Source organism: Lepisma saccharinum, chromosome 16, assembly GCF_977018435.1.
Source record: "Lepisma saccharinum chromosome 16, izLepSacc3.1, whole genome shotgun sequence".
NCBI classification, from domain to species: Eukaryota; Metazoa; Arthropoda; class Insecta; order Zygentoma; family Lepismatidae; genus Lepisma; species Lepisma saccharinum.
Genome location: NC_139244.1, coordinates 33,315,780 through 33,438,102, shown reverse-complemented (window position 1 = coordinate 33,438,102; position 122,323 = coordinate 33,315,780). Strand labels below are relative to the sequence as shown.

Sequence of the window (122,323 nt, the reverse complement as noted above, 5' to 3'; positions counted from 1 at the left end):
TCTGACGTAAGCAAGGTAGTGGTGTCATTTCTTGCTAAGCTGATGCTGTGCTGGACTTTACAACATGTTTTCTTTCGTTTCATACACAAGAAACTCCCACCCATCAAAACGTATGTTTTTTATACCCTTTCATTTAGATGTTCAGTAACGTTTTTCAATTAAAATTTCATTTTTCCGTGTTTGACGAGATTCACTTACCTGGTTTTTTACCCTGATTCTTCAAATATATAATTTGAATAATTATAATAGTTCTTATGCTTACGTTACAAACAAATAAATTTCATATCTGTAGTACCAGGATCCAAGAGTAGGCAATAAATTAAAATGGTTCTTACCGTGTTACAAGGGCATTGAAATAATTTGATAAAATCTGAGTAAAAGAATTGCGTTACTTTGTTACTTCAAAACATTGTGCTGTGTGCCTCTATTGATACATGCTTAAATGAAATATATAGCTTCTATAAAAGGAGTATTAATTCATCTTCGAATAAGCATTAATACGTTCATGTTTAATGTTTAATTCAACACTGTTTACACGATGAATAACATATTCTGATTTTTTCTGTCTTACAGTATACAGTTCGTTGAATTCTTCAGGAATTCAAACCACTCTTCGTGCCTGCCCTCTGCTTACGTTTAGAATGTGAGTCAAAGAAAATTGTTCTTAGGCATCACAACATTGGTTCAATAAAACCTGTCTTTCTTTGAAACACGACTTGCCTAAGTTATTTCTTTTTCATGTTTAGGAGATGCTAGTTTCATTATTTATATGTACAAATCAGTCTTCAGACTTGTACATTGATCCATAGACTTGTGTAAATCCATCGTAATTGGAATTCTCTATGTTATTTTTATCCTTATTATTAGGTCGATACATCTCCCAATTATGTTAAATTATGTGAACGAATAAATGAAGCACTACAAGAAAGCTTACCAATGTATGTATGTATGTACACATGTGTGTGTGTGTGTGTGTGTGTCTTTGTGTGTGTGTATATATATACTGTATACTGTATTTCTCTTTAGCCATTTAAATAAAAATTCATAACGAAGTGAATTTAATACTTCGGGGGTGGGGGGGGGCTAGGCACTCTGCTCCATCTTGCCATCTTGAAGTACATTTTTGACGGCCTATGTATATGAACATATCGACATGTGATATTGCCAGTTTTGTAATGATATAGGGCTGAGGATATATCGGCTGAAGATATATCGAAATGCTTGGCGTTTAACTGGTTGATGTACGCAGAGGGTATTCTAAACTGGAATTCTGCGTTCTCGTACAATTTGTAGTAAGCAGTGGATGAATCATTCTCTGATGTACCCATCCACTGGACACCCGCGGTTGTAAATTCGCAACTGAAGTTCTGCCTCTTGGAAAACTCAGCGAGAACTCTGTAATCTGATCCATTTTTATGGCTTTCGCTAACTATACTAGACGGACTGTACATTATTATTTTAAGTGCTTTTCCACTTAAGGTAAAGGGCTCATTGGCCAGACTAATGTAATTAGTGAATTTACCACCCTTCCAAATATTGATAATGTGGAACTTTTGTGGTTGTAAGTTATCGCCAAAAAATAAAGCCATCAAGTTATACTGTCCACTTGAAACTTCACTACTGTTTCTAATGGGCACGATTGCAAATATAAACGGAAATAATTTCATCCATTTATTACTAACCAAGTTGTCTAGATGGATTCTCCTGATGCATGAAAAAGTACCTTGTCTTCTGTCTTTGCACCGTGTGTATTGTAGCTTTATAAATAGAAGAATGAAATGTTTCAGAAACATTTGCCGGTGATAGAAAGAAAACACGACATCCGTCATCCATAGACTGTAGGAACTGATCATATTGTGTTATGAATTGGTTTGAAGTTCTTGTTTGAAAAAGAATGAATGTATTGATATTCCTCTGCATTTCTGTTCCCCTGATATAGTGTATATGCACTGTGATTAATGAAGAGGCAGGTTTCGACTGGAAGTTTCTGTGATAATAGTTTTCCATACAGCTTTCCAAGGCTTATCTCGTCGTTGTTCAAGTTGTTTACATGAAAGCTTGTTACTTGTGATAATATACTGCCAGTTATTATAACTATTCTCATTAATACTTCACGGAAAATCCTTTAAGAGAGAAAAGTGATTGTAATTGAATTTGTGTGTTCCGCATTAAATTATGTAGATTGCCTTTCCATAAACATTTATCATTTTGTTGATGAACAGATATCAAAAGGAAATCACTTAATTTGCTATCATTAATGACAACCCTCATCCATGTTGTCAAGATACAATTTCACAATTTTAATAATGTGAGGTTTTTCCTGATGTCTCGTGGTAGGTGATTGATTGATTTGATTCATCTTACTTTGTCTTTCTGCAAAGAATGAGGATGAGTGATGATATGTGAAATTTATGGAGGAAAACTCACAATGAACAGCGGGGTTCGATTTCGGGACCGCTAGTGTCAGAGCGAGCAGTGATAAGCACTCCGACGACGCGGTGTAACCAATAACATATAAAGCAGTGACGTGCACTGAGGAGTAGCTAGTCTAGCAGAGATAGATCAATTAATCTCACATCTGGAATTATATTCAAATCACAATATTTATTGTCTTGTTAAAGCCACCACAGCTCATACGCAACACCTTTTTTTCCACGCTCTTCTCGTCCATCTGTGTTCTCCGCGGGCAAAGCTGGCTGGATACCCTAGCTCGCTCTTCTTCCGCCTGACCAGTTTCCAGGTAGAAACGGTCGCCTGAAGGAAAAAGGAAGATTTTTACCTCTACCTCCCTTGCCCCCTCTCCCCGCTGCAATGGTTGAAAGCCCGTGCTTTCAGGTCCCCCAGTCTATCTCCTATAGGACAGATAGGGGATTGGTTTCTCATAGATTTTTTTGTAAATCCTCTAAAGAACTCAGGGTAAAATTTTCTCCAGTTCTCTGCATTTACACAACATTTTACACGTTGTACAATATGTATGTATAATATGGGATGTAGTTTTATTATTTATGAAATGGGAACGTGTTATATGCAGACAATAATGTTATGCTTTCTTTCTTTTTTTTCAAGTATGGAATATATAATGATTAAATTACAAATATGTGCTCGGGCTCTCTCTCACTCTCGTTTTAGTAGTGTTTTATTTAAATATACTACTCTTGGCCTCTAACAGTCATAAATACGGATGTATTTATTTGGGCAAGAGAACGCGCGTTCATATTGTTGTTGGATTGGTTTATTTTACTTCGCTTTTCTGCCACATTTGGTTATTGCGAAAATGAGGATGAGTGATGATATGATGAAATTGATGAAGGGACCTCATATGAACAATCCAGGCCAGGATTCGAACCCGTGATGAGTGCGCATTCTTGTCCTATGTGTTGTACTCTGCAGTGAATAATGAAATAATTTGGAATGAAAAATGTATCTCAGAACTCAAAAAGCCAAATGAATATTATTGAAGAAACTACAAAAAAGTGTGTTTTGTTTACTGTTTTGTTTCTGTGCATAAAGTGGACTTAAAACACCAAATCAACCAACTGTGCGGGAGTGGTTATCACAGCGCGCTACGATACCAGGAGTTCCGAATTCGAACCCCGACCTGGGCATGGGTGTTCTTTGTGTTTGTACCTTCATTAATTTTATCGAATCATCTTCTCAATTAACCAAATGTAACAAAAAAGCGACGTTAAGTAACATAAATGAAATCAAATCATTGATTGATTGCTCGATTTGGTTGATTTTACTTCGTTTTTTACGCCACTTTTGGCTAATCGCGAAGATGATACGATAAAATTGATGAAGGGACACACATAAAGAATACCCGTGGCCAAGCCGAGATTCGAACCCATGATCTCTGGCTTAGTAGTGAAATCCAATCGTTTCTTATTTTCGAATGAGGGTGGGGGTTACGTGCACTTTTTTTTAGTACTCATTCATCATTTTGTAATCTTTTCCTGTTATTGACATTCTTTTTTCTTTTGGAATACTGGGCCATAAAGGTGGGAGGGGTGTGACCCACACCAACCCCACCCCCTTGAGCACGCCACACACTGCTACTCCAAGTGTCGACGTCACCGCACGTCACTGATATAAAGAAACGTAAAGTACATATGAAAATATGTAGACAAAGGCTCTGCCTCAATTGTTTTGCATTTACCCATAACTTACATGGAAGTAAACACTGATTTTAAAAGCACCAAGCCTCTTCTCGCCTGTTCTATTTCGTTAAAACTCCATTTCATGCACTACACAGAAAACACAGGCAAACAAGACTAACCAGAACAGGTAACAAAGGTTCGTACCGTCAGCTGCGTATCGATACTGGAATCGCCTTTCTAAATCTATTATAATATTTGCATTACCCATCAATAATCGTTATTTTCTAGGTAACAACACACATGCACACAACAAAGCAATCAAGAAGGGAATGTTCAAATACAGATAATCAATATGTTAATGTCAGTCTTACAGTTCCAACCAATTTTATTTGCAAGTAAACTACTTCTTGTTTGCACAATCATTCATCAAGAACATAGTTTCCCAACCTTGATGTTGGTGTAATTTACTGATTCTTTCAGTGTTAAACCGATTCAAGGAAGACGGAAATTTTCTCGCCACTAACATCTAAATGCCTGCAATTGATGCAGCTAATTCATAACCAAATGTGTGCTTTTCTTTCTTAGGGGCCTCCTCGATGGCGTAGTGGCAACGTGGTCGCCTTGTAATCAAAGAGATCCCGGTTTCCATACCCGGTGTAGGCACATAGTGTTTCGGATTCCACTTTAAACTCTACGTCCAGTCTTGATTACCCTATCTGTGTATACAAGTAAACTTAAAACAAGAACTCGAACTCTTCTTAGGGCAGGTCAAAAGTACAGTAGGATAGGTGTACACACACACACACACACACACACACACGTTTTTTTTCCTGGCGGTAAGCAACGGTACTCTGTACCGGTACTATTTTGTAGGTGAAAATAAAACTAATAAGATTTATATTAACAGAAAAAAATTGTATACGTCTGTGTGTGTGTGTGTGTGTCTGCATGGATACTCAATTATTCATGAACATGCCATAATATATTGAGCAGTTCTGATGATTAACAAAATAAGGGACCAACGATAAAAGAAAAAAGCACATTATATATATATATATATAAAAAATGTAAATAAAGTCCTAGATTTAGCTGTGATCTCACAGATTCAAATCAATGGACAGGAAATTGGTTTTTAATTAAAAGCTCCAGTGTAAATATAGAAGAATGTTTATTACGCATTGCAAATTACGAATCATGAATAAGGAACGTCAGCTAATCAGTGATTTGCCATACAAGCCAATTGGAGCAGCAGCAAGTGCTGGTGCTGCCGCAAGAGCTGGGGCGGCAGCGAATGGAACAGCAGCAAGAGCAGGAACATGAGCAACAGGAGCAGCAGCAATCGGTGCAGCGGCAATTGGGGCAGCAGCAAGAGCTGGAGCGTGGGCGATTGGAACAGCAGCAATCCGAGCAGCGACAATTGGGGTAGCAGCAATCGGAGCGTGGCCAATTGGGGCAGCAACAAGCGGGGCAGCGGCAATTGGGGCAGCAGCAATTGCAGGGGCCGCAAGTGCTGCTAATGGAGCAGCAAGCGGTGCTGTTGCATAGCCAAAACTGACTAAGCCTCGTTTTCCTTTCTTTTCCTCAGCAACAGCAAAGGCAGCCAAAGCAAGAACAGCTATAACCTGTGTGAAAGAACAACATATTAACCTTTTTTGTTCACAGAACTACAACCTTAGATTGAAAACGGTTCTCCTAGCTCTAGAAAAATTCATAGAAAATGTTATTTTATCAGGTACCTACTAACTTTCACACCTTACAAACCAGTATTGTAATCAAGGGGGCCAGCGATCGATGTAGGTTCAGTCCCAATTAGCCTTTCTGTGCATAAAGTGGACTTAAAACAACAAACCAAGCAATCAAACCTTATAAACCAGAGTGACAAGGACTTTAGGGAGCTTTCAGACTGAAGCGACAAGCGACACTGGCACCTGCACTCCGTAAAAACCCATTCACTCCGCTTGCACGACTACCAGACCTAGGCGACACCATATTGAGAAAACCAACCAGTCCAGGCGACACGTGCAGCTTATCGTGTCTCGACAGCACGAAATGTTGCGTTTGTTTCTGAACGTTCATTTCCAAATTACATGTATCTCTTGTCGCATGTCGCTTCATTCTGAAATCTCCCTTAGGGATCCTGATGGGATTATTTTTTCCTCTCCGGCAGACTTTCATTTTCTATACCGTCGACTTTCCTGCAGTATTTTCCCTTTGCGTGGTGACAATGTAAAGTTTGACTCTTTCAGAATATATTTATTTTAATCTTATTAATTAATGCCATATGTATCTATATTATTTAACGTCGCATTTCTGCCGATTTTGGCTAATCGCAACGATGAGGATGAGTAATGATATGATGATGTTAATAATGAAACACTCACAAAGAACACCCATGTCCAGGCCAGAAATCGAACCCGATAATACGTATGTATGACAGTAGCGAAGCGTGGACTGACGAAGGAGGCAAGCGATTAGAAACAGATATATATATATATATATATATACACACCCTAATTGTTGATTCAAATTTTGCACCCCACCCCTAAATTTATATTAAGGTGGCGCTTCTGACTCAGGGGACATAAATATTAAAATCTCCATCCAAGAGAAACACATCCATGGACGATGTACTCACCACAATAAATTCCAAACTCCTGTAAGTGTTGCACAAAGCCTCCATGAGATAATTATTTAAAGTCAGGTAAATCGGATGTTTCTCGCCTCGCTTCCACGATTTTCATTTCTACACTTTTCTCCCTCGAGCTGAACGAAGCAGATATAAAGTGCTAAATAATACACTCAGCTCTTTTGGTTCCCCGAATTTTGTAATGTCGCCTTGTAGTCAAGGGGACCGGGTTCAATACCCGGTTGAAGCACATTCAACGGTAGTTCGAATCCCACATTAAACTGTAGGCACAGTCCTGATTAACCTATCCGTGCAAAAAGTGAACTTAATAACCCAACTCAAACAAAGAGTAAAGCACCCGCACTTTGCCGTATCAACCGCTCCCAAATTCATGTTCGTTTCGATTAATTCAGAACACAAACGCCAGCAACAAACACTCACTTCTTCACAGATTCTTTCCCCAACTACACAGCATCCAAACAACATCACTTTGTAAAGTTCTGAAACAACAGAAAGTGATACCAACCTATTTCCTTATTTTGTCACTCACGAGTGAGAAGATTTATTAGTTTGGAGATAGAAATTACGCTGTGGAATCAGAATCATTACAACAGAAAGTGTATGTGTACAATGTTTATGCAATAAAGTGCCATAATAATACAAAATGTTTCTTTGCTCTTAATGTGTACACATCTAGATTGTGATGTTTACAAATATCAGAAGATAGTCCCTTTCTCAGGTACTTTCCACCCCAATTTTTATTCAAAGCCATCAATTTATTGAATTAACTTATAAAATTTGTTAAACATTTCACTTGAATTACCGTGTAAATAACTTGACAGTTGCCAACACTGTAGCTCTCAACACTGGTGATGTAATTCGAGCTGGACCAGACATTCCTCTTCCCGGAAACACAAGTGCTCACCCTTTCCACCTTTTGCATCAACCCCTTATGTAAAATTTTTGACGCGTTTTAAAATTCCAGAAATACAAAATAATTTGTAATGTAAGTGACCTACATGGAATTTAGAGTAATGATCGGTTTCTTTCAATTATTTTAGGAATTATCAGTATCCTTGTGATCTTCTTTATGTGCTCATGAACATGAAGACGCACATTGGTTATTGGTCTGCTGGCAATGTTTCCTTCTGCTTTTCGAGAAGCACTAAGAAGCTCTTTTCTGTGAGGGTTGAGGCCCGTATCTCCAACAAGATTTCACGCTTCGCCATATGATCCCTTGGGTGCATTCCTTACCCGTGTCGGCGGCGCAAGCAGAGGAGTCTGCTGCTTTCAACGAGCTGTTGAAGGAGTTTGAGGCCGTAAGATCTTGTGAAATCGATTGTGATGGAAACTAAATAAGGCTAAAACATTAAGTACATTAAACAATATTTTAATAGTGCAAACAATGCTTGCATTGCTTGTACTATATCTTCACCGCTGATGTATGGCTTGCCATCAATTTCTGTAATTGAAATACTTCTTCTCTGTTGAAGGTAATAAATAAGTAAATACACTTTCTTCATAAATGTATTACACTCAGTGACAAGAGTTTACAAATGCACCACCCTGAAAATAACTGAAACATAAATAGTAACAACAAAATCTGAAAATCAGATTCCTTGTTTTCGTTTCTATTATAATATTATGGCAATATTTAAATCGCAAAGTTGCCTCCTCAAAGTGTTGTTATGTCAAGAACTTGCTACATTGTTAGGTAATGCAATCTTTTTTATATTTTTATGATCCGAATCCAATATATATAAAGCCCCAATCCCACCACTCACTCACTGACTCACTGACATAAATGTTCTCCATGAAGGAAGCCCCGAAGGCGAAAAACGCCCGATTACGACCCCCCATGAAATCGTCCCAAAAGGCCGAGAAAATTCAAAAATCTCTCAATCGGCCCTTCCTTAAGGGTGAAAATGCCCTTTTCTCACGTCCTTAGCAACCGTTGCCACGGGCATTTCTTTTGCACACATTGTTTCGTTCAATTCTTAATTGTCCAGCTACATTATATTTCTCACAGATAAGTAACACACAGATGAATCAACTCCTGGTTTTGAAAAGGTGCCTGAAACAAGGGTGACATCTACATAATAAGGAGTTTCAGCCCAGATACAATTACGTATATATTGTTATACTTAATGCGTAAATATCTGCATCGTGCTTGTTTCAACTAAATGTTTAGGGGGTATAATAACATGCAATTCCTTAGAGCTTGCCGTGCCTGTTGTTGTCCATGGAAACGGACGTTGCTAGGGAACTTAAAGAATGTTTATTTTCACCCCGAAAACTACTGTAAGGGAATTATGCTAGACTCTTCGAATTTCAAAATGCGAGCATCAGAATTTATTACAGAGGCAAGGTAGGAATTGAGGGTAATGACGAAAAACATTTATTATCCAATTACGTTCAAAAATGTGAAAATGACAAAAGAAGTAAATATAACATTTTCAATTTAGTGTCGCAATTTAATTCGTAAATGCAAAACATCCAACTAATTATCTTGAAACGGTTATTACTTACTCAGTTCATTATGAAGAAAATAGACAATAATAGTTTGAATATTTGTACCTTATTAGAGCCCATACACACATAAAGTTACTTTCTAAACTTTTCAAAGTTATATGTTCCCCATCATCCAATACAACATGCACACATTTTCAAAGTCATTAAGATCATTGAGGAGCCCCATCTATAACGTGATTGCATTCACAACGTGGCCGATGGTCAAGCATGCGAGCGTACAAGACGTGGCCAAAGGCCACGTCGAAAGTACGCGAGTCCAATAAATATAAAGCCCCAATCCCACCACTGACTGACTCACTGACATAAATGTTCTCCATGGAGGAAGCCCCGGAGGCGAAAAATGCCCGATTACGACCCCCCATGAAATCGTCCCAAAAGGCCGAGAAAATTCAAAAATCGCTCACTTTGCCCTTCGTTAAGGGTGAAAATGCCCTTTTTTCACGTCCTTAGCAACCGTTGCCACGGGCATTTCTTTTGCACACATTAACTAACTAACTAACTCCTTAGCCTTCTTAAACCCGAAGGTTCATGTCTGCAGCAACACAGGCCTTCCATCTTTCCCTATCTTGAGCAAGTTCTATATACTCTTTTCCATCCCTACCGATTTCCCTTAGGTCCATCTCAACGTTGTCCCTCCATCTTCGTCTTGGCCTTCCTACAGGTCTCTTACCATCAGGTTTCCCAACAAGAATCCTGTAAACTCCTCTTTCCTCTCCCATTCGTGCCACATGGCCTGCCCACCTAAGTCTTCTTGATTTAATTATTCTAATAATATCTGGACATGAATACAAATTATGTACCTCTAAATTATGTAACCTTCTCCACTCACCTGTCTCCTCATCCCTTTTAGGTCCAAAGATTTTCCTAAGGATCTTATTTTCAAATACTCTCAATTTATGTTCCTCTTTCAATGTAAGGGGCCAAGTTTCACATCCATATAATACTACAGGCAAAATTACTGTTTTGTATATTTTCACTTTTAGTTTCTTAGATATTAAACGAGAAGACAAAAGTTTATGAAGAGAGAAGTAACATGCATTTCCTGAATTAAACCTGCTTTTTATTTCCTCTTTAATATAATTATCATTTGTTAATATTACTCCTAAGTATTTGAATTTGGAAACTGGTTCAAACGAGTTGTTATCAATAATTAGATTTTGATTATTACCTAACACTTGGTTTCGGCCTGTAAGCATATATTTAGTTTTCTCTTTGTTAACTTCCAAACCTATCTCTTTAGCAGTTTTGAAAAATATTTTAGCATTATTCTTAATTGTATTCACATCATCCCCCAGTAAGTCTACATCATCTGCATATGCTAACAACTGAGTCATCACCATTTAATTTTAGTCCTTCATAAGTTTCTTTTACCTTCCTAACAACATATTCTAAGGCAAAATTAAAGAGCAATGGAGATAATGCATCTCCTTGTTTTAACCCATCATGAATTGTAAATTTGTCAGACATATTAATACCCACACGAATTTTACTTTCTGTTTCACTGGTGCATATTTTTATCATACTAACAAGCTTCTTAGGTATTCCAAACTCGACTAATATATTATATAATTTATCTCTTTTGACCGAATCATATGCTTTTTTGAAATCAATGAATAGCTGATGGACATTTTGATTATATTCCCACTTTTTTTCAAGTGTCTGTCTGATGTGAAAAATTTGATCTGTAGTTGATCGTTACGTTTAAATCCACATTGATAATCACCTATAATTTCATTAGCATATGGGGTTAGTCTTGTTAAAAGAATGTTAGATAATATTTTATATGTTGTTGAAAGTAGAAATTCCACGGTAATTATTGCAGTTCATTTTATCACCTTTTTTAAACACAGGAACAATTATGGATTCTTTCCACTGTTGAGGGATTTCTTCTTTATTCCATATTAAACAAATTAATTTATGAATTTGACATATTAATGAATTTCCACCATATTTAATTAACTCAGCTGGTATTAAATCACTGCCAGGTGATTTGTTATTCTTTAGCCTTTTAATAGCATCTTTAACTTCAGTCAAGTTAGGTTCTGGAACTAAAGGTTCTGCTGTGTGGACTTCATTTACTTCTGATTTATCTCCTACATGGACATTTAAAAGGTCATTAAAGTAGTTCTTCCATCTATTTAGAATATCGCTTGGGTCAGCTAGAAAATCACCGTCTTTATCTTTTATCAAGTTTACTTTAGGTTGCCACCCCTTTCTAAACTCATTTACACCTTTATATAAATCTCTGATATTTTTATTTTTGCTGTTTGTTTCAATTTCGTTAATTTTGCTTTTCAAGTAATCTCTTTTTTTACTTCTAAACGTGCGGTTAACTTCTCGCTTTATTCTATTATAATTGTTTAGATTTGTATCATCAGAGTTATTTAACCACCTAAGTCTAGCCTGATTTCTTATTTCTATTAGATTATGACATTCATTATCAAACCATGGCTTACTTTTTCTCAGTTTATGGTATCCTATACTTTCTTTAGCTGCTGATTCTATTGCATTACGTATGTGCTCCCAATTCTTATTTACGTCTGTTTCATTTATATTTTCATCATCATTTAAATCCCGCAAAACATCAAATCTATTTGACACTTTAATTTGGTAATCTTTCTTAATTCTTTCATCAGTAAACTTTCCTGTATCAAATTTTAGAACTTTTAGATTTTGTTGCTTATGATTTATCACTGAGAGTCTCTCTCTTAATTTAGCAATTACTAAATAATGGTCACTGGCACAGTCAGCACCCCTATGTGTACGAACGTCAATTATACTAGTATGCCTTCTCTTATCAATGAGAATATGATCTATCTGATTATGAGTTTTACCATCTGGAGAAGACCAGGTATATTTATGGATATCTTTATGTTTAAAAGTGGTACTTTTCACAATTAAATTCTTTGAGGTTGCAAAAGTAATCAATCTTATACCATTATCATTACTTAATTCATGAAGACTTTATTTACCAATCGTGGGTTTAAATGTCTTTTCTTTGCCAATCTGTGCATTACAGTCACCTAACAGAATTTTCATATCATACTGAGAAAATTTATCAAAGACCTGTTCTAACTCTGTATAAAAATCATCTTTAGTATTATCATCTTTATCTTCCGTTGGTGCATGTATGTTTATTAAAATAATCTTACACCACCTACCCTGTAAAACTGCATATGATATCCTATCATTAATAAATTCTACTGTTTTTAGAGCCGAGATAATTCTATTATTTATGAAAAAGCCTGTTCCAAAATTATGATTTTCAGTACCACCATAGAAAAAAGTATAATTTTTAGTTTTACAATTCCCTTCTCCTGGCCACCTAACTTCCTGGACAGCTACTACATCTAATTTATACTTAACTATCTCATTAACTGTACACTGAAATGCCCCAGGCCGGTAAAGGCTCAGAACATTCCAGGTGCCTAATTTAATATCCTTATTCCTAACGTAGATCTTATCCTTAGTCCAGGGACCTCCCAAAGTAGTCCCCACCCGGAGATCCGAACGGGGGACTATTTTACTTCCGGAATATTTTACCTTCGGAACATCCATGGCCTTATATTGCTGATTCTTGACATGGCTTTTTACAGTGCAGAGTTGTCAGCTCTACGCCTAACCCCCAATATGAATGGAGGAACTACTTTTGCACACATTGTTTCCTTCAATTCTTAATTGTCGAGATACATTACATTTCTCACAGATCTACAACACACAGATGAATCAACTCCTGGTTTTGAAAAGGTGCCTCAAGCAAGGGTGACATCTACATAATAAGGAGTTTCAGCCCAGATACAATTACGTTATACTCAATGCGTAAATATCTACATCGTGCTTGTTTTAAATAAATGTTTAGGGGGTATAATGACATGCAATTCCTTAGAGCTTGCCGTGCCTGTTGTTGTCCATGGAAACGGACGTTGCTAGGGAACTTAAAGAAAGTTTATTTTCACCCCGGAAGCTACTGTAAGGGAATTATGCTAGACTTTTCGAATTTCAAAATACGAGCATCAGCATTTATTACAGAGGCAAGGTAGGGATTTGAGGGGAATTACGGAAAACAGTTATTATCCAATTACGTTCAAAAATGTGAAAATAACAAAATATGTAAATATTGAATTTTCAATTTAGTCGCTATTCAATTCGTTTATGCAAAACATCCAACTACTTATCTTGAAACGGTTATTACTTACTCAGTTCATTATTAAGAAAATATACAATAATATTTTGAATATTTGTACCTTATTAGAGCCCATACACACATAAAGTTACTTTCTAAACTTTACAAATTAGTGAACTTGTACACATGTTCCCCATCATCCAATACAACATGCAGACATTTTCAAAGTCATTAAGGTCATTGTGGAACCCCATCTATAACGTGATTGCGCCCACAACGTGGCCGAAGGTCACGCATGCGAGCGTACAAGACGTGGCCGAAGGCCACGTCGAAAGTACGCGAGTCAATGATAATACAGCTCAAAACATACAACGAGCTCTTGTGAATAAAGTGAATCAATGATAATACAGCTCAAAACATACAACGAGCTTTTGTGAATAAAGTGAAAGCTACCTTCACTTGACCATGAGAGTGATGGAGAAAGTGACTTCATACATTTCATGACTCTGCTTCACATGACACATTTTTTAAATTCCTACTTAATGATACCAAATTGTTACATGCTTTTTTGGAAACGTCAGTAAATTCAAAACTTTCCTGCAGGAATGAGAAACGTGAATAAAAATTCTTAAACGTTATGGAATCACACATTTCTATTCTTTATGCGTGCCTAACAATTGACTACAGGCTTCAATTTATTAAGTGATGAATACCACTTCTATTTTTCTTTACAACTATTATCTGCCATCATAGATTCCTTTCATCTTTTCTACATCTTCCTATCATATTTTTACTTTCGCTGAATAAAAAAATTAAAATGCATATACTTATTAATATTATTTTACCCTGTCCTGCCATCTATGTTTATTTTCCTAAACTCCTTTCTTTCCATTCCTTGTTTTTGTTTCCAATACAACAACTTTTTAAATAAAATAAATAGCTACACTTACGTAATCAAGGTTAAGGTTTTGGCGCTACTCAAGAAGGGCACCCTGGTTTGGCCCCCCCTAAGGGCGCCACTTCTGCTTCAGGAGTCAATGTTCAATGCAAGTATAGAATGTCAATAACAGTCAACCTTGTGTAGAAACATTGTGAGAAGTATGATCGTGATCAGTATTGCATCTACTTAATGTGTATCTACTATTGTGTTATTTTTGTCAGCGATGCTTGTGAATGATAGTTGGATGAAATTGATGAGGAAATACTCATGAAGTAACAGCAGCCATGACTCCAACACGAATCCATTATTAGTGATATCGTGAGTACAAAGTAGGTACTCATTTCACTAATAAGAACATCCATTCCAGGCAATCTACTGTTTTGATGTGGTTTGATTAAACATTTTATAGCCTATTGCCTTCTTCATGACCTCACCACTTGACTACAAATGCAATGCACATTTGACAAGAACTCTACCGTCCCTTATCCTAAAATAACTATGAAATTGCCTTTATATATTAATTCTTACTTAAGTAGTTACGACATAGTGTAATGTGTCCTATAGCCTTTAAGTAAAAGCTTTGTCTTGCGTACACAGTCAAAAGGATCGTAGTGCGAGGGGGACAGAGGCTTAGAAGCCCCACAAAGTTTGTCGATACATTCTTGGCATTTGGATAACCAATGGATACAGTATTTGTCGTAATGCAAAATTCCAGTTAAGGAATAATTGTACAGTAATTTTCCTTTCATGTATTCTTCAATATTAACATTAGAGTACTACATGGAACCACTTTTGTTCGAGTCTCCCACCCTCGAGTGTACCTAATCATCTATATAATTCTAACAACTTTGATATCATCTTTATGTGACAATAATCGTAGACAAATATGTGTGAAATACCCACCTTGGTAATTTCAGTCCACAATCACCTGTTTTATTTTCAAATAAAATTGTGTATTGGTAAGATAGACTACTGTACATGAGAATGATGACTATGTTCACTTAAGTTTCAGTTTCACTACGACTTTCACTTCACGATTCATATTTGAGGACCCACTGCTACAGACAAATTACGGTTATACGTGTACTACTGGGCTTCGAGTGTATACCGCCTTTTTTGCCTGTTCGGGCGTTATTCGCTCGAGCGAAGAAGCTCTCAATTTCGTAAGCTATCTAGCGTCGTCCGTGCGAACTATTTGACGCACGAACGAAATCCTCTCTCTGCAGCACTCTAATCAATATCAATTGACAAAAGTGGGTGTTGTTACGTAGCCAATAGGACCAAATAATGTAAATAGTTTGCCAAAGCGGAACAGAGATGGCAGCACCAGGCGTGCAAGATTAAGAATTAACATAATATATGTGAATAACTTTATAATAAGAACAAAGAAAATTGGAAAGATGAAAAACAATAGAATCTACTATAAGAAGACAAAGAATAAATATAAAAGAAATAAATTAATGTATATATTCGATAAATCCAACCAGTGATCATATGTAAGTTAATACGAAAATTAAAGAATTCAAAGCACTGATACAAGTTTGTGTCTTTGAACAGATATTGTATCTGTCCGATCGATTTACCATTCCCATAGCGGAAATTTTGTTTACATCAGTGGCGGCGCGTTCTAGTCGACGTCCCGCAGCACTTTTGGTTGCGCGTTTCAACCGAACCGTAGCACCTACTTGGATGCGCGTCTCAATCGCTTGGCACCAAGTATACACTCTGTTGTACCCAGTTAGTGTTGGCGCGTTCCAGTCGCAGCCGCAAGGGAGGATATTAGTACAATTCCCGAAGCTTAAAGGAAAAATGGATAAAGGAATTCATTAAATCTTCAAAAACATAAATAAATGAAAATCCAGAGGGAAGTTCACAAAGAAGACAAGAAGGAATCCCAGATCCAGAACGTTCATTAAGAAGAAAGTCCAGATCCAGAACGTCCATTAAGAAGGAAGTCAAGATCCAGAACATCCATTAAGAAGCCCAAATAGAAGAATATACAAATTGAAGAAAAGAAATAATAAAAATAGGCTATATTGAGATGAAAATTACCTTTAAATAAGAATTATAGAAGAACGTAGCTTATCATGTAAATATTCTATTTCCATGTATCCTTGTTTATATAATATATTCGTTTAAACGTCTCCATTGGAAGGCATCCTGTCTGATTTCGTTGTCTACAAAGAACCCTACCCTGTAGATATTCTAGCTGAGGTTTAAAATTAAGATTCATGCACCTTTGCACAAATGGAGGTAGCAGTGTTTTTAAAACACTGTTTTCCGTTGAAATGAAAGATTTGAACATAGTGTGGGGTTAAAGTAAACTTTGCTCAACTATATGGCTAATATTCAAGGTCAACGCTAAAGCATAATGAGGGAAAACTGTTAATAATACTTACAAGGACCTTCATGTTGCTGAGTGTGATTCTTAAGGATGGTAAATGCGTTTGAAAGGAAACATTTGAGAAACCTCGCCTTTTATATTTCAAAGGAACTCACTTTCCCCTCCTATCTTTATAGCAGGGGAATAATTTCTGTGGATGAAATCATTTGCATACATTATGTTGCGAGAGTTTTTTCTTCTTTTTGCATGACAATATTTAATGAACAGTATGTATATCTGCACATATTATTTTCCACGTTAAGAATTCGGTTGTGGTTTACAAGCAAATTAAAAGTAATAAAATTGTGTGTGTTGTTATTTTAATTCAGGCATGCCAAACTTGCAAAACCTAACCAGTCATCTTTGCGGCCCCCTTTGTCTGTATGTACCGGGTGTCCAAAAGTGACCACAATGGAGTGAGGTCCTAATTATAAGAAAAAATATCGTCTAATTTGACGCATATTTCTAAACTCAAATGTCCATTAATGAATGTAAAGATGTGTACTGCAGTCTACTGTAACTGCAGTATCTACAGTGGCGTAAGTAACACCCCCGCAATACCCGCGGTGCGGGGGGGGGGCGCACTAGGTTCCGGGGAATGATAAATTAAGAAAGACCGATAGATCACAAAAAGTTTTCATTTCAGCGTTAAAATATATTTTCAAACAAACTTATTATATTTATTTTAATGCACCTACAACTGCAAACAGAGAATGTTAATCTCTAGAGAAGTAGAAAATGAATTACCAGATTAAGATAAACACTTCATAATTAGCTGAATAGTTCAAGTCATTGATTGCGTAGCCGAGGGGTATACGCCAGGCAATAAAATGCACTGACAACGATGACTTTCACCCTACCTGTGACGTCTTCATCAACTGAGAGGTCGTTTCTCCTAGTTAAAACTAATAAAAAATAATATATTTGACAAGAGTGAGATTGTGTAGACTGGCGCTATTAAGCACCGAAAGTGATCAGGCTCGAAAACTGGATTTGACCAAACTATCACAACAACTTGCTTCCTAAAAGAGTATGGTAATGGACACTTAACAATATCGTAATTTTTGTAGTAACAGTGTATATTCATGTGGAATTATATTTATATACATACTTTTTGCAGATTGCTTGTTTTCTTAATTTTTCGTACCAGTTTTTACATTGATTCAAATTACATGTATGTTTTTCATATTTGGATATACCTAATATAAATGTACGTGTGAATTAATATTTTGGAAAACAAAAGGCATTAAAAAACTAGTAGGGGCGCACAACTAGAAGTTGCGGGAGGGGGCGCAGAGCGTGTTAGTTACGCTACTGAGTATTTGCTAAACAGGCATTCATGCTAAAACTCATTCCATCGTTCAGTGGCGGAGCTAAACGTAAGCTGATGAGATCTGCTGTGGCCTTGATTCGATACGTAACTCTTTAGGCCAATGGTCTCACGTTCATAAACTTTGGACTTGAATAGCCAGCCATACGAGGAAGTACAAAGGGGTGGCTCCTGCATATCCATAATTCTGGAAAGATGTTGTTTCACATACATGTAAGATTGATTGGCACATTATGTTATTATTATACAAGTTAACACGCCAATTTTATATTAAGGTTAATGAAATTCAGTATGAACACCTTTTGAAGTTTGGCAGTGCACTGGCAAATTGCATTGAGAGCAATTGCTATGAGCCATTTACGTTTTGCATAGCAGCTGCCTTACTTGAAATTATTGGTCTTTGATCATAGGCACCGACTCTGTGTGTAGACACTTTCTGCCTGTTAGGTTATCTTCTATGTTAGGTTGTCTGAAATCCAGTTAAGTTCCTTACTTACCTGAATCCTTATATTGTAATGAAATATCCTTAAGATTCAAATATGATTTTGCAATAACCCTGTAAAAGTAAAGTAGAGTTGTGGTGTTGTGCTGGCCTGTCCAAAGGATTTATATCAATTCTGGAACCTCCATTACAGAAAAGATGTCCTTCACTTATGGGGCATTCCAGCATTACGTCTGTGCGGGCCTCCCCGATGGCGCAGTAGTAGCGTCGTCGCCTTGTAATCAAGGGGCCCCGGGTTCGATACCCGGCGTAGGCACAAGTGGTTCGGATCGCACTTTAAACTGTAGGTCCAGTCCCGATTAGCCTTACTGTGCATAAAGTGGACTTAAAACACCAAATCAACCAGCATTACGTGTGTCAGATTTTACACGCAAAATTTTACTTTCTGGACATGAGATTGGATCAAAATATTCATAATGAACTGATTTCATAGAACTGTGAAGTACTTTGTGGGTGGTGCTAACAAATGAAAACAAACTTGAGTATGATGGCACAGGCTGAATGCATGAAAAGCATGTGACCCAGCAAATTTTGACTTCATTTGTCTGTGAAGCACATAGACTGCAGATGCGCTAACTATATGCATTCACAAACATCTAAACCTTAATGCAATTAAAAACAATAATAATTTCCATGTTATTTCAATTTGTTATTTACATGGAGTACGATCACTTTTCGTGGAATGCCTATTTTGTATTTGATCAGACAAGTTGAAAGCAATTTTTAAGTTAAGTTGGTGTTTTAAGTCCACTTTATGCATAGTAAGGCTAATCGGGACTGGACCTACAGTCAAGTGCGATCCGAACCACTATGTGCCTCCACCGGGTATCGAACCCGAGACCCCTTGATTACAAGGCGACTACGCTACCATCGAGAAAGCCCTTGAAAACAATATTATTGTGATTCTGGCACCCTCGAAGATATGCAGAAGATGAACGCATGTACAATTTGGCCACATGGTTTTGATTCCTTGGTAATGAGGTTATTCGAGTATTAGTTTCATATAAATTTCCATTATGCTTTTATGCAAATAATAGATCATTTTCATACTTGAATAGTGTGAACACTTTTCCACCTTTGGAGCATGTGATTTTTTTTGTTTCAAATTATTTCTATTGTAGATTAGATTTTTCTCGTTGGTAAAATATGTTTCAGTTGCTCTTGTGATGTACGGGTAAACACAAATGGTTTCATTGACTTGGCGTACAAGAACATGCCTTGCTTAACATTGTGAGGAATATCTGTTGTTGCAGGAAGTAGTTATCTCTTATCGAAAGCATATTTAGTTGCAGTGGCGCAGGAACGTTTTTTCATTTGGGGAGGTACAAAATTCAGCCTCCCCCCCTACACACACACACACACACACACACACACACACACACACACACACACACACACACACACACATATATATATATATATATATATATATATATATATATATATATACATATATATATATGTCCAATCAAGTGTAGCAATAATAATAATTAGGATAATTATATTTAATTAAATTAATATATTAATTAATTAAATATGTACATTAATTAATATTGTATTGTTATTATTACATGAATAGGTAAAAGATAGTAAAAGAATAGAAATATAACAGCAAGTATTCATTATCTAGCGTACGTGTAGTTAAGATCGCCAAGATTTGCACAAAATCAAGTGCCCTGGCTAGGAATTTAATGTCAGATAGAAAAAGAATTGAATATTTATTGAATAACAAAAAAAGGAGTTAGATTCAATTAACGAAAAGTAAAGTTCCTGATTAATATTTAATGGATATTATCATTAGTAGTGTGCATAAATCTTTGGAATCCTTCAAAGCCGTATGCGGCAAATTCCTTGCCTTGTAATAAGTTCAGCGGAGAAAACCATCGAGTATACAGGGGGCAGCAGATTTCATTCGTGAATAACAAAGCAACGATCGATGTTATGCAAAATTTTATTTCACAGTTGGAAAGAACAAGGATTACCATTTTGTTTCCCATATGTGCCGAGACAACTACATGAACGCCCCTACTTTTTTGAGGAAGACGGCACGCAGTTAATGTAACGTCTGACCGTTATGTATGGATGTTACGCAACTTCCTGCAGCCGCAATCGAACGAACGTGGCAAATTGGCTGTGTGGTTCCAACAGGATGGTGCCACAGCACGCGTATCGATGAACGTTCTACGTGAAATGTTTCCAGGGCGTCTGATCTCACTTCGAAGTCACTTTCCATGGCCAACTCGTTCCCCCGAGCTCGCACCCTGCGACTTCTTTCTGTGGGAGTACCTGAAGGCTCAAGTTTACCAAGGAAGGCCGAGGACAGCCAATGATCTGAAAGATGGTATCAGACAGGAAAGAGCGGCAATACCGACCAGACATGACTAGGAGGGTAACGCAGAACTTCAGGGCGAGACTTCAGAAATGCGTACACTGTGCAGATCGGCATTTGGACGATATCATTTTAAAACAAAGTCAACTATGTCACACAAAATGGTGACTTGTGGCAATTTTGACAAAAAATAATTGGAACATTTTGTTCTTTGCAAATGTGCAATAAAATGGTAAACCCTGTTCTTTCCAACTGTGCAATAAAGTTTTGCATAACATCTATCGTTGCTTTGTTATTCACAAATGAAATCCGGGTGATATTTCTGCCGCAACCTAACTTTCAATTGTTACGCTGTTCAAGCATGGTATTGGCATTGATGGAAATTGAGTATAACAAATGCTAAACAATTATATTTTGATAAATTACTTTCACTACTTGGTAAGTCTTTCGGGGGGAAGGGGTCCGGACCCCCTGGACCTCACAAAAACGTCCTTGATACCTAGTTATAATGTGAAGCCATGAGAAATATTCTCTTTTAGAACAACACACACGAATGTCCTGTTATTTAATGCAAAATATGCATAAATATTTTTCATTGTTTTTGTTAGAATTTAAGTTTTTTTTTAAAAAAAACAACAAAAAACAACAACAGATTTTAAAATCCGATAACAATTCTGAAACATATAAGGCTAAGCTCTGGACCTCATTCTGGGCTTATTTGGATTTCACGGAACGGAAAATCAGGAGTGAGGGGGATCTTGAGCCACCCCAACCAGCAATAATCATCTCCCACCCACTGGATATAGAAACTACATTATATAGAGTTCCACTTCAGTTCCGTTCATTCTAATTTTCAAAGTCCCATAAAATGTATTTAAACAATTTATGGCAGATGTGTACCACATCCGATGCCTTTTAGAAGCCATGTATTTGGTATTTTCTCAGACATCTATAGGCTGTTGTACGAGGGTCACTATTTATATTTTGAGCCTAACAATGAAAAAACGGGAATTTGGCATTGAAAACTGCTTTATTGTTTTTCGAAGTATTCTCCTTTATGGTCAATACACTTTTGCATTCGTTCGAACCATTTGTCAAAGCAGTTTTTCCAATCTTCTTGAGACACCTCCATAATATGGTTTTTGAACGCATCAACGGCGTCTTCCGCCGACGAAAATCGTTGTCCACGAAATTTATTCTTGACATTCGGGAACAAGAAGAAGTCATTGGGTGCCAAATCAGGACTGTATGGCGGATGGCCCATCAATTCGATTTTTTGACTGTTCATAAAGTCGGTTGTTAGACGAGATGTGTGACAGCTGGCATTGTCTTGATGAAGAATGATCCGACGGCGTTTGTTTGTTTTCCATATTTGACCGAAGACCTCTGGCAAACAAATTGTTGTGTACCATTCAGAGTTGACCGTTCTACGTTCCTCTAAAGGCACAGTTGCCACATGACCAGTTTTCCCGAAAAAAAAAAAAGGCGACCATTTGTTTCGATGTGCTTCGAGTGCGAACAACTTTTGTTGGATTGGGTTCATCTTGAAACACCCATACAGTCGACTGCTGTTTACGTTCCGGCTCATATGCATATATCCTGTTACAATCTTATATACGTCTTTTGAAGCACAACGATTGTATTTATTGAGCACTTGTTTGCACCAATTGACGCAAGCGTCTTTTTGAGTTTTTGTCAAATTGTGTGGGATCCAACGAGAACGAGAACAGCTAAATGATCATGTAATATTTTATATATGCTGGTGGAACTAATGCCTATGGTTGCCTCAATCTCACAGTATGTCACATGACGATCTAGCAGTATTAGGTTTTGCACAGCACCAATGTTTTCTTGAACAACAACTGATTTTGGACGACCTTCGCGAATCTCGTCGGTGAGCGAATGGCGGCCACGATTAAATTCGTTATACCAGAGTTTCACAGTGGCAAAGGATGGGGCTTCATCGCCAAATGTGGAAGTAAGTTGATCGATGCACTCTTGTCTTGATAATCCACGTCGAAAATCGTAAAAAATCATCGCACGACAATGTTCACGAGTTAATTCCATTTTATTGTTGTCGCGCAATCTCCAAGGCAACATAAACAACACAAATCAAGCTATTGACAAAACATTTGAAGTACGTTATGGTCAATAATGCCAGACGATTCCGTGCAAACGTCAAATCGCGCCTAACTTCCATCAGTATTGCCAAGGCTCAAAATATAAATAGTTTTGATTTGATTTGATTTAGTTTATTTTACTTCGCGTTTTGTGCCTCTTGGCTAATTTGCGAAGATGGGGATGAGTGATGAAATGATGAAATTGATGAATGGACATTCACAAACAACCAAGCCCGACCGGGATTCGAACCTGGGACCCTTGGCGTCGCAGCGCGATGTGCTAACCACTCGGCCACAGGGTCGGGCAAAATATAAATAGTGACCCTCGTATTAAAAAAGAAAAAAATGAGTTCAGATGGTTCCCAATCAATTCGTAAGAAGTCTAACTTTGAAATATTTGTGAACAATTTGACAAATCATTTATTTGTAATATAATTAGCTGTACCTAATGACGCTCTTCAAGTACTGAAAGTAATATCATTCGGTACATTTACAAAACCGAAATCCTTCAGCTCTCAGAGGAAGCAATGAAAGCCATACGCTCAAAAGCTTTTTTTTTCCTTCTCAATCTTTGGTGGACAATGTGAAGACCCGACCAAGGTATTTTTTTTCGTGTATAGTGGTATCAAATGCAGATACATGCGTGTGTTTTAGGAAGACATGTCAATTTATCTTTTATGTGAAAAGGTAAACTTTAATGTAAGCAGAAGCATGTGCACGTCACAGTTAAAGATTTTCGCATCTACAAAGAAAATCCAAAACACATTCCCACCTCGCCGGACTCCTACACCTAGCATAGCGCGCTATGACGCCTGAGGTCCCAGGTTCGAATCCTGGCCTGCCCATGGGTGTTATTTTTGAGTGTCCATCAATTTCATCATATCATCATCACTCATCCTCATCTTCGCGATTAGCCAAAAGTGGCAGAAAGGCGAAGTAAAATAAACCAAATCAATCAATCAAATTTTCCCATCTTACTCCCAGAGACCTTGTAAATCCAATCCAAAATCTACCAATAGAACCTGCAGTGAGTCTCATTTATCTCGTGCATTCATCTGACTAATGTAATTTTCTTACAATTTGACTTTAGAGTTTAACATAAAATGGCGTTGTGTTTGTGTTGCATTCGATATCACAATTAGATTTTAAGCAATTAATGTCCAATTATAAGTATACCTAATACATAGGTAAAAAAAATAGTCCCCCCTCTGATAAAATCGAAAATTGCAACCTGTTTAAATGTCTAGGAAAGATTTCATTTCACCTAGGAATGATATCGCGATGCGATGAGTCTAGAATTGTCACAGCCTCATCTCGGCTCCTGTGTGGTGAGGTCCTTCTCGTTCTTGTTTGTGCTTATTTTTCTTTCGGTTTCCACTCTGAAGTTATGAAAACTTATTCCAAATTCACCTCATTCTCAGATAGGCTAATCGGCACTCTATTTTTTAAAAAATATATATCTTAATATATAGGTTTAAGTATAGTTTTCCCAACACCCTCTTACAAATTCATGAAAAATATAGGTGAGGTACAGGAATGTATTGTACCCCCCCCCCCCACACCCGCCAAGTTGGTCTGTCGTGTCTCGTCTCGTTGGTGTAAGTGTTTCGTTTCGGAAAATTCCATTATAAATATTCAAAAGAAAATGGGGTCAGTCATATACTCTTCTGATGAAGATTTGTATCATATCTTCGAATCGACGCGACCACTGCTTTAGAAATGTGTACCCCCCCCTTACGCAAAGCAGCAATCGTCTGCAGCGTAATTGTCTGAGAGTCAATCTGATTCCATCGTTCCACACACATTTTAAACAATTTTCATCTCCTTAAAGAGGTTTCCAAGAACTTAGGTCAATGAACTAACTAGTAGCAAGCACAATGTAGTATAATAAGTTTACAATTAAATGTTTTGAATTTCTGTGGTAAGGACTATAATGCTTAAAATTTATAAACAATAATACATTTTTTTTTTTTATTATTGGGCGAATTGATAATAGGTAATTTTAACAGTAGCACCTTCCGTCTGCTGTCAAATTACCAAAGGGGGGTACAGGGGGTACAACTCGATTTACGGATTTAGGGGGGTACAGTACCCCCCTTCAAAAATTTGCGGGGGTACAATGTACCCCTGTACCCCCCCGTTCCTGCGCCACTGTTTAGTTGTAATTGACCACAGAGAGTAATTTATTTCACATCGGTCGAAACATGTAGAAGATTCTTAATCAGAAGCGCTATAAAACGTTCGATGGTAGTAAAGCTTGGAGAAATTTCGAATCATTTATTAACTATGAATATTAATTCGTTGTTTATGTAACAGCCTAATAAACCACCGTTAGTCACTCTGCAAAACTTCCTCTTCCCAATACCATTGATATCAGAAGAACAGCTTGTTAGCATGCATCAAGTGAGTTTTATTTTCTCACGAACAGAAAAAAACCTGCTTATATATAAGACATCTGCTCGGTAATTTTGAGACATACCTACGCCGTAACAGCAACAAAGAAAACATGAAGGTTTTGGTACGTTCTCTTCTATTTTTTATACTTATTTTTGTCATGTAAAAATCTATCATGTAGACAATATGAGTTGCCTCATGGGTGAACTAAAAAAAAAAACCTTGTCAAACATAAGGGTTCTTTGCAACTTAGATTCTGCCACTCACAAAATGGCTTAGGGTCAATCTATATGGCAGTGCCGGACATTAGGGGGGGCGAGGGGGCAGTTTCCCCCACTTCTTGCCACTTTTGCTCCCGCACTATGCTAAACCTTATGTATCAAGGGAACGTAAACTGTTCTTGCCCCCTCCCCCCGTTTTGGCACCTTGCTCCCTTAGTTTTGGAACCCAATCGCCACCACTGCCCAACGGTCCAAAAAAAACCACTGGTTGCTCGACCTTTTTAAAGAATACAATAGTTTTTGTTGTTGTTGTTGTATCCTCTACACAAAGATTGTTCAAAACAAGCATTATTTTTCTAAAACTTGACTTCGTTTGAATATGGTGACCATTGATGTTCTTTAGGAACACTAGACAAGGTGGGTGGGGGTGTATGATACCCCAACTCCTCCTTGGGCACAACACTGCAGACTATAGTTCATCAATGAAGTATATCTTTCTCTCAAGTTGGAATTTTCTCTGTCCCGTTCTCGTAGTGAAAACTCGCGTGTCGAAGGTTTGTTTTCAAGAATGTGTCCAGTCTTTAGTAAAGTTCCTCCTATCAGATAAAACTGCCATCTTTGAGAGACAAACACGTTGTATATTGGTTGACGGTCTCTGTCCTTTCAGATCCCGTGTGTTGCTTTTTTTATATAAGTTGAGGTCAGATTGGGTGACCACTGATCACCGTGTGTGCGTATGTAACTTTCATATTGACTCAGATGCAAAGATATAGCAATATGTACAAATATACATCGTAACTGATTCAAAATGTACCGTTTCAGTGTGTTATTCTTCTTGCATTGGCTGCAATGGGTGTTGCTGGTTTCCCGTCAGGGAAAGGCAAGTACGCTATAAAGTTTGTGGCTGTAGGACCTGTGCATAAACATCACGTGGCTCCAGCCGTTGCTCACCTTGCGGCGCCTGCATTTGCTGGTTACGGCGTAGGCTATGCTCCCAGCTTTTGGGGTTAACAAGAAGCGTCAGATATATATTGGTAAGTGTTTTTTTTTATTTGGGAGCCTCTATTTAATCCTATATTTTCCTTCTCATTTCACGTTAACCTTCATTTACTACAATTCACATTTTAGAGACTTCATGAAATAATTCATTCTCCCCCTGTCCTAACACATTGCAACCTTCGTTTTATTACTAGCATACAGATGTCATTAATTTATACTAGCATATAAAATCTTACCTGTAAACCAAGTTAGTTCCTGGAACTCAGGAACAAACTTGGTCCACTATATCCATGAGACGTTAACTAGATGTAGCTTAGCGCCTCAAACACGTTTAGTTGAAACAATCAATGAAGGAACAGAAAAAGAAAAACGGAAGAACCGAAATTCCACGGATCTGGTTTATTTTGAAGGCACCAGGACAATAAGCGCTTACCCCTGAATGTATGCGGGTGGAGGTTGGGGATCTGTAGGGGGTTCCCCGTTTATCTATTATATGCGGGCACAGGTCTTTGTGAGTGTCCCATCATTAATGTCATCACATCATCACTCATCCTCATCGTCGCTAATAGACGAAGGTAGCATAAAAGCGACGCTAAATAACAAAACTCATAATCAAAGTCTTAATACTTTGAGATTTTTTTAAAATATATGTTTGCTCTGAACATGTACAATTATTTCAATATGTATATTTAATTCATTAGGTTTTGATTTTTATCAATACACAAATTTATTTTTTATTTTGTTGCTAGATGTGAACATAAAATTTTATTTTTGAATTAAATAATTCTTTGTTAAAAATATCAGAAAATTGATGAAATACGAAATGGAATAAATGTTAATGTGACTAAGTTACTTTTAAAATGTATTACTCTTACAAAGGAACCTGCAAGAATATTTAACGTCCTTATTATTGTAAATACTTTTTTAAAAATATTTTTTTTATTATTAATTTTTTATTTATTGATTGATTTGCTTTATTTAACTTCGCTTTTTGTGCCACTTTTGATTAATTTGCGAAGATGGGGATGAGTGATGATATGATGAAATTGATGAGTAGACACACACAAACATCCATGCCCAGGCCAGGATTCGAACCCGGGACCCCTGCCGTCATAAAGCGATGTGCTAACCACTCCGCCTCATTATTACTAAAGTTGTAAATGCTTTAGGAAATGTGATAGTGCTTGAACAACATTATTTCACTAAAGATATACGGAGGTGGAGTAATCATTTCTAGTCCTTTAAGGAGTTAATTTACTACAGTTTTGTATAACGTGTTCTCATTTATTTGGAGTTAAATAGCAAAAGATATTTATATATAAATTAAAATTTATTTTCATTGCAGGAAATGCCTTGGATCTCTGGTGCATCTAGAGCAATGACCGTTTCTGTGGTTCATTGTTATTCTCTATGTATAATGTGGTGAATTTTTATACACTTATTTATTATTTCTGAATAAACTTTTGAAGTAATTTTAATGTAATCGTGTTTCCACTATTTGTGATCATTTTACTCCGATATACGTATGTACAGTCGGAGAAAGAATTACCTGGGCCACGGTACCTAGAATTTCGTAACGTCTTAAAGCCTGTTGTTTATGCAACCCAAATAACAAATTATTCGCTTAAGTTTGTCTGGTGGATCTGAGTTCTCGGGAACGATTGAGCATTGATAGCATGAGTCACATGACTCATGCCCAGCAACAACAAACAACAGCTGGGTGCTACGTGGCCTCAAGAAGAACATTTCAGCAACTGGTTTCTTAACAAGATCTACTCGTAAGAAAATATTTTTCGAGTGATACTAGTCATTGTCAAGAAGGTTCACTGAAATGATGGTTCTCATCACAGGCCACATGCCACACGCTAATGGTTTAAGTCCAGTTTATGCACTGGACCTACAGATTAAAGTGGGATCCGAACCAAATGTTCCTCTATCTGGTATTGAATTCGGAAGTCTTTGATTACATGTCGAAGACGTTACCACTACGCCATCGGAGAGGCAATGGAACGCCTTGAGAAAGAGACGAGTGAAACCATATTTGGCGTAAATTTTTAAAAAAAGACAATATTTTGTGGTCACAGTTTCGAACCGTGGGAGAGGCATATATATATTTTTGTCCCATCGTCCATTTCACGAGTTTATAATTCTTCCTCACCGACACGATTAACGCCAGTGGGAGAAGAAAAGCGAAGTAAAATAACTGAAACAGAAATAAAAGGAAAAAGCGAAACAAATTTTATCCATAATATTCTGCGGTCACTTCAGTCGTATTCAAGGAATCCTACATTTAAAGAGAGCCGTGGTCTCTGACTTGTCTTTCCCCCTTCCTTTGTGCTCTCGATTCCCTCTGTGACGATTGGTCTAAAACTAATTAATGCGACGTTAATTAAACAATCCAAACAACGAAACAATGCACAATCAACTACACAAAACAACATTTGTTTTCGAACCGGAAAACAATTGAGATGCTGTAAAATGAAGCAAGAAGCAGTAATAAACTGGGAATTTGGTACGGTATAGAATTAAATCGGTGAAGATGTTCCATTTGATTGGATTTTTGTTATTTAGTGTCGCTATTCTTTCACTTTTGGCAAATAGCGACGATGAAGATGATATGATGACATTGATTCACGGACACTCACCAAGAACACCCATGGCCAAGCCGAGATTCGAACCAGGGGCCCATGCTGTCGTAGCGCGCTGTGCTAACCACTCCGCCACGGAGGTTGGTTAGGAGTGGACATTATACCATATTTTGTGTACGCAATTGGGATCAATCAATCGAATGACTAGGCATATTATATTATTAATATATTCATATCATAATATCACGTCATATTATTCGGCACGAAGTAACATCATAGACATTCAATCTTGCATGATTGCCTTTCAACTAATTCTTCGCCTTCAGGTTAATAACATCAATAAGATAAATTATGAAACAAATAATAATGAATGTGGGATATTGACAGTTATTTCGAATTACCTGACACAAGCAACATTAAGCAGACTCGGTGGGCAAGCTCATTAAGTGGTCAACCTTCGATCTCGTCACCAAAGTTCCCGGATTTGAGTACCGTCCTTGTCACAGGTGTTTGAGTATTTCGTCATTAATTTCATGTAATGGTCACTCGTCCGCGACTAGGAAGAAAAGTGATGTCACGTAACAAAACTAATAAAAATAAACATGATCGAAAAGTACTTATTTCATCTCTCACGAAATCTCCTATAAAACCGGGATATATGAAATACTATTTCGATTTCTATATTTAACTAGCCGAGACCGAGAACGGGAGAGCAATTTTCAATTCGAGAAACCGAGAGACGGAGACACTGTAAAGTCTTGTTTCTTTCTTGACATCTGCCTCTGTTCGTTATTGGCTTTGTATTGGCAATTATTGTCATTATTCCTCCCCTGGAAGTAAACCATAACGACGATTTATGATGAAATACAGTAGAGCAGATAAAAGGGCAAGAACAAGAGAGTCATGCCTGCCCTGGACTTCAACCCAGAACCTTACGTAACGAGATTTGAAATTCTGGAGAAGGCATCTGTGTTTCGCTTGGCTTTCTCTTTCCTCAACTTCTGTTATTTTATCATGAACGTATAATTAAAATGTATCTGAGAAAATACGTTGCGATCCATAATTGTGTTGGTTAGATGCTATAAATTTGAACTCCAACATGGAATAAATTATTCCCTTTTGTATGTGGTTGAACATGAAATTTTCTTACACTGTGACAATTTCTTTTTTTAGTTTTTCTGCACAGATAAGCTAATCTGGATTGGACCTTCAGTTTAAAATGACATACGAACTACTACGTGCATCCACCGTGTATCGAACCCGGGATCCCTTGATTATAAGGTGACGACGTTATCATTACGCCATCGAGGAGGCCCCGTGAGAAAATATTATTCACTCGATCTATACAATAATTTATTTAAACATTTACATTTTCGTTTTCTTCTTTCTTTTTTGTTAACTACTCTTCTACGACTCTTTTTTTGTCTTGGAATTTCTTCTTGTTTCAGGAAAAAAATAATACATGCAGGCTGTATACCCCCCCCCCCCCCCCCTCCGTGCAAATAGATAGAAAGTTCACTCTCGAGAACTAATTTACAAATAACGTAACCATTAGGAAACTATTCGAACGTTAACTGATATAACTGCAGATGAAACAATACTTACAGACGCTAACGAAATATCTATTCCTGTATAAGCTCACAGGCAACAGGTATCTGGTGAGTCATTCACTCTTGCTAACTACGAGCGAAGGTCACGGAACCAAAGGGTGGCAAACAAGCGTCTGCTCTACGAAACTAGGGTTTGCAGACGAGGCCGTTTTCCTGTTATCAATGACGTACGAAATAAGGAGGAACACAGCTTTCATATCAAACCAGACCAGTGTTTTGGTCTAGTCATTGCATGTAAAACACTTTTTCGTCGTGACCTTGAAGCCCTACCTAAAGGCTTCTCTGCAAGAAAGAAATCTTACCATTGAGGGGAGAAAAAGTGTGTGTGTCTATCGAGGTCCTTCAACTTACGTATTCTTCTTCATTTTAGAACGCGTGCTGTATCGTCGATTTAATCCAATCTAGCCGTTCTAGGTTCTGTTTCTGTTGGGTAATTTCACATTGTCTTCCTGCTTATGTTATTCGCGACGAAGCTTCTGGTTTCGATAATCTGGACGATAACGGGATTGTGTTGGTTGGTTGATTTGGTGTCTTAAGTCCACTTTATGCACAGTAAGACTAATCGGGAATGCACCTACAGTTTAAAGTGGTATCCGAACCACTATGTGCCTACACATTACTTTGCTGCTAGATATTTGCATGCTAAGAGGTAGGAAATGCTACATTTTCAGTGTGTGGAATTGAGAGTTATTTCGGATACGAAGAATTGGAGAATGGAGTAGTGAAAAAAGTATCACCTCACATGTTTGAATTATAGCCCCCCCCCCCCCCCCACACACACACACAGGATATCGGCCGTGGTTTTTATAACGAAATATAACATGAATGAATTGTGTCAAGAAAAACTGGAGCCTATTCACATCCCTACGAAACTTTGAAGAAAGTCCACATAGAAATTAGAAAGTTCTGTTCCGACAAAATCGGGACATATAGTAAATGAAAGAGCAAAGTGCTACCTTTGCACCAAGCCATGAAGGCGTGTAGGGGGTGCGGAGTTAGGGTCGCACACTTTCTTGTTACGGCCGAAGGTGGGGATAATGTGATCAGCACCACGTCCCTGGCCGCCTTTACCCCCCCCACACAAGTTTCCTAGAGGTACCCACTTTATACGACGCTAGGTGGGCGCCGGAGCCACTTGAACAGGCGGACAACATTCCAATTCTCCCCAGTCGGAGATCGAACTCAGATCTCTCGCATGGTAATCAAACTCCCTAACGACCGAGCTACCGCGGCACATATAGTATAGTAGCCTTTGTAATTAAGGCAAGAATTATTTTAGCGTTTCGTTCAACGGTTTTAGGGGAATCATTTTCGGACATAGGCTATAACTCTTGTCGGTTCTGCGACCTGGCTTGAGAAAAGGCGATTTTATGACGAACAACATTCCACCTGATGTCACGTGACTTTCCTACATTTCCTGTGTCTGTTGGCTATTGCATAAAAGACGAGTTGGTCCTTGAGACAGACAGAATCACCCGATCACCTAAAGGTGCAATGTGTGTTGCCTACCTTTCCGGCATTATTTACTGCCATTAAAGTCTTATGGGGAAGAACTTTTTTCCACCACTGTACATACATATCCCCATAGCTCTCCCTCTCTCTCTCTCTCTCTTTCTCTCTCTTTCTCTCTCTCTCTCTCTCTCCACACACACACCTCCTATGTGTATACTCGATGTTTGGAACTAACTGCTTACTAGAAACTCAGTTAAAAGTAAGTTACTTTTTAGGAATTCTAACTATAACTAGTTACTTTTAAAAGTAAGTAGCTGTAACAGAGTTACTTTCTCTAATAAAAGTAACGTTTTCTAAAGTTACTTTTACAGTTACTTTACTGCACTTAAATTGTTAACTTGAAAATTTGTAACGCGGAAGAAGAACTAGATTTGATTTGGATTGGATTGATTTGGTGTTTTAAGTCCACTTTATGCACAGTAAGGCTAATCGGGACTGGACCTACAGTTTAAAGTGGAATCCGAACCACTTGTGCCTCCACCGGGTATCGAACCCGGGACCCCTTGATTACAAGGCGACGACGCTACCACTGCGCCATCGGGGAGGCCCCTAGTTTTGACAACTCTGTTTAGAACTATGTGTCTTCTCTGGATGTTAATGTTAAAGAATTTTCGTGAATTGCAATGCGGCAATTGCAATTGCGCTTCGGCGTTTTGGGTGGATTTTAGCATTCATTTGAAAAGTGTTAGTTGAACTAGAAAGAAGTCATTGTCGAGGAAGTGGATCAAGTGGAGACAAGCCCTTCCGGTAGTGTAGAAATGCACTCAGCTGCAGACATTCATGATGATTTTATTTATTTATTTATTTATTTCGTCTTCTTTTACATGGCGAAGTTAAGGCTGTGGAGCCTTTTCTTCCACTTGACCATGTTTACAAAAAAAATTGAATATGAAATAATTAAAATATTGAAAAAAATAAAGAAAAAAAATATAAAAATTACAGAGAAATAAAAAATACAAAGAAAAATTACATATAAGAAAGGTAATCTAACCTATAGATACGGGCACACACACTCACACACACACATACATATTATTGCCCTTACACACGTACAAGCATATACATAACACTACACTTTCTTAAGCACAGTCCAATATTACACATACTTAAAACACAGTCCAAAACGATATACTTTGACGATAATTCATCTTAACTATTACGCTAAATAATTTTTGTGCCTTACGTCCTTCTATCATTCTCTGCACCCGCCATATTATTAGGGAAATCAAACATTTAATTTTCATTGTATAATATGTGTAACTTTAACAATTTTTTGAACGTCACAATTGAGGAAGAGACATGAATTTCAGGTGGCAACTTGTTCCAAAGGCCTGCTGAGTTAACAGTAAAAGAATGTGCATAAAAGTTGGATTTGTGGAGTGGAATGGAGAGCAGAGACCTTTCGCGCGATCTGGTGTTGCGGCTGTGAAAGTCGGAAAGATGTTGAAATCGGTTATAGAGATATTGCGGGTCTTTTAATTGGAGGATTTTGTACAGTAAAATTAACTTATGAAAATTACGTTTATCGCTTAATTTAAGCCACTCGACCTTCGCAAAGTAATCGCATCTTAAGAACATTGCTTCATATCGCTCTACCTTTAAAAAAATAATTTATTTTCCGAATTACTGCAGTTTGAAGCAATCATGAACACGCATTGTCTTCAAGCATCAGACGATTTTCACCGAACAAACCAGCCTCGTTTCGTGCGAGAGAAAGGGCCTTCCCGATGGCGCAGTGGTAGCGTCGTCGCCTTGTAATCAAGGGCTCCCGGGTTCGATAGCTGGTGGAGGCACATAGTGGTTCGATTCCCACTTTAAACTGTAGGTCCAGTCTCAATTAGCCTTACTGTGTATAAAGTGGACTTAAAATACCAACTAAGTCAATCAATCGTGCTAGAGAATTCACACATTGCACCAGTAGCGTACGCAGGATTTCATCAAAGGGGGGGTTATTTCGAAAACCTTCTACAAATTCACATTACCATTGTTTTATTATACTTTAATTAATTAATAATAGTGTTGCCCACGAGACGAGAATTTGGCCTGTCTCGTCTCGTGGAGTCTCGTGGAAATGCTGTCTCGTCTCGAAAATATTCGTTTGTCTTATGGCACATGGTCAATCTCGTCTCGTCTCGAATTTTTAAAAGCCTGTCCCGTCTCGTCCCGTGGGCAACACTAATTAATAATAATAATTAATAATACTTACAATTAATTAATTAGTTTAATTACTACTAATACTACTACTAATGCAGCTGCTGTTACTACTTATATCACTACTATTACTAAGTAGTAGAGATCTACATAAATATATTTATGAAAGCAATAGAACAAACTTACATTTATTTTTGTTTCTTTGTTACGAAATAATTGTCTAGTCAACGGTTATTTGTATATGATAGGTGAGAAATTCTAAGTGTGAAGAAAATCCATAAAAACAAGCAAATATATTAAATTTATTGAAATAATGAAAATATGAAACTCATTCAAAGGTCAGCGGTGGTCCAGTCTGACAACCTCGTGGGAGATCCGGGTTCGATTCCCGGAATTGGTTGGAATTTATCCAGCCCTGTCTCCGCACCCAGCCTCATATCAATGGGCACCTGAGAGCAAACCTGGGGGATAAAGGCTGCCGGAGCATGGTGTTGATCACATCCCCTGCAAAATGGCAGAGATCGAGAATGTGTGGGACCCAGCACACCACTACATGTGCCTTCATGGCACGGTGCTATATTCACGGGGAAATTTACATTACCTTTACCTATGGAACTCATCCAAGAATGATGATGAGGCGCGAGAATACATGTTGCCAAATTCCACTGAGTCTATATTTTCGTTCAAAAGTAAGTTTATAGACATTCCAACACATTTATCACTTCGAGGTGATTCACAAAGCACTTCTTCAACATTATTTAATGATGTGGATGTATACTCAGCATCACTTGAGAGTTCACAAGGAGATGCAAAATCAGTACCGGGAAGAACGTTTGCAATAACGTCGGCACACTGCGACGAATTCTCGCGAGAGATTGCGCGACGTTTTGCAAAACAATTGCAAAATTGAACTTTGCGGCCGCTTAGATTGTGTTTGGAATGTTGTTTTTGTCCATGCTGCATTGGAATAATAATTCAAATTATTATTATTATTATTATTACTGTCGCAGATCTTTGACTGTGATAAATTAGCCATTTTTATTTTTTTCTACATAATTTTCCATAATATTTCAAAAGCTCAAGGGAATTGGGTGTTGAACCAGGTAACCCCTTACCCTTGCGTACGCCACTGCATTGCACGAAATTTGATTCTGTCGGGGTGATGAATGTTGGAGTTGTGGTTTTATCTTTTCCATTGATTAGCACTTTAAATATGTTTCGTTGCATAAACGTGTTTCGTATACTGTGATCTTCTTTCTTTCTCCGGTAAGCATATTCTCATTTACTAATTTTCTGCTTTTGTTTCGTTTGACAACCTCCAGGAACGTCGTTAGGGGGGGGGGGGGCTGCGTGGACTCGGCAAATGTTTCTGTATTTTACTTGAAATTTTAATTTGATGGCAAATATTGCAAAATTGTTCTTCAGTAAATTTTGCTTACAGTTTGAAACACTGCTCCCAAATTTCCCGTGCCATGAGGACTTGTACTCATTCTTCTACTGCTTTCCTGTCGAAAACAGATGCAACGCAATAGCTGCCGCTAATGATTTTATAGCCCGTCCCGTTAAGGGAATTCGGAGGTCTTTTGAAAATGTACTTTTCCTCCCTGCCAGGTCAAAATTCGGGCCGATTGACTGGTAAGCGGTAATAGATGTTCTTCGGGATCGACGTTACTTCTACCGGAGCTCTTTGGAAACAATTTTCATTCCTGTCTCAGATTACGGAGACAGTCATAGTGCGGTGCGTGATAGATGTTGCAAAATAAAACTTCAGAGGGAGGGGGATTGCCGCTAACACATGGCTATAATGAAGAATAAGCCACCCCTCATTTATGGAAGATAACGAGGTATGTACTAAATTATTAACAATGATCTACACGCTTTAGATACATTAGCTTTTCAAATTCTAAAGCGCTTTCTGTTATCATTTGTATAATTACTCAAGGAAGATGGCGGAGTGGTTTGCACATCGTGCTACGATGCGAGGGGTCCTGCGTTCGAATCCTGGCCTGAGCATGGATGTTTGTGAGTGTCCATTCATCAATATCATCATATCGTCACTCATCCTCATCTTCGCAAATTAGCCAAAAGTAGCACAAAAAGATAAGTAAAATAAAGCAAGTCAATCAATCATTACTCATAGAAGTGGAAATCTTCTTCCCACGGGATAGTGTACTCAGCTTGTGCAATTTCGAGAGAATGTTTTCTAATTTCATTTCTAGGTTGGTTATTTTTCGTTTCTTTTTGTTAATCGCGGCGGTGAGGATGAATGATGAACTGAAGAAATGGTGATGGGACAAGCATAGTACACCCATGCCTGACCAGAGTTAGAGCTTGGAGCATCTGGTTTCATACCGTATTACGCTTACAGGTCGGAAGCCGAATTTTGTAATAAACTGTAAAAGTAGGCATCGCTGGGTGCATAAAAAGCCACGTTCGACTCACGCATAAAAATAAAATTAGCCAATTACTGTGCGAAATCTGTTATATCCAGTGCCATCAAATATTTAGTCCTACAATTTGTTATCCAACGTCATCATCTTTGAAGTTTACAACCAGACAGGGACCTCCTCGAAGGGTAGTGGGTAACACGATCGCCTCGAAATAAAAGGTGCTAAGTTCGATTGTGGTTTCAACTATATACATGAGATACCCAGCAGAGGATTTATTGGACTTAAATTCCCATATTACAGATCCATCACCGCATTTGAAACCCTAGCTTGTGGACCCACAGCCAGTGTAATCCTATGACGGGTTCTGTCTTGTCTTGTCAATATTCCTTCGTGATTGTCCTTTCATCTTATCATCATTCGTCCTCAACGCCGCGATTAAAGCCAGTTTCTGAGAACTAGATATTATCGTAGGAATAAAAGGGGAGGATAACAATGAAGCAAAAGCAGAAAATGTATCCACAATTTCCAAGTTCTTCCCTGCAATATGCTAAAATTCACATTTCTTCTTCTTCATATTATTATTATTATTATTATTTTCTTTGACTAAAGCATTTTCCATATCAGCAATTTCATCTACCTACTATTCATCATATTCGTTGTGATTAACCGAATGCAAATAAAGTTACGCAAATATAAGAAAAATACAATAAAATACCAAAACAATCAAGTCAACACTTGTGGCATCAAGTGCATACATGTATTTTCATCATGATGGGTGCCAATTTGCCTGCAGTTTTAAAAGTTTTTAGCGTCTATAAATCTGCACCCCTGCTCATTACTCTAAGAAAGAGCAGCACTACGTGCTTTGTAGTACTGAAGGATGACATACTCGGAAGGCAGTTTTATCTTGATGTCAGAGAAACCCTCCCGTGGTTGTAAACACAAAAGGGCGGAAAAGAGCCCAGTGGACCTTCTGGCTTCTGGCCCTGAATGCCGACGGCAGAGAGAATGGGATGTATCCAATTCTCTTTGGCCGACGGTCTATCCGTTTCATTTCATCCTTCCTCAATTTGGTCACACCCTAAATACATGTGTGCGGGGTGGTACACCCTCAAATTTGTCTCTGTCAGCTTGAATACAATAGTATCACGAATGTACTCTTTCCAGAAATAGGTTATGACGAGAAATCGGTAGAAACTTTGTTTCACTAATAAAATAAATATGCCGCTGTTCGGTATCTATCTGTCTGCCAGAGAATTTGGACTGGTAACCTAAGAAAGAAAAAAGAAGTGGCAAATGCAAACCCCCATTAGCCGCCCCCGTGACGGAGTGGTTAGCACATCATGCTACGACGCCAGGGGTCCCGAGTTCGAATTCCGGTCAGAGTATGGGTGTTCGTTGAGTGTCCATTCATCAATTTCATCGTATAACAACTCATCCTGATCGTTCCAATTAGCCAGAAGTGGCAGAAAAGCGAAGTAACATCAATCAATCAAACAAACCCCCATTACTGGCCTCGCCGATGGCGCAATGGTAACGTCGCCGCTTGTAATCAAGGGTTCCAGGTTTCGGATCCCATCGGAGACGCACAGTAGTTCGGATCCCACTTTAAACTGTAGGTCCAGTCCCGATTAACCTTCCTGTGCATAAAGTGGGCTTAAAACGCCAACTCAATCAAGCAAGCCACGATCATTATTTTTTTGTACAATTTTAACACCCTAGTGTGTATTATCCCCTTTTACAATTCTACCCCCCCTCTCTGCCGGAAAAACATCCTGCGTACGATGGTGAGTGGCGTGCGTGTGTATATGACAGTTGATTTTAATTCAACAACTTCTGTCTGTCTCTCATTCTCATCTCACTCTCATACATATATACACATACATACATAATGTTGGTTGTTGTTAATTTTCTTAATGATTTGATCGTGATTTTTCTGGCATTTGCCCCCCCCCCCCCCCCCAAACCGATCAACCTAATTTAGCTACGTCCTTGACAACCTCCGTCCAGGCTTTTGTGTGATTCACGTCTTCCATTTCTTCTTTTGGTTCATATTATTTCCCTTACGTTAAAGAAGCGATTAAATAATGCAAAAATGACGTTTCGAACTTCTCCATTTCTTCAATGTATTGGAAATATCTGTTTGTGATTGCAATTTTCACCCACTTCCCCTTCCGCGCACGTATCTGTGAAATATGGGCATTTTTCAAAATCAGTGTTTTACGGTGGATTCTGTGCACATGTCTCTCGGAACGTTGTGGCAACATTGTTTCTGAAACAGTGAGAACAATATGGCAGATGGAGAACAACGTAAACACGTAACTGCTGTTCAGGAAGGCTCGTTGGAAGGCAAGTACTTAATTTTTCTTTCAAATACATGTAATTATGTTAATTGCAAACACCAGTTCTCACATGTTTGATACATTCTGCAACATTTGTACCACTTACAAGCCTTGTCGCTAGACTTGAAGGACGATAGCAATTCGCAATTTAGCAGATGAACTGCAAACTCATGGTTTCTCTGTTTTGGCAGTTACATTTCAAATAGTTGCTACTGTCAAGCAAAGTTGAATTTCTTATCAAGTAAATTTTGTTTTGCGTTTTATATATAAACTTCGTGGAACAAAATATTTAGAAATATTTTTGAAACTTTCTTTCTGAAAGTAGCAAGGGTTACTTGATTTGTTGTGACGCAAAACAAACTATGCTGCAAGCATTATTTGACCTTGTTTAGAAGTTCCTCACTGCAATCTAGGAGTTTGTACTGAGGTAAAAACTCTTTGAATTCACAATGCATAGACAATGTGTGCTTGATGGTATCAAGCGTTACCCATTTAAGTTTGTAATATTGCTTTTTGCATTAAGCATTGTAATTACTATTATAATTTGGAGGAAATATTTATCTTTGCATATGAAAAATTGTTGAAGCAATATATCTATGATGATCAGCTCATTTGTTGTTGTGGCACTTCTTTTTTGACGCAAACAGTGATATGTAACCCACAAATTTCCATTTATTTGTTGTTATTATACCATTTAAACACTTTGTTGAAAATGTCTGAAAAGAACTGTCAGTAAGTTGAACACTAGAACACTAGGGTAACACTTTACTATACCGCAGACGGATTTCTTCAAATTTACAGGAGAAAGTACTTACGCAAATCGTTTTCTGTAGGGTTGTTGATGTTCGGGAATGTAGTTTCGATCCATTTTAATGCGAATGCATGTGGTTTTCTACGAAAATCTATTTCCGACGCGCTATTGCTGCTGCCGCCATTTGCTTTCTGCATGAGAGCACAATACGCGCTATTGCTGCTGCTACAACATGACGTGTCGAGGATGCGTCGTAAAGTTGTTGCCGGGTGTGGAATTTGTAATTCCGATGTTGTCTGTATATGCTAAATTGAACGAAAGGAGTGCTAATGAAACCTAACCTAACCTAGTAGGCATACCTAGTCCCCGTGGTGCTTCGTGGGGCTATCGTATGTAAGAAATAGACATTATTTTAGTTAGAAATCAATTATTTCACCTAAAGAAATGTTCTGCACCGCAGAATAGTAAGTTAGCAATGTAAAAAATTGCTAAATAGATCATTGATAGGTGTCTCCGGTATAGTAAAGTAGTACCGAACACTAGAATATCCAAGAAAGGCCAGGCCAATTCGGAGAATGCATGACTTATCATGGTCATGGCAAATTTTGTCTCTGTTGTAGAGCACAATGGAATTATATCACATGAAGTCTAAAGAAAATGATTGAACCACGTTTTCTTTAGGTCAAGCCTCTACTGATAGAAAGTCTGCATTCTCTTACCATTCAATATGCCACACTTTCCTTCTCACTTCCTGTAATTATCGTAGTGGTCAGAGGAGGCTATTGCTTGTCTTTCTTAACGTCAGTATGATGACTGCTGTCAATGGCAGGAATGGACACAAACTATCATCTTGAGAAGACATGCTCAAAAACACATTTCTTAAAATTTGCAGGAGAAATGACGGGAAAGTACTTACGGAATTGAGTCCCTGTGGACTTTTGGTAGCTGGGAATAGTGTTTTATCCATTCATGCAACTTATTCGGCCGGTAAATAATATCATTTTCGACATTAATGTATCTCCGTTGCATGATAGCTCGTGCCACCATTACCGTCGCCTACGTGAATCAAATGTTCTGTGCGTTCGAACATGTAACCCCCTGTCAGTGTAGCAAACATGCGGTAGTTTTACCAGATGACGTGTGAGCGTTTTTTTCTTCTTTTTAATTTTCTTTGTTTGCCTAACCTAACCTTCCATGAATGGTTTGTGGATAAATTTTCGCTTAAAAACCTTTTGTGAATAGTTTGTGGTGCATTTTTCGGTTCGTAAGTTTGGAAACACTGCATATCAGCTGACAATCGACAACGTAAGTCAAAATTTGCCCGCCGTATAGCAATGACCAATAAATACTTGTAATGTGAAAAGTTACGCTTTTTTCAGAGAAAAAACATAATCCCAAGTTGAAATATGTTCTGCTATGCATATAAGGTATGTACAAATGTAAATAATTCAGAAATAAGCGAGTTAATTGTGTTTTCACTATATCTAACTGGTACCGATACACGATAGTAGTATTTTTTGGTGAAGGAGGTTGGAAATACTGGACACCCACAACTTGAGTCAAAATGTGCCTGCCATATTGTGTTACAGAAACGAAGCAAGGAATCAAAAAAATCACTCTGTATGCGAAAAATTTTGTTTGTTTTCCAGTAAAAAGCATAATGGCACCTTGAACTATGTTCTGCAATACACGATTGGTAAGTACGAACCATGCGAAACACAAAATATATCCGATTTTAATGTGTCTCCGATATAACGAACTGTTACCGTCAATGTAAGAGAAAAGGCTCTTTGTTTGGAGGGGGGCTAGGGACTTAGTGGACTTAAAACACCAACTCAATCAATCAATTCACACACAATTGATTTGTTCTTGGTAAATTCCTCTCCGTAATAGAGTAACTCAGTTCTGTGAAAGATAACAATTGCATCTCCGAACAACTGATTTCTTCATTTTTACACAAGAAAGTACTTACCAAAATGAGTTTTTCTAGCATTTAGATTGTTCCTGGAGGTATTTTCTTTCGTCGTTGAATGTACTTGAGCGGGAATTCTTGTGTTTTTCACGAAAAATATCTCTCCGACGCACAATTGCCATTGCTGTTCTTTCCTTCCTGTACGAGAGCCGGGTGTTGCGCACGTTTAATGATGTAACCTCCTGTCAGTGTTGTTTCCAACCACGCCGTCGTGTTACAAGAAGATGAAAAAACTAAAATATACATTCCTTATATTACTACGACCCAAAATTTTAACTGTTTGCCTAACCTTGCCAGAAATGGTTCGTGTGGCTATCCGTAAATGGTTTTTGGGGCTATCCGTCAATGGTGTGTGGGGCATTTTTTGGTTAAGAAGGTTGGAAACACTGTACACCCACTGATCCACGACGCTGTGGAATCTCTGGAGAAAGGCAGTAGAGAAGGGGAGAAAACGAGTTTGCAGAGCGAAGCAGTACATGCTCCTGTAAACGGCTAGTAGCTACAGTAGTTTTTTCCCCACCACACAATTCTGTTCTGTCTCACGCAGAGGTGTGCAGTTAGGGCCCCACACTTTCTTGAGCATGGCTGAAGGTGGGGGTGATGTGATCAGCACCATGCAACTGGCCACCTTTACCCCCAGTTTCCTCCAGGTACCCACTCTATATGACACTGTATAGGTGCTGGATCTGCTTGAGCAGGTGGAAAAATCTTCGTTCTCCCCTGCCGGGGATCGAACCCAGTTGCAGTAGTATTCCCAGTCATTCACCATTTTCTCAACTTTCCCACATATCAATTTTTATTAATATTCTAGGTTTTTCTCATTACGGACATACACAAACATCCATGTCCTAGCCGAGATTCGAACCTGGGACCCCTGACATTGCAGCCTGCTGTGAAAACCACTCCACCACGGAGGTCATCAACACCTTGTATTTCGGTCTTGCAAAATAGAGTGGAGAAAAATAAGTGAAATTACTCGCTCCTCTATCACCCTAACGGTGTTTCTTAGAACAAAAATGCACAGAACCTTTTATGTAGATTATTTTTCATCATAACCTCTTTTGCTGTAAAGTGCTTTCCAAGCAAGATATTTGCAAAAAACCTGATTTTGGGCGACATTTTTCAAAGATGGTGGCCAAATCCGCGGTGGTACAGGGGGGCAAAATTAATGTTGTTAAGAATCCTTTTAGGAAGGTAATAAAATTTGTTCCAGCTTTCCCTGAATTTTTTCCTTACTGGACTCCAAAATCATCCATTGTTGACTGGCCTAAGAGAAAAAGTTCCAAATGATTAAACAGTTCACTTCCTCTTGTGATTCCACTCCCAAAATAGATTCAGTTTAGAAACTTGTTTCTTTCGTTCTTATGATTCTCAGTCCTGTGCAAAATTATAGTTACTTCGAATTTCTGTAATAAATTTTCACTTTTATAATATGGGACATTAGAAAAAATATCAAAGTAAAACTTTCAGTCCAGATATCTGATTGATAACTAAAGTACATTGACAATATGATCATAATTATTAGAAAGGTTGGTGAAGATGAGGTTATCTCGTCTATTATTTTATAGATCTTAGTCTTGTTGGCACTTCCTATAGAATTCCTGTGCAACAAAATGTCTTCAGATGATGTATACTTACAAATGTAAGCCAAAGAGCAGCATTTTCTACGACACTATAAATCTGCCATAAATTGTGTATGAACTTTTTCTGTTGTTTTTATATTGTGGAGATGCTGAAATAATGTACCTCTGTTACCTTAGCCTGAAGGCTAGATGTACGTGATTGTTGCACCCAATACATTTGATGCAGATTGTAATTTTACATTTTACTCTTCGAATTTTCACATGTTGTGTGTGTAGAATGAAATGTTCTAAAAGAAAAATGTGAAAGTGAATATTCATAATAATTAACGGATTATATATTTAATTGAAAAACACAAGATTAAAAAGTAAAAATCATGATTAAACACCTGTATAAGTATTTTTCTACCTATTACTGCACAGAAATAAAAATGGAGAAACAATTTATAAAAGGAACGAAATTAAAGTACATTGTCCATTTAAATTTCTCTATAATTTTATTTCATAAGAGTGCAGTAACATTGTCAGAAAAATTTTCATCTGAAGTCAAACACACAAGGTCTCCCCATGACAGTCAGATGCCATATCACCTGTGTCACTGGGGCTTTTTCTGAAATACATTAATATTAAATAAATTGCATACTCCTTTTCTAATATAACTCCTCACAAAGATGAGGATGAATAGTTATAAGATGATACACATAAGGGCAGCACACAACATGAGTCCCATAGAGGATTATTGGTTCCAGATGCTACAGCCTCGTAAGTCTCCATAATGCAGTCCAGGGTGTACCACATGAAAGTGGGGTTGATATTTTGGTGTCTTTAAAAAGGGGTCACTCATCCCTTACACCCCCAGTTGTTGAAATTGAGAATACCCCCCTTCCTTGTGCCTTTGTGACAGCCCACAGTGGAGATAGCTTTACCTCTCTGTAATGTATTTAAATTTCAATATACTATTTGATACACTAATGTGAAGGTTAATTTTGTTTAATTTGTGAACTTTTGGATTTTGGGTTCCATGAAAGATTACATTAGAGGTCTGGTTCGATATTAAATTGATTTTGAGTTTTTTCCCTTGCATGAACTAAAACTGTTCACTCTTATGCATTGCCACTGAAAACATAATCTTAAAGAAAAAAAAAACATAAAATAAATTTGCTTGGTGTTCTGATAATGTTCTCTCTCTTTGCTCCTGAAATTTTACATTACCCCAGAAATTCAACAGGTAGTGTCGCTTATTTAAAAAATGGATTTACGAAACAGAAAACTGGTTCTCTGTAACATATCATATGACAACATCTGCGATAATAAGCAGTAGCATATTGTTTCAGCCAGAGGGGCCTGGGCAACTTTACATATGGGTCTAAAAACTCAATATCCTGACCAAGGCAAAATTTATTTTATTATAAAACATAAACTAAACTTAACGTTTCAACCTACTAGCAAGGTCTAGTGAGAAAATGGAAGGAGGCCAAGGAAATAGAGAAGAAAGGTGAAGAAGACAATGAACTGTAATGAGGGGCTGAAGATAAACAAAGAATGGAAGGTGGTGTTAGAAAGAGTGGAAAGGACAAGAGAGAAAGAGGAGAGAAGAAGGAAAAAAACGTGAGATAAAGAGTCCAACCACATGCCAGATGAAAGAAAATGTTTAGCTAAATCACCTTTCAGATGAAAGTACGGTTGACAAGGGAAAGCCACCTGCTAGAATGTTCCAGAACAACTTTCTAATAGTCTGGAGGGGTGCAATTTTGTGCATATATATCGTCCTGTTTTGTACTTTGTTACATTTATACTTGGTACAGAGTCTGAAGAAGACCTTGCTAGTAGGTTGAAACGTTATGTTTAGTTTATGTTTTATAATGAAATAAATTTCTGCCTTGGTCAGCATATTGAGTTTTTCATATCATGGAAACAAGTCTTAATGGTGTTATATATGGGTCTCCTCCGAAGTGCAGAATTAATTTCCTTGCTCGCAGTGGTTATTGATAGGAAAGTATCCCTCATCTCATACCTTAGTAGTGTAGTACAGTTATGAATCCAGCAAAAAGATTCAGTTGCTCAACCAGTCGATGCCTTACTGCTACACAATAAACAATCATACCTGATAATGCATGACCTTTTACCAGTAATGTTAGTTTTAAACGTGATATTTAAAATGTAACTTCCCACAAAATATTTTCAAGGGGGCTCCAAGCCTCAATATGAAATTGAAATATCTGAGATAAATTTCCCACATTGTCCACGCCTGTTACGTTTTACTTCAAAGGGTCTGAGGACCTCAGTAGGAGTTGGAGCCCAGGGACAATTATCCTTTTGCCCTAAGGGCCCTTTTCTGCCAGGATAGGGTATACAGCGTTGAGTTAAATGTCACCGTTATTTTGGAGGATTTTGTGAAGTTCATTTTTCTTTTATATTTAAATTTTGTGGACATTTCTGTCGAACCATGTCTTCTTTTCCAGTGGGTTACAATTTTGTGATCTACAGTGCTCGATGTGAAAATTCCTAGCTGCAAATTTGCTTGTTCGAGTTTGGGAATAGAAGGAACTAGGAAGGATTATTTCATAGATCATCTTCAAGACAACGCAGTAGATGGAGGAGGATGCTTTTGCATATTTTCCTAGCTTGGGGAGGGTACTTCGTAATTTTTTCTTAGCTGGGGGATTTCATCCCCCTTCGTCTCTTCCACCCCACACACTACACTGATGGTGTATTAATAAAACTGTTCTTGTTTCATGAAAAGTCTTTATGAAATATTAGTGGTGTTCATTGAGTGACAATTTTTCAGTGAATAGAGTCCCATTGCCGCTTTGTTATCTATATCTCAAGACAGGGATCCACTACCATTTCTTCGTAGCAGACAATCTAGAAGTCCGGTTCAACTCCCATGATTGAAATGATAGGTTTGCTTGAGTGTTGATTCTTGGCCTGGGGCAACCAGGGAATGACTTTCTGGGCTGAAGACACATCCACCTCAAAGTCCAAAGAGGAGTGTTTACTATCCTTTAAAGAATTCCTTCAAAACAGTATTTTTTTTAAAAAAATATCTGTGTATTATATGTAACCTATTTTTTAAAAAATGTTGCAGGAATAAAATATTTGGCTGCATGAAGCCATCTCTCCCACCCCTCCTCCAAAAAAGAATACTATATTCCTTTCCCGGATTCTCTGGAGTAAGAGAACGCGATCGCGTTCTGTGCGCATGTTGAAGGGTGTGCGACTCGTCCAATGAACGGGCGGAGGGGAGGGGCATCCACGGGAGGGGGCGACTAGACTGCTCATTCGCGGTCCAGTAGTTCTGTAGTAAACATGTCAGCTCGCAAGTCTAGGGGAACTCTACATTCAGGAGAGTGCCTGAATGTGTTCGAGAACAACTTATTTGAAAAGTTTAAAACACATGTCTTTGTTTTTTACAAATGTTTAAAACGTTTAAAACAAAGTGTTTTAAACATGTTTTTCAGACTTGTTTAAAACACATTTTGATACATGATGTTTCATAGTTTGTGGTTATTTGCATGTTTTTTTTTTTTTTTGAAAATGTATGTTTAAATTTGTTTTAATTTTTTTTCTGTTCTTCTTAGCATCAAAAGACAAATAAACGTGCAATACACTGGCCATTGTTAAGAATAAAAGAAGAAATTGGCAGCAGAAAGCGTTTTGCTTTACGGCCGTTATACAGCGCAGCACTTCGTTGCTTTCATCCCGCACCCTTCCCCACCTAGTCTGGCCCCGCCCACAAGCTTTCCCTTTCTGCGCGTCGCTACTCCAGAGAATCCGGAAAAGCAGTATAGCTGTGCTGCTGCATTTCTAATTTTTTCTTAGAGTTAACAGAAATTCAGACCATCCTGATTTAGTTTTGAGAAGCTATTGAACTGATAAATAACTATGAGTCTATAACAAAAAATGGAAAAGCAGAAAAGCAGAGTATTTGGGATAAAAGTTAATTTCTTGGACAAATGTGGAGAGGTGGGGCCAGCTAACTATTATTCGTCCGTCCCACTCTGGCATCATCTCGGTAATTTTTTTTTCACTGAAGGGGCCTCAAACATTTTACTTGCAGGGGGACCCCAGACAACTGCGCTATGCCACTGGCCATGATATTTGCTACAACTATGAAACCAGTTTTTATACTGGTTTCTCAAGGGCCTCCGGATGGTGCAGTGGTAGCGTCGTCACCTTGTAATCAAGGGGTCTTGGGTTCGATACCCGGTGGAGGCACATAGTGATTCAGATCCTACACTCATGCTCATAAATTAAAGATAATGCTGAATCTTGTTCAAAGAAATATTTGATGTGCACGTTGCAGCTTGAAATGATGTCCGGGTACTGTACCAAAGAACCTGTGTTGACTATGACCTTGATCCAGTGTGTGGTGGCGCTGTAAGCAGACAAATGACTCACAGGAGCAAAACTGCTGACCAGAGTACAGTGCCTATAGGAAGTGTGGAGTTGTGTTCGGTTGTGCGAATGGTGAGTGTGTGTGTGAAATGGCTCAACGAACACATATTGATGATGTAATGAGGGGAAGGATACTTGGGCGGCTAGAGGCGGGCCAAAGAGAGCAGGTCGTGTCACAGGTGCTCCATGTGCCACAAAGTGTCATCTCTCGATTATGGCAACGATTCCAACAGACTGGAAATGTGTCGCGGCGCTACAGCAGTGGACGTCCACAATGTACAACACCACGAGAAGACAGGTATCTCACCGTAAGTGCCCGGAGACACAGACGGAGTACTGCCAGGGGCCCTGCTCGAGACCTTGCAGCTGCCACTGGAACAGTTGTTTCCAGACACACTGTGTACAGATGACTCAACAGGCATGGTTTATTCGCCCGGAGGCCTGCAATTTGCATTCCACTGTCACATGGTCACAGAGTAGCCCGTAACAACTGGTGTAGAGAACACAGGACATGGACAATGGAAGAATGGTCTCAGATACTCTTCACTGACGAGTCCAGGTATAGTCTCAACAATGATTCTCGTCGTGTAACCATCTGGCGTGAACCAGGAACCAGATACCGACCCGGTACCATCGTCGAAAGGAACCAGTATGGAGGTGGTGGTGTCATGGTGTGGAGTGGCATTATCCTGGGTTCACGTACACCCTTGCATACCGTCGACACAGGTACTGTAACAGGTCAGTTGTATCGGGATGTTATTCTGCAAGACTACGTTCGTCTTTTCAGAGGTGCAGTCGGTCCTACGTTCCTCCTGATGGATGACAATGCCAGGCCACACCGAGCTGCTATTGTGGAGGAGTACCTTCAAACAGAAGACATCATACGAATGGAGTGGCCTGCCTATTCCCCTGACCTCAACCCAATCGAACATTATTGGGATGCTCTAGGCCAACGTGTCGCCGCACGTCTTCCACCTCCTCGGACTCTTCAGGAGCTCCGACAGGCACTGTCGCAAGAATGGGAGGCCATACCCCAACAGCTGCTCGACAACCCCCTCCAGAGTATGCCACGCCGTTGTACTGCATGTGTCAATGTACATGGGCATCACATTCCATACTGAAACCTGTGCACATGCTCAAAGAACTGTGGAACAACATTTTACAATCTCCCTTGCTTTGTATCATATGTGCGCTCTTTGGTTTTTCTCACGTTTTCTGCAATAAACAGGGTTAAACAGGGTATGTGGATGTCTTTCTTGTGTGTTCAACATGTGTCTGTGCTACCACAACTAGTTTGTTTCAGTGCTGTATCGTGGGGCACCAAACCTCTATTATCCTTAATTTATGAGCATGAGTGTACATTAAACTCTAGGTCTAGTCTCGATTAGCCTTTCTGTGCATAAAGTGGACTTACAACTCAACTAAACGCATGGCCATGAAATTAGGTGGATGGCAGAAGTTTGCTCTATTGCCACATTGGACCACAACGCCGTGTATTTGAAGGTTTAAGAGAATGAAAGATCTCGTTGTAGAATTGGTCTTCGTAATCCATATGATACAAACTGACAGTATTTGCACGAAAGATGAGGGATGACCCAAAAGTGCCCTAGAGAGAGATCGGTCTGACACTTGACCTAGGTAACACAGCCCGGTTGATGTTGCCACTTAGTGCACTGGAATTGGCAACTTTTGTCCTGCTCTCGCTTTGCTTTTTCCATGTGTGGCACCAGTGCAATTCTGCCCAACTGCCTATTTTCATTGCCGTGGGTTTAGACAAACAACACAATCATTAGAACTTTCTTAGTCTCTCATGTTCTGTGAACTTAAGAATTACAGTCAGCTAATATAATACCCAATCAAACAAAAATCTTAAATTGGATTAAAATTCTTGGGAAAATTTGACTATTGTGTATGCTTGGTTTGAAGTCAGATAAAGTTTATGTGAAGTTTGAAATACTGAATGGAGTTTTGCTTCAGTTGGATGAAATGGCCATCTTTGATCAGAAAAGTTGCATATAGTTGAGCAGTTTAGGCTAGAGGTGACAATATGTGTAGGATACTCAAATATGTAGCAGACTCTTAAAAGGAGAGGGCAGTAGCCCGTGAAATTTCCTAGACATGCTAGATGCTCTTTCCTTAAGGCAAATGGGTTGGGGAAGTTACCACAGTAACCTGTCTTCCCTAACCTTGTTTTTTTTTTTGCATCCTGCCCATATGTTTTCTGTATTGGTCAGGGAAAACTTCCAAATTTTATCCTAGAGGAGTTGCAGAATGTCTATTAAACCTTGGCTGATTAGGTCTCATTCTTTGGCAATACAGCACTGGATAAATCTGAGAACCTTTCCATTCTCTACTTGTAAGTGTTGCTAACCTGTGTGTATTCTAGCCATTAAGTATCCAAAGATTGGGAACATTTTTCCCTAACTGATGTAACGAGTGCACTCACGGTCCCCGAAATGACGTGTCAATCATACCCCGGCACGGGGCCAAACGTCGTTATGTGTACGGGAAGCCGGTCGTGACTCTCGGTCCAGGTTTTCAAGTTCGGTACTGAGACGGTCGTTTATTGTCATACTATTGCGAGGCGGGGGTAAATACCTTGAAATATTATACTGTTTTGTTTACCTTTGATATGTAGATTCGAACAATCATAACACACTAATAGCATAATATCTGTTACCTGAAAAATGTCAAATAACAACACTGACGAACGGTAAAAAGTGAATATATATATTGTAACAACAAAAAAATATTGCAATCAACAACTGTTTACAAAGCCTCCTCAAACTTTCACTCATTCACTCTCTTTCACACACTTGAGGTATTATAACATGTGAAGTATAGATACAAATCACGGATCTCATTAACATATCATTCCTTTTTAGTTTTAAATCTTAATGTGAATTTAGGGCATTTGTCTGCCAGCTCCTGTGCTCTTTTAAATTAACTTAAGTGCCAGCCCTCGGAAAGCGGTTAACTAAGACAATTGGGTCGGCGTGGTTAAATCTTTCGTTCGAATGAATGTATGCATCCAGTCGTAAGCACGACATTATACAAGTTTCTCAGACGGGGGTAATACACATAAGCCTCTCTCGTCCAATGAGAACAACTACACAATTACATAGCGATGCAACACTTAATCGGCTCCAGCTGCCGGAAATACACAAATCAATCATCGGCGCGAGCAAAAATTACATCAAAAACCACTATGCAACAAATAATACTACTTCATGCGCACGACCTTGCAATACAAACTTACGCTTTCTACAATTAAAAAAGACTCATCAGTCAACTATTGACAAGTTAAATGGCACGACGCGGCGGTCGGTTACACAAAAAACGGAGCACACTTTGACAATTTACACTAAATATTAAAGAAATGAAATGGAGCTTCTAACGCTGAATGCAGACAATTAAATTAGAACATCTGAACATGAAATAACCCTTTTTTACAACAATACCAAAAATTATCAGACACGGAAATTAGGTTCAGGGTTTCCTGAGTAACTTTGGAAATAAGTGAGACTTCGGCGTTAACAGTACGGTGTTGATACTAACAATGCACGTTTACATGGACATAGACCCTCTGAAGTATACTCTACCGGACTCTGCTGCATTGCGTAATCATTCATCTCTCCTGGATGCAGGACTTGCACACGGTTCCTTTGTGGCGAAATTGTTCTCCGAGGTCGATCGCGACAAAGATTAATTGCGACGATATGGTGTACTTGCACCTCCTCAGTACTTCGGGCGTTCCTCTTGTCACTAGCGTTGGGTGTATGTGGTCACGCGCCGGTCCGGAATCTCTCTAGGGTCGGGCATCAATTGGGCGTCGTTCTGCAATCATCTCTCTCTGGTAACGGGCTTCGGTTGGGCGTCGTTCTGGAGTCGTCCTTCTCTCTCTCTCTCTGGTATCGGGCTTCAGTTGGAACGTCGATCTGGAAACGTCCTTCGGGCTTTAAGCAGTGGTTGGTTTTGGCGTCGTCTGGCTGGCTTCTGCATCATTGCGGGTGCTGGGGAGGCGACGGCCCCCCTTCTCTATCATCTTTAGCCCTCCATTATTATGTAGTCCACGCTTGGCAAAAACAAATCACCGCGTAATCTTCACCAAAATAAGGCGCACACTGGTAACTCTCTATCTGCAACTCGCTCACGGTACGTAAGAAAACGAAGTCCACGGACACAAAAACAATAATCACGCGATTATTCCCAGGGGATGGAAATGACCTCTGTCCATTGTCTTGAAACGCGGTCACCGAGGCATCTTCGATCCTTGCAGGCTTGGGCTCCAGCTGATTTTCCTGGTCATCCGTGAACATGGGTTCGACCGCCCGCTGCGACTTGAAGCCCCGTCTCGACGAAAATAATCTTCCTTTTCTCCGTGTTTGCAAATATGTCATCTTCAAAGCAATGACAGCTCGGCTGTCACTCAGGAAAAACCCGTCTCCCGACATCTGGCTCCGATACAAATTTATCCACAAAATAAAGAACCTCACACTTTTATATTTGAACATAAAATGAATCAATAAACAAAAATTAATTTATATCGAACTGCGTTTCACATGTCACTAGATACCGTGACACTGATATGGACTGGCATAGCATGACATCACCAGAGGCAGTGTCCTGGATATATGTTTCCAAACGTGACGAAGACCCTATGCTTGGAAATTGCAAACTGATCATGAAGGTGTGACTTTTCTACATTGACAAGAGTCCGGGAACAGAAAGATGATGTGTATAGTACATCTATGTAAAGACTAGATTTTGGAGAATACCTGGATATTTTACTCATTCCTCACAGATAAGGGTTAAGGCTCAGCTGGACCTTTGGCATTTGAATGGGCGAATTTTTTCAAATTTTCCTCTCCATTCGAAAAACCTCTTGAATATTTCAAAATATGAAAAATTACATACACTTAGAATTACTTCTAGAGCATTGGCGTGAATTTTCATGTAGTTTTCTTTTCACTGTTGTCTACATATTATCAATAGTTTAATAGACTTATGTAATCACGAAACTATTGTTAATATCTAGACTACAGTGAAAGAAAACTACACGAAAATTCACGCCAATGCTCTAGAAGTAATTCTAAGTGTATGTAATTTTTCATATTTTGAAATATTCAAGAGGTTTTTTGAATGGAGAGGAAAATTTGAAAAAATTCACCCATTCGCATGCCAAAGGTCCATCCGACCCTTAGTGAAGAAATGAGGAAAGAAAATCAGGTAGTTTTTCAAGGAACATGTCAGCAATTTACTATGGGAACCTCGATATAGTCTTTATACCGATATACAATTGACAAAGCTCTGAAATAATAGAAAAGCACATGTAATAAAATTGGCCACTGCTTACAGGTACACAAAATAATAAAAATAGAAAAGGCCTGTTTTGAACTACAAATCTATTAAGAGTAATACTACATAAAATCTTATTTTCTGAAAATAGTAGAACAACCAGTGCTGGACCATTTTATACAGAAAGACCCGTTAGAATGATGAGAGCATAAACCTCCCTAAAATATACTAGAGATCAACTCATATTTTTCCTATTGCAACACCTGGCCTCCCCGATGGCGCAGTGGTATCATCGTCACCTTGTAATCAAGGGGTCCCGGGTTCGATACCTGGTGAAGGCACATAGTGGTTCGGATCCCACTTTAAACTGTAGGTCCAGTCCCGATTAGCCTTTCTGTGCATAAAGTGGACTTAAAACAACATATCAATCAATCCTTTTGCAACACCAAAATATCCCACCTGCTTGTTTATTTTTCTTTGAAAAATGTTCCTCTGCTATGACTGCATAGAATATAAAGTCATCACTGGTAATGCAAGCTAACAGTTCAGGCATTTATTATGCAGTTTGTAATAAAGACCCAATTTTTGGGTAGATAAATAACATTGTCGTAAATTTCTGGTATTTAACTACTCACTGGATAAATACTCCTGCCCACCTAAAAGAGAAGCACCACTGGTAGCTTAAATTTTCAGATGGTATGGAGGGGTTGATTGACACCTCATTTTATATAACCCTTGTGGTTACTTTTTTAGTATGTTAAGGGGCTCCAAAAAACTGATAGAAGTTATATTGATGAATAAGTTCATGACAAATTATTATTGTGGATCCAAAAGAAAAAGGTTATGCACAAAATTCTTTTCTACTTTCTAATCCCAATGATTACTTTTCTTTGCAATAAATGTTTGCAGTAGATTATTTACCTATTACAAAATTGCAATAATGTGAAAATTATTTCTTGGGGCTTATTCAAATAGTGTCATACCCATGTGCAAGTTCCTCGTGGAGTTCCTCTTCAGGTTCAACATTGTCATTCCATTTTCTTCTTTGTTTTCCTGCATATCTCTTACCATCAGGTTATACAACAATACACATTTCTATTCTCTCTACCATGCATGCTACATGGCCTGCCCAAGGATGACCTCTTGATGTAAATGATTCTATTAATAGCAGGGAATGATACAGCTTATGCACTCAAGTATTATGTAACCTTCACCACTCACCTGTTGTTTCATCTCTTTTACATTCGGGTATCTAAAGATTTTATTTTTGAAGACTTAGATGCTTCTGTTTTAGTGTAATAAATCATGTTTCTCATCCGTACTGAGCTACCGGCAGAATTACTGTTTTAAATATTTTATTCTTTAAATTGTTTGATATTAGGTGAGAGGAATAAAAGATTATGAATACAAAAGTAACATGAATTACCTGAATGAAGTCTGCTTTAATTTTGTCTTTATATTTTTCATTTATTAATATTACTCCTAAATATTTTAATTTAGAAACTGATTCAGGTTATCTATAATTAGGTTTTGGTTATTAGTTATTACCTAACACTTGATTTGTGTTTATTCACTCACAAGTTATTTATAAATGGTTATCTGACACAACCACATTTCAGAATGTAGCCTGAGATACAGTCTAGCGTACTAATATTTACAAACCGTTGTGTATGCTACATGTAAGTTTCAAAATAAATTTTCTCCTTTATATGGAAAAATACCACCACTAAATTTTAATACAATGTAGAAGATAGATGGAAGCTCGAAATATCTAAGAAAAACTTCGCATACCATAATAATTCAATGGTTAAAATGTGAGATGAAGTCTTCTGTTTACCAGCTACAAGAATATGATATATTTCCCATCGATTCGGGTGTTTTTATCCTTATATCTTCCCTGTTAGCTTGTTTTTTTTATATATATTAACATAACTGACATGAACAGACTAAATCCATGACGTCTTTCCATGCAGTTCACAAAAGCCCTGCTTATAAAGCTGTTGGAAATTTTTAAGTTGACCTGCATGTTCTGCTGTATAGGGTGAGTCATGCACTTCTGATTAAAAAAAACACCTGTCTTCATCCTTCACCATCCATCTTAAGTTGGGATGGAGGCTGCAAGTCGAACCCAAACTTACTGTAGGGAATATTTAGGGGGGGGGGAGACTGAAGCGACATTCTACACATGTCGCTTGAGAATGGACCAATCAAGAGCAACTTTTCACACCGTAGCAATATGACAGGCTGCACAAGCCTGCGTATTCAGTTTTTATTTTCCATAATTATACATATATTAAGTTTTGGCTCATATTTCATATATTTTAGTTATTTTTACATATTATTTCCATATTTCTCAACATATGCTCCATATTCGCACAGTAACTACTACATGTCCCTGTGTGACTGAAAGAGTTGGGTGAATTCCTTGCAAATGACTGACAAATTTGAAATATACTCCCATTATTTCTTGCGATACTGAATGCAGTTTTAGTCAGTATAAATCCATCTTAAAAGACAACAGAAAGAAATTCACGTTCGAACACTTACAACAAAATTTTGTTATTCATTGTTCTGGAAACAGAAAATGAAAACACATTTTGCAATGTCATAGTAAGCATACTGTATTTTATGTAGCTCGTGTAGTGTCTTATATTGATAAGAACGTAAAGTTGTACAATTTTAAGTTCATATTTATCTCCATATTGTGGTGAAAATAGCTAAATACGTATTTACATATTTAGCACATTTTTACTACATAAAAATCCGTTCCCTGGCAATAAGAAAGGTTAATTTGAAAGGCGATCCCAATCTACCATAACAATTTAATATTAACTAAGGCCGGTTTCACCTTACTCGGTTGATTCGTTCCAGAGATATACATTTGAAAATAACGTGTTTCATGAGTAAGCAATTTTCAAAAAGAAATCGGAAAATCTGGTGTTTCATAAAAATGGGATTCACTTCCGCTCACAAAAGATGGTCAAAATCAAAGATGGCAAGGGTCAACATTTGTCTGATTCGATGTTGAATCACCTGGTAGATACTTTCATTTGTACAATTGGATCCTAATTTCTGATTACATTGTCGTGTTCCTTCTCTACAGGGAGTAGTGCTATTTTCACTCCTGTCTTGAGACACACTTCTTGCAAAAAAAACAAACTGATTGATAATAGTACCATGACATTGCATTTGCATTTCCTCTTCGGCTAACATTCATGATTGCATCATTCAATTCTGTTCTGTCAGGCGTTGCTGACTGGGTTTACTTATTTAGTTTGTTGAACTTGCAGAATATTGATTTCCAGTAGATTGTCCGATGTAGTTAGAAAACCTTGTTTAATTGGTCTCTTCAATTGTTCATCTGATTAACACACACATGCAATTAATTACATCAATCTTCTAAATGACGTGTGGAATGGAGGGGGTCTGTCTCATTTAGTAGAATTGTTAATGTCATTTGCAATATATGTATTTGAGATTGTTGTTGCTTTGAACCGCCCAGGAATAGGCGGATTTACTAACTTCTCGTTGAGTTGGATGACTTTTTGGTACTTTAGTATTATACGGACTACTTCATTTCAGAAGATACAATGCGGGTATCCCTTATCGCACAACACTAGAGCAATTTGCCTAAGTTGTTAGGTTAGGCTAGCTAGGTTAGCTCTCTTAGCATAAATAATCAAATTTTCAGTGTATTTATGCTAATAGAACCAAACCCAACAGACCTAACCTAACAATGTAGGCATTCCTCGTGTGAACGAGCTTCTCGGTGATACGAGTATAGCTGAATTGTGGTTGGTTGGCTGATTTAGTGTTTTAAGTCCACTATATGCACAGTAAGGCTAATCTGGACTGGCCTACAGTTTAAAGTGGGATCCGAACCACTATGAGCTTCCACCGGGTATCGAACCCGGGACCCCTTGATTACAAGGCAACGACGAGCTGACTTTTGGGAATCACAATTAACAAAAGGCTAATTGTATGAATTATATATTGCAAACTCTCAAATACAGTGTTCCTATTATGTCCATGAGTGTTTATTTTGCTTTCCCAGAAAACAGACTGTCTGAAATGAGGTGGTCCGTATAATACTGAAGTACCGACTTTTTTCTTTAAAAAAATCTTTTAAAACGACCTAAAATAATTTTCGCTCTGAAAACGAAAGCTTGATTTTTCAGAAAGTACGAGAGAATAGTTGAATTATTCGATAAAAACTCTTTGTTTGGTGTTTCAACTACTGACGCCAAGGGATAAAAAACAGCAATTAAGTGCTGTTATTTTTACTTCAAGGTTACATAAAATACATCGCAAGGATTTTCTGCATAAGTTATTCATCTTCTTTCAGAGTGGGTCTTCCATCATCTGAAAATACTGTTGTGTTTCGCGTACATCAGGATATATATATTTTTTAAATATTGTGACTAATTTTACTTTAAAACCACAGATTAAAGCGATAATATTGCAGAGGCCAGCCACCAAGGAAACCTCAAAGTAGGCTTCAAGTTTGCTAGAGGAAAAGTAAATTTAGTACAATAAATTATTTAATCCATTTCCAACATTTCAGTTAAAATAATATCGTACTTTTGCATTGACCGTATTTTCGATTAATAGCGAACTTGCTGAAAGGACCATGCCAGGAAAGTTAACTATGTAAGTTGTGGTAGCAACGGCATTTAAAATTCACGAAACAACAAGTGAGAAGGGGGAAAAGAGCCTCCAAAAGGAAGGAAAATGCAATAGAAACTGAGAAAAGGTTCTGAAAGCCGAAAAATGCAAGATAAAAATAAAGTTTTCTGTTTCTAACTGAGGGAAACTGACTGATACCAGGTTTAGCATTGTTTTCAAGTCTCAGAAAGAAATATGATTTTTTTTCATCAACTTCCGAGCCCTTTGCACAGGAGTGTTTTTTTCCTTCTTCGTGGTTTGTCTACAGAGTGTCTGGCTTTTCACAGGTTCTTATGGAGCGATGCCATGTGTGGAGAAACCGTCGCTCCAAAAGAACTTGTGTAAGCCCGCACTTTCTAACCTTGACGCCTGCAATACTGTGTGAACGCGTTGTTTTCAAGCTCGCGCTTTCAAAATGTTCAGTGATGTACAAGTAAGTCGTGGCACGATTGTTTACCGCGGGATTTTTTTCCAGGCTGACAAGGGTTGTGTCTACTCACGTCAAGAACAATTGCAAGAAGAAAACGAAATTGTATTACGCCAATACTAAAGCCAGAGACTCCGTGCTAAAGCTATCGAGCTTTGCGCGGCGTACTTTTGTTTCACAGGTAAATCTTGTTGATCGCAAATTTTCAAAAAACGACTGTGGAACCTGATTAACATTCTGAAAAATGCAGTTCACACATTTCAAAACGACAAAAATTGAGAACAACCACCACGTTACAATTCATCCAAATTTAACACTACCTCAAAAAATATCAGTTCAATTATATTACTGGCCTCTTAAGTAAGGGGGCGATTTTTGGAACTACATTTTTTCAATTTTTTTTTAAAAAGAGTGTGACGACCTCGTTTGCTTTACCTTGGCTAGAACCGATGCTTGGGAATATTTGGCAACACTATTTTTTTGGCATTGCGTAATGCATTTTAATTATTTTTTAATGGTAAAGTATCGAAGGATTTGTTTGCAACCGTACTTATCATTCTTGTAGGTGCGTGGCGACGCTACAGTTTAGAATTTTTGTAATCACTTTGGGGCCTCCCCGATGGCACAGTGGTAGCGTCGTCGCCTTGTAATCAAGGGGTCCCGGGTTCGATTCCCGGTGGAGGCACATGGTGGTTCGGATCCCACTTTAAACTGTAGGTCCAGTCCCGATTAGCCTTACTGTGCATTAAGTGGACTTAAAACAACAAATCAATCCAATCTAATCACTTTTGCTATATTGTGGGGGGCCACAGCCGCTCGCCCGAAGTGAATTCCTTATGTAAAATTATATTTTGTTGTAGTTGCAATCATCAGGAGGTGGAATATAAAAATGTTATGCCTTGTCCCCCAAAATAAAACAAAAGCAACTGTGTGAGAGGTGTCATCTACATTTGAAAAGTCCGCGCTTTAAAATTTATCGATTAAAAAGTAAATACAATGTTCGTATTGCCTTGGATTTCAGATGTGTCATATCTTCGTATATATAGAAATGGAAACAAAGAAATGAAATGTTAACTTGAGGTGTATAGATATAAAGTGAATATTATAGTATGTCTTTCTATATATGGGAAATGAGTGTGTGTGTGTGTGCCGACCGCTGTGCGAGATACTCCAAATATGGACACTTCTGGTCGTAACATTGACTTTCAATAGAATCAGTACATCGACTCTGTTCGATACCCGGTGGAGGCACATAGTGGTTTCGATCTCACTTTAAACTGTAGGCCCAGTCCCAATTACCCTATCTGTACATAAAGGTGGACTTAAAACTCAAACATTGACTGTCAATAGAATCATTACAAGATAGAAGTGTCTGTGACTACCAGGACACCCACTATTCATTTATAAGTTAAGAAGCGACGCGTGGGAAGTAGGAAGCCAATAGAAGATTGCTTTTCAAAATTCACCAGGTGCATCAGACAGGTGAACCTAAAATGACATCAAATTATGTGAAATCGGGAAAGTTTCTTGCCGAAAGAAATGAAAGCGTATCTATTTTGTATTCAGTGAGAGTGACGATATATTTCCCTCGTCACGATATCTCATTTTACATGTTCACTCCAAATATAATCTGGCGGTCTTTGCAAAAATAGCGAAGATGACGCATGAAGGCTTTCCTGCCCGATGCAGCAGAAAGTGGACGCATCCTTCTTGTACTTGGCTGCGCGGACTGGTGCACGTTTCGTCGTTCACCTCCATCCATCAGGCTAAACCGAGCCTCCCAGAGCGATTGCATAGTGACCGCTTTGTAATCAACGGGTCCTGGGTTCGATCCCGGTGAAGCCACAATGCACATTGTCTAAAGTTATATATCTTTCAAATAAAGGTTTAACGTAACATTGTTTTTGATTGCCTTGTTTGTGTCGAAAAGAATAATTTCAATGCGTCTTTAAGTTCCTCTTATGGACCGATAAATTATCACGTAGAAATGTAGGACTCGAACCCGGATCTCTGGCATACCGTGGAATTTCTATACCAGCTGAGATACCGAGCCATCCCTCACCTGATTTTTCGCTCTTGCTCTTTTATGTGCGTGAAATTATAGTAAAATCTACCTTTGGTACTTCGCCACGTATTTGCATATTTAGGAAGGAACTCCATGATTCGAGAAGTTGGACGTCTGTGTCCTCGACTACTAAGAGTCTTATGTTTCTTAATTTTTGACCCATGAAGCCAAATTTCTAATTGTAGAGAAATTTATTTGGTCGAACAAATGATTGAAACGGTACCGAAACACAATTCATGGAATCGTGTTCAATTTGTATGTATTCGCAATTATTCGTGCTGCCTGTGTCCATTTTGATTTCTTATTTGATTAATTCAGGAAATGGAACAGATGTGCTATGTTTGCAAAAACTCGCGGGATTTCTTTTTTTTTTTTTTTTAATAATCATAATGCATCCTTTTTTGTCAGTATTGAATGCAGCAAGATTCCCTGATTTAGTTTCCCGAGATAATAATGGATACCCATGTAAAAATTATTTCTAAAGACCCAAACTTATGTAAAAAGTGTATTTGTACGCTTTCACGCGAAAGAACGGCGCGAAACAGCTGAGCAGGAACTAACATCTCCGAACAGGAGAACTTTGTTTTGTGCAATAGTCAGAAGAGTTCAAAATATGCTAGTTCGTTTCTTGTCAACCTCACTTGCACACACCCTGGATTGCATTTTGCAGACGAACGAGGCTCTGGCGACTGGCCTTGGCCAGTATAATTCTGTTATCCTTGTGTGTCCTCAGTGCCTCTTTACAGCCTCAGCTTTTAACCGAAGTCCGAATATTTTAATATTTTAGTTACGACACGACATTACATTTATGTTTATTTTAGTTCTGTTAACCTAAGTCAGAATATTTTAGTCTTCCAACGTTACATTTTAGTTCAGGTAAGGGGCTGAACCCCGTATAAAGTGACGGGTGCCAAAAATTTTAAGTTAAAAACAAATATGCTAGTTCGTTTCGATTTTTAAGGCAAATATCTCTGGAGCAAGCGAACGGAAACAACTTCGCAGCAGCGCGTACTACTTCGCTATGCCCACTCGGTGTCTCCCCCTTCTCTGCCACTATGCACGGCCTGACTCCAGAGATAGCCCGGACAGAGTATACAGGTAAATCTAGTTATTATTCTGGCAAATGAAGAGAATCTGTCGAGATTTTTTCATCACTAATCCAGTTTCCAAGCATGAAAAGCATTGATTTAGTAGTGCACTTAAATGACACAGCACTCACTGTCCGACTGACTTCTAGAGTCCTAACCACGATATGACATTTACTCGTAAAATATTATGACAATACATGGATGATAATTGTGTATGGGGAACAAATAACTACTTAACGCTTTACTGTTTCAGTCCCACAATACATACACAATATGATTGCAGAAAAGAGCAGAGGAAACTGCTATTAGAATCATGTGTTTAGCCCGAGAAATGCTTTAGTATCTCGGATGATAATTCTCTGGAAACTTTGTACATTTGAGTGTGTGTTCACCAGTTCCATCATATCATCATTCATCCTCATCTGCGCGGTTAGCCAAAAGTGGCTGAAAAGCGAAGTAGAATAAGGCCGGCTATTCATTTCCTTTAACATTTGTGCTAGCATAAATGCGTCCAAAAATCTTATAGCAGATAGTATTTTACACGAAGCATTTCATGAACATTTTGGTTAGCTTTTGCGATTACAGTGTATAATACATACAGCAGAAAAGGCACGTCGAGTTGCACCATCTATGGTGAATGCACGGTGTTTACAATTGAAACAACTAAAATATTCTTCGTGTTTAGTAAACACTATAAAGTATGTATTTAAGTAGCGCCATTCTTTTGTACCTAAAACCGTTTAATACGAAACGTTATTCCTCTCGGTTGAACAGTTATCGTCGTTCAAAACTGTGAAGTGATACATTGTTTACATTTCACGCGGCCGCCATTACAACTGGACTCGTGACCTAGAGGTCGCTTCTTATTGGTTATGCTACGGAAATAGGACCGATCCTATCCTTGAGAAATGCCATGGCATCTGAAATGTCATAAAATTTCTCACTTTACACGGCAGTTTTTTGATCATGGCATAAATGTTAAGGGAAATGCTTTCGTTCAAAGCAAAGCAAACGAACTTTGTCTTGCACGTTGTTGAATGATAGTTCAAACTATTCTAAACTAGTGACTGTTGTTAGTACTTATAGTAGCAATTAAGATTAATGAATTCTTTGGAATGTGGTTTTGAGCATTAGCAAGGATATCCGGTGGGGGTGGAGGCAAGGGCGTTGCCCTGCTGGTATGTAGAGACGCCCAAAAATATAGGTATATTTCACATATACAATTGCATTTCAGTCAGTAATTTGCATTAATTATTATAATAAAAGCCTGATAATTATAGGTAACACTGGTACGGATAGTTACAGGAACACGCAAACTCCAAACAGAAACAATGTTGTTTGGGCGATTCCTTGCTTGCCCCCCCCCCCCCCCCCCGCGCCGGAAAATATCCTACGAGCAGCTATATTTCGCTTTACAATCAAAAATGTCAACAGAACAGCGCCACACAAGCCCACAAGGAAAAAGACCTTGGGACGAAAAGTCCCCGCGCAGCTTTTTCTTCTTCCCTCCACCTCGGGCCATAAGGAAGCATGGTCCACTCTCCCTCTCCCCTACTCGCGGGGGGTACGGTGCACAGGAGTCGCGGGTCTGTGCAGGTTGTTTTGCTCGTGGTTCCACTATAGGTGGTATATCTAACAAAATGCTGTACGATTCTGGTAATGCATAGGTATTTGACGTATATTACGTAATCTGTGTCCGACCTGAAGCAGCAGATTTTTAACTTTTTTTTTTTCAGCGTACTTATAATAACTCAACTTTCTCCAATGAATTGCTAAACCGGAAGTAACAATAATTCTGAAGGCAACAGTGCGTGAACATTGGAAGCGACATTATGGAGTTGACACTAAGGGGCAAATGCGGAACTGCTTTACTTCCCCATTTTACTTCTGACGTCATTTAATCGCATACTTGGCTACTGAAGCATATATGGTTCTTATAGCCTCACCTTTAAAATTATTTCGGATCTTAATTGTTATATGGTTTTGCTTTAAAAGTACTTTTTTTATAATTTTTCAAAAAATATTTCTCCTTAAAATTTCACTTTTCGCTTCCTGATTTGAACATCGGCAGATTTGGTGTGACCGGTCTAGGTAATTGTGTTACGAAAGTATGCGAAGGCCAGGTTGGCTATTGTAGAATCCTACACTCTCTATACTTTGATCTTACTACCCCTTTGTCTTGTCTTAAAATAGACCTTTGTTTCTAATGTTGAGTACTATTTAAATCACGATTTCGATTTGAAAAAAAGGTAGCAGAAAAAATCGTGCTCACTTTTTGGCATGGCGACAGTATTCTGAAAGCGACAAGTGTTGCTTTTTCGTAGGTAAAGGAATGGGGAGGGGGGAAATCTCGAGGACTTGGCAAGTGACTGGGCTGTGCCTAAAATTAACGCGCAATGCCATACTTCAGCAGGCAGCTGTTGCAGTCTGCCTGCTTGTGTGCTTTTTCTGTTGCTTCCTTTAAGTTTAAGGGAACAGTAAGTATTGATAGATCTATTTCCTACATTGTTTATGCCGTATATTAACCACGATTAGTTTTTATTTGCGTGCGGAGGCTATTTTGGAAAACTATGCATCTTTAATTATGAACTGTGCTCGCTTAAGTGGTGAAGTTCCGACATTGTTTCTCCAAATTTGGATGAGTGTAATTTACATCGATAGAGTGTACGTATATTTAGTTCATGACTTTTTTTTTAGTATTAAAATACGTAAAACAGTGTACTAATTTCAATATCCAAGCTTAAGAATTGGAAATTTCCTGTGAATTTCCTTCCGAACAGATAGTGGTAAATGCATGTATGCTATTGATAATATTTCTGTAAAAAGAACTTGTGTTTCTTCGCCTACTTGCTTCGTTTATCGTGTTGATTGATAGGCATGACATAAAGACGAGACTTAATCAAGGGGTCCTGGGTTCGATACCCGGTGGAGGCACATAGTGGTTCGGATCCCACTTTAAACTGTAGGTCCAGTCCCGATTAGCCTTACTGTGCATAAAGTGGACTTAAAAGACCAACTCAATCCAATAAAGACGTGACTTGGCTCAGCGTCGTCTCCTGAACGTGGATGCTGTAGCGTTCAAGATCTTGTCTCGAGTTGTAAATATCTTTCTTGAGCTCGACTCTAGCCTCCAAAAATTGGACACAAGAATTTAAGACCCCTTTTATGAAGGTGATTTTTTTTCTGCTGACGTCATTTTATGCAAGGAGCATTTACGTTCGTAAGGAAACCGTGGAAAGGGGGTAGTCAAACTGTAACAGTGCTACCACCCCACCCTTTTTCGCATAAAGTCGAAGATGAACCATCGCGTCATTAATTTTATGTATCGACAAAGACAGAAAAGAAGATGAACTGTTCTTCCCATCAACTCGGCTAGTTTTGCAGATAAGGCATCTCATAACCTCTACGAAAAGTTTAAGAGACAAGAGTTGGTGATTAGGCGTCATTTTAAGGGAATTTTGCATTTACTATTTTTGATTTTTCTCGCGTTTCATTTTATTTTTTTAAAACTTTCATTTGGGGGGGCTGCAGTACATCAACCCACCTCTGCGTACAGTGATTGCAGATTACATACTTAGAACTCAAAATTCTTGAAGTGCCAGTTACAGTGTTATTCTTGGGTGCCATCGTATGTATAACCTAGCCTATTGAGCCCAAATAAAATTAGTAAAAGTCTTCAAGACTTGGCCAGATAATAACAAATAAGTAGTAACGAACAATAACAGCAACACTAAAATTTACCAATATCCACTTTCTCCTTCGCATCCATTCCTTTAGATATTGAGATTAAATACATTGCACGCTTCTATCCATTCATTTTTCTTTAGATTTCTGTCTTTGTACCGTTAACTAGCCCTGAATTATTCATTTTTACCAGGCACAGATCTCTGTATGAAAAGTTCAATGCAACTGTAATCAAGTAATCCGACAGAGCGGTTGGCAACAGTGATGTCTAAATCAGTCGACGGCAAAAACTAGGCGTTTACATAAATGGACCCATTAGTCCCATGTACACACTCCTCACTCAGTGCTCTAGCAGTTTGTTTCTTTATATAGCGAAAAAGGAAAACATACAATTCTCCTTACATTATTGGATTGCGATAAAGCCGCAATGTCTATACCGTATTGTAATATAATTTTCATTCTTATTAGTGAAGATGAAAACGTTGTTAACCGTGTGTGCAAAGAGTGAAAAATAAGTGTAGCAACATATAAAATGCTCTCATCCTGTACTTTGAAAATGTTATATGACTTTTGCCGCTGGCGTTTTCTAGGACACGACGCGCGGCAGTGCATAAAATAACCCTTTTGTTTAATTTTTTTATAACGCCATCATATTTGCCGTCGTGAAATTACATGTTCTTACGGTAATCGTGATCGCGAGCTGATGCGCTCAAATAATATTTATTTATTTAAAGGTGATTAATTGATTGACTTTGTTTGTTTTACTTCGCTTTGCCACGTTTGGCTAATCTCGAAGATGAGAATGAATGGTGATAAAGTGAAATTGATGACAGGAAAAGCACAAACACACACAGGCAGTGCACGCCACCAACGTCATAGAAAATTGTACCTGCTGTGAGTCCATACGCCAGAGAAGGTTGTACTGACTCTTGAGTCCAGAGCCTCGTTAGTCTGCAAAATGAAGTTCAGGTTGTACTACGAGGATGACACGTTGGTACTCTGGTGTCTTTGGGATGGGACACCCGTTATGTAAAACTGAGAACACAATAGGTAAAGCCCATTTATACTGTTATTTTCTCTACATATTTTCTACAAACTATAAATAAGCAATAATTATAAAAACCTACAAATGGTAAATTTCAAATTGAAATTTGAATATTTTTTCGAACATCTCAGTTCATTTGCAATTGCGGTAAATGTAAAAGATTCGTTTGATCTCTCTGTATATTACCGGCAAACTCTCAGTTGGTGGAGAACATCAAAGCAAACACCTTATCTGACATATTTCTCTCCACGACTTGTTTTGATGCCAGCACAACCCCTTCCCCCACCCCAGTTATCTCATGTAACCCTCGCCCATTAATAGGGCTACCAGATCGCTGTAAGTCAAAATGTAGGACACAAAACATTCTCAATAAATAATACGTATTTCTATAGAACACGTTAGAAAAAAGTTGAAAAATAACACTTTTCACTTTAAAAAAAAAAATCTTAATGAATTTTTAAATTCAAAATTTCAAAACGTGCAATCATACTAATCAATGCACCTCTTACTACATGATTTAAGTGGTACTTCTCAGAGAAGACAATTTCTATAAACATTTCAGGTTTAGTCAAACGATATTTATGTTAGAGTGGACAGTCAAACTCTTTGAAATTATAGGTACCAGTCCCAAACATTTTACAGATTTTATGAAAAAATCATTTCTCTCGTGAGTCTGTTGTGCTGATGGTAATGAAGTACTCTCAACATTTGAATTATGACCTGTAATGGCAAACAAATATTCAGCAATTACTGTAATTTAAAATGGTTCCAGAAGTTTCATCTTGGGTAGTTTTTAGTTCAATAACAGGGTGTCTACCAAACGAACGCATCCAGAATTCTTGACTTTTTGTGGACTTTTATAGACCTTTTTTCAGTTTTTCTTAACTTTTATTTATTCGACCCCTACTTAGGTAAAGTTGGAAATTAGTAATTAAGAAAATAAAGATTTATTTAATGAAAACCCCTATCAAAGGGCCAGTTAAGATGAAAATTGAAGCTGAATTTAAGAAGAGAATTAGATCTGCTTTCTCGTATTAATGCATCCTGTACTGTGTTTGGCAGACAAGCGATGCTTTGGCGTCTGGACTCTCAGCCAGTATAATCTTATGTGGGGTTTGTGTCGGTTGTCCCTATATGTTTGTGACTGTCCCTTCATCTATCTTATCTTACCACCATTCATTATCATCTCGATTAGCCAAAGGGACAGAAAAAAGTGAAGTAAAATAAATAAATCAACCAATCAGTCTCTATGATAGCAAAAATTCTTGACCTACTTGTTGATTTCATTACTTTTTCTTGACTTCCATGACTTTCCTGACTGGCAAACACCCTAAATAACTTTGTTCTTTATACCCCTGTTTTACAATCAAATTATATTGGAATATTGAATAAGAATGGGCAACGCCTTGTTCCTTGAGTATAAACCCTAAGGCAAGAAATTCTGCTCAGGTATTGAACAGTAAGGTTATCAGAAAGTGATCCCAAAACTTTGATCATTAATTACTTCCGTTTTCCCATTTGCTTAATATCAGGACAAACTTTTTTTTCTTTTTGGGGAATGACTGAATCAAAATAAATTTCGCTATTGAGTTTGGAAGCGCAGTCCATAGACTTATAACTTGCATAATTTGTTTCTGTTACGTATTTTCCTAATTAATATTGTGACGCTCAAAATGTAGGACATTTATGATATTTTTCAAATTCCTCCCGGGCGCCGGACATAAGGCTAAAGTGTACGACATGTCCGGGAAAAACCGGACTTCTGGTAACCCTACCCATTAACCCACACACTTGGCACAGTTGCTCATTCAGTACTTCAACCACTTTATAAGTTTTGGCTAAGTGAAATCTTATAGCTGGCGGGATTCTCACTTAACCATACACACTTGCGCCATCGCATATTGCACAGCAGCTGTTGGCGATAAGGACACACGCACACACATATATAACACCACTATTCGTTTAAATATTGGCGTTCAAGGCCACTGAGGGAAGTATTTACAGTCTCAGCAGGTGCTCAAAATTTCGTAAAATATCTCACGAGGATACACTTCTTGGTGGAGGAACGTTTCTGGTAGCTATTATAATTGATATGGATGCATATGTAAGAATCTTGTTTAGACATTTCGTAATCAAATATGGGGAAAAATTGTACCCGATGATTGCATATTATGCAGTGGTTCGGATTCCACTTTAGGTCCAGCTCTAGTTAATCTATGGGCGTAATGTGTACTTATAAAGTTTACCAGCTACAGTGACCCTGTGAATATGTATCCTTAAAGCCCAATCAGGCTTCAAGAGGAGAATTGTGTACTCACAACGGGTTGGTTAGAGTTACATAGTCGTTTGACTAAGATATCGTAAGAATCGAGTTTGACATGAAAAAGAGTCTATAAAATAAAGCACTAACAATTATGGCAATAACAATAAGTATTGATATTGTTCCTCTTGTGGTCATTCTCCCCCCCTTAAAGAAAATAGTGGCCACGCTTCTGGCTATGTGGGTTCCTCATTTCGAGTTTTGTTGCCTTTTTTTTTCAAAGTAATATCCCCTTTTTTCAGATAGGGGGACTAGGCCCTTCCTGAGTCCTCTAAATCCGGGCCTAACGCTAAAGGTGCATGCATAATTGTACAATATTTTTTAGAAATGTTAGAAGAGTCCGTTATTGCAAATCTCTTCTGCATCTCTGTCGTGCGCGTGAAAGAAAACAGTGGGGAAAGAACAGGAACAGGCCAATTGCCACTCTTGAACAAAACGCCGACCCAGGTGTCCCAGGTTCGAATCTAGACCTGGTCATGGGCGTACGTTGTGACTGTCCTTTTTATCAATTTCATTATTTATCCTCATCTTTGCGATAAGCCAAAACCAAAAGTGGCAGAAAAGCGTAGTAAAAATACATCAAACCAATCAATCAATCACTGTCGCGCGCGTTCATCATTCATTATGAAAAAAGCAACGGGAAATGGACCGGAATAGGCCAATCGGTTGTCACAAAATCGACATTTAAAGAGAGAGAGAGAGAGGGAGAGAAACGAATGTGTTTGTTCACTCTTGATCAAAAGTTACGTGGAACCATAAGCGTATTAACGATTAGCTATCGAACAGATTTCATACCTGAATCATTGAAATGCAAAGGAAACTTTTTCCTATCACAGTTCAACCTTCATATTTATTCGACCTATCCTAGTAAGTAACTCGCTAGCTATACCAAAAACCGAAACAAATTGACTTGTTTGGTGTTCGTCTATTCTCTTAGAATGCATCATCATTTATCAAAGCCTAGCGAATCCAGTCGTGTCCCTTCTTCATGCATCGTAACTCCTCTACACTCTCTTATCCAAGGAATTTGATACCAGCTATGTCCCAACTGCACGCGCGGAAATTACACTCATGATGAACGTTCACGTTACGCCCTTCCTGAATTTTAATGCCATGCAGGTCTGTCGGAACACAGTGTTGCCGTTTCTTCGGTTTGCAATCGGATGCATTTTCTGACAGAGTGGGTTGGATTGACAGTAGCAATTCGGTGTAGAAATTGTGAAATCGAATGGAAGCATTTTATCATTTCTAAATCGTGTCATACGTGAACGTGAGAACACGTAAATATGCGCGATAAAGTGGTTTTAAACATGAAATGCTTGCGGTTAGAAACACAAGTAAGTCAAGGTCATGATATTCGCAGTTTTCTTTTTTTCAAGCTTGTGAATCTTGAGTTGATGCTTTTCGTCTGATCGACTGGTTTGTTTTGTTACTTCGATTTGCTGCCTGTTTTGGCTAATCGCGAAGGTAGCATGACTGGTGATAAGACGAAATTCATTAGAGGACAAGCACACTTGGTCAGGATACAACCCAAGCCTCACAACGCCGTGAGTTCAGGCGCCAGAGCATTGTTAGTGTGCAACAATGTAGTTCAGAGTGTACTATGTGGAAGTGAGGTTGACATTGGAAAGGGTCACCCCTAACATGTAACATGCCTTGGCGATTTAATGCCAACGTAGAGTGAATACTTTCTGTATATAGGCATTTCGAACCCTCTCCATAATATAATGAGGAAGTATTTATTTTACTTTATTGGAATGCTGAGAACAGCCAAAAGGTCTCTGTACATAACTAGGAACAAATTATATTGACACTAATGAAGGGAGTTGGGGTAAAATTACAATACGTGGAGAACTTCTGTCGACACTCACCTGTTTCAGGTTCGATTGATTGATTGATTGATTTGCTTTATTTTACTTCGCTTTTTGTGTCACTTTGGATAATTTACGAAGATGGGGATGAGTGATGATATGATGAAATTGATGAATGGACATTCACAAACACCCATGCCCACGCCGGAATTCGATCCCGGGCTCCCTGACGTCGTAGCGCGATGCACTAACCACTCCGTCACGGAGGCCGGCGTTTCAGGTTCGAGTCCCGCCCTGGGCATGCTTGTTACTTCATCGCTATCACTTAATCATGATTGATCTCATCACCGCAATTAGTCCCAGAAAGGTAGGCATACAGTAGGAAAATAATATAACGGAAACGTAAAACTCAACGTACAGGATAGGTTTGTAACTTGTAGATTTGTCTCTGACTGATAGTTTCGAAACGGATAATAGATTACACATGTCAATGTCCCTTTACTGAAACACACAGGACAAGGTAATTTGAATATAACGGCTTGCCCCTAATATGAAAGGAGATACGCGGGAGTTCCTCGTAAACTGGCACCCGATTAACGTCTTGTTTAGATAGTTTTCTTAATTTCTTAGAAATTTTGTAGGAAACCTTTTAAAGTGTGGGCTAGCTTATTAGAAGAAACGTCCCAAGACTACTTTTTCCTCTTCATAATTTGTATTTTTACAACCCCTTTTTGTATTTCTGCTTTGCAAACATTGGAACCAGAAAACTGAGAGGAACTAGTATTTTATATATTGTTCTGTTCGAATGCAAAATAATTGTTACGAGTTGTAGAGTGCCAAGGAATATGAAATCTGTTCATGAGCTCTCACTCAAATGCGATGGCCCATGCACGAAAACATTCCCATAAAATGTGTTTGAAATTAAGAGTTCTATCCAACAAGTTATCACTCGACCCCTTTTCCGCATTTAAATATTTTGATTTCCTCCCCTCTATCTCCAAGGAAACTCCATAAACTTTTAAAATACTACATGTACTATTCCACGACTTGTTAGCGTCGCGTTGAAACCGTACAATGGTTTTGTGTGCCAACTCAGACCAGGTTATGGAAACGCAGAACTTGATCCCACATTCTTTAAATTGGAAGGGATCATATTAACCATATCACTGAGCACAGCACGCTACGACGCCAGGGGTGCCGGGTTCGAATTCTGGTCTGGCCGCTTGTGTTCTTTGTGAGTAACCCTTCATCATATCATCACTCATCCTCATCTTCACGATTAGCCAAAAGTGGCAGAAAGGGAAGTAAAATAAACCCAATCAATCAGTATCACTGAACTTGCAAAAAGCTAGTTTCCAAGATTTCAGAAGTGACTTCAGTGTTGCTAGGCGCCTCTTGTATTTAATTGGTATTTCAAAACTAGATATACCTCCTTTCACCGCTCCACGATTGTATAGAAACGACTGTAAAATGCTGGCAGCACTCGCTGTCGGCATGTGATCAAGGGCAATTCTCTGCATGTTAACGACAGGGTTCTTTATTAGTATGCGATGTTAACGGGACATTATCCATTGTCTACGGCTTCGTTTAGCATCTCTTCTATCGACTTCAGATGAACAACTTCCTTTTTTGTCGGTAATAGGGCCTGTCATTTTTCTACAAATCCAGTACGCTAACCAACTACTCCAAGATGTCCCCTGAATTCTATACTTTTTGCTCCATTTAAATTACTATTTCTATTTTCTAAGGAGAAGGGAGCATATTTGCTCGAATTATACACTGAGATGGCTTATTCGGTTTTAAACCGTTGCTTTGATTGTTCTGTTTCCAATTTTGTTCTTTGTGTAGAAATGTCCATTGAACATCAAGGAATGGTTAATGAAGAAATGGTCTGGGAAGATGACAGATTAAGTGGATCCTATGCTGCTACAAAGCGTAAGGGGCAGCATAGTAAAACCTCGAGGTTTCGGTGTTAGATCCTCATCGAACAGAATAACAAAAGTAAAACATACGTTAAACGAATACATTTACTGTAGGCCTATAATACAGGAACCAGTTTATTTTTTTCATATTGTAGTATTTAATCCATACAATAAATGGTTCCGTAGTTACCAAAATTCCAGAAACTATAGGTCACACAACGTAAACTTTGACTAAAATTTCTCAACTTTTGTGCTAAATATTTCCTCATCTGATGGAGTGACTAAAAAGTCTCTCCCCAAGGATATACTAGTACTGCTGCTAATAATAATAATAAATTTAAAATAAAATTGGTTAATTTTTATTTGTTCGTAGTTATTATTGCGTAATAATCATAACCATGCGATAATTATTGTTATTATACTGTTCAAGTTTTATCAATTTCCTGACCCCCCCCCCCCCTTCCCCCTACAAAAATGTCTCGACATGCACTGATGGAAAACGTTACAGTTCGATTCTAGGAACATAACTGCCCAGCCAGAACACCACGGAAAATATTAATGCGTGTAGAATAAAACCTCAAGTATATTGACGAAAATTGTGCGGTTGTTGCTATGCGGTGTAGAACTAATTATTTAACTAACGTGACATGAGAAGAGTGTACGGAAGATACGAACGAATTACAGAACGCTGAATGAAGCACAGAGTTTTATTTTTAATTTGTGTGCCGGTACGTAAAACATTAGGCGAGGATTTATGATTAGTAATACAGTATTTTCCTGTTCAGTTATTTATGATTCCCTCTGTCCGTGTTCGTGCCGCGTTATGGCAATGGTGGTGTGAAAGTATCAGTTAATTTTGCTCAGTGGTGGCCGTAATCCACAAAGAGATTAACAATTTTTTTTGTAAAATAATTCTAAAATGTCATATTGCCTTAATTTATCAATGGAACATATGTGTAAGCTAGACCTCAGCACAGAGGTCCAATAACCAAGTAATGTATGTATTTATGAGAGTTGACGTGTTCACTCTAATTCAAAGTTTCTCAACCTTTCCCCTTTGACACCACTTGTAAACAAAGGAATGGATTCCCCTCCATTAGGTATTCACAGTATTGTGAAACGTAGTGCTAATGTGAAGGATTTCAAAACATCGTTCGAAATAAGGTGTAGTATGTATCACGTCATTTGTTCAAATGTGTAAACGGTTTGTTTGGGGGATGGCACCTTGAAGGGTGGAAAGGTGTATGTAGAGGGTGGTGTTTTGTTTCAGCGTAAGGGTGTTTCCGGGAGGAGTCTCGAACAGAGCATCATTTACAAATCGAGACGGGGAGACCAGATTATTCAAGACTTGTTGAGAGGAGAACGAGACACGTCTGAAAAGTCGGACACAACAAGACGTCCTCTCCCAGAGCCTCGTCTGGTTCTGCATTGTGGTATATTACGATGCAGAATTGTATGTTTGAAAATTTATTTTAATTAAAGTTGCCTCACAACGTGGGTTGCTCAGATAAGGACTGGAGCCCCCCTCCCCCTCTCGGTCTCAATGGCTTTCATATATCTCTCTCTCTCCCCCCCCCCCTTCCCTTGTCTTTTTCTTCCGAGAAAGGAAAGTTAGCTCCCCCCTCTCTCTCTCTCTCTCATATCCCCCTCCCCGTGTAGAATAAGAGCGAGAGAGATCCTCATAAGTGTGAAAGGTTTGTGTGCGCATACGTGGCCGCGCATGTGAAGAGAGAATGAAAGAGGAGAAAAGAAATACTTCTTTGCATATATCTTCCTTGTTCTTTCCTTGGAGAATTGGAGAGTAAAATCGTCAACTAGTTTGTTTCTACAAGAGATCAAGCCAATGGTTTAGAAGTCGAGATGAAACTGGTTACAACGCTAACCAATCATCTTCGTTGTCGAGAGCGAGAAAGGCATTTGGAACAAGAGACGAGACCAAGAATGAGACAAGTCAGCTTCATTCACGAAAAACAACGAGACACTGCAAAGGCACTATCCCTATTTGATTGTATAGAGATGTAGTAGCAATCGAGTAGTCGAAACCTCGGCGTTTCGATGGTACTTTTCCGCAACTTGTCTGCAAGTCTTGAATACACAACAGTGGCGACATAGCAAATTTATTTTTTTTCCATGTCAAGATCCGATACGTAGATAAGGATAAGCCCTTACTTGGACAATTCTGATAATTATTGACGTGTCTGTAATAAACCCGAAAAAAACGAAGACAAGCAGATTACAAGGTAGACAGGGTGTCTACCAGACAAGAAAGTCAAGAAAAAGTAATGAAATCAACAGGTAGGTCAAGAAATTATGCTTGTGGTCAAAATTTTTGCTTTTTTTTTTTAATACATTATAGTGAATTTACATTGTTATATACATGTACTGGGATTTGATAAAATTGAATATTTGGAAATCTAAAATCGTATTGAGTTGTGGTCAAGATTTGTTTACTTTGTTTCTTAAGAATTGCATTCTTATTTGCGTGAAGTTGTATAAAAGTACGAGGGTGTATCATTAAGTATCACACAACAATTTTTTCCGCCATGTTATTGTGGCTGGGACGTTGAATTTTTACAGACGTATAGTTTGAAGTTCGCGCTAGAGACATCATTTGTTCGATCAGGTTTAACTCTTGCGGCAGAAGCGTGAACTACTTACCAAAAATGGCGCGCATGTTATTGTCGTCAACGTCTGAAGAGCAAAGAGCTGTGGTTCGTTTTTTGTGGGCGAAAGGACAAAACCCTAGTGAAATTCACAGGGAAATGTTAGGCGTGTATGGGGAAGACGGTTTGGACGGTAGCAACATCTCCAGGTGGTGCATATTCTTTCAAGGAGGCCGTGTGAACGCTTCAAATGTCATACTGGTCCATGACAATTCTCACCCCCTTGTTGCGGCAAAAGCGAGAAATTTGGTTGGGAGGTGCTGCAGCACCCACCATACAGTCCGGACCTTGCACAGTCAGACTTCCGTCTGTTTGGCCAAATGAAGAAATTCCTAGGTGGCCAACGCTTCGATTTCGAATAAGAAGTACAATCGGTTGTGCGCAGATGGCTGTATTCCCAAATGACGAAGTTCTATGAACAGGGATTATTGAAACTAGTGCCACGATGGGAAAAATGTGTTGAAAGACTTGGCTTGTATGTCGAGAAGTAGCTAAAATATGTGGTTTCGTTGTGTATAATTTATGTTGTCTTACCTTCTAAACTTCTATTTAAAAAAAAAAAAATGTTGTGCGATACTTAATGATCCACCCTCGTTGCCATTCCCCATCCAGGATGAAGTCTGAAGCATTAATTTTTACATGCATTAATGGAATGCAAGTCTAAATCTCTTGTTAATGCACAATTTGTGGTAGGGATTTTTCATTGAATAAAAATATATATTTCTTAATTTCCAATTCTACCGAAGTAGAGGGTGATTAATAGGGCTAGGATTTTGATGAAATTGCATCTTTTTTTCTGGTGAATAAGAAACCCAAATCTTTTAATATTTATATGTTTCATGTCGTGCTGAAACTTTTAAGCACTATTTGTTGGGGCATTTTTTTGCATTTTTTGCCATTATGGGTTGTATAAGTCATTTTTTGGCATTTTAAGTCATTTTTTGGTCATTTTTTTATTTTCTTAGTTTTCCAGAGCACTTGTACGCTGCGAGTGCATGGGCAGCATTAACGTGAAAGGATTAAGATGCATAAATATCCTATTTTTTCATATCTTCCCTAGACAATTTAAAATATATGAAACTGCAGCTACCTTCCATCCCTCTCAGAAGAAAGTAAACAACACGAATATAACGATTTCCTTACAATGAAATTCAATTGTTAGAAGTTCAAAACAGCTCGCAATTTTGCCCCAGGAGAAGAAAGTCGTTGCCCTGCCTAATCTTATCTTCTAATCTGCTCAGACCAATTGTTGTGTTCCTTGAAAGTGAATGGATGGAACGTGTGATCTGGCCATTGTCGAAGTTCCTGTTTATTGCGAGAATTTACTTTGGTGCAGTGTTCAGTAGAGCAGGTTTTCGAAGCATTGGACAAGATGCCAAAAACCAAGCAAAGTACACAGTACAAATTAAAACAGTTTGTGTCCCAGTATGGTGAAAATACGTTCAGTGCTGCGGAAAAGAAATTCACGGTGGAGCAACATGTCAACCGCGAGAAACCCAAGGCAGCTCTGAAGCAAATTCAAGATCAGAAGAGGACGGTGCAATTGTTAATGGGTGAGTGTTCCTCCAAATCCTCTGTTATTTCTGAAGAACTGTGCGACGCTTTTATATCTGCTGACATTCTTCTAAGTAAACTAAATAATCCTAAACTTCGAGCATTTTTGGAAAAACATACTGGGAAATGGATACCAGATTCTTCCACGCTAAGGAAAAATTATGCCAAGAAATGCTACAACCAAACAATGGATCAAATTCGGCAGAAAATTCATGGTAAAAAAATATGGGTGTCAATTGACGAAAGTACCGACTCACTCGGACGGTACATTGCAAATGTAGTGATTGGTACGATGCAGGAATCCGAGTCTACTCAAGTGTTTATAATAAATTGTGAATGTCTAGAAAAAGTGAATTATTCAACGATCAGCAAAGTTTTCAATAACGCGATGCAGTTATTGTGGCCCGACGGCATTCAATATGACAAGGTGTTGCTTTTCGTAACAGATGCGGCACCGTACATGGTTAAAGCAGGGAATTCTCTGAAAGGTCTGTACTCGAAAATGGTACATGTAACATGTCTTGCACATGCGTGTCATCGTATTGCTGAAGAACTGCGAAGTCACTTTCCTGATGTAGACCAACTGATTGCAAACATTAAGAAGATTTTCCTCAAGTCCCCATCACGAGTGTTAGCTTTTAGGTCTCATGCACCTGATGTGCTTTGCCACCAGCTCCTATTCTTACTAGATGGGATACATGGTTAGAGGCTTGTGGTTACTATTGTGAAAATTATAAAGTTGTGAAAGAAGTTGTAACCTCGTTCGACAGCAGTGAAGCATTGTGTATAAGACAAGCACAGGAACTCTTGGCTGATCCCGAAATGGAGGGAAAATTATGCTATATAAAGTCCAACTTCGGCTTCCTACCTTCTGCCATAACTTCACTCGAGACATCTGGAGCTACATTGGTTGATCAAGTTAATGTCCTTAACAAAGTTCAGGATAATTTGGAAGCAGTTCCAGGTACTGTTGGAATACAAGTGAGATGCAGAAAGTGCTAGGGAAAAATGCAGGATACACAATAATATGTTCTATTCGTGACGTATTGTGTGGGAAAACGTTTTCATTGCCAGACTCTGAAACCGAATTAGAACCAAGTGACATTGTATGTTTTAAATATGCCCCTATTACCTCTGTTGATGTTGAAAGGAGCTTTTCTATGTATAAAAGTGTGCTAGCTGACAATCGTCATTAATTTCTTTTTGAAAATTTACAGAAAATATTCGTTACACACTGCAACTCAAAACTGAACAGTAACCTCTCATAATTTGTCAAAAGTTGCATACTAGAGTTGCTGTAATTTGAAGTGCAAATAAAATTTTACTTTGGAATTTTTAACGGTTTTTAGGTCATTTTTAAAGTCATTTTTTGGCAATTTTTAGGTCATAAATGCATCTTTTTAAGGGCATTTTTTACGAATTTTTAGGTCATCAAAATCCTAGCCCTAGTGATTAAATAAATGCTCAGAAAAAGGAAAAAGGATATGTTTTGGCAGACATCCGGGTAGACTACCCTTCGTAAATTTCAACATGAAACGAGAGCTCTTTTTCTCGCCCGCCGTTGCCTTGTAGTCAATGGATCCCGGGTTCAATCAGATAATGGATCGGACCCCACTTTAAACTGTAGGTCCAGCCCCGATTAGCCTAACTGTGAACCTAGAACAAACTTCAACTCAAATGTGAAGCGTACCTAATTTGGAAAACTGATGATCCTTGCTCACTATCAGCAAGTTTAATAGAACTGAAACTTAAAGGCGTTTAGTTCTTCGTAAGTTAGTGAGAATCTGGAATCACTACAAAACTTTGTCCGTTGCTGCTTGACTCATATTCGACTGAATTACCAGGGAAAGAAAAGAACACCGTGTTTTAGATTGAGGAATGAAATCACAGCATTTTGAAGCAGCAAGTTGGATCTGGATTTTTGAGATTGTGGTCGCTCTTTCGTATCAAATGTACATACTTTATAACAGCTAACCCGAAAGATGTAAAACATTCGTATCTTGAGGTATTTACGCTGATGAAAGAAAATCCTCGGACACTTGTAAACCAACTTTTATTACGGCAAAATACATGCAAACATTGTTTGTTCATTGTTCACGAGCTCTATAGCAGCAACCTATATTTCCGATTTGGAGTGCAGGTACTTACGGACCTCAATCACAACTCGACAACTACACTGTGTCTCGGGAATATGTGGAGCAAGGCCGCGCATAACGGTAGAGAAGGGGAGAAAGCGAGTGAGCGGAGTAAAGCAGTTCGCTCTGCTACAAACTGCTGGGAGCATTTTCGCGTTCATTGGAAGAGCCGTCTAGAGTCACTACTTGCGCGGAGAGTTCTTTTCTTTCGCTTGCTCCAGAGATTCCCGGGACAGTGTAACCTCAGCTTAGCTTTGTACGTTCTTTCTTTTTTATACAACAGTTGCCGGAAATGTCGATCTTGAACTTGAATCAGACGCGAACATGTTTCATCATACCTTTTGTAGAAACCGTACATCGTTGTGTCTTGAAGTTAACATACAGCAACTCTTTATACGCGTAAAAAATATCGTCTGCTCCTGGGAAGAAATCATGCTACGTTGTTGCTGCAGTGAGCAGCAATTTACTGCATACGCGTTGATAATCGGATCAACCTGTGTTGAGGAGCCGTTGCGGTTGCAGAATCAGTTTGCGAAAGAAAAATTATTTATTTTCCTTTATCGCTTTCCATGCATGTACGTTGATCGTTAGTGAGGGTAAGTCATGAATTTACGAAACATTCCTTGCTGAAAATTCGAACCCAGGACCTCTGTTGTCGAAGCTCGATACAATAACCACTCTTTCGCATTTCTAACTTTGAGGTTAATCGCCACGATGAGGTTGAATCATAAACTGATGAAGTTGATGACACAAACACATTAGTACATCCCTTGTTCGAACCTGGGACCTCTGGTTTCGTAGCGCGTTAAGATGACCACCGCATCACGTGGAGACCGAATCATGTCATTTGTTACACTTAATATGATATGAAAATATTATAGGAGGCGCAATGTCAAAAAAAGGGGCCGATATTTTTTAAAAAAAAACAAGAAAATGATAAAAGAAATTTATTGTGATTGATGAACAAGTACATACCTTGGCTATTTTTCGACGTTGTCACCATTAACCTCCAGACATTTCTGATAGCGTGACACAAGCTTCCGTATACCCTCTGCGTAAAAATCTGCCGCCTTAGAGTGCAGCCAGTCCAGAACTGATATCTCGAGCACTTCACTGTCGTTGAAACGCTTCGATGCAAGCCAATTTTCAGGTGAAGAAAAAGAAAGAAATCGCATGGGGGCAAGGTCGGGGCTGTAAGGGGGATGATTGAATAGTTCCCATCGAAATCTTTGAATTGTCTCAACAGTACGAGCAGCTGTATGTGGGCGGGCGTTGTCATGGATCAGAAAAATTCCAGGGCGTAGCATTCCCCGTCACTATTTGCGAAAACAGGTCATCCCCATCCTCCCCCCAGCGGGCCAAAAAATCACGTGCAGCTGTCCTTATTTGCTCTTTGTGAGCGTCTGTCAGCATTTTTGGTACCCACCTCGCACATAGTTTGTGATACCCTGGGCTGTCAGTCACAATTCGATGCACTGTTTTCGCAGACACTTCTGGAAACTCTTTGGCGAGTTCAGATATTGTGAACCGGCGATTGGAACGCATTTTCTCGTTAACGCGTACCACCAGATCGTCCGTCTGAACACTAGGCCTTCCGCTACGCTCATCGTCATGGACATTTGAACGCCCTTCCCGAAACTCTCTGCACCATTGCCTGACCTTCCCTTCACTCATCACTGTCGGTTCATAAATGGCACACAATTCCCGATGGATGTCAGCTGCATTCTGTCCTTTGGCGTTCAGAAATCGTATGACAGATCTCACTTCACATTTGGCGGGACCTTGCATTACAGCAGCCATTTTACCTTACTGATACTCACACGAATGCAACCCCACTGTGACGATTTTGTCTCTGTTGCAAGCACAGAATACTAGGGCATGCTCCTGCGCATGCTCAACTTCATCAGTGTTGCCAACCCCGTGCAAAAAAATTATCGTTATCGGCCCCTTTTTTTTACATGCTTTTACAGGCTTGGCATTGTCATGATGGAGTTACGACGTGCTCTCCAGAACAAGAGACCGGAGCTGCAAAGTAAGGTCATCAAACTCCAGCATGACAATGCCAAGCCTCACGCAGCCATGATGACACAGCAAGAAAATAATGAAAATGGAATGGGAAATACGTCCATCAGTCTCCCTATAGTCCGGACTTGGCTCCTTCGAATTTCTTCCTGTTTGGTCGTCTGAAGGCCCACCTGCGGGGAAAAGCATTCAACAGTGACAAGGACCTCATTTCTTGTGTGAAACAATGGAGTAAAAGTCAAGCCACCTGAATTTTACCAAAGTGCATTCAAGGCATGGAAAGAACGTTGGACGAGATGCGTCACAGCAGATTGGGGCTACATTGAGTGACATGGTCTTCTAGCCAAAGGATCAAAGTATGTTCACCTAAAATTTCATCATCATATTGCAACTAATAAAAATATTATAACCATCTGTGCAAAACTTATTGAACACCCTTTGTAAAATACAAGCATTGGAAATATTGTTATGCATGTATTTGTAACTTAGTTAAAAATTCATGTCTGTTAACATGGGACATCAGTGGCAACCTTGTCATTTGTAAACATTTTGATAGTTAATTATGACATAATCATCAAGAGAAAGTCATAAGGTGAAATGAATTGTGACGCAGGTGACACTGTATTTTTAATTTTTGCAGTAAGTAATAACACATACATTGCTCTGATATTCCTGATAGCGTAGTGCTAACTGCTTCGCCTTGTAAGCAAGGAGTCCTGGGTTCGATCTCCAGGGGAGTCGCATTGCACAGTGGTTTGGATTCCACTTTGAACTGTAGGTCCAGTCTCAGTTACCCTATCTGGGCTTCGAACAAGGTGTCTACTAACCGAGATTCCCTTGAATTCGGGAATTATGCGTGAGTTACTGGCGTCAGAGATGGATTATATGTGAATCCTGCATGAATTTTCTTTAGAAACGTTAAAAGAATGTGGCACCATATTCTAAGTTATATAAAATACTGATATTCATGAAGATTCTTATGTTCATTATCATATATGTGTACTTTTGTTTCTACATACAAGGACATGATTGTTCAAAGGATTCAATGTTTTTTATGGTGAAAATAAAATCTGAGCCTTTACTATATCACTTGGAGATGAGCGACTACACAGCATCCTCATGGAGATGATGTCACCATCTCTAAATTTCCCGATCTTTTTTTAACAGACAGGAATTGCTTTAGGGCGGAAATTCGAATTGTGGTGATGATACATTTCTCAATGAAATGTAACGATATTGTTAGGCCCTGTTTGAACTTCGGAAACCTACAACAACGACTGGGGGTTCGTCGTGCTAGCCACACGTCGCCCCGTAATCGGCCAGTAGTCGGTTATTTAGGCCTGGAACCTCACGTGCTGTTACACCACAAATTGTTATTATTCAAACTGAAATTGTCGCCCATTCCTTTGCCTTTTCCCTTGACCTTCTGATTAAAGATGGCCAAATCCAAATTGTCCGGATTATCCGAATGTGTGCATTAATCGGACAGTTTTATCGTTTATTTGTCTTATGGGTTATCCACATATTCTTTTGTTTGTCATTTTCGTATTTCACTGTACAGATTTTCTACAAATCCTTCATCAAATCTGTTCTATCCAGATATCCAGATTATCCGTTGCATCCGAAACTGATGTCGGATGATTTGAAATTCGGATATTAGTTTTCCGCATTTTGTAGCCATCGTATACGCTGCCTTTAGATCCAAAATTTGTTCTTGACTCAACACAACGATTTATTTTGAACTCTCAAAACACTTATTTGCTTGTCAATATTCGACGTAATTAAGCCTTTTCAGTTGTTTCGTTGTGCTATTTTTTTCGTTCAAAGTATAGTACCTTATTTATCCAAGATGCCGTGTGCATCTTCTGTAGTGACTTGCATTTAAGAAAGTTTACTGCGGCAAGCCAACAGAAAGAAAGTGCCAAGGAAGTTAGAGAAAGCATCTGTGGCCTTCGGGTAAAGGTGTCATTCAGTCCAGTAATTGAAGAGAACCAATAAAAACATTTGGGTATGACTCATCGCATACCTTCTTGGTCAATCGCCGTGGTTAGGTTAGGTTTAAATTACGGCTGAGCCGATATCACTTTGAACCGATACCGAAGCCAATACTCTCACTGATACTTGTTTAATTTCAATTTAAAATCCATCAGATGTTTCAAATATGAGAGAAAAAAAAGTAAGTGCAGCTAAGAGTGAGGCAACTGTGTCGTTGTCCTCTCTCTCTCCCCCAATGTTCAATCTCCTCTAAAACTAAGGGATTACTCTTCCAAAACTAACATTAAATCATCCGTGAACGCAAGAATAATTGGCGATTTACCAGCCCCGGAAACAACGTCTGAAACTAACAGTAAAGCTGTAATGTAAAACCAATCTCTTCTCTCTTTTGTCCTTTATCAAAAAGAAGATAAATTAGTAAACGAAATTTAAGGAGAGAATGAAAACTTACCAGCCTCTTTCTTCTATATATCTGTATATCAGGCGATCGATTTCAGTACAGTGATATTCCTACGTGACTTTGATTTGGATATAATATACTATCGGCAAAATCCAAACCCCCACAAATTAAGTGCCATTAACTGATGTTTAAAGTAAATTATTGCCTTTGAAAGGGAACAAATTTTGGTCATGGCCGCACTTCTAGCGACTCAAAAACAATCGTATCACCTAGTATCTGTGAAAAAATATCAACCGATACAGATACCAATACATCGGTATCGGCTCAGCCCTAGTTTAAATCTCTCTGTATGAATGCAGTACTAGCCCAAGAACGAAAGTATTAAGCCTGCCATCAGAAGACGAAATACAGTGCTTGACCGAGAAGGTGTTTGATTTATATGTAATAAGTGAGACTAAATTTTTCTTCGAATGTTTTGCAACAATCTGTAATTTCAAGTCTGAACTAACAGTATATAGGGCAACACCCCCATCTCATGACCACAAACGTGCACATTTGAATAGCGGAACTAAATATTTGGGGTGGATATTTTTTCGAAAATTTTAAGTTAAGTCTTGAAAATAGCAGGTTCTTGCTAAACGTTTGAACAAAAGTTAATATTCCTGTCTTTAATCAGTCAACTCACGAACTTGGTCCCGAAGATTGCGAGTTCGATACCCGATCTGGACAAGGATGTTTTTCGATGTATTTTCACTAGTTTCATGAAACCATCATTCATCCTCATCGTCGCGATTAGCCTAAAGAGTAAGGGAAGCAACGTAAAATAAGATTAATGCAGATACCAATTTTGTGTGTTTTCTTTAACTTCTAGCGGCTGCCTGAGGCAACTGGTAGTATCTTATCGCCTGTAAACCTCATTGAGGACAGCTGGGATAACAGTTATCCCAGTAACATGCGACATCGTTTAACACGTTATTTCTTCGAAAGTAATCACGATATTTCATTGTTTTTTGTTTTTGTTTTTTATTTTATTTTTTATTATTTATTTTTTTTGTTTATATACGTACGAATATCAAAACAGTATTCTCTATAGGTGTGTTTCACCTATGTCACAAACTGTTGCATTTTGAGATCGAGCAGCCATGATTGTGGCGGGTTCTTGTAAACATTCGGAATTTTTATCATACTTGCAAGTAGCCTTTCCTTGTTATTGTGTTATTTGGTAGGACGATGTCGATAAGTTTTACGATAAAATGATAACATTCAAAGTTAGATTCATCTTGATAATTGCACGCTTGTATTTGATTATTTAAATTTCATCCATTAACACAAACTGTTATTGTTATCCTATTCATGAGAAGAGGTGCCAGTGCCGGTAGTAGGTTTTGCGTACTGTCAGAAAAAAGCACTGCTTGGTTAAAACATGTTAATGATATATCAAAGTATCTCAAATTGTTTGATTTAATTTTACTTCGTTTTTCTGCTATATTTGGCTAGTCGTTAAGATCAGTCATGCCCAGGCCGAGATTCGAATCTGGGACCTAGCATCGTAGTGTGTTGTGCTAACCACTCTGCCACTGAGGCCTGCATAGCCCAAATTGTTAAAGCAAGAAGCGAAATTACTGTTTTTGAACAACTCAACATTTCAAATTACTGCGCTTGAACAAACGTTAAAAGGAAACATAGAAGATAATGGCTGAGTCTTGGAATTTTCAGTTAATCTGTGCTCAAGGTCGTCAATGACCACTTTTCTCCCACCCCAAGCCGGGAAACATAGGTTACTTACTGGATGTAAATATTTCAAGCAGATTCCGAACCACTAATAAATAAAAAAAACTAACTGATTCCATGTAGGTGGTTCAAGTAAATAAACACAAGTGAACTAGAGTTTGTCTTTTTGTTGCATTTTTATGCAATGTTACCAACATTTTACACAGTACTAACAACAAAAGTGCACTTGGCGCAGGTATAACGAATGCTGCGTGGTGGGTATTTCCTTGCAGACGATAAACAGCTTTGCTGCAAATGTGGCGGCACTGCAAATCCTGACGTCACATGAAACCCACCTATAGGTAGTTTTCTAAAAAAGTTGATTTTTTTTTCGTGAAAATGTATGCACTAAGAAGCATTGTTCCTGAAAATCTGTTATCTCATTCGTCCTATGGACTTGAATTGCTTAAAGCAGGCAATAACCACGAAAGACCCACCTACAACATCATGAGGACTCCGTCTTAAATTTTTCAAGGGAAAAATTCGCATGAGAATCATTAGAAGAAAAATCGTAGTTTTCAGGAAATCTTGGAATTCGAGTGTTCCCACAAGCCTCTAAAAGACACATATTGGGACGAGGGCCATATGACGTCGATGGCAGGTCTTTCGTGTTGATTCCCTGTAAATCTTTACAGAGGTTTTTTGTATTTGTTCGTGTTATGAAAATGAACTGTGTACCTGTTATGGGCCTGACGCAATATCCAAATTCAAAATTTTCAGAAATTAATATTTTTTAATGTTTAAGCTTTTTTCAAAATATTTTTCATAGGTGCATTATTAATTTTTAATACATCCCCAAGGTATTGAAAGATTTTCAATGTTCGTTCACTTTGGTTTATTGCGATGACAATAACAAACTTCCCAATAAGAATTTTTTGTAAAATTTGAAATATTGTATTCTTTTGCTAATTTCCAGTATTGGGGGATAAAAGTTATCCCTAGTTTGACATTTCAAACAAGTAGAAACAAGTTCTTTCTGATAGAAAAAAGCAAAAAAAAAAAATATATATATCTGGTTTGAAATGCATTACTTGTTAAAATTAATTAGCAGTCAATGGGGTCTGAAATGGAGGGCAGATGGGAAACGTGGCTCCTCCCTGGAAGTGTGTGTCACATTAAAATTTCCTATACCATACATGTAATGTTATTTGAATGGCAATTCGTAGCATATTTTTTATAAGGAATACATTATAGATAAGAATAGTACAGATTTCTTTGAGCAATGCCAGAATTTCAGTTTCAAGTTGTATTTGGAACAGGGCAGCACAATTCTGAAAAGAAAAAGAATATCTTGCTGGAGCAACGTGGCCATAATGTTAGCTTGAAAAAATTATTTATTCCAATATTAAATACAGTTGGTATTTCATTTCATTTTATGTTGCTATTGTGCTGTGCATTAATCTTTCTCTTTTTTTCAACGACATGGCTCTTAATGATGAATATTCATTTTGTTCCTGTTTTTCATTCCATTTTCACAAGTCCAACTAGCTTCATCTATTTTTCTTTCAATGTCAAGCTGTTGGTTTTCATTGAATTGTACATCTATTACATTCTGTGGTATATTGTGTGGCTACTGAATGCTGTCCTTGGTATCTTTCTGCTGCCATGGTTGTGTGTTCTTTATTATTTTCTTCACACTTTGTTCTGTTTCATCCACATATCTGTTTTCACAATTTGCACATGTAACATCACAAATTTGTGCTTCTTCTAAATTATTAACATTAACTTTTTTGTGTTTATTGAAATATTTTACCATCTGTTTTTCTGTAAATCGAAGGAGAGCATAAATTTATTTTTATTATCTATGTTTTGATTTTCCCTGCAAATGTTTTACTATAAGGTCCCCTTATGTATTTTTTGTTTTGTCTACTTCCATTTTGTTTTCTTGGATTATAATTGTGTTATTCTTGCGATTCATTATTTTCACTGATTAAATATTCTGTAAGTGCCTTCTTATCGATTGAAGTTCTTTCTTATAGTTAGTGGTCTTTTGTGGAAAATTTAAGTCTTAATAAAACATGCACCTCCTTTTTATTCCCAAATTTGCATTTGATTCGGTATCTTTATCTCCTGAATTTACCATTTCTGTTGACATTTTCAAATATTTTTTTTGTAATATGTTTGTAATTCACGTATATTCTTTACCTTACAGCCAGAATGGGGGGATATGCTGTGCAGATAGTGATAGCAGAACAGCAGCATCGCTTTGAACTGGACGAGAAAGCATTGGAAGAAATTTTGTTGCAGCCAAATATTAAGGACCGCCATGTTGTCGTAGTATCAGTAGCTGGAGCCTTTAGGAAGGGAAAGTCATTCTTACTTGACTTTTTCCTTCGTTATATGAAATCTCAGGTAAGAGATTATGCTATTTTATTGTAATCTTAAAATTCTAAAAGTTTATTTTTTTAACCATAAAAGTTAGTTATGTGTTTTTATGTATTTGTCCACAAATGAAGCTTTTATGTATCATTTATATAACAATACTTTTTAACAAGTACAGAACCTTTTTACTCACCCATAGTACATGTAATTTTGATTGAATAAAACCGCACTTTTAAATATATATATATCCGCATTCCCTGACATTCGCTACGAAACTCGGCGGCAAGCGGCCCAGCGTCACGCTTGTCTTTCCCGGCGAATGGGGTCCGCGACAGTCGGTAGATTCGGCTTTTAAAATTACAGTTTTCATATTGTGTACTAACCTTGACTACAGAAGGTGTTGAAAATGATGTCCTTCTGCTGCAACACATTCCTGGCATCTCCGAAGGAAATTGGCATTTACACTTGCAAGTTTGGCTACTGTAATTCTCCCGATTTCTCGTACAATACTCTCTCTTAACTCACGGATGGTGTGTGGATTGTCTTTGTATACTTTATTTTTTAGATTTCCCCATAAATAAAAATCGCAGGCTGACAAATCGGGGAACCTAGAGGGTTTTTGAAGCACCCTTTTCTTGTGAGAGGCGGCGGATAAATTTCCACGGAGACTGTTCTAACCTTGGTCCTATCTCAAGAGTTTTTCCTCAGTAAGTACATGTGGGTTTTTCTTTCCACTTTTATTCAGAACTGACCCTGTTACTCTAAACTTTTACGAGGTTTAATATAGTGGTCCTATGTGGAACGGGAACACCAGGAAATTTTGTTGCAAAACGTCGTCACACTTCCCCACAATTCCTCTTTCCGAAGTAACACTCGACAAGGTGAATCCTTTGTTGTAATGTAAACTTTTGTGGTGCCATATTAAGCCACAATCTTCAACACACGGACACGATACAACACAACTTCCGAGGGAGGATTATACTGGTGTCAGTCTGCAACGTCAACAGAAATCGAAATAGAGCAAAAGAAACAGACTGTAGCGTGCGACTGTCGCGGACGCCGTTCACCGGAAAGACAATCTCTGACGCCGGGCCGCTTACCGCCGAGTCTCGTACCGAATGTCAGGGAATGCTCTGTGTGTATATACACTATCTACCAAAACGTAATTGGGCACCTGTACAAAATGGTTGTCTGGTGGTGCGAACCCTGTTAAATCCTCGTGGAGCCACCTCTTGCTGCTACAACAGCAGCCACCCTGTCAGGCATCCTCAGTTTCTGGAGGATGTCCATTGCAATGCGTCGCCATTCCTCTTGCAAGATCTCACTCAGTTGGACAATGGAATTTAACTGCATGTTGCGTGACCTCACCCGCCAGCCCTATGCATCCCAAAGGTGTTCTGTGGGATTGAGATCAGGACACTGTGCAGGCCAAACCAATCGGTGAACATTGTTGTCGGCATACCACTGCATAGTAGCCTCCGAAACATGGCACCTAGCATTGTCATCCTGGAAGTAACAGGGGCCCATTCCATAAAAATGCCACAAGGTTGGGAGCATTTCATTGTCTAGTATTGTACAGTATGCCTGTGAGTTCATTATGCCACGAACAACCACCAGTGGTCCCACACCGTAGTACGAGAAACAACCCCACACCATTACTCCCACCACCACCAAATTTCCCGGTAGGCACTATACACTCTGGTAGAAGCCGTTCACTGGGTAGCTGCCACACCCATACACGTCCATCAGACCTAAACAATGTGAATCTTGACTCATCACTCCACAGAACCGCTTTCCACTGCTCCAGTGTCCAGTTGCGACTGTCCAAACACCACTTGAGATGCTGAGCTTTATTCACCTTGGTGATATGCGGCTTATGTGCCGCATCTCTTCCGGAATGTCCGAGTTGGTGGGCCTCTGTTCGCAATGTTCAAATGGAAACTGACGCCCCTGTTGCTGCCATAAACTCCTGTCTGATGGTACCATCGGCTGTGTCCTGTTTTTGATAATTTCACGTTTTAGGGTTCTCCAATCTCTGTTAGTCAGCGCGCGCGTACGTACGTACGTCCGAATTGAAATGCCCTAATTTGAAATGCTTATGAGAACAGTGTGGTAGGTGGTACATGGTAGCTTAGCTGTGGAAATTTTAAATAGGTAATGAATATATATATATTAATTACACAGGGTGTCTACCAGTCAAGAATGTCAATCGTGAATCATGTCTGAGCTGACAGTTTCAAAGAGGGCAAATTGTGGGTGCGCGTATGGTGGGAGCTTCCATGACGAAAGTAGCGGAAATGTTTGGTATATCAAGAGGCACAGTCTCGAAGATCATGACTGCCTACGAGACTTCCGGAAAAATCGCATCAGCGCAGAGACAGACGCACATTGGGTAGGATTGTGACCAAGCAGAAGATCACAACAGCTCCAAAAGTCACTGCTGAGCTGAATACAGTGCTTACAAACCCTGTTAGCGTCAAAACAGTCAGAAGAGAACTCCACAAGAAGGGTATTCATGGCAGATCTGCAATTCCCAAACCACTCAAGACTGTTGACCATGCTGCTAGACAAAGACAGTGGTGCAACTCCCATAAAAACTGGACAATGCAGCAGTGGAAGACTGTAATCTGGTCGGATGAGTCATCCTTTACATTGTTTCCAACTGCTGGTCGAGTGTACGTGTGGAGAACGCCAGCACAAGCTTATGATACAGACCAGGGTGCTTCAAATGTGTGTCAAACATGCCTCAAGACTTCATCTCTTGAGAGAAACAGCAGAAGTTATAGAAGAAATTCTAAAACTCGGTGATATCCACACTATTAGGTGGTTAGCCAGCAAAGAACGTGCAGTAAGAGGTCTCTTGCAACTATGGAAAGCTGTTGTGACCCATCTTGAACAGGTGGCCCATGTAAAATACAATGATGGCGCTAAAGCTAAGGATTTACTGAAAAGTTTGAAGCAATTTAAATATGTTAAGCTTCTGTACTTCCTTTTGGATTTCTACGGGAAATTGAACCCTTTAAGCCTGGCACTACAAAATAAGAATCTTTTGATTTAATCTCTGAAAGTAAGAATTGAACACTGTATTTCAGTTTTGGCTGACCTGGAATCTAATGTTGGGCCAAGCGAACAAGATTTCTTGGACCATGTATCAATTTCAGGGAAGATCAGGAATGTGCAGCTCACAAACATTCAAAATGGAGAGCGAGAGTTTCAGACTGTTAGAGGAAACTTAATTAACAATGTGAAGGTGTACATCACAGAAAGATTGCAATCTATATCAACAGATGCGATTGCATCTCTGCATGTTTTCGACACCTTGGGTTGGCCTCCCAAAGAAAATATTCTTCAGTTTGGGATAGAAGAAATAAAGAAACTCTACATATAGTTAAACCCGAGCCTTTATAATGAGAAAATGGATGTTCTGTCAGCAGAGTGGACAGAATACAAACTTTTGTTTCCTTCTCCAGTTTGAATCAGACGCTGGAGAAGATCCACAGTGTGGAGTGTTCAGCAAGATTCCCCAATTTGCTCCAGATTTTGACATTTTGTGCTGTTCTACCAGTGAGCATAGCTTCAGGTGAGAGAGGTTTCAGCTGTCACAACAGACTCAAACCCTCTGAACACTGAGACACTGAATGATTTGCTCAGAGTTTCCGTAAACGGACCCCCCCCCCCCCTTTCCCTGTCAAAGTTTGACCCAGCAGCTGCGATTGATAAGTGGTGCTTCAGTGCAGAACGACAGCGCTACACAAACATTAATTCCTAACTTTTTAATAATTGCTCATATTTATATTATTTATCAATATAAAATAGTGTCGACCAAAGATTTTAGTCTGGCGACTGATTTCAAACTAGAAATTTCATGCCCTGATACAGACTGTTTGTTGCCCAGAGTTAAGCATGGCGGTGGTTCAGTGATGATTTGGGCAGCAATCTCCTGGTATTCTGTCGGACCCTTCATCACCCTGCATGGACATGTCACTGCCAGGGACTACATAACCATTTTCAGTGACGAACTGCATCCCATGGTGCAAACTTTGTTCCCAGATGGTGATGCCGTGTTTCAAAATGACAGAGCCCCTGTTCATACAGCTCACATAGTTCAGGACTGGTTTGATGAGCACGAAGATGAAGTGTCACATCTGCCATGGCCTCCACAATCGCCAGACCTCAATATTATTGAGCCCCTGTGGTCAGTTTTGGAGACCAAGGTGCGAGCCCGCTAACCACCACCATCGTCTCTACAACATCTTGCAGCTGCTTTGGAGGAAGAATGGTACAACATCCCTTTGACAACCATATGCGACCTGTATTTGTCCATTCCACGTCGACTGCAGGCCATTCTGCATGCCAAAGGTGGTCCTTCTCGATATTAAAAAGGTGATGTGCATTTCTGCAGGTGTTTCCATATTTTTGTCCATCTCCTGTATATATACAGTGAATTTGCATTATTCCTGTACTGGGATTTCATAAAATTGAATATTTGGAAATCTAAAATCGTATTGAGTTGTGGTTAACATTTGTTCATGTTGTTTCTTAAGAATTACATTCTTGTATGTGTGAAATTACAAGTGCAAAAATATTAAATAAAGTAATGTGGCCATTCCCCATCTAGGATGAATTCTGGAGCATTAATTTTTACATCATTAATAATTAAAGCAAGTCTAAATCTAAAGCAAGTCTAAATCTCTTGTTAAAGTACAGCTTTAGTTTTCATCTCAACCGGCCTTGTGGTAAGGGTTTTTCATTGAATAAAAATCTCTATTTTCTTAATTTCCAACTATATCTCTATACCCAAGTAGGGAGTGATAAATGTTAAGGAAAAGGAAAAAGTCAAGAATTTTGGATTTGTTATTTTGGTAGACACCCTTTTACAGTTTGCTAACATGATGAGTAGTGAAATGATGCAGTTTCCTTTTTTCCCCTGATAAGTAACATTTATATTAAATAAGAGGGGTCAGAGCACAAGTGGTGTAACTCCATTCAAGACAGTTTTTAGAAAAAATGCTCATTGAAATAACTTAGTAGTTTAGCTGTTGGAGCACAAACATAGTAGTGCTGCTATGAGCAAGAATTTGAAACCTAGGAGATACTTCTAGCACTGAAATGTTGATGCTTCACAGTTCCAAGTCATACATGTAACTCCATTTCCACGAGAAGTCGAGTTATGCCCTTCATATATTCTCTTTGCTGATTTTTAAGTATTCATGATGGCCCAACTAATAATTAGTGGGTGTTCTCACATGGGAGGAGTGTAAGTGTCTTTCACAAGACATCCAAATGCCAATCTCACTTCCACTTAGTATGCCCTTGACTGCATTTTGCAGACTAACAAGGATCTGGCGCTTGGACCTTCAGCCAGGATCATTTTCTGTAGAAATCGTTATCTGTATGTGTTTTTGATTGTCCCTCATCCTTTTCGTCATATATTCATTGCCATCATCGCAATTAGCCAGAAGTGTCAGAAAAGTGACTTAACCTGATTCAATCGATCACGTCATGTAAATTGGTAAAGAGGATCGATGAAATCTTGTAGTGCCTTTCATGCAGAATGATTTTTCTCCCATCTATTCATTTATTTATTAAGAACATAAAACAGCAAGTGCCCTTTACAGTGTTCTGTACGTGAGTTCCACAGCCTAGGGAACAGGCAAGTGCACCCATCTGTGCAGACATGTTCACATAACATTTTGCAGAATTAATTTCAGTTTTCTTGACCTGTTCTGTAGATTGGTGCTTATCGTCTGAAAATATCATGTATCCTACAAATATACTTGTCTTAGTATTTCCCTACTTTCTTTTTCACTTTTATGTGAATGCAACATTTTTTTAAATATAAGAATAATCTTTCTGCTTTAGACATGATTATGCAAGTAGGCTAGGTTAGATTGCCATAGTTTTTCATAGTTCCTCCTCCTTTTTTACATTTGTCATATTTTTTTTAAGCAGCAACATGCTTCTAAAACTAAAATGTACAAGCACAAGTTCTGCAGCAAACTTTTCTGTGCGAAATTTGGTCGCAATTACTGCTTTCTGCAACTGACAGATTCATATTTTACAAACTTGAATAATTAATTCACACAAACTTCCTACCCTTCCGTACACCTTGCAAAAATTATCCATCATGTGAGTGTCATTCATTTATGATTTTTGCTGAAGCAGCAGTAGATCGGTGAATCATCTGAAGCAGGTTTAAGGGTCATTCCACGTCAATTCATCCAGGCCATGTCACCCACCAACCCCGATTTTGATGAAATTTGGTATGCTTATAGAACTTTTGATGCTGATTACAAAAATGACAAGTTTTTTTAAAATTGGTCAAGGGGTTCAGAAGTTACGCACTTTTTAAGATCTCCGTGTGCGCCACAAGCGGCTCCACTTTGAATGACATGCATTACGTTATAAACGATCGTATCTTCCCTCGGGTTTGCCATAGAAACTTCAAGTTTGTTTTCTTTTGTTCAGAATAGTATAAGCTTTCATTTAAATAACGTTTTACATGAATGCATCAATAAACATGTATTTTTATATATAGTTTTATGTATTTTTTTAGAAAAATAAATGACTAACTTCAAGAGCGAATTTCATTTGACATGGAATGACCCTTAAGATAGTTGCACTTTTGGAAATTTGAAATAAAAGACTTCTAACTGCTGAAGATGTTGCAGGATGAAAAGGTAGTTGGGACTTGTATGCTTGTTTCTAAAGTCGATGTATGAATGTGGACAGAACTAGCATAATAATATATATCCTAATTCTGCTTATAGTATGATCACAAGTAGGGATGTGACGAAGCTGAAAATTTGCCGATGCCGATGTACTCACCGATTATTTTTGGAACCGATACCGATGCCGATATTTAACCGATTCCGATACATAAGACTATTTAACGAAAATGGAATGTTATTTTGAGAATGACAAAAATAAATTTCCTTTAAACACTTATATTTGCACATTATACACATACATATGTATTTTCAGAGATTTAGCATTAGTACAAAAGCAGTTCTTATTAGTCAAAGGACTTCCTGTTCTTAGTAATGGAAGTTCAATTCTGTAAGATTCAACTTTAAAAACATGAGTTTTTGCAGCACTTCTAGTGTTGGGAAAAATTGAACATTTCTCGTACTGAAAATATCCTAACTTGGCCAGGAACTTGTAAATTTTTCCCATCCCAAACGTCAAGATTAAAAAAAAAAGTCCTAGTGCCATTCCGATCAAAACATTTCTATCCCTCACATCCGATAGTCAAAGTGAAGAAAGCATCAAGAATTAGCCCCTTTTAATTCGATTATTGTACAATTTCTGACACTTCGGGATCCCGAAATGTTGGGAAATTATTTCCCGAAGTCCCTGAACAGATTTTTCGGAATCACACAACTGAATGCTGATTAGGGATCACATGAAGCATGTGAGAATAGTAGGGGAGTAGGGACATGCCGGACAATTTTTTTTTTTTTTGTTGGGACGAGAAAAATTCGCAATTTCCTGACTAAGTGGGAAAATGTACGAAATTTTGTGAACCTCGGGAAATCTCGAATTCTACACGTCACTTTCACCTTAAGTGATTATTTTTGCATATCTGGAATAATTAAAAACAAACAACTTCCGATAAGTTCCAGACATTTTCAATGCAGAATATGTCGAGAATTCACGAATTTGTAAAACGACCTTTCGGTATTTTCCGACTGCTCGGGATCCCGAAAAGTCAGGAAACCATTTCCCCAAGTCGAGATCGGAAGGGAAATTTTTATCCCGATCCCAACTTTTCGGGATCCCGCACACACCAAGAAGAGGGCCGATATTACACTTTATCTGGCACGAATGACAACTTGACTCGAGTTAGTAACACTGGTTACATACACAGGTTCATACTTCATTTTATAACCTGTGTATTAACCTTTTTCGTCTTACGGCGTACATGCTGTTGCAATGTATGTTAAAATTAGATTATATCATTCAAATAATGATAAATATATTTTAGTTGTTGGTGCAAATATAATTTGGCTTAGCATTTGCTGATTGTCCAACCTAAAACACATTAATCATAATAAAATGGAAAGAAGAACTGTAGACAGAAGCTGTCGGAAGCAAGTCGGTATGTGTTTGTGAATACGTTCATCACCGGTACTGGACTTTAGTTGGTTTTCTGTTTTTTATGTGAACATTATAAGCACAGTCTCGGATTTAACTCAATTTAACCTAATTTTCAATAAATCTTACAAAATTAAAATATAAAACTTATTAGAAGGTAAAACTCTAGTATAATCGGTACCGGTTTAAATATCGGACTTTTGCCGATGCCGAAGCCGATGTGTTAATTTCGGCCGATATTCGAACATCTGTAATCGGCTTCGGTACATCCCTAATCACAAGCATCCAAGATCTCGGATATTAGAAACAGTGATGGTATTATTTATTTCAGGGTGATCCAAATTGGATAGGTGGTGATGATGTCCCATTGGAAGGATTTTCTTGGAGAGGAGGCTCGGAAAGAGAGACGACAGGAATCTTACTTTGGTCAGAAGTCTTCCTCGTGGATCTTCCAAGTGGTGAGAAGGTGAGAAGTTTTCTACTGTTGTAATATTGCCAGGAATTACCAGTTACTGCATGTTCTACTTAATGACCAATAATTGGTATCTCATAATTCTCTGAATGTTAGTGACAACGGTTCTACGTTAGTATGTAATGTTTATTGGACATTATCCATTGTCTAGTGTTTTAAACTATACTTATTCGACAAATCCAATGCTCTAACCAATGCCATGGAGTAGTTGAGTAGAGCACTGGATTTGTAGTAAAATCGCAGGTATTTGACGATCCCCACCACTGGCAAAATAAAAATTGTTCACGTGGAGATGAGAGAAGATGTGTTTTCTTGAAACGTAGTGTTAGTTTAAAGCACTAGACAATGGACAATGTCCCAATTAACACATGCTAATTGGTAGGGATGGGACAGATTAATCGGTAAAATTACCTATTATTTTACCGATCTGATATATCTATAAATATCTTATAACTTAGTGCAAAATTCTGCCATTTTGTTACAATTTTTATGGATAATCTCCATATCCTAATTTTTAAAAAGTAAATGTCTAAATATGCAACTTCTTTTGCACTGCAGTCACCTGGAAACACACATTTATTAAGGAGGTTGATGAACCATTCAGGTTCTTCAAGAATTTTATATCGGATAGATAGAATATCGACATTGGTAAAATTAATATCTGAACTCTTATTGGTATCAGCAAGAAATTCATATTAGCCCATCCCTAGTAGTTGGTATCCCCTTCAAAATCCAGTTGCTCGAACATCGTCAACAGAGTGGCACACGTTCAGTCATTTAATTGGACCCTCTCACATAAGGTTAATATGCTGAAATGGTGAGATAATTAATTTGTTAATGATTTGTGCAGGGAATGAATAATATTAGCACTTGTCTTACCCAAATTGCAAGATTGAACTAAAAACCACCTGCCACTTTAGCTAACAACTATAGGTAGGTGGGATGTAAGGATTGACCTTCCACTTAGTACACCCAATTGTCAACCTCACTTCCACATAGTACACCCTGGACTGCTTTTCGCAGACTAACGAGGCTGTGGCGACTGCCCCTATGGTCAGGATAATTCTGTATGGTGTCCTGTTTTTTGTCCTTATGTGACCACCTCAGCTTTTAACCTAAGTCAGAATATTTTAAGATTTTACTTACACAACATTACAGTTACGTTATTTGTTATGGTAAGGAGTTGGATCCCGTATAACATGACGGGTGCAAAATAGCCTAAGTGCTGACGGACCTAAAATTTTATATTCAAATTCAAACTATAGAGAGGTGCCCAAGCACAAGATATTCAACAATGATAGAAAGTTTTAAGTGCATAGGAGAGTCTGATGTAGCAAATGGATGGAATCACATGCTTATATTTGATACCACATAGCAGTGAAATGTCATTTACCCCAGTACCAATTTACTAGAGGAGTGAACTCATGGAAACACAATTATGACCATTCGGGATTACTTATTATTTTAGTACAGTATGTTGTTCATCTTTCAAAAATTTCTAAAGAACTTATGGTGAGAACTGAATGTCTCTTACACTAGTACATTGTGTACATGTACCTATTATAACCCCATGTGTGCTAATATTTTCCAGGTTACCTATTTTTATATGCATGTGTGCCATTCAGGGTTGTAACGGTGGACCTTATTCACTTAAAAAATCAACCTTTCCCATAGGTCACACCAGTACCTGCTACTTGCAGGCCAATCATGCTCTGGTGCCTGGAACAACCACCAGGATAATCCTTCTCGGGGCTTGTTTTCTTATGTGTGCTGAGTTCCCCTTTACAGCCTCAGCTTTTAACCTAGTAGTCTTTAAGTTGTAGAAATTGAGTGAGAGAGTTTTTGAATCAACTTTTTATTTTCTTGTTAAGGTTCTGTCTCCTCAGTTTTGTGTTAGTTAAGGCAGGGGTTCACAAACGTTTTTGTTTCACGGCACCCTTGGAGTTTCAAGATTTCTTCCACGGCACCCAAGTCAACACTAACACACTCAGTTAGTGTGGTTAGGTTGCTTGCCGTAAGCTAAAAAATTAACACATATTTCAAATTCAGGAACATTTTACACGTAGAAAGTACTAAATAAGCACATACGTTGGAATAAGTGTCATTTCAGTAAAAACATTAGAACATTTCGCGGTGCCCCTGTAAGCCATCCAGGGTGCTGCGGTGCACACTTTGGGAACCACTGAGTTAAGGTGTTTGTCCCCATATTGTGAGATAGGTTGAAATAGCCTCTGAGCTGACGTGCCCACAATTCAAAAATCAGTCAGTCAGTCATGTAGTATTTCTATTGGGGAAACTGTCTTATGCAATACACAATTCTAAGATAACTGCAATATTCCATCAAAATTGAAGGAAGAATATGGGGTATTGTGCAATTTTCACTGTACACTTAATGTCTTTCCTTCTCCCCCTTCTTTCTTCCTTAGTGTATTTGTGCACTCACTGTATATGAAAAAGTAACAACTGCCTTCCATTACAGGTTGCAGTATTACTTGTTGACACACAAGGTGCCTTTGACAGTGAGAGCACAGTTCGTGATTGTGCCACGGTGTTTGCACTTAGTACCATGACAAGCTCAGTTCAAATTTATAATTTATCTCAAAACATTCAAGAAGATGATTTACAGCACCTGCAGGTAAGTCTTAGGATAAAACGTGGATTTGTATTTCTAGGAACCTGTTGAAAAAGTTGGCAAAGTCTGATGATTCTAATATTAGCCCCTTTCCTGTGTTTGGCGTAATATTATGCCCTTGGTCACTATAGCTTATTCTGTGTTGGGCGTAATATTACGCCTGCTAACATCTCTGACTGAAGTAACCTGTGTTGAATGGAATAATACGTTTTTTGTTGGTGAAAAATATGTTTTGCTATTGAAGAAACGACGACCTATTATTTAGTCACGATTTTCAGTACGGACAAAGAAGAAGAAGAAGTTCAGAGGAAAGTAAACTGTTTTTGTGTTATGCTGACAAAGTGCAAACGTGAGTTCGTTTGTGTGCCACGTTTAGTCAGTTGCTTTGCTTTATGTACATTTTTTTTTTTTTTGGTGTTGTGATATTTGAACTGTTGGTGATTTATTTTGGTTTTTGAGTTTGTGGGTTTCTAATAGTATTGTCAAACAGGATTGCAAAATATTTTTTCCCCTCGTACCTATTGAAGATATTGCAATGAAACTTGACGGATGCATTACATATAGACCATAGTATTTTTCAAGGTAGATTATTATCGGGTACCTATATCCAGGGCCGGTCCAGAGGGCCCGAAAGTTACCAAAAGGGATTTTTCAGACGGAAATTTCCCGAATTATCCCCAATTTCCCTTTCCTCATGCATGATGAATGTGCGTGGTACCATTTGAAAGCCTGTTCTATTCTGAAGAGAAAGACGTATGAACCATGATACTCGGATGAATTGTGCTGAAGCAGTAGTTACTTAAAAATATTGCTACGCAAAAAAAAATACACAGAAGGAGAAACCATTTTGTTAGAAAATTTCACAGGGAAGGGGTTAACTGAATCTAAATCTTAGTTTGTGTTTTTTTAAATTTCTTGTCTCCATTATGTTGAGCAGTTTCATTTGTAATGGAAGGGAAGATTTACAAATGGGTCTTAGACAAAACTCAAACACCTGTTTGGTCAAGCATCATCTTTCGTCTTCTGATGTCAGGCATGAATTGAAAGTGTGTTTATGCTAAGAGAACTAAACCTAATAACGAAGGCTTTCTGCACTTACGTTAAAAGACAAAGAAAGGTGTGAGACTTAGCCAAAAAGATGTTCGAGTTTCGTGCGATGAGTGAGACCCTTTACAAATAGTTTAGTGCATAATTAAGTATATTAAGGTCAATTCCCAGCTAGTTTACGTTCTTTCGAATTTACACTACACCCCATGTAAAACTGAAGGAGGCCTGCTTCAGATATTGTCAAATCAAACTTTCCCTAATATTTTGTACGATTTTCCCAGGATTTCATCGTGGATCCTTCCACTTAAAGCACCAGCTTCATGGTACTTTCATATTGTTAAAAATCACCCAATGAAAACAGCCCATATTGGGCTCCCTAATAGGCCTCATGACATGGTGCAAAATGCACACAGAACTTTATATTTGTGTATTTATACCCTTGACTAACAAACCAAATTCACAAAGTTAAAAATAGAATATAGTATTAAAGTAAGACATTTTTGTAATTATTACAAAATATTGATATTGACTCTTCCCCAGGTGTTTCTTGAATACACAAATATTTATGTGTGTTGAACATTTGCCTTCCAGCTGTTTACTGAATATGGCAGGCTAGCGTTGGAAGACTGTGGCAAGAAACCATTTCAGAAATTGCAATTTCTTGTTCGCGACTGGAGCTTTCCCTATGAAGCAGAATATGGTTCAGTAGGAGGAAAGGTTATATTGGACAGGAGATTACAGGTAATGTAAAGTTGAAGTATCTAGATTACATATGTAGTCATAGCTTGAACCAATAACGTGATTGTGAATTCATTATAACACCACTTCTTTGCTATTGCATAATACATAATAAATTAGTTTTTATGATAAACTATGGGAGAATTTTCAACTGTACTTAGTAGGTACATGGTAGTACTATATTGTGGATTTTTCCTACTGACTTTGGCTACAGCCATCCTAGAATGGTTACTGTTATTAATTTATTATAATTGTGGTAATCACAAACAAATCTTTCAATTTTTCAAGATAATCTCTGGTATAATAGCACAGTAAAATGCAAATGTATTTGTGCCATAACAACTATTCAGAATTGATTTTAAGTATGTACTGAAATTTTCAATAAGATCTTTGCTTCAGTGTCAGTAAAAACAGAAAATCATTTTATTGGAAAAGAAAATTAATAATGATAATTTTAGAATAATGATTAGAAAAGCATCATAATAAATATATTTCACAAAACCATCTCCATGTTTAAGATCTTTGGTTAAGTTATTTTCTTTATATCTTGGAGTTTGATTTTGACTTTCAAGAGGGGAAATTTGGGTTCATTAAAACAATGTGTGTGTTGAATCTGCATGACGAGAATAACTGCTCGAATGATCCACTCAGAATAATAATAATGCAGAATATTGCTGTATCTTTTGATTTTGTTAATTTTACATCGCTTTTCTGACAGTTTTGGCTAATTGCGAACTGCTGTATCTGAATTGGAAACTATCTCTTTATGTTTATCTATGGATACTGGCAAATGTATTTTCCATCTGTGCATCAAAAGTAGATACTTAGAGATACTGTTATTATTATTTTTTTTCCCCTGATTTCATCAACCCACATTTTTGTTTTCTGATGTATGCAACCCAACTTTCCACATTCTTGTTTTTAAATGTGTAATACAACAAGAACCTACTGTGAATAATATGTACTTTTACTACAACATATGAGCTGGTATCTTGGGTACAATAACATATTTTCTAGGGATGGGACCGATTAATCAGTACTCTATCAGTATCGGCTGATATAGGCATATCGGTGTATCGGTTTATCGGTAAAATTACCGATTATTTTACCGATCCGATATATTGATAAATATCTTATAATTTAGTGCAAAATTCTGCCATTTTGTTGTAATTTTTATGGATAATCTCCATGCCCTTCTTTCTAAAAAACTAAATGTGTGAATATTCAACTTATTTTGTACTGTAGTCACCTTGAAACACACATTTATTAAGGAGATCAATGATCATTTCAGGTTCTTCAAGGACCATTTCTAATTTTATATCGGATCGGTAGAATATCGGTTATCGGTATCGGCAAATTTTATATCGGTATCGGCCAAAATAACATATCGGCCCATCCCTAATATTTTCTATCCAAATTTGTTGTTTTAGGTAACAGACAACCAGCATCCAGAACTACAATCCCTCCGTAGGCACATCCGTTCGTGCTTTTCAGATATCTCATGTTTTCTGATGCCTCACCCTGGATTGAAGGTGGCAACTCATCCAAATTTTGATGGAAGATTGTCAGGTGTGTATTCTCTTACTTCTCCTTGCCTTGAATTGGAATTAAGCTCTTGTTTTGATTGTTGATCAGTCAACATGATAAAATGAAACTGAAAAAATCTGCAGCAATGTTTATGTTGTGAGTAGTTATGTTTGTGACAATGGTTCTACATTGGCATGCAATGTTAATTGTAAAAGTTAGTACAGAATTCTAATGGACGCTGTGTAGTAATACATCAGATTTGTAGTAGGTTCGATTCCCACCACCAGCAAAAAGGAAATTTGTTCACCTGAAGTCTATGAAAGAAGAGGTAATCTGTACAAAATTTGTATAAAGTAGTCTTCTTTACGTGAATGAGTATAGAATTTCGAAACTACATTTCGGGGTTCGACTGCCCCCTTCCTCAGGTTCTTTTTCCTCTAGGCACAAATCATTTTGTGCTGCGTCAAGAGTGTTAAAAGGATTAGGTTAAGTAAGGAGAATGTTAGTTTTGTAGGGATCCCGTATTATAAAGGGTTATCCGAAGAAATTGAGAAAACAGTAAGAGTATGGGATTAGATGTGGGATGAAGGCTCCATGGAATATAGAGAAATATTTTACCGAATATAAAAAGGGAGGAATTGGGAAAGGAAATCCTGAGGAAGCCAAAGGTGTGAATAGGATTAGATGTGAATGTGGCAAAGAGTATATAGGACAGACAGAAAGAAGTATGCATATAAGATGGTGGGAACACGAGGACGACATTAGGGAGGCAGTCCCCAAAACCAGATTATCTGAACATACAATCGTAAAGAAAGAGGTCATTAGAAAAGAAGGCAACAAATTGAATAGAAATGTCTACGAGGCTGCAAATATTTGCACGGGGAGAAGTAAAAAAATTGAACATAGATGATGGAAATTTAGAGGAGGAATGGGTGATTTCTTTTAAAAAATGGGATAGAACAAAGAAAGATGATCCTAGGATAGGATTCCATGTTACTCCAGAAGTGATCCTTGCGGTTGAGGTAGAACGAGAGTTTGAGTTGAATTCGTGATGCTAGTAGGGGAAGGGGAACAGCATAGGAGGGGGAAAATAACCTTTACGACTTCTCGGTCAGGAATAGACTGTCAGAGCAAGCAGAACAACGGAATATGTTTAGTCAATTTAATAGGATCCTGGGAAAAGAGGTCTTGCGGAGAATGGGGAACACCTTAAAGCAGGATTTTTAGCTGGGGGTTGTAAAGGAATGGTGACCTGTTTTTAACAAGTGTTTTTTAACCAAACCTTTTAACCTAATCCTTTTAACACTCTTGACGCAGCGTAAAATAATTTGTGCCTAGAGGAAAGAGAACCTGAGGAAGGGGGCAGTCGAACCCCGAAACGTAGTTTCGAAATTCTATACTCACTCACGTAAGTAAGACTACTTTATACAAATTTTGTATAGATTATATTATACAGTGAGTAACTCGCACAATACGTAAAAAAGAGAGAAGAGCTGCTCTATCAAAGTGTAGTGTTTGAACAAGTCGTGTCAAAGCCCTAATGGCTTGTCACTCGCTCACACCAGTCTCTCCCAAGGACTGCGATTGAGGTATTGACAGACCTGGCCAGATCAGAATTTAGTAACAAACATTAAATATGTTTATAGGCCTAATATCATCATGTTTGAGAATGGCAGCACAGCTTAAGACAGATTTTTTTGAAAATCAAAAAATAATTCTTTCGAAAATGGCCATCACTTGTTTTGTGTTTCCATCAAAAACTAAGTATGCATGCCTCTACTAATCACTATTGAAGATGTAATTGCAAAGTGATGTAACATCTCTTTCAGGGGCAATTGTTTTCGTGGCTTTTTCTATAATTTTTGTTCCCATCCTGCTTCTGGCTGGGTTACTAGTCAGGTCAGTAAGTAATCTGCTAGTGTAGCAGAATCTTTCCCATCTTATGACATCACTATCATGAATATTGTAGTGTTTGTGCATGAACCTCCATCAACGTATCTGACCTACTTAATGAAGAAATTATAGTAATCCTGTTTCTTCCTCTTACGTATGTTGAATCTACAATACAAAATGATATTTAATTTGTTAGTTTTCATATCATATTGATAAAATGGAGAGTATTAATTATTATTATTGTGCATTTTCATTCCAGACATTGAATCAGACTTCAAAAGACAGTTGCAAGTTCTTATTCCCATGATCTTAGCTCCAGAGAACTTGATAATTAAAGAAATTGGTGGGCAGAAAGTGAAAGCGAAGGAGTTGGTACATTACTTCAAGTCTTATATTCAAATATACAAAGGAAATGAATTGCCGGAACCAAAATCTATGTTGGAGGTATGTTTTTTGCATGGTGGGTGTTTGTTGGTACATAGCAACGACAACAGATGAAGTTCGTTTTCAAGAGATGAAACAGTGCATGGGTAACTTTGTTTGTAGCCTGTAACTTATGTGCTTATTGTCTGTGTATCTCATCTCTTTTGTGTAACATACCGTGGCGTATATGAAGTCGAAACGGGTTATGTGTAATCCCTTCAGTTCTTTCTGTGTGTGTGCTAGCTAAAGATTCTTCTTGTTGGAAATTGGACTTTCATTGCATCGAAATGGCTGTACTTGTCATTTCATGTTGATATTGAAAATAGATTAACCAAACATACAGTGGTGCCTGTCTCAAGGAAATAGTATGATGACCTTTGCCTGATACATTGCACTTTCATCATGTGTGAAGTCTGCTTCTGGAAAAACATTATACCGCATTGGTAGAGGCACATATATTTGGTAAATAAAAAAGTAAAATTTCGGTACAGAAACAGTCAATTTCAGGTTCAAAAGCAGTAAATAAAATAAAATTTCAGTGTTATAGCAGTGAAAAATTGGTTTAAAAGTGGTATGTAAAATGACATTTTGGTTTTAAAATTGTGAATATAATCTTAAATTTGATTAAAAAAACTGCACTTATTACACAAAATAAACATATCCATTCTAATAGCACATTTATGTAGTTACCAGAGTATTAAATTTATTCCTGAATAAATATATTCTCAAATATTTACAACAAAATTAAATCAATTTTCCGTGAATTGCATAACTCGCAGGATAATTCAAACTTCAGAAAGTGCTGCATCGGTAAATAAACTAAATTTTGTGTTTGAGTTTATTTCGCATTTTGCAGTTCATTTAGTAACAAAACAAGGAAGGATAATGCACCTCACACCTTTCAGAGACCTGAAAAATTAACATTACATTGTCTTATTTCACATTTCATGTGTTCATAAAAAACTAAAAAGGCATGCCTCTACGTATTGGTTAGTATTTTGCATAACTCCAGGCAAAGCGTATTTACTATCATGTTTATTGGCTGTATGTAATGTTTGATCTTTGACACTGCTGTTCCTGGCTTCAATTCCCAATATCAGTTGCTATGATAGCTTTGAACACAACTCACCACCTCCACCTTCATTTTTTTCATGAAACAAATTTGCTAGGGATGGGACAGATTAATCGGTATCAGTCGGTACAGGCATATCAGTTTATCAGTAAAATTACCAAAAATATTACATATCCAATATATATCTAAATATTTGCATTATATTGTGTCATTTTGTTACAATTTTTATGAATATATACATATAATCTCCATTCTCTACTTTTTTAAAACTAAATGTCTAAGCATTGCAAAAGCTTGGTCCATCTGGTAACATACATTTATTAAGAAGGTCAATAACCATTCAGGTTCTTCAGGTACCATTTGGAATTTTATTTTCGAATAGGTGGAATATCTGTTATTGGTATCTGTAAATTTTATATTGGTTTTGTATCGGTATGAGCCAAAATTTCATATCAGTACATCCATAAAATTTACTAATTTTACTGCCAAGTTTTGGTTCAATCAGTGTGTGGTTGGCAGCAACAGTACTGTAAGTGTACTGATCCAATACAAGCTGCCAAACTTTTCATGATTCTCTCTCGTTCACTTTCTCAGTGTATCTAACCACATTACTCTGGTGAGTTGTATTTTGTACACACTGTTCAGGAGAAACCCTTTCAACCATAAACAAGGTGCACTTTTTTTTCTTCCATGTATACCGATTTTTCTTCGACTTTGGATGTGAGACATTCCATGTGAAAGTTCTCCTGAACATCAATTTTTAAAATTAAATGCAATGCTATAACTTTATCTTACCTTGCGAGTGAGCAATCTAAAATTGTCATTTGCATAGAAATAAATTCAATTATTATACATAATTAAGTTAGAAGGTACAGATTATTCGTTTATTTTAACTTTTATTTATTATTTACCTTTGTTTTCTATTGTGTCCCACCTGTGACACCAAAAAACAATTTCTCCTTTAACTGGTAAATTTCCCCCTCAACTCCAACAGCATAAGGTCAATTACCTTTCCTCTTTATCTTAAATAATTTACTATTAATCATTTGAAAATTTACAGAAATTAAAATAAATTTCTTATTAAGTGAAGAGGCTGAGAATTTAGAGTATAGTTTCGTGGTCTGTCCTATCTTTGACACAAAATTGTTCACTTAAATCTGGGAAAGTATTTTAAGGGTAGTTATGTTTAATCAACAGTGTTAAGTTTCATATTTCATTGCACAAAAACTGTAAGAAAAATGTTGCTTAACTATCAGTAGAATAATTACTTTAATATCAAAAATGTAATCTGCATGTCCAACCCGTGACAATGGAATGTTTTTAAACTTTGGATGTTTTTTAATGCATTTTAATTGAAATACCACTGGATTCAATTCTGTTGCTATTTCCAATAGACTAAGTGTATTTATGCATAAGTTTTACCCAAAGTATCCTCTCTTCCAGGCTACAGCAGAAGCAAATAACTTGTCAGCTGTGGCAGGAGCAAAAGAAATATACGGCCAGGGCATGGAGAGTGTGTGTGGTGGTACCAAGCCATACCTTAGTTCGGCACATCTAGAGTCTGATCACCTAAGGTTCAGGGACAAAGCTGTAGACTACTTTAGAAACAAGCGGAAAATGGGAGGAGAGGAGTTTTCTGAAATGTATAGGCAAAAGCTGGAAGAGGTATGTGTTTGAAGCATAATTATATGTTGTGTAAGTATAATGAATGTAAAGATGCTATTCTGTGTACCAGTCAGCTATGTATTTTCTACTTGCTCCTTCCTGTTTAATTGGTTCATATGAAATGTATGGAAAGAAATTGATCGTGCCTTAACTGAAATAACTGTCTACATGAAGAAACTTTAGGTAGACATTTTTATCACTGGATTTGCCTTTATTATAAAAATTAAGTACAGAGTCCTCCAGAATTCTAATGTTAAATTTTACAAATAATAATAAATACACTTTGAACTGCTGATAGTTTCAATTTGTTTTAACCGCTTATTAGTCCTGTGTATTCAAAATTTGTATTTGCAAGGTTTTCATATAATTTCTTTGTTACAAAACAGGGTTATTGATGGGACACATTTAAAATACAAATTTTTAGGAATGGAACAAGCACATTAGCACAATACACAACCAAGATACGGGAGTGTGCAGCACTGTTCATTGTTTAGATATAATCCTGCAGATGGGCATCGCTTTCAGGAAAACATTCTTGGGTTCTCGAAGTCATACTTTCCATACTATGGCGTAGAAAATTGACCAGAATGGCCTCTATCTCCCTCCGGATAATTCCATTGAGTGCAGCAATTCTTTGGGGTCTCGTGGTGTACACCCTTTCCTTTAGATAACCCGACAGGAAGTAGTACGGTGGGGCTAGATCTGGTGATCTGGATGGCCAATTGATACCTCCTAATCTGGAAATGAGGCGACCAGGGAAATGGTCTTGATGGGTTCTTATTGCCACTAATCCTGCATGACAAGTTGCATCCACATTTTGTAAGACTGAGTTGTCTCATTTAGGGAATGAGAAACGTGATTAACATGCCGTTGTAGCACTCACTAGTGACTGTTAGGTTGGGACTTTGATCGACTGTGTTCCCCACGCGTTCAATGTTCTCTGAAATATGAGACATTTCGAGATCGCCAAGGTAAAGGTTTCTTGTCGATCTCATGGAAGTTTTTCACAGCAGGCAAATGGATGATGGTGATTTGCGCTTCTAGATATGTTGTCAGAATCGCCTTTGTGCTGTAATGATGGAGCATCCACTACTGAGGGACTCTGTACCCCTTTAACAACATAAGCAGCACCATAATTCAGTGGAACAATAAAATGAAGAATGAATTAATATTAACTCCCAAGTTCTAACTTCCAAATACAGTCAACTCTCGATTCTACGACCCCGGGTATAACGACCCCCTCGAAGTAACGACCCTTTTCCCGGGAACCGTGAAAAATTTAGAAAAAAGTTGAAAATTTTGGAAAAAAAGTTGAAAAATTGAAGGAAATCGGCCGAAAAATGCGTTTTTTTCCCCAATCATTCCCTTCACGAGCGCTCTACCGCTCACAATTGGGTCTGAACTAAAAATAGACACCACCACACCATGCTTGAGTGATATCCAATAGCACTTGACCTCTGCCACCCCCTCCCTCAAGCGCACCAATGTTACCCTGCACCCGACGGCCGCTACCCAACATGCCAGGCTTGTTTTGCCATGCTTTCTCTTGGATACGCGAGAAGAGAAGATCGAATGTGCTTGGATGTTATTTAAATTGACTTGTTTCCTTGTCCTAAGAGCTGCTGAAAACTCGCAGGTGAGGAAGGGGGGAGCAGCCCGAAATGACTGCTGGACTTGCAGTCTTTGCCAATGTGTATGGCAGGTCAAGCTCTTTCATCGATAAATACACCACCTTGAGATATAAGATCGCAGGAATGTTCGAAAATACAGATGCGTGGCGCCTGGAAGTCTGGCCCATCTGTCCAGCTCTGACCTAGAGTTCTGCAGGTTCCCGTGAGTGAGCAACTCTCAGCCTTGTAGCCGACAACTTCCGGTAACCGCTTTCATTCAAAACGTGTTCTTTGTTCCCTGCAACACTTCATAAAAAAGCAAAACTGTTAGAGATAATCAAAGCCACATAGGCGAACTAAAGATCGTCAACCCGCTTAATGCGTTGTCATCCAGGTTTCCACAAAAGTTTACTTCGATCTTACGTGCATCTTAACTCCCGTTTTCCCACTTCATACGTTTTCCTAATTGTGTCGTAATATCTGCTATCTGCCAAAAAAGTGTTCAGTTGGCTGACTGACTTCTCCCCTTTTTCCTGTCAGCAAAGGGGGGAGGGGCAATTTTCTTGCTCGTGTGCGCACACGGGCTGATTACAGGCGAGGGTGAAAGTGGACCCACCCCTCTTCCTTTAACGTCTAAAATGGGGCAACCAGTTCTGGATATATTCTTGAAAACGAACAAAAACAGAATAAAAAAATTAACCCTCCCCCCCCCTTTTCCCAGCTTATTCTCCACCACTGGTGTGCACGGCAATGTTGATAATTGCAGAATTCAGGTCTTTTTTTATGCTGTTGTCTGCATAGGAAATATTACCCGTATTATTGTCTGTTGCATGGTAAAACGTAAAGCAAGGGACATTTCTTTCTTCTTTACACTACTGTTGAAAGTTCCGTCTTCGACAGTTGCGTTATCTTTAAAATGCTGGGACTTTTCTCTTCCGCCACCTGTTGCTCGAACTTCCATCCGGTCTCCTTGTTTTTATGATGCAGCTGGCGCCAGTGTTTTGTCTAGCGTCCGCAAAGCTTTTGCTTGCTAACAGCAATGGAAAAAAAAAGTGCTCAATGTAGGAATGGTCGCTGAGATCGATTAGAAAGACATTATTCAAGGGGAAAACTTTTGGAGGAGTGGGTGTTTGACATCGGGAATACTCCTAAATCCAACATTAAATCATCGATTAACGTGAGAGTAAATAACGATCTACCATTTTGACATGTAAAAGTGCGCAGTTTCATAAAGCTTGTTTTCAGTTCATTTTATGCTGATGGGCTAATCGGGACTAAATATACAGTTTAAAGTGAAATTCAATTCCAAACCTAAATGACTTTCGACTGGGACGCTGTTTAATGACGTCGCATTGGGTGAAGACAAATCGCAAGTTGCGCGTTTACTTTTTCACACTGGATTACAATGCAAGTCAAAGAAGGAGTTTGGACTGCTCCCTTGAATGGGGAAGGGGGGAGGGTGAATGGAGTTGGTTGAAGCAAAGAAAACGTGTTTTTTTTTTGCGATGTATTTTACACAGCCGAACCAGAACGAAAATTACAGCCCCGCCTTTTTTTTTTTGTCTGGTGCCTAGAAAGGTTGTGTTGTTTCTCCCGAGAGATCTAATCTTACCAGTTAATCTTGTAACAGACAATGCTCCACTAGACACGTATAAAATCCAACATTCATTCTGCCCGATTATCTCCCGACTTTTGCTGGCGCTAGTGTAACTGGTGTCAAGATTCTTTGAGTTTCGCTTGCAATAAGCGAGAGATTGTTTTCCTTTCCATAGGTCTCGGTGCAAAAGGCTTTCTCATGAACTATAATTGTAAGAATTTCCTGGAAAAGCAACGACTGTGCACAATTGAAAGAAAGTAACATTATTTTTTGTGAAAACGTTTTCATGTTCTATTTTCCTTCTCACAACATGCGTCCTGTGCAACCTGCATCTTTGTGTCCGTTTGAGCTCCGTTTAAGCAGAAAATTGGGGCAAATTCCAATAACGACCCCTTCGAAATAACGACCCTTTTCCCGGGAACTGTGAAAGGTCGTTGAATCGAGAGTTGACTGTACACTGCATTCGAAAAATATAGTTGTTCTAATTGGTATGTTATAACCCTTGTACTGTTTAATTCTCAAAATGAGTTGCCACTAGAGTAAATATTTAACTATTTTGCAACTGGTAGTTAAACCTTCCATGTGTTATTGAAATTTTGCCAATATAAATCTTTTAGAAACTTAGAATCATAAAGTTTTATAATTTAAATTTCGAAAATTGATCCTGTTAAACGTTGAATTGTGCTGAGCAAGACACTGCGAGTCTTGTGTGAATGTTTTAATGTAGATGTCAATTTTCTCTTCTTCCAGGACCTAGAAACAATATATGCTCAATTCAAATCTCACAATGAGAGTAAAAACATCTTCAAAGCAGCGAGGACCCCTGCCGTATTCTTCGCTATAGCTGTGATATTTTATATATTGTCAGGCTTACTTGGTTTATTTGGAATATACACTCTAGCTAACCTTTGTAATTTAATAATGGGTGTCTCGCTAGCAACTCTGGGAATATGGTCATATGTAAGGTAAGTGGCAGAAAATGCATGTTTTAATTAGATTCAGTTTAGTAAAACAATTGTGTACAGTCACGGACATGTCTGCATTCTAACAATACCATTGAAAATCAATAGTGGTGTTACATGCCAGAAATGTTTGACTGTACATGCCTAAAAATTTTCTTGGTATAACTAGAATAATGTGAAACTACTAAATAATAAGTATTTGTAATAGGGATGGGCCGATATGAAATTTTGGTCGATACTGATAAAGTAACGATATAAAATTTACCAATACCGATAACCGATATTCTACCGATCCGATATAAAATTAGAAATGGTCCTTGAAGAACCTGAAAGGTTCATTAACTTCCTTAATAAAGGTGCGTTTCAAGGTGACTGCAGTGAAAAAAAATTGCATAGTTAAACATTTAGTTTTTTAGAAATTAGGGCATGGAGATTAACCATAAAAATTACAACAAAATGGAAGAATTTTGCACTAAATTATCAGATATTTATCGATATATCGGATCGGTAAAATAATCGGTAATTTTACCGATATGCCTATATCGGCCGATACTGATAGAGTACAGATGAATCAGTCCCATCCCTAATTTGTAATAACTAGCAAGTTACTTTGCGATTTGACCTCATACTGCCACTTTAACTCTAGATAAAATTGCAAAAATGCATTGGACTATGCTGGAACATCCTCCCTATAGCCCATATCTCTCACCCTGTAATTATCATTTGTAGCCATTGAGAGGTCAAAGTTTTAGAGCAATGAGGCAAAGTACTTCTTGTGCAATTAGCTTCAGCACCATTCACCCTTTTTCTATGCCATGGGCATTAAAAATTACTAATCTTGTTGCAAAGTGCCTTGATTGTAGTGAACATACAGAAAAATGATCCATTTGCATTTTTGCAATATTTTGATGTAATAGAAAGTTAGAGTGAAATTCCAATTTATATTTGACTGACCCATGTTTGCTGCTGGCAGTGTCTCAGCTAGTCTCGGAAAACTTTCATCAGATTTAAGAAATTATTAAGATGTACTCACTTGTGTAAAACAAGAGTTAAGTGTTATTTTGTAAAGATTTTGAATCATGTATCAAAGTTTGTTGATTATTTTTGGCTGTGGGATACATATTATAGTTGATGCATTTTGAAGTATTCCTCCTATTCCTCAGTGTCTTCGTTGTAATCATACAGTGGGTGATGAAATGACTTGACTCATCATGGAACTCCTGTTTTTTTTTTTTTACTTCAGAGTGGATTTTAACCAGCTTCGTGGTGCATGTAACTGTATTTTTTTAATGTTACAGGTACAGTGGTGAGATGAGAGAACTAGGAAGCCAGATAGACGATCTTGCAAATATATTGTGGGATAATGTAAGTAAGATTCTTTAATATATTCTCTGCTGTAATTTTCTCCTATTATGTACAGTTATGGTCACTTCTGTGTTGTAACACACCTCATTGACTATCAGTGGGAACAATTGAATCCAGAAGTGTCAACACCTGTACATGCTAGAATTATTTGACAACCTTTGTCGTAAAGCAAAGACCTTGTGGCCACACTTGTAGTGTTAACATTTGTTGTAAAACTTGCATAAAATGGTGAATATTGGTTTTTTTTGTTTGTTTGTTTTCAGTCTGCATTACACCCGCCCCAAAATGATTTCAGACCTCATAACAAAAGCACAAAAAATACAGAAAATGTCATGTGAAAGGCTATTATTAAGCTATTAGATACAGCAAAAAATGCATACGGAGTCATGTTGCCTTTACTTTTGAGAACCATTTGGATGCACTTGGGCATGGAATCACTAAGACTTCGGAAGTAATTTAAGTTCTAAAAATGAGATTCAACTTCCCATTGTTAGAAAGGTTTCCATAGAAACGAAGCCTAAATATGGGACATGGAATGAAATTTTCTATGGAATCCGATAGAAGGCATCGAGCTGAATCTATTGTGCTTAAAATCATTTCTCTATGTTAATTAGCAATGGAGATATGGGCCTTTGAAATTAGGTAATTGTTTATTTCAAATCATCTCCATGGATACCACAACAATGGCTAAAAATGAGATTCAACTTTCCATTGTTAGAAAGGTTTCCTTGGAAACGAAATGGAATGAATTTTTTTCTACAGAATCTGAAATAATAGCTTTTCACATGAATTTTCTGTATTTTTTGTGCTTTTGTTATGAGGTCTGAAGTTATTTTGCGGCGAGTGTATTTTCAAAATAATTTCCCAGATCAACAGAACCAACTTCTGGAAAGAAACTCTAATGGAAAGTAGCTTTTTTCACAGTCTCTTTTTGGTTTTACTTTCTTCATAAGTGTCTGGAAATAAGTGTCTGGAATTAGCATGCAACAAAAGAGATGCTGAATCAATTCTCTCGGGCTATCGACCAGGTCAATTCTGGAAAAGTTTCCGAGCTTCCGAGAGCTAAAGTCACTCACGTCATCAGGGTAGCAGTGCAGTGCTGAGCATCAACCCGGACCCAGCTCGAACTGGATCCAGCCTGGCTAGTGACAGTCAGCCGGCAGTGGGAACGCAGCAGACATGGCTCCCGATTGGGCACGGGAAACAGTCACATGCAGATACATGTAAACCGGGTTGACGCTCAGCACTGCACTTCTACCCTGAAGATGAGAGTGACGTTTGCTCTCGGAAACTTTTCCAGAATTTACCTGGTCGATAGCCTAAATGTCCTACAGGTGACTGATCACCTTAATGACATTCACACTCAAGCAGCCTGTGATAGAGATCAACATGACATGTAGGAATATCTGATTACGAATGGTGCTGATCGTACTTACATATGTTTGTTTTTGAGTATCTCATTGGTATGTGGCAGACTTGCAAATTCCTTACTTTTCAAGAGCCCCACAGGAAGTTATTAAACAGATCAGGTGACTTTAACAGCAACTTCAAAATTGGACATTTTTATTAAAAGAACGGCAACTCACACTTCAATCCACTTCTCAGATCCATGTTTTTGCAATGCAAAAATGCCCATTTTAGTGAAACACCATGTGCCTTCCATGTATATTTTACTTTTTCTGAACTCACTTGTCATTTTACTAATCATATGCAGGGTAATGCATAATAACCTCTGAGGTTTCAAACATTCATAGAACAAGAACAAAGGTGCCTTTTCCTGTCGAATCACCTGCAGAACAGCGGTTAGCGTGGTGGAAAATAAGATTGCATCTGCTGGCAAACAGGATGCAATATCCACGTAACTGGAACTGCTAGCTCTGTAATGAAAGAAACTCTTACAATTAAAATGAGCACATACGTTTTGACACGAGGTGTTTGAAATAATGTCCTCCTGCATCCACACATTTACGCATTTTTAAAGTTAATTTTCACTAACACGTATCAGTTCCAAAATTGCTTCAATTTCCCTCCTGATATTTTCTTTCGATTCTTCTAATGTATGGTTTCAGGTTTGAAAGCTTGGTAGCTCACCATGCAGATGTCATGAAAATGTCTGTTTCTTGTGCAAGGAATTTTTAATCGTGCTTCAACGTTTCTCCTGCTTAAGCACATGCCGTTTTACCCTTTGCTTCTTATCAAGAACAGATCCTGATTACTTAGATTACTTAAATTTGTTGAAAAGTATCTGAACACTGTCTCTGTGTGAAACAGGAACATTTGGGAATTCTGCTGCAAAACGTATTTTAACTTCCCTGCAAGAATTCATAATGACTTAAGTGTCGTGCATAAAAATGCATTGTTTCAAATTGTACGGATAGCGTGGCATTATTAGACTGCAGAAAAGCACCAGTAATATGTGAACTAAAACAATACAATCTAAAACACTTGTTAATGCCTTAACACTTTACAAACATGTGCAAATTGGATGCCAGCTAACTGGATAATGAAGCACTGACGCGTCCAGTGGCAAGTCAGTGTACCGTTATGGGTCTAAAAGCTGGCAGATACGATCTTACTTCCTGCCAAGCTAGCTGCCATTCCGCGGGTAACTTGACCGAAAAAAGGTATTGTATAGCACATACAGTAAAAAAAGGTGCGTATCAGTACATAAAGAATTTCTCTAGATATTCCCTATCTTCCCTCCCCCAATCTCCCTCCTTTTTTTTTTTTAAGATTTTGTATCCACAGAACTATTGAGAGGCAAAAAAATCTTGAGATAAGTGATAGGTCGAAATGATGTTATCCTTGTCTTGCTGTTGCTTTGTGACATATATCCAACTGAATGCTATGTGGACTTTATTTATGTATGTAGTTTCAGATGCATTACTGATTTACCATTTTGTACTGAAACTGTAACATTTGGTACAGATTTAACAGTGAAGGAAATCACTATGGAATCATTATATTTGATAGCATGTATGAAATGTACACTGTATTTGTTGCAGCAGAGTTTCTGTGGCAATTTACATTTCTTTTGTACAATTCAACTGAAATTAGTTTGTTTATTTCCTTTCTTTTTGAATTAGTGATAGCTTATATTACCTTTTCAGATTCAGAGAATTTCATTCTAAATTAAGTATTGCACAGCTATGTCTTTGTATCTTTGCTTCATGAACATCATACATGTCTCAGAATCCAACCTTGTTTCCTAACAAAAGTAAGTGATGAAATTCATCAATAAAAGATTTAAGCTTGTCATCAAATGTTATTTTACTAAGTCCATGAGAAATATCCATGGTTGTAGTACTAAACTTAATTTTTATTCTTCATCGTCTTCATACTTACTTTGGTCTAATATTAAATATTCTTGAACTTGAATCTGAGGCCAATGGGTAGAAGCACATATTTTTTGGTAAATAAAAAAGCAAAATTTCGATACAAAAATAGTCTAAAGCAGTATATAAAATGACATTTTGGTTGTAAAATTGTGAATATAATTCTAAATTTAATTTAAAACCTGCACTTATTACACAAAATAAACATATCCCTCCTAATAGCACATTTATGTAGTTACCAAAGTATTAAGTTGATTACTGTATAAATATTTACAGCAAAATTAATCAATTTTCCTGTCTCATAGGATAATTCAAACTTCAGAAAGTGTCGTATCGGTAAATAAACTCTAAATTTCGTGTTAAGGAGTCTATTTCGCATTTTCTAAATTTCGTGTTGTCTATTTCGCATTTCGTATTTTGCAGTTCATTTCGTGGAAAAAACAGAATAGGAAAATGCACGTCACACCTTTCAGAAACATGAAATGCCCGACCCTGTGGCCGAGTGGTTAGCACATCGCGCTGCGACGCCAAGGGTCCCGGGTTCGAATCCCGGTCGGGCTTGGTTGTTTGTGAATGTCCTTTCATCATTTCATCACTCATCCCCATCTTCGCAAATTAGCCAAGAGGCACAAAACGCGAAGTAAAATAAACTAAATCAAATAAAAAAATAAAAAAAGAAACATGAAAAATTAAAATTAACATTACAATGTGTTATTTCACATTTCGTGTTTTCGTCAAAAACGAAATATGCATAAACATGGTGAATATTCACCTTATCACAAAAACGGTGTAGGATTAGAGTTGTGCAATATTTTGATATGTCGATATAGAGTTGATATTTTTAAAGTATCGAAGCGTCGATATCGATAATATCGACATCTATATTCAATATCGATATTATCGATGTATGGTGGTGTTGCATTCCTTACGTACAAGTTAAGTCAAGCATAAGGATGTTAAGATGAGCAATGCGCTCACCATGACGGGACAAAACTTGGGAGGTGAATTATGAGAGATTGCCTCTGATTAACATGAGAAGCAAATACGTGCTACAAGTTTTAAATGACTGTCTCGTTTTTGGTCTCACCTCGACACAGCATGTACAGCATGTGACAGCACACACTATTTTGTAATAACGTTTTTCTGTTTGATGAATAGTTTCAACACTACGAGCAGTGACAGCTTTAGAAGAGGGCAGGGACGAAACTTTAAAAAATTTAGATGTGTCTGTATTGTTTGGATCGTCAATATTGGTATTGTATGGAACGTCGATATATTTGATATCGCACAGCCCTATGTGGGATCAATGTTTGAAGTGCGGGGGAGGTGGTTCCTAACGATTTCCACTTTGAGCACTGCATTTAATGCACTTAGATGTGTATGCCGAGTACTTACCATAGCATGCTATAACATCAGGGGTCCCTGGTCCGAATCCCAGCCTGGGTATAGGTATCGTTTGTGAGTGCCCCTTCACCATACCATACCTCATCTTCAAGATTAGCCAAAATTAGCAGAAAATCATAGTAAAATAAACCAAAGCAATTATATGTGACCATCTTAGCAGGCGTTTCCTGTTCATTTGAGTCAAGTCATGCTTATCAACACTGGTTTGTATGCGGAAATGAAATCTGAAATCTATTTCTGCTGGCATTGAAGCAAATGTTAATTGCATGCATCAAATGCATACTCAGGGTAGCTACTCGCTGGAAATTCCAGGAATTGTGCATGAATTTTTCTCTGTAGACGGGAAAAATTGCAACTTTTATTATTCCAAGTCCCATTGAAATTATACATATTTATTAATGCCCTGAAGCAAGTTTTTCACATTTAGCCTTTATTTTTATCAGGGAAGGAAAAGAAAAAGTTGCATGGAAAATAAAACAGAATTCTCTCAATCCATTTTCTTTGTTAGTGTCGTTTGCAGAACAATCTATCTAACCAACTGAAAATTAATGCAGACTTAAGATATCTTGAAGTTGATTAAGTAAATTTGAGTTTCAAATTCTTATGCAATTCACATTTTTTTTTGTAAATTATTATATCCCGTAACATTTGTAAATTGTGTTTGTAGATATATTTCGAATCTTGAGTATGTGAAGTGGGAAAATGTAAACTCTGTACTTTAAATTATATATTTTTAATGTAAGTGTTTGTGCTCTTGATGTTTTGGAAAGTTAACCTTGAAAACCGGGAGTTATACTTGAATTTTATCATGGTCCTAGAGTGGTCACCCTGCTGTATCATGCATAAGTGACAGCTGCAGTTTATTATAAGGTATTCAACAGGAAACTTGGGGTGTAAGGCGTGACCTTTAACCTCACTTTCACATAGTACACCCCAGTAACTGCTTCTTGCAGGCTAATGAGGCTCTTCCGTCTGGTCCTATGGCTAGTATAATCCTCTGTAGGGCTCTGTTTTGTCCAGTTGCAGTTACTAGAATATAATATTGAATTTATACAACATGCAGTGTATAATTTATGGCATATTGCTTAATTTGGAATTGAACATTTTAAACAACATGGTATATGACAGTGGTTCCCAAACTATTCTCTGCGGAACACCTGACCTAATCGAGAGAATTTGTGTAGCCACGAAATGAGCATTGTTGCTCTGGGCAGAAATTATTTGGTTCATGCAGCAAGCTGTGAAGCAAGCATTAGAGATTGAAATTCATATTATTCATCACCTCGGTCACTTTTTCCTGCCTGCATCTTCTTGGAACCATGCTATACCGTGTACGCTTTTAGAAGAAACATGAGTTTAGCCAATATGTAGCCAGTGCTATTGCCAAACTAACTGCTAGCGGAAGGTAAAGACAGAGAATCCACAGTGTCCAATATTCAACTATCTTTTTTATAATGCATACACAGTATAATGAGCCACGGTAGCTCAGTCATTAGGCCATCTGACTACCATGCAAGAGACCTGGGTTGAATCCCCACCAGTGCCCATCCAGCATCGTATAAAAATGGGTACTAGGAGAGGGGGGTAAAGGCAGCCAGGTGCATGGTGCTGATCACATCACCTCCACCTTCAGCTGCAATCAAGAAAGTGTGGGGCTCTTAACTCCACACCCCACTATACGCCTGTTGTTTCCCAGTGTTTCTTCAAGAAACAATAACTCTGGCTGTAGGTGATGGTAATTTATGGAACTTGGATATTCAGGTTCAAAATGTCTTGCCCAATCTCATGATGAACCTTAAAGTGGCAAGTTTTATGAAAACTTCATGTGCGCAAGAAATTTGCAGAACACTGCATTTAACCTGTGCACTGCAGTTTCCTAACAATACAACAATGCACTCCCGCCATTGGCTGGTCACCACGGACAGGCTTGTGTGCCCTGCCCAATTTCGCTTCTAAAACCATACGCTGTATAATCATTGAGATTGTTGGTGAATCATGCAGCCTGCAGATGCACTCGGTACCATAAAAATCCCATCTCCTCTGTGAGAACTTTGCCACACTTCGAGAGCTTTGACACCTATCCACAATTACCTGGAAAAGTTTTGATTCCACCACGGCATTCATGAAACAGGTGAAGGGCTTCTAATGTTGATTTTATTATTTTTATTATTAGTTATATTTTTTATTGTTTACATTCTTTTCATTTATCTTTTTGTTCAGTTTTATTATTGATATCCTGATTATAAAATTGATTCCTTCAGTATTCAGGTTTTGTGTTTCAAATAAATACAAGGAAAACAGTTCTGTCCAATGAGGAGGTTTTACACTGTAATGCCTTGTTTTTTTTTGCACCTTGAGCTTCATATCAGCATAAGAACTTGAGAAATGTAAAAATAGTAGAGATGGGACAGATTAGTCAGTATCAGCCGATATAGATATATCGGTAAAATTGCAGATAATTGCACTATTGTACCATTTTGCTATAATTTTCATGGGTATATGTCTTGCGACGTGGCCTGCGGTCTAAGGCATCATGCTTTGGGCTCTGACTATGGGATGTATGCAGGTTCAAGTAACCTGGGGGAAGTGCAACAACATTTATTAAGAAGGTCAATGAACCATTTGGAATGTTATGTATGATTGGTAGAATATTGGTTATCATTATCGGTATCATTCAAAATTTTATATCAGTCCATCTCTTAAAAAAATGGGCAAAAGTGTAAGGGCAACAGTAGTGCTCTGTGTTAAATTTCTCTCCAGAAAGGTGCCCCGTAGCTCAAAAAGTTTGGTAACTACTGACGACACACTGCACAGATCAGTGAATCATAGGAGTTTCTAATCAAGGCTTAGACATAGTTGAACGCCCTTTTATTATTTATGTATTGAAAAGCAGGTAGCATGTTCCGAAGCTCTACATTTCTTGTCTGCCTCTTGATGAACCAGTGTTTTGCACATCCGTACGGAGCGATCAGTAATACAACTTGTATTGTCTTTCCCCAGCTTCTGAAACCAGTGTACCAGCAGTTCATGGAGAAGAGCTTGCAGCATGCAGCACAACATGCAGTCGAAATAGCAGCCAATAGCACCATTGAAGCTAATGGCAAGCTCAAACATTCGTGATATAATCTTTGTGAACTTTAAGATAACTAAAGAGAGAAATATTTTTGCGCAGACAAGACAAATTTTTAGAAATGCTCAGTTTAGTATGATGTGGTGGTGAAGTAAATTGATAAAACTCAGTGCCTAAAATTAAACTTACAGAAATAATATTTTCGAGAGTTAGATTTGTTACCTTTAGATAGTATTTTTTTAAAATGAATAATTTTGTTAAAAGAGAGGACACACATTATATATATATATATATATTACCTAAATAGCATTAAATTAGAAGATTACCTTCAAATATTCTGATTGTAGAACATTTTTTACTACCTTGTATTTCATACATTTTATATAAATATATGTGTAGATATGCATTCGGGTTGTGGATAGTAATAATCTTAGGTACCTGAGTGTAACTTTGTGGTGTGGGACATTAGACTTTGTTTCCCCTGTTTTGAAATTCAGTTGCTTCCTTCAAGATCTGAGCAAAATTTCTGCACCTTAATTCTTGTAATATAATTTTTTCTGTTAATTTCTAACAAATTTATAGTATCGAGTGTTATTCCTTTGTTTTTAATTATGATTTATTTGTTAGTGTCTTTGATTAGTGAGGTATATCTTGATATTAAAGCTGTGCAACAACACCGTTTAAGTTATTTTAATAATCACGGTTAGTATTACTGGTGATCGAAATTTAATAACAGTATATCCATGTTGAGCAACAAGATTTTTTCTTGGTATAAATTGAACGTTTGTCTTTTTTCTGCAATACACAGTAGTAATAACATTCAGGAATATTTAGAGTTATTTTCTTTGAGATTTCATGTGTATAGCTTAGCAAGGCATAGCGAGTATTGAGTCCTGTATGTAAAAAGTGCCATAGGTTACAAGTTCTGATATTGCCAGCTCTTTCAAAATTAAAATCTACGTGGACTCTAAAAGTCTTAATGCTCAAGAATGTTTATTTCTCGCACTCTTCGTAGGACTTTCTGTTTTTGCTCCGGATTTTTGGGGAGCTTTAATAGCAAAGAATGAATTGCGTTATTTTCTGTTGTTAACTTATGTTTGATAAAGTACATTTCTTGTGTAACAAGGGGAATCAACATCATAGTTAACCCAAGAGACACAAATTTATTATGTTATTGGGTGTACGTACATTAATTATACATATGTACTTTCTATTTCTCACTGAAGCCCCAATGTAACAACTTTTTTTGTGTGCTTAATTTGACATTTCTTACCAATGAGCATAACTAAATATCTTGTTGCCGCTCAATTTTGAATTCAAGGTAAGAGCATTGAAGCGTGTATTGAAGTAGCCATTCAACAGAGGCAGTTAGAAAAAGAAATATATTTTTCTTTTGTAAGCAGTTAAGAAAAAGTATTATTGTGATATGCTTCCAGACCTCGATGTAGGTCCTCTTTAAGTGAAGGGTAATTCCCCACATTGGGGTCAATCTCATGTTATTACTAATATGGTTCTCACTTGTGGGAGTTACTGATGTTTATGTTATGCCTATGGTGAAGTTGGTTTGTATATTATTGTTTGTAAATAATTGAAAATCAATCATTAAAAATTCACTTGTTATGTAACATGGTAGTATTTAATCATTGAGAATGGTAATAACAGTACTTTGTTGGTATGAAATATTTTCATATGTAGTTTATTAATTGAATAAAAATAATGATAATTTAGCCACATTTCAACCAGAGTAAAATTCATGCCATAAATATTAATTTACAAAAAGTGAATGGAGAAAGTTTTCACTTGTTTTCTCCTGTGGGACAGTTGCACGAGTAGATAGTAAGTTACAGAAAATGAAAAAACAATCTTTGTGTCTCAACCTGCAATAGAAATGTATTTCTACTAGTGTAACAATGAGTGGGACTTCCATTTTAGTATGTAATGTAAGTAATAGCTATGTTTTCTAACTATTTTTGGTATCATTTAATATTGGAAGGTTAAGAAAATAAAAAATTAAGCATCTATATTTTTTAAAATTATTTTTCTGCGACACCTAGACCTAATCTGAATGTATGGTAATTTGTTCAAACAAACGTTTTATGTAAATGAAGTACACAAACAATAAAGACGAAATATTCTTTACAGCGAAACGTACTTGGAAGCAACAAGCTTGCTTCTCCTTTGAACTATTTGATTTCAATAATCATGAACAGGTAAAAATTTTACTTTATTGTAGTCAGTGTTGCAGGCTTTCCCATGTAGGGAAAAAACTGCTAGTGAATGGTCGTCTTTACTTTAACAATAGAATGGCAGAGCATCCGATACATCCTAGAACAGCAGA

The 122,323-nt window shown here is 37.9% G+C and overlaps 1 protein-coding gene across 2 annotated transcripts; it reads left to right on the top strand.

Annotated features, from left to right (window-relative positions):
* Positions 1-39,076: 39,076 nt before the first annotated feature.
* Positions 39,077-122,004, top strand: atl (atlastin GTPase). Of its 2 annotated transcripts, none has more exons than XM_083137963.1 (11): positions 39,077-39,196; positions 86,907-87,106; positions 95,505-95,639; positions 98,125-98,280; positions 99,916-100,065; positions 101,493-101,631; positions 103,742-103,926; positions 106,421-106,642; positions 110,600-110,814; positions 112,110-112,176; positions 119,916-122,004. In XM_083137963.1, exons 1-11 carry the CDS (start codon positions 39,139-39,141, stop codon positions 120,033-120,035), a joined length of 1,647 nt encoding a protein of 548 aa, XP_082994089.1. In that variant the 5' UTR covers positions 39,077-39,138; the 3' UTR covers positions 120,036-122,004. The 2 variants fall into 2 exon arrangements, with proteins under 2 accessions (XP_082994089.1, XP_082994090.1); XM_083137964.1 differs by lacking the exon at positions 39,077-39,196 and adding an exon at positions 63,824-63,910.
* The last annotated feature ends 319 nt before the right edge of the window (positions 122,005-122,323 follow it).

What these genes read in the sequence shown, in the direction of transcription:
- atl (XM_083137963.1), top strand. Translation starts at nt 39,139, where the DNA reads ATGGCAGATGGAGAACAACGTAAACACGTAACTGCTGTTCAGGAAGGC. An exon ending in TATTGGACAGGAGATTACAG is followed by an intron (nt 100,066 to 101,492) that starts GTAATGTAAAGT and finishes TTGTTGTTTTAG; the next exon opens with GTAACAGACAACCAGCATCC. An exon ending in GGAATATGGTCATATGTAAG is followed by an intron (nt 110,815 to 112,109) that starts GTAAGTGGCAGA and finishes TTAATGTTACAG; the next exon opens with GTACAGTGGTGAGATGAGAG.